This window comes from Triturus cristatus, chromosome 5_2 (genome assembly GCF_964204655.1).
Source record: "Triturus cristatus chromosome 5_2, aTriCri1.1, whole genome shotgun sequence".
Classification (NCBI taxonomy): Eukaryota; Metazoa; Chordata; class Amphibia; order Caudata; family Salamandridae; genus Triturus; species Triturus cristatus.
The window spans coordinates 349,055,320-349,199,498 of record NC_140588.1 but is presented as its reverse complement, the minus strand read 5'-3'; the positions used below and the strand labels follow the sequence as shown (position 1 = coordinate 349,199,498).

Here is a 144,179-nt window from a genome sequence, read left to right as displayed (position 1 = left end):
AAACTGGGTGTGCCAAGAGAAACAGAGGGAAAAAGACCACCAGGAAGTGGAGGCCAGTGTGATTCTATGTCACACTATTAGCACACAAAGTAAGGATATGGCTTTTATAAATGGTTCTCACTTACACTTAGGCCACCTCCCTTTTCAGCACAATAAAAGCATTGCTTGGTGTGGTAAATCTATACCTCACAAATCCCCATTCCCTTAACCAGTATTGTTGTTATGTGTTTAAAATAGTATGATATGCATAGGTGGACTATCGCCTTTCTCACATTATGTGTAGGGCTATTTTTGTGCCTGGGATGCCTTTGGGGACACGATGAGGGTGGTGTAGCTATCCTCTTTAATGACTGGCCTTGCATCACCTGTATCAAATAGGCTTTTGTTTTCCCAGCCCTTCCAAGTAAGAAGTGTCCTAGGCCAAGGCCTATCTCAAAACGTCCAAGCCACCATGTAACTGTAACTTTCCAAGTCTCTCTTCTCCTCCCAAATGCAAGCTCCATTTACCTCAGCTGCTTCTTGTAATGTACCCATTGACTCTTTGCAGGGGTGTGGAGTTTTCTAAAGTATCTACTCTCCATGGGATGGGATGTTAGATAAATGTACTTGTCTTGTAAAACATAAAATCCAGTTGTCCCTTTGGTGCCATGCAGTGAGGTGACAAAATATGACAGCATTCTCATTACATTATAGCTCTGAAAATAGACTCAGATTATGCCAGAATTCAGATATCAGTGTTTGGATTTCAGCAAGGCCCCTGGTTTTGCAACCTTTTCACAAATGTACTGGGGCCGGAAGAGGTGCTTCCAGGGAAAGCCATTTTCATTCTGTGCACAGCTACAAACTTTCATGTGTAAGGGTCTTCACCAACTCTTCTCTAATATTCTCCCATACTAGGAAAGGTTGGAAATTTACCCTTGACAAGAGCAGAAGTAAAACTTTAACTGTGGCAAAAAAGGAGTTGTAGGGAAAGTGAACTTGCAAACACTCAGATTTCAAATGAGCAGATATACACATGCATATTTGCTCATGCTACAATGTAGTTCAAACTTTTTCTAGGAATACAGTTTCCAGGCCTATTTTTCTTGTGAATTCATGAAAACTGTAAATCTGCACTAATGCAAGGACATATACCATAAATGCAAGTGTGTTAATTTTTTTAAGACTTGGGTCCCTAATTAGGTCTGGTGTTAGCCAAGACATTTTCTTTTTATTACAATAATATACAGCTTCATGTATAGCTACGTTCACTGTGAGTGATGACATTCTGCTATTTCACAAGGGGCTCATAAAGTAGTTTGCTCCAGTGCGACGGACTACTATGTCACAATGTGCTTTTTGAGACCAAAACTTGTTTTGGGCAAATGTTTTTGCTGTATTTGTGAGCACCCAGCAGCTCCCACAAAAATAAAGTTTTACAAAACAAAGTCAAACCAAAATGCGAATTGACAAAACTAAAAAGTTAACAACCTACATCGGACTATTTGGTTTGGCAATTCGTTTTTATTTTCTTTTTTCCCCACAATGTTGTCGAAACTGGCTTTACCCTGATTTTCCATTGTGAACATTTCTTTGGAGAGACTATCATGTAACAAACACATTTTACTAAACGACACATAAAATAAAGTGTACCTAAAATTGCACAGTAGTTCAATAAAAATGCTTTTTTCTAGATCCATATTTTTGGTGTATACATTTGATTTTGAAAGCAAAGAATCATCAGTCTTGCTTTCAAGCTTCTGCAAATATTTGCATCTAATCAGAGAGCATTCTGGAAGCAGTATATGTAGTCTCATAATGTTAATACTTTGCAATCATGTGTACATATTTATATATTGGAACAACTTTCAGTAATGCATGCTGAACTATTAGGGTGTTTATTGTTTCCACTTAATAAACAAATTATTAAGAAAAAATGTATTTTCAAGAGAGGTCATCCAGTACACATTCGGAATCATTTAATCACAACCCGCAGTCAAGCTCGAAAGTATTGGACAAACAAAGTATATTGATAAATACATGTTTATGCATTACCAACACTCAACATTTGCTTATATAATCTAGAAGCATCGTTTCTGATCAATCAATGGGTAAGGTGCTCCAAGTGAAGAAACTGCATGGTGCAGGTGATAAGTGACATTGGTGAAAAAAGTACACAGGTGAATTTATAAGACAAAGGTTTTGGCTATAAAACTGAGCAATCAGTGGAGCTGAAACTCATCAAATACTTCATATCCATTTAAATACCAAGCATATGACAGTTTAAAACATTCCAACTGTTGAAGTTTTCAACCTCTAAACTAAAGAACTTAAAGCAGGGTCTTCGTCAGGAAAAGAAAGGTGGCACCCTAAAAAGATAATAAGTAAAAGGGTCTAAGTCAAAGTCAAGGACATGCAAAAGGTCCTAGACCAAATGGTAAATACACATCCTACCCATATAGAGATGTCATCTACTTATCAAAAATCTCCACTAAAAGAAGCAAAAATATATTTTTAGGGCTGCAGGGAAATATACTGAAAATAGAGTATAGAAAACTAGTGCCTGTGTAAACTTACCAACGGTATACTGAAACCCCAAGGCAACTTCTTATATGGATAAAAATAACATAGTATGGGCACTCGGGTATAAAAGATACAAGGACCAAAAAAGAAAAAATATTTTCAAATAAACTCATCAATATTTTAAAGGTGAATAAATAATCAACCTTAAAAGTACCAGGCAAGCGTGCTGTATGTACAAACAAGCGAACAAAAGACAGATAAATGATTGTATCCATCAGAAAAAGGAAGAGGGAGCCATCCAACACAGCACAGTGTGTGCTACATACACACTGCACGCCAAATTTGTATTCAAGGAGTCAGGGGTCAACTGCGTGTATGCACATCACATGTTTATGAAAGTACACCAACCACTACGTTGTGTGGATGCTGATAAGTGTCAGGTCGCAACAAAAAAACCTTTAAAAAGATATAAAATGGCTCAGACGAGGTGTTGCAGAGATGGTGAATACATAACTGGAAATTAATTAATTTAAAATTGGGAATCACAAAAGTGATGTTTATTGGGGAAGAAAAAGGAAAACAGATTATGGGACTAGAAGAAAGATTGCTATGAATGGGAGCCTGAAAAGCAAGCATTGGCAAAGCCTGTAGGTCTGGAGTGGAGGATTAAAGTGGAGTGGAGTCGATTGGAGTGGATAAGACTGGAGTATATTAGAGTGGGCTGGACTGGAGTGGAGAGAAGGACAAAACGAATGCACACACAAGGAGTCACACTTGCAAAATTGCTGTCAATTACAACCTCCTGAAACGATGCCCCCAAAAGCACAAGCTAAAAAAAATAAAAAAATGAATGTGACTTTGTGTAATGGCTATTGTGCTCATGCAAAGTGCTCCGGGTCGGGTTGAGTTCATATAAATACATTTTTTTTAACTAAAAAGAAGAAAAGGTAGTATAAAACGACAGCGCGAACAGGAGATGGACACTAATTAAGAGAAATACATTTGTACTTCCTCCATGTGATACACAAGGAACCGAAGTGACGCAAGAACTGACGCCTGGGAGACAATGCCAAATTAGAAGGCAGTTAACAAGAGTGATAATGATGTTAACGAATGATAAGTAATGGGTAGGCTAAAAGCCCCTTTTAGGGATTTTTTTTAAAGCTACAATAGGTTGCCAAGAGACAGCAGCGCAAGCACTCTGCCTGCAGGGTCCTCCTAAAAACAGAAGTTGCCAAAGTGTCAAATTCAAAAATGCTAAAAATAAGGCCCAGTTATTATTAAGTAAAACTCAAAAGGATGATAAATTCATGAACAATCAATTAGTGTTACAAAATCAGTGTTACGAAGTCAAAATATACTGCATAGTAACTCACATAGGACTCAGATGATGACGTGTGAAAAACTGACATGTTAAAAAAAATTATATACCTGAATAGGATGATCAACGAATCGTCAGAGTAATGCTCAATGACAAAAAATACTAACATGTCATTGAGAGACTACATTCTAAGGAGTGCCTAAGTTCCTCGTTATAATGTTCAACAAGTTGCGCTCCAAGTGTGATACAGTTAATCCTGCTACAAGGCAGTGATATTCTGGCTTCCACCTTTTGAGTAATCTGACCAATATAAATGAGACTAGATGAGAACATCATGGCAAACATGATGATACAAGAATTGCAATTTGTGAATCAGGTTAAAGTATATTTAGTGTGACCATAGCTCAAACATTTCAAATGAATCATTATGGACACTTGAAATGACCAATGATTGGGGAAGACTGCTTTATGAACACAGATTTGTTGGACTTTCTGATGGTAGTATTCCTCAAACCGCCATCTTACAAATGGGTTTTTTAATGTCATTACTAACAACACTCTGGGTGCTTACAAAGACATACTATCGCCATTCATGTTTTTTTTCTTTTGGGTGTAAGACTATGTTCCCCTTGGAAAGCGTAATGTCCTTTTTATTGCCTGTTTGAGAAGGCTTAACAGGCAACTCCTCTGGAATTATCTTGTAAACAACATTTCGGGCTGGAAAAAGAAGTCCTCCTTCTTGGCATAGTTCCTTCTTACATGCAGCAACTGGCCGAGTTGATAAAAGTTGTTATAAGTGAGTCTTAATGCTCTAATATCTCTTTGACAGCAACATCACCAAACCAATGGTGCTTCTTGATTTACCCTGGGTAATAACATCACTGCTCCTGACTCAACAGACCCATGTATGAGAAGTGTTTCTTAAGTTTCCTCCCTGGATCCCTTAATTCCCTACAGTCACTACACTTAAGGGTGGACTGTACAGATACATGAATGAATACTGTCTGTTGATTTCCCGAACTATGACATACCCTTTTGCCATGTGGGGTCCTGACAGACCCTTACATGAAAGTGACCATTTACTCCCCAGGTTAGAGCAAATCCAGTCCTGGATGGACCATACAAAATTACTTATAAACGCTGTTCACTATTTTTCACAGCATCCCAGAACATCAGTGAGCAGACACTCTATGGCGCAAGGCGTTTTCCCGATGGGATGGTAGGGTGGAGACCGGTTTTACTAGGAGGGCGCGGATAGTTTTGTTGTTGGGGCTGGGCCGGCCTTGCTTCCTGCCTGCAGCGCTTCAGCACTTTATAAATGAACCATGAAAAACAATTCATTTTTAAACGTGCTCAGTCAGACCCCCCTCACTTAAAAAACATTTGTGTTGCATTTGGTTGGTTCCTGCCTCCTGCAGAGTCACCTGATCGAGTGCTGACCTTCAGGGATTTAGAGGAGCGAGGGGAGGGGGTGTGCTGTTGGTTGGCTCAGTTTAGAATATTAAACTATACCACTGCATTGAGTGGCAATTGTTAGAAGTGATAAATTCTAATAATGAGCTCATGAAATCAGCACCTGGATAGCCTAACGAGTGATTAGCTATTAGCTGTGCTTTATAAATCCTGATTGGTTGAGAAACATTTATGCCCCCCCCCACCACCACAGCCCCAACAACAATGCTATTAGTGAACCAAGAGGAAAGTCAGCTGTGTTTTGTGTGGCTTAAGAGTGCAACTTTAGTTTGAGAAACATTATAGCCTTCTGCTTTTATGCAGCGCACACCCCAAACTGATGTATTTCAAGTAGCTGCCATGTTATGATGAAGGAAAAGGAGGCCCTGCGAAAAAAGCAATTGCCTAGGAAAACACAATGTGGACAAGAAGCCAACATTGATGCATGGTTTCCTGGTTTCACGCTGTGCAATACAGACACTACATGTTTAAATCTTTCTCTCTCCCATTCTAGATGAAAGCATAATGCTTTGTGTTTAATTTTTTTAGGCGTTAAATCTGTGCACTGTGTTAAATACAACCAGGCCAAGCATGTTTCATAAGGATTGGTGCTGGAAGTGTTTGTGGAGGGTGATATTTTAATGAAGAAGCTAAAATGAAAACCAGAGCACATACCCTTGTTTAGAACCCTAAGACCTTTGGCTCTGTGTAGCTAAAAGTATTTATTCATTTTCATCCGTTATTAATTGAATTCATCCTAGGATGAACAGATTTTGAAAACCAAAAACCGGGACATTTAGCAAACATAGAAGTAGTACTACAATTTTACATCAGCCGAGGGGCAAAGAATAACTTAACGGCAGCGTTCCTCATAGAAATACAGACAAGGAGGCACTAAGTGAATACATTAAATGACATGTTTAAACCTAGTTTGACACATTTTAATTAAATTGCTTCCAGATAAGAGGTGCTAACTCGCCCTTCCCCGGAGCACATAAAAACGTGCCTTCCCAAATCCGGAAAGTCCGGTCACCCTAACGTATCCACCCACTCCTCACCATCCAACTATTAATTCACTGGGCCACATAGCCCTATCTCCAGTCTCCATCCAGCCAATGATTGGACAAGCATCTGTAATAAAAGTCGTGTTGTAAAATGTATCATATTTGCATTTTTTTTAAACTCTTGGTGGAGAATCCCGCATAGGGGTATAAATGGTGTAATACAGCAGTCAAGAAAATAAATAATGATGGCGCATGCAAATTCGACTCTTTCCCGCACCTTCCTGTTATGCACTAGCACAGCCACAAGTCTGTCACAAAATAGGTGAACAGAACGCAACGTCAAATTTCTTCCCACAAGGGACCACAATACGAAAAACACACTTTACCAACCAAGCATCACAGTGGCTGCTTAGGGGCCCACCCAGAAAACGATCTGAGCCCTCGTTAATGGTAAAAATGAACTATGCAAAATAATATGACATAACATGATCTCAAGCGTATCGCTTACGGTGTACTGCAGGAATACCAACGAGAACTTGCAGGACAACCGCTGGTCCTGACTTTTAAACCCATTTTTCGACAAAGCTGTATTATTAAACATGACCTAATGCTGAAATGAAATGTATTCATGCCTCTTTGTTAAGGTGAATATGTATTCTATACTTACAAGGTGTGTCCGTGAACCGCAGCCTAGCATGCACGGCTCGTTGTTGATATTTTAACGGATGTCATCTGTTCAACACTTCCGGGTCGTTTTACACCGGTCTCAAAGCAGAACATGTACGGGCAGTCGCTCAACAGTGGGAGGGACTGATATTTTGTAGTTTACCTGGGATTGGATCATCTCAGCCAATCCTAAAGCGCCGCAGCATTTCGATATAGCGATTGGCTGTGAAGTTTACTAGCGTCCTAGTCCTGTCAATCCTCTAACAGTAAATCAGTGATTACCCCCCCCCGCCCTCTTGTATGGAGCGGTTTTAGAATGGGTTAGTTGTGTCGGACCAGAGTGGGTTGCTGATACAGCGGTAACCGTATCCTGTCTGAGCCTGGTCACCCCCAGCGGGTGCCGCCCAATTCTCTGGATAGGAAAAAAAAGAATGGAACGAGAATGTACATAACTGAGGCGGAGTGAGTGAAGTATGGGCGCAGTCACGGGGTACCACTCTGCGGCCCGTTGGAGGAAGACGGATACAACGATTTTTTTTTTAAATGCATTTTCTATAGCGTGGAGTGGACATTACCAGAAGGTTTTAGAGCGATTTACATTAAAACAGGTTTCATTACGAGAGATAGACTTCTTTCCTTGATCATACACTTAGTTGTAGAATAGAAAATGAGGTAAGTGATTCGTATTTGAATGACATTTTAACAATTGAAAAAATAATATTCCGTATTTTACAATTAGCAGTTTGCCATGAGTTTTAATGAATTCGAATGTTGAGAAGGGGGCAAATCTTAGTAACTAAATGCCAGAGCTTTGTAAAAAATTAAAAGTTAGTACCTCATCAGTTAGTTAGATCACCAACTGAACCCATGTCTACAAACACCCAATTCTAGCACCCCCGCCACCCCTCACTAGAATAGACGTATCCTTAGCTACTCTGTAACTGCATTGTTGGTTTTACAGCAGCTACATAGTTTTCTTTATTCTTGCCTCTCTTTTTACTTAACCTTATCTTTCGAAAGTGTACTCCACGATATGACTTTTCGTAGTACAGAGTTTATTGCAGCCATTGGAAGATGTACTCAGTACCTTGGGCTACCTACAACCGCCTTCATTTCAAACAACATAATAAGTTAGAACAAGGCAGTGCTTAATTTCCAAAGAGTAAGTGCCAGCGCCCAAAGTTTTATGTAAAGGCTACGTATGCACAATGGGCATATATGGCAAAGACTATCACTTCTACCTCGCTCCTCTTTCTTTTCCTTTCTATCACTTTTCCCAGCTATTCTTCCTGCTGTACCTACATCCTCTCTCTAGCTCTGCTTTCTCTACCTCACTTATGTATACCACATCAATGCACATTTCTCTACCCACCTTCATTCTGTCTCTCATGTTATCACTGTTCACTGTGCCCCTCTGTGCCTACTGCTGTTTCTCTACCTGTCTACTCCTTCAATCAACTTTCCCTTGCTGAACTTCACCTTTCTATCCCTCTCCAGCTCTTTGGCCTTCTCTGCCTCACTGCCCTGTTTTTATCTCACCTCCTGTAACTCTTCTCCATCTTCTTCATGTATATCAATCTCATCTGTCACTGTACTTCATCTCTTTCTCTCTCTCTCCACATCTTTGTATCTCACTTTACCTCTCACTGAGTCCTCTCTACTTCCATAATCTCTATCTCACCTCTCATTTGTCTGGCTTACTACCCTTACAACCTCGACTACTTGGTGTGTCTGTCAGCAAAATAGTATTAAAGGAAAACGTAAAAAAATATTGATGAAGCCATTTCTTCTTTCGCTTGAATCTAGATTTTTGTTCTGTCCTGCAAAAGCAATATATTATGAAGAAATCAGTGTCTAAACCTGTTCCTTCCATTTTCAAAAAGACATGGTAAGAATGAATTGGTAGATGTTGACTGGACTAGTACAAACAAATTAACATAAGGAACATGCACACAGTGCTTGCCATTGTATTTTTACTTGCTAGGTAGTCGTAATCACATATAAATTCCCATCAAACTGGCATTCTCGCTGCAACAGTGAAAGTCAAAGCACTGCTTCGAGGATTTCAGTGTTCAATCTGGTGAAATCGGATACATTTCTCTTTAACTCTCTTGCACTGCCTTGCCCATTCGCGCTTCATTCTATGTGTGCTCTTCATTGGTTAAACAATGCCCACGATTGCTGAATTAGCGAAAGGGTAGGCGGAGAGAGGCAGCAGTAGGTAGATGTAAGGAGAATGTTCTAGTGAAAGAGGCAAGGGAGACTGAAGACCGGGATAGAGATCAGTGATGGAGGGAAAGAAAAGTGAGGCAGCCAGAAAGAAAGATCCCGAGGTAGCAAAAGGAAGAGGCAGGTAAAGAAAGAGGCATAGAGAGGTAACATTTTAGGGTGAGGTAGCTAGAGTTAGAATAGGAAGATGGGCTGATAGCACCAGGAGCGTGGGGGTAGAGGTAATGAGGTAATGTAGATAGATGTAAGTTAAAGCTGGATAGAGGTAGTCAAGTAGATAGGTGAGGTTGTGAGTGAAACAAGGTAGGAAGAGTCGTGATGTAAGAGGATCAAAATGATAAGAGGTCTCTTGGGTAATAAGTATTGTGGCACAAAAAGCTAGAGAGAAAATGTTGAAGGGTCGAAAGATTGGTGTAGAGAGAAAAGTGATAGTAGACATAGGCACAGTACAGAAAGATTAGGTTGATACAGATGTATAAATCTGGCAGCCTGCTAAGAGAGCTAAGCAACCTGCATGGCCCTGCAGGAGTAGAGACTGTATAGGTGGACAGGCCTAGTGTGTTCCTGGTCATCTGAACAGCCAGAGAATGCCTAATAGCCTAATATTCTTCTTCCCTCTGTTTTGCTTTCTCTGCTCGTTTTTCTTCCCTCTGGTTGGCCCTCTTCTGCTCTGTTTTGCCTTTCCTGCTCCTTTTTTCTGCCCTCTTTTTTTGCCTTTCTGCTCGTTTTTCTGCCCTCTTTTTTCCTTTTTTGCTTGTTCATTTTAATGCCGTCTGTTTTGCCTTTTTCTGCTCAATTATTCCCTCTTCCCTTGTTTCCTCCAGAACTGGCTTTTGACGGAGATCTCACACCGCAGCGCCCAGATACCCTTAGGGGTGACAGTGTTGCGCTCTACAAATGCTGATTGAAGGGATAATTAGTGGAATTCAAACCCTTTTTTATTATGAAAAGGCACACCCACCAAGAATACTAGAACCAGGGTTATAGTTTAAAGGGATTTTACATTAAAATCTAAATTCGATCTCAGTGCATACAATATGAACAGTATGAATAGTAACTATTATGAAGAGAGTGGCAACAATGTTGACCAGTAGAGTAAACAACAGATAATATTGTAGCATACTGGTGATATCATGAAGCTTTTTATTATTTTAGTATCTCTAACCCCACCCTCATCTATTTGGCTAACAAAACTTACCTTAGAACCAAAGAAGGAGCCTAATTCAAGTTTCAAAGATGGTTCACACCCGCACACCTCATCTAAACAATAGAAACAATGTTCAGTAAATTGTATTGTCTGCTATTCTGGTGTGCCCTAGAAGGCAGACCAATAAGTCAACAGAGTGAAGGATAAATGTGCCTGCCACTAGCAAAGGAAGGTGGTATGAGTCTGTATGACCTCGGTTTCCGGTACAAAGTTCTTCTATCTTTTCACACCCTGCTCTTAGTTTATTTAACATATCAGACCGTTGATGAACCATTCAGAATAAAAAATTAGCAGAAAAGGCCTACACATCCTTTCACTTACTTACATTCCGTGAAACCATGCTCTTTGGTTGAAAACAATAAATGAGAAGTGAACTTCTCAGCTTCCTTGAAATCTTGTTCATTATTTAAAACAATCACAAGAACAGAAAATTCAATTCATACAAAATAACAAGAAGATATTCAAGCACACTTGACTGTCACACTGCAGGAATAATATCATGAATAAATGTGCTCGTTATATTTTTTGACAATATATAATTCAAAAGGGAGATACTTAAAAGAAAAGAAAAACATGATAATTATAACACAGATTCCATTGCTCGGGCAAGTCATGAGCTGAACAAAGAAAATACATATTTTTGCAGATAGGATAGTACAGGGAGGGTCAGGCACATTTTAAGTTAGAGGTCTATCAGTTCCTCATGAGTGACATTTTATGTCTCTCTAGTGCAGGTGTTTCCAACCAGTTGATCGTGAGCTGAGCTACCAGTACCCCCGCATAAACCTTCAGAGTAGCTACCAGCCTTGAGATCATTTTTAACTAAGAACTATATTAAATAAGTTTTGCATTTTCCTTTTAAAGTTAAGGAATGGCTATGTCTATTTTACATTGTAAACAGGCTGCAGATAGCAGGACCTGATAATGAGCAGTGCTCAGTCAGATTTATGACCCATGTGGGTCATAGAGGCTCAGAACTGAAGCACTGAGGTATTTAACTCTTAAATAGAAGTAATTCTCAACACAATTTTGGAGCATGAGAACAAAATGATATTTCTGAATGCTTTTAAATGAGATAAAATGAAAATGAAGAGTTAACTTAAGGATTAAGGGGCATATTATCAAGAAAGGGCGTTAAAATTATCGCTGCTTTAGCGGCAGAAAACTGCCGCTAAAGCGGCGATAATGGGCTTGATAATGTGCCGCAAAGAATTCCAATAGAAGCCCTTGTTCTGGTGTCAAGATTGGCTTCTTTTGGAATTCTCTAGTGCATATTATCAAGCCCATTAATCGCCGCTTTAGCGGCAGTTTTCTGCCGCTAAAGCGGCAATAATGTTAACGCCATGCTTGATAATATGCCCCTAAGTTATCTCTTCATTTTAATTTTCTCCTTTTTCAAAGTGTCACATTTACAAACAGCAGGCATCTTGCTCCCTGTGACTGGTAGACACAGTGCCATATTTGAAACTGAAAAATACAGTCATATTCTTTTAAATGGGTGAAATTTAAAGTACAGCAAAATCTTCTATCAAGTACAGAAATCTTTTCCTTATTATGAACATTTCTGCAGAACAATTATCTCCCATTTTAAAAAAATGGTTCTAGGTTTGTGTTACACATGTAACGGTGCCACATATGGCGAAAGGTATGTCCTTTACCACAAATACATATGACACAGGCTCTCAGTCACCTATGCACATGTATCCCATTCATTCACACACATGTTCATACATTCCCACAGACCATGCACTCACTGATTCACATGGCAGCCCTTTCATAGTACCCCTAGTCACAGTATTTTTTTCAAACCATAGTATCCATGGACATTAGGTTTAAAGTCAATGAAGCTGGGCGATGGGGTGTCTGGTAACAATGCAAAATTACATGGCCTTCAGTAGCTCACAATGATTTTCACTGATCAGGAGTAGCTCTCATTATAGAAAAGGTTGGAGACCCCTGCTCTAGTGAAAGGTTTATTTCGGTCCTTTCAGTTTTACAAAGTATGTCTTACATATGCAAAATAATTATTAGAGGGGTTAGTGAAAATAGTTGTGGAGATTGTTGGGTGGCCATCAAAGTGGGGGCTGATAAAGGATACAAATGCTAAAAATTGAAAATTGTTACACAAGTGTCACATAGATGTCACATATTGTGTATATCGGTGAAATATTAAAGCACAGTTGCTATTGTTTTGTAACGCAATCTGGACATTGATTTTGCATTTTGTTCTGCTCCATACCAATAAGAAGTGGATCCCCAACAAAATCCTTGCATGATTTTCAGGCAAAGGAATTGATTAAAATCCATCATCCTGTGATCCAAATATGAACCCATTTTCTTTCCAGGTATCTGGCGACCTCTGGCTGGTCAAATATTTTCGCTTTGTTCACTGATATTATAAATCTACTTTTAAAATGGTTTCATCCACAAAAAGCATATATTGTTTACTAGCGGGTTACCACGGAGTCACATCATGCATCATGACTCGAACTCTTACAGCCCTGCACTGTGGTGGGTGAAATGCCTTCCCAGTACCATGAAATAGGAAAAAGCCTAAGGTTGCAGAATATTCTGTGGGAGGTACAACAGCAGATAAAAAGTTGGCCTACAAATCAGCGGTAGCTGAAGCCACACACGCATTTCTTCAATAAAGAGCACATGTTGATCGAAAATGGCTTCCAAGGGGTTACCGTCACTTTATCCCACACTGGCTTTTGTGGAATTAGGATCTTATTGAAAACCATGAGAGTAGAAACAGTTCTTGTGTTATCAGCTCAGTAGTTGTGGATTTTCACCAATATTGTGTTTGGAAAGTGCTTATAAAAACAATTCAAATGGTCAAGTATGAGATAAAGCTTCAGACCCTCACATTGCCTGGGTGCCTCAGGCTACAGCTCACAGGGGTGGGATACAAGGCAAAGCTTCCAGAGACTGTGGGGTCCAGTTTACTGCTTCTGTGTGTTTTTTTTTCTCTCATGTACCTTCGGTGCTTGCAAGAAAAAACTGTGAGCTAAGACAATGTACTAGTTCAGCCAAAAACTGTGGATTACTTGTACTACACAAACATCGAAATGAACAATATATCAATCATCACAGAGGCAAAATGTCATGATACAGGATCAGCAGAGTTTACAGAAGTATTTAAGCTGCAAATAATTCATTACAAAGGTGTACGTGCCTCATGCTGAGCTGACAGTCATGCAAATTTCACTAAAGTCGGATTTTCAAACCTTTCTTGCCTTCACATGAAAAGTCGAATTTTGAAATCATTTGGATTCAGGCCCTGATGTACTAGATACATGATCATATAATACTGGCTTGTCTAACACACAACCCGCGGGCCACAATGGGCGCCCCCAGTCTTTTTTATGTGGCTCCCAATGCTGACTTCTAAAAAGCCCTCCCCTTCAAGTAAGTGGGAATATTTTGTGAGGAATGTGATAAGTAACAGGTTAGCAAGAGGGCTGCATTTGTAATTGCATCACTTATTAGACAATGAGAAAAGTCTTTTGAAAAGAGGTGAAGATTCAGCACAGCTGGTCACTTTCACCTTCCATCTGGTGATGTGTCGAGGGATTGGAAGGGGGCACAGATACACTGTAAGCACAAGTTGTCCCAGATATGAATCACCATTAATAAGTACTAGGGTTGTGCATGATGTTTGTTTCTTTTCGACAGCAGGACTTTGGAAAATTAACCAGTTGTCCTTCACTTCAGCAAAGTTTTTTCTGTCGTGCAAGATTTCGCTAACCACAGACCCCATTGTTAGCACAAAATGCCACTTTATTAGGATAAGTCTGTAGTTTAGTTTAATTCATCAGTACACAAGTAAACAAGACTCATTAATATGCCTGCCATCCCCCCTCCCTGAATCCTCCCCAAAGTGGCAACAGTCCGCTAAAGACTCATACCTTCCTCAAAACATCCTTCCTTCCTCTTCCACTGGGACCCAGTTCTCTGCTTCACCAATCTCGCGACGATGCGTGACAAAACATCTCTAAGTCATCTCCACCTTTGCCTGCTGCAAAGTCCCAAACTTGCGTCTAAGCCACTCTCCTGTCCCCCTCCAAGGGGTGGATACACCTGACTCACCAGCCCACAAACTACAGCCTGCTCTCATCAACTGCAATCCTACCTAACAAACGTTTTCCTTGCCAAGTCTATAATGTATTCATTAAACGCTATCATCCCACTAACCAAGGTACCCTCTCCATGTAGTTACCTAGGGGGTGGGCAGAGTCTAATCTTTCCCTGTCAACCCACGAGTGACTGGAATAAGCAAATGGCTGAACTCCTGACCACCATACCGTAAATGTCCTACCAACTAGCCCCTCCCTCCCAAACTCTAACCTATCACGCCACACACACAAAGAAATCTGGGGGGGAGGAGAATGGCCCCTGGCCTGTCCTCCCCCTGCATACACCCATTTCACCCAGGGTCGGACTGGGAACCGAAACCGGCCCTGGCAAACTGCTTGGCCGGCCCGCCTGGGGGCCAGGTGGGATACGGCCGAGCTGTTTGCTAGGGCTGGTTGCGGCCGATTTTGTTACAGGGGGCCGAATATGCCGGCCCCCAGTAACAAAACCGGCCCCCACCCTGGCGGCACACCGGGGAAACGCCCGGTGCCCGCTACGGCCAGTACGGCCCTGATTTCACCACATTGCAAGATAATTTTCAGTACAACTGACACCAGCTAAGCTTAAAACTGCATACAGACTGTGTATTGCAGGTTTACCTTTTGTGAAGCTTTTCTGTGTGAGTGGCATTGTGCAAGTGCAGGACACTGAGGAACACTAACTAAGGAGGTCATTTAGACTATGGTTGGCAGCCCGCCAGAGCAGCAGAAGGTTCTACTGAATTTTGGGATCCCTGCTGGTCTGGAGATTTCATTGGCTCCAGGACAATCATAAGTGTGGGGGTTGCTGTGAAGGGAGTGCACTTTGTTCTTTTGAAATTTAGTACACTATGTGGTGGTGGTTAGTTCTGAAGAAGGTGAGGAACCCTGAACCCAACCCCTTTCTCTCCACTAAATGCAGAGCCCTGGTAAAAGGAGGATTTAACCACAATAACCTACGTGTAGCCCTTCACAAAAATCTGTGTTTGAGGTGGAGCTAGTTTCAAAGGAGAGGAAATGAGTTCTGCAGTTTGTGAAGAGGAAAGGAGTGTTAGACCTGGTAACATTGGTGTGAGTCTCCCTTCCATTTTTCGCTGTTGTCTCCTCTGTTTTTGATATGTTTTTGCTGGTTAGATGCTTTGCGAACTGTGCCACTGCCATTCAGTGCCACAGTGCAAGTGCTCCCTATGTTAAATTGATGTAATGGATTAGTGACTCCACGATTGGCTCATTTGATTTACTTGTCAGACCCTAGTACAGTGCACCATGTGTGCCCAGGGCCTGTAGTTCAAATGCTGCTAGTGGGATTGCAGCACTGACTGTGCCACCCACAGAAGCAGCTTGTAAAGTGTGTCTCAGGCCTGCCATTGCAGAGCCTGTGTGCAGTCTAGTACTGCTTTGTCGACGTGGTAAGTGCACCCACTTCCGAGTCCCTAAACCATCCCTTTTCTACATGTTAGACACCCCTAAGGTAGGCCTTAGAGCAGGGTGCGTTGTATGTGAAAGGTAGGACATGCCCTGTAGTGTGTAGTATGTCCTGATAGTGAATTACAGCCAATTTAATTTTTCACTATTGCAAGGCTACCTGTCCCCATAGGCCAGAATGGGCAGTTTGATTATAACATCTTATAATCCTAACTGACCCAGGGAACATGGTAGCAAAACAAATTGAGTATGCCTGAACTCAGAATGATAAAATACATCTTTTAGTGAAGTTTGTTTTAACATTCTGTGTTTGAAAATACCACTTTTAGAAAGTAGGTATTTTCTTGCCTAACCATCCAAGCCGGCCTCTGCTAGGTTGTGTATTCCATGTCTGGGTTATGAGTGACAGGGGCTGAGGGGGCTCCAGGTGACAGGGCGAGTCAGCACAAGGCTGAAAAGACTTATCTGCATTGGGAGTGGTGGGAGGAGTAGCACCTGGGCCTGAATAGGGCTGTGCCTGTCTTCCACAATGCTGGCTCCACCTCCTGTGGTGTGTCTGATGACCCTGGCCCACACTGACAAAGGAAGACGTTGTGCACTGGCAGAATGCACCCAGCACTGGTTTGGACTAGGTACAGACACTCTCTGCCTTCAGAGACAAAGGATTTGTGTGTATAAAAAGCAGGACCCAGACCCCAGAATTTTAGATCACTTCTGGGAATCAAGTCAGACCTTTTGCCAAGGAGAAGAACCAGAGAATCTGCAGGAGTTTTTGACTACCCCTATGCCAGTGTGTTGTTGCTGGGGTTGGCCTGCAGTGGTTTCTTTATTGTCAAGGAAATGAGAAAATACTTTTATTTAAACTTTCATCATCTTGCAGAAAATCTCCAAGGGCTTGAATTTGAGCTTGCCTCCTGTCTGAAGTCTCAGGGATACAAAGTCTTCACCCCTTCTGCTTGCCTGCATCTGGAACTTGCTGTTCTGGCTGCTACAGAAGGAAATTGCAACACCGACGCTGGCGAGCGACGCCGTAATCTGCATCGAAGCTGTGAGCGCTGCTCCGACTTACAACGTAGACCCGACGCCGGCCGCCATGCCACATCGACGCCCGCGAGTGACATCGTAACCTGCCATAAGCCGTGAGTGCTGCTCCGACTTTACGACGTAGGCCCGCCGCCTGCTGCTATGCCGTATCGACTCCAAAGCTGACATCATCGTGGAGCCGATCCTCGACGTGGGTGGTCAAGAATCCATCGACATCGTGACATCGTACGGAACCGTGGTTTCGGTGCCATCGTGACGTCACCTCCTCTCCGGTAAAGAACGAACGCCTCCCCTGCCTTGCGCAAGCATTGAGGACCCGACACGCAGCCTCACCCGAAGCAAGGAACAGACGCCGCACAGCGTCAACAACGCCGCATCTCCCCGATGCCACGAGCTGTCTTTGTTTTTGCTTTTCCAAGGTACTGTTCTTTGTGGGTTTGTTTTGACTCCGGACCCGAAGCTGCGCACCTCGCGGTCGGCGCCGAACTTTAGGATTCCTTTGACCTAGACGTCGTGATAACTCCAGTTGGGGTTATCGGTTGCTAAAAAAAACTGCGTTTACGTGAATAACCTATTTTTAAGCTACTTCTACCATCTTGAAGTATTATTTCTGATTACAGTATTGTGGATTTTTGTCGTTTGGGTCTTGTGTTAAGTCCCTATAAAGAATGCGCTGCTAAGAAACCTATAAATGATGACAGAGTGCACGGCGCATGGGAGGCTGACCTAGGGCGATCAATCACAGATGAACAGTGGGCCAAATGCTGCACAGTCACGCAAGACATTTCCCTAAACAGTAGACACAAGCTCCTACATTTCAAATATCTGCGCCGTATATATTTCACCCCGGCTATGGCACACAAAATTGACCCGTCCAGACCGCACAACTGCCGAAAATGCTCTGCACCGCATGCCGACTTTGCACATCATACCTGGACATGCCCGAAACTGCAGCAATATTGGGAACGCATACATTATACATTAGGGCAAATGATCAATCTTCCTTTGATCCCCACCCCAGAAGTGGCCCTGTTGGGGTACACAGTCAACTTTCCCAAGAAGATCAGAAGGTTTGCATCCCTGGGTCTCCTGCTAGCGAAACGGGAAGTAGCTATCCACTGGGGGCGTAAGCCTGTTCCTACTGTCCAGAACTGGCTGGAAAGTCTGGCCCACTGCAATGTGAATAGAGAAGTATACGCAAGCGTGATGCTTAGTACATCTCGGCCTAAGGATATATGGGGCCCATATCGTTCATACTTTGAAAACATACGCCAAGCTTTCGGCTCCCAGCTGGAACAGGGCATAGTTCCGGAGGGAGTGGGGTTAACCTATCCTTGCGTTGCCTATCGCCTTATTGAATGACAAGTGGACATGACCTATCCAGATATCAGTGACCGCAATTAAATGTATGGCACTACTGATGAAGCCAGTGATAGCCCACCTCAGGTGACAGGGAATTTGCATGATAGTGTATCTAGATGATACACTTTTCATGGCTCAGACTCAATCCCTAGCCAATCTTCATTTACAGATGACAATGACCCTTCTGCAAAATCTGGGATTTGTAATCAATGAACCCAAATCGGCCTTGTGTCCCTCCCAGACGATGGACTTCCTAGGTTTTGTCATAGACTCACAGACAGCTCATTGAGTCTTCCCAAGTCAAAACTACGAGATCTCAAGAAAGAGCTCACATCAGTGTTAACCAAGCAGATGGTCTCTCTCAGGACAATTGCCAGAATAATGAGGTTACTGGCATCCTCAATACAGGCTTTTTTTCTCTCAGGACAATTACCAGAATAGTGGGGATACTGGCATCCTCAATACAGGCTTTTTTTCTGGGCCCTCATCACTACCGGGCCCTTCAGAGACTAAAAATTCAACACCTGCAAAAGGGTCTGTCTTATACGGATCTGGTCCCTCTGACACAGGAAGTGAGGGAAGAGATGCAATGGTGGTTGGGCCACGTAGAGGCGTGGAACGGCAGAGCTATCTTCGGGTCTCAACCAGAAGTCGTTATAGAATCAGACGCCAGCCGTTTGGGCTGGGGAGCACACTGTGGAGATATCACAACAGGAGGAAGGTGGTCTCTTCAAGAACTATCCCTCCACATCAATTGACTGGAGTTGTTAGCAGGGTCATTTGCGATACAAACGCTCTCCCCCAAACAGGTGTTTTGTTGAATCCTTCTAAGGATGGACAATATGTCGGCAGTGAGATATATCAACAAGTTGGGAGGTACGAGGTCGTCCGTGCTATTGGAAATAGCGAAAGATTTCTGGTACTATTGCCTGAATCAACAGATATCGGTGATACCGGAATACATTTCGGGACAGTCAAACATTGTCGCAGATTGGAATTCCAGGTATCTCAAGGATTACAGCTACTCGCAACTCCAACCTCAACTGCTCCAATGGCTACAGACAGTGTGGGGTCCTTGAAAGATAGATCTCTTTACATCCAGACTGAACCGGCAACTGCAGATGTTCTTCAGCTGGAGGCCAGACCCATTAATGAGACCGACAGACGCCTTCTCCCAGAATTGGTCAATGAATCTGAATTATGCTTTTCCCTCTTTCATCCTAATCCCCAGAGTGACGACCCAGATAGCCAGCCAGCAAGCGGAGTTGATTTTGGTGACCCCCTGTGGAAGGCGCAGCCCTGGTTCCTGATATTGGGGATGAGTTGCGACTTCCCCAGGATGCTCCAGGGCCGTAACGGAGAACTGCACCCAATTGTGACATTGGGGCAGTTGTCCCTGATGGCCTGGAGGCTTTCCGGCAACAATGGGAAATGCCAGGAATTTTAGGCAAGGTTTGCGAATTCATTAAACAAGCCTAGGCCTCCTCCACACGGAAGAGATATTCTTCAGCTTGGAAATGTTGGGTACGTTGGTGCGTGGAACGGCATGTGGATCCCGTGGGGGCAGAGTTATCCCATATTGTAAATTTCCTGTCCGATAAAGCCTCTGAAGGTTTAGCATATCAATCAGTAAATAATTTTAGATCAGCCTTATCCGCAGGACATACACAAGTGGACGGAAAACCAGTAGGTATGCACCCAGTGGTGTGTAAGTTACTTAAGGGAATTAGAGTGGCTAACCCTCCCTAACCGAAATATTCATGTTTGTGAGATGAATCACTGGTCATAAATCTTTTTGACAAATGGCCGAGTAATGCTTTGTTATCCAGGAAACACCTATCAGCTAAATTAGCCATGCTTTTGTGTTTATCTGATGCAGACGTTCTGCAGACGTGAAAGCTCTAGACCTTACAGGTAGAGTATTCCCTCCGGAAGGAATTTCTTTTAACATTACTGGCAGAACAAAAACTTTGTCACGTAGCATTGATTATAATGCTTTCCCAAACAATGATAAGTTGTGCGTAGTGCAATGCCTTAAAGCGTATGAAGAGTGTACACGGTCTTTGCGACCAGAGGGTTCAACACAATTATTGATTGCTTTGCAAAAACCATTCAAGCCTATATCTGCAGCTACAATAGCCAGATGGTTAAAGTCTGTTATGAAAGAAGCTGGTATTGATACCCAGGTATTTAGAGCACATTCTGTACGTGGTGCTATGGCGTCCAAAACTTTTATGTTGGGTTCAACTATTCAAGACATTATGAAATCTGCGGATTGGTCATCTGAGTCTATGTTTAAGCTATTTAATTACAAACCGGTGGGTGATATAACTACTGTGGTGTTTGATAAGCATTAAACGAGCAATAATCTGAAGCCTCTGGTCCTGTAATAGAATAAAAGATTTGCTAGCATTCGCGTATGTAGTTGTACTGTATTCAATAGAGATTACGGGTTTATCAGTTTAATTTATTCCAGGTTCAGAAAAGAAAGCAGAATAATCATCCTAGTTCTTGGTTAGAGTTCTTCCACGTTGGAGGATACATTGGTGGATTTTTGAATTAATATTTGCACTTGGACTATGGACTCAAGCAAAGAAAGAGGCTCATGGGAAGGAGATGGTGACTCTTATAGCGTCTGATGGGACATGATTGGTGGAAAGAGCAACATGGGAAATATATTTTATGTTTATGATGAAAAGGTTTTTTCATTGGCTGCTGTGATTTGACAGTAAAGAAAGAGAAGCAATAATCCTCGCCTTTGTGTCCTTAATAGTATTGAAAATTCTTGGTGCGAATGCTAGCAATTTGTTTACTCACTCTCTCCCTTTGCACTCAATGTTCATTGCTTGCTCTAGCACCCATGATGGAGCAAGGTTTTGTAAAGAAGAAACTTGCTCGGATGCAATCCTCTCAAATAACGCATAATACCGTAATCAATTTGTTTTGTAAATACTAATATTGAATTACACACAATATATCATATCTAGGGGATGCTTGCCTATGTGTATTACTAACCAGTAACCCGAGTGTCACAAAAATTGCCGACAAAACGCGGGAATTTCACTGCGCATGTGTCTACTGCATCTACGTAGTAGGACGTTTTCTATTCTTGGAGGGAAACCTTTGCAGCTGCGCAATAGCTTCTAAAATAGCCGCTTGTAACTCACATGTTAATGCGCATGCTTTGCTTAAACTAAACCTTGCAAGTTGTACTAAATTGCTAATGCGAAAGATATACATAAGTAAAGGGGATTAGAGTAGTGATAAGTGGTATATAGTGAATTCATTTATTTTTGTATTCTAACATGTCTTTCTCTGACTTTGTTATTAGTTCGTATTTGGGCCTCAAAGGGTGACAGAAATCCCTACCCCACCTGACCCGCGCGCAAGCGCACTCAACCCTGCCCGGAACTATGATGACACAGTTGACACCCAGCCAAGGTCAAGCTGGCAAGAATCCCTTGGGAAACTTTACCCATCGACCTGGACAGAGGAAACAAAAATGACAATTTACATAAAATGTATTAATCATAATGTGAAATGCAGGTGGGAATAAAGCTTGGGAAAATGAATTAAGGGGTGGGAACATTGAACAATGAACCTAAAGTAAAATATTACATTTAGCATGGTGTGATGAACTCACCTTCTTGCCTTGTCCAATCAGAAATAGGGGATTTCACGATATTGAAACATTTGGGGGTGGTACACGAACACAGAATAGTATAATTGAAGAGTGTTTGGTAGTTAGAGGTGTCAGAGAGAGAAACACAGGTCGCAGACCCGTCTCAGACCCAACACCGGTACTGCCACAGACTCTGTCAGATGCCAGAGACCCTGCTCAAGAGACCGAAATACTGATCGATCATCCAATCATCTAGAAGGGGAATCGCGGAAGAAAATCGAGGAGAGTAGTGCCAGAGAGGGGTGCGATGCTGGGGTTGCACTTAGAAGAGGTCACCTGAACCTGTCCTGATTCCTTGTCTTCCACCTGTCCTGGTGGATTCCATCTGACTCATCTTCAAGGAGTTGGGTTCATCTAACATCTTAGGTAAATATATTTCTGTGAAATCTGTCCTTGTACCTGCTCTCTGTTTTTCTCCCTCTTCAGGTACTCTCATCACAATTCTATATATTGAGTCTTATATTGAACCAAACTTGATCTCTTTCCTGAATGAACCCGATGTTAACATGTATTTGATCTTAACTCACAAAATTATTGATTTGATAAAACTTTTAAAACTCATTGAGTCTGTGGTTATTGAAGAAAACCTTAAATGTTATTTCTACCTATTCTACTAGCTACTAGATTCATTCACCAGAGGAAATTTATTGACAAGGAGATTGGATTGGTAAGATTTGTCTAAAGATAACAAAATCTTGCAGGTAAAACAACATTGACTCTGGCGGTACTACTAGCTTATTTGTATGAATGTTTATGGGCCCAGGTGAGTATATGGTGTGTGAGTAACCCAAGATTGTAATCCGCTGGATCAGTTTTTCTTGGTAGCAGAGCTATGGTTTAGAGTTCTAGTTAGTTAGTTAGAAAATATTGTGGATTGAATTATTGATTTATGTATTAACACACCCGTTTGTATTCTGTTTTATGTTGTGTGGAAATTCCCGGGAATATTGAACCACACTGCAGTGAGGTTACTTGTCTGGATCAAGAAGGTGCTGAAAGTTATGCAGGACTAGAAGCACTGATTTAGGGATTATTTTCTTTCGTATTAAAGTGAGAGTAATTGGTAGCAAAAGAGTTCGCTAGTGAAACTTTGGTCTTATATCACCTAAAAAGGGTAATACTGAAGGAGTAACAGGTTCTTTGATGCTTTTGTGAAGGGTAAACGGAAAGGTTTTACTCGTAGTGTATGAAGAGTAAGCGGAAAGGGTTTACTCGCAGCAAAAGAAATAGACTATTCTTTGAATTTAGAGGATCAGACAAAGTAGGGAATGTTTTTATGTTGTTAATTATTGAAAATTGCACGAAAATTGTGAGAAAAATACGTTTTTGCGTTACCTTGTAAAAGAGGGGTCAGTTGCGAGTGTTGCACTGACGTCACAGAGGGCCGCGCTGGGATTAGTTGAAACAGCGAGCATGTGACTGACGCGGAAAATTGTAATGGAGGGGTCAGTAGAAAGGAGCGATACTGACGTCACTGAGAATCGCGCTAGTATTGGCTAAACGCATAGCAAAACAGAATCTGATTGGTTAGGAGAATAAGAATAAGCTTTATAAGAATGGGAAACTGAAGCATTTGAGCGCGATAGCTCACGAAGTAACAGAAACCTAAGTAGATTTTATTCCAAATTTCCACGCGAAACCCAAGATAGGCAGATGAAACAGTGGAGACAAGCCATGGTAACAGAAGGATTATATCCTTTATTGATGGCTGAAGAACAGACAGAAGGAAAATGCACAGAAAAAACAAAGCATTTAACAATGGCAGGTAGAGAATACTCAGAAGATGATTATTTAGAAGATATTTTAATGAAAAATCCTCCGCCTTATCAAGAAAGATCTAATAGAATTACCCCGAGTGCCCCAATTGAAAATTGCACGAAAATTGTGAGAAAAATACGTTTTTGCGTTACCTTGTAAAAGAGGGGTCAGTTGCGAGTGTTGCACTGACGTCACAGAGGGCCACGCTGGGATTAGTTGAAACAGCGGGCATGTGATTGACGCGGAAAATTGTAATGGAGGGGTCAGTAGAAAGGAGCGATACTGACGTCACTGAGAATCGCGCTAGTATTGGCTAAACGCATAGCAAAACAGAATCTGATTGGTTAGGAGAATAAGAAGCCGCACTGGTATTGGAGAATCATTAAAGTAAGAGCAGATACCTGATTGGTTATAAACATAGAATCCCCAAGAATAATAATAGACAGTGGAATTTGTATGTACGATCCAACATTAATAGGGACCCGTCCAGATAGAAGGTTTATAGGCTTTGCTTACTAACAGTATCTTAACCAGAATTCACACGCAATGTACGGAGAAAAGAGAAAAATGTCATTTATGCAGAAACTTAAAAATTATTTTAAAAAGGATAAACCCATTAAAACTAGAGAAGGAATTCTTATTCCTCCCCCGAAAATGCCCGCATCTTACATGATGATGGAAAGAGGCTATCATACCTGTGTATGGTTAGAAAATTGGATATACAAAAGATGATGGAATATTAGCTTACCCCGAATTTGGTACATTTAGTGGGAGAATCTTACGCACTAGAATGAATTAATTAGAACCCAGACCTAGATTGACCCAGTACGAAGCTTTATAAGAATGGGAAACTGAAGCATTTGAGCGTGATAGCTCACGAAGTAACAGAAACCTAAGTAGATTTTATTCCAAATTTCCACGCGAAACCCAAGATAGGCAGATGAAACAGTGGAGACAAGCCATGGTAACAGAAGGATTATATCCTTTATTGATGGCTGAAGAACAGACAGAAGGAAAATGCACAGAAAAAACAAAGCATTTAACAATGGCAGGTAGAGAATACTCAGAAGATGATTATTTAGAAGATATTTTAATGAAAAATCCTCCGCCTTATCAAGAAAGATCTAATAGAATTACCCCGAGTGCCCCAATTCTAGATATACCTCTAGTTCCACAGGAAGTACATGAAAGAACAATGGAGAGGGTACTACAAGAAAAAGGGTAGCGATAAATAAGAATAAAAGTGAATTAATACAGAAAATTACCCAGTTAAACACGCATCCTGAAGCTTTGACTATATCAGTGACCATAGGTCCTGTAATCCCATTGTACGGGCATAAATCAAATTGTCCTAAAACACCCGTCATGACTACCCCCATTATTGAACCTAGAAAAGAGAAAATAATAATTGATGACCAAGCTAGTGAATGTGAGTCAGTGATTTCATTAATGGACTTACCGATAAGTGGGCAAATAAATGACACACCCAGAAGAGTCACTCCAGGTTGTTCAAAAGAAGTACAAAGATAGACATCCACACTGATGAAAAGTGCCACAATCGTAACCCCAGAAGAAATAGAAAGATGGGCACAAGAAATAGAGAAACCAAACCCACCACCGAAAATATTAGACATTTTCAAATTAAGGGTTGAATTAGAAGAAATGATAGCTGGAAATGTAGGAATGGATAGGTTAAACACCTATAGTGAAGAAGAGTTGCTGTTCATTTGCAGAAGCATAACCCGAAACACGAAAATATTTCATGAAAAATTGACAAATTTGGCCTCTGAAATGGGACTAGAGATAGGGAGATCCAAGGTGTTGCAGAAACCCTATGTATTGGCAAATTCAAAGAGATGCATAAGTTTGCAGTATGTGACTCAAGTCCTGTGAACTTATTATGAAGGGATCTATTGTGCAAAATGAATTGCACCATATTTTGCACACTGGATGGTGGTGCAATTCAGACCCCAGACGAAGACGGAATATACACAATCATGCTAGCCAAACAAGGAACAGATGTGAATGAATTGTTTTCCATAATGACAAAAGATAACTTACCAGATGAGGTCAAAACAACAGTAAATCCTGAAGCGTGGGATTTTACAGGAAAAGAGGTGGGATTAATGAAACATGTAGATCCCGTAAAAGTGACTATAAATGAAGGTGCAGTTTACCCAAATACTCGACAATACAAAATGGGTCCTGAAATAAAAGCTGGTGTTGCAGCAGAAATTGATCGAATGGTCAAAAAAGGCATTTTAAAAGAAATAATGAGTAGTCCTTGTAACTCACCTATAATTGGCATCAAGAAACCTAACGAAAAATATAGGGTAGTACAAGTTTTACAAAAGATAAACAAGCTTGTTGTGCCATGTTGCCCGATAGTAGCTAACCCTGCAGTGATTTTGTACAAGATACCATGGATGGCAGGATGGTTTACCATGACTGATTTGTGCCATGTCTTTTTCTCCATTCCATTGCATCCTGATAGTCAGTTTTTATTTTCTTTCAAATTTGAGAATCGTATTTATGTTTGGAATCGCGTTCCTCAAGGGTATACTGAAGGTCCTTCGATTTTTAACCAAATTTTGAAAAAGTGTCATGAAACATTAGTGCTGCCTAGGGAGTCAGTCCTGGTACAGTATATTGATGGCCTGCTGGTTGCATCGAAAACCAGGGATGACTGTGTTACTGATTCCATTGCTTTATTGAACCATTTAGCAAAAGGTGGACATAAAGTGTCCCCAGAGAAATTACAGTTTTGCCAAACAACAGTTAAATATTAAAGACATCAGATACAGCGAGGACTAAGAAAAGTGACCTCTGAGAGAATAAAAATAATAAGGCAAATGAAATTGCCACAAAACCAGAAAGAAATAAGGATGTTCCTTGGTGTCGAAGGATACTGCAGACAATGGATTGTAGAGTTTTCACTATTGGCAAAACCCCTGAAACAAATGACAAAGAAACGAGCAAAAGACCCAATAGAGTGGGATGATCAAAGCATGGAAGCCTTCGTAAAATTACAAAAATGTTTGTGTGAAGCACCTGCTTTAGGTATGCCTGACTATTCGAAAGAATTTGCACTGTTCTGTTGCCAGAGAGATAATTGTGCACTCTCAGTCTTAACACAGAGACATGGTCTAATGCGCCGTCCGGTAGCATATTTTTCTGCTACTTTGGACCCTGTAGCATCTGCATTGCCTGGTTGTCTAAAAGCGGTAGCTGCAACGTGCATGAGTTTGGAACAGAGCGAGTTCATTGTAATGGGCCACCCTGTAAAAGTGTACGTCCCACATGCAGTTATAATTCTTTTAACAAAAACCTGATCTCAGTATCTTACACCTAGTAGAATGACAAAATACGAGAGAAATATACTAGGGGCTGAAAACGTGACCATAGTCAGATGTACTGGTCTTAACCCAGCTACCTTGTTACCAGATCCAAACAATGGAGAGGTAAAGGATGAAGTCGAACATAAATGTCTTGACGTGACAGAACTCAGTACCAAACCCTGTCCTGACATACAGGAGGAACCCTTGGAGAATGCTGAACATGAGCTCTTTGTAGATGGCTCGTGTATGCGCCATGAGGAAGGTGGACTAAGTGCTGCTTATGTTGTGTTTACATTGGCAGGAATAATCGAAGCATCCTATTTACCAGTAGTCAAGTCTGCACAAGTAGTCAAATTGATAGCTTTAATTAAAGCTTGCAAAAATGGGAAAACTTGGAGAGTAACCATTTACACTGATAGTCAGTATGGTTACGGGGTTGTGCATGACTTTGGCCAGCTTTGGATGCAGTGAGACTTCCTGACTTCTTCAGGGTCTCGCATTAAAAATGGAAATTTTGTGAAAGAATTGTTTGAGGCAATACAATTCCCAAAAGAAGTGGCAGTGGTCAATTGTGCTGCACATCAGTCAGGAAATGACCATGTGGAGGCAGGTAACCAATATGCTGACCAGGTTGCCCAACACTGCACCAAATATAAAATAGCAGTGAACAAGAAAATTGAAACATGTGGATTCAGCTGCCAACTTATGCTACTTTCAGGATTAGAAACATGGAAAGAAGTAAGAGAATTACAAGATGAGTTGGACACAAGAGAAAGAGAGGAGTGGGAAAAAGTTGGTTGTCAGAGAAGGGTGGAAGATGGTGTATGGGTCTATTTGGATGGCAGGCCAGTAATGCCAGACTGTATGCTTGCACCGATGGCTAGGATGTATCATGGAGACACCCACATAGGCAGAGATGTAATGATTAGACCTTTCAGACAAGATTGGTTCAATGCAAAGTTCAGGAATGTCGCAGAGAGTCTTTGCCAGAGATGCTTAACCTGTTAACAAATGAATCCAGGCAAGAAAACCATAGTCAGTATGGGAAGAATTGAAAAAGCAGAAGGTCCATTTGTAAGGCTTCAAATAGATTTCATTCAGTTGCCTGTTTGTCGAGGATTGAAATATGTACTTATCATAGTTTGTTTATTTTCAAAATGGGTGGAAACATACCCAACCTGAAGAAATGACAGCTTGACAGTGGCTAAACGTCTATTGAGAGAGCTCATTCCTAGATTTGGTTTTCCAGTAACTATTGAATCAGACAAAGGGTCTCATTTTAAAAATGAAATAATTTGATTAATTTGTGAAGCATTTAAAATTGAACAAAAGCTGCACTGCGCATACCGCCCAGAGGCTTCTGGAGTGGTAGAACAAGTGAATGGCACAATTAAGTCAAGATTGGGAAAAGTGTGTGCCTCCACCCCACTGGACTGGCCTAATGCTTTACCTCTTGTTCTGATGGGGCTCAGAAGTATTCCAGACAAGAATACCGGATTGAGTCCCCATGAAATACTCATGGGAAGAGCAATGAGACAAGCATGCATACCAGGACACAAGCTGTTGAATATATCTGATGATTTGGTGCTAGAGTATTGCAAAGAGTTGGCTCACCAAGTGCGTTCTATCTCTCACCAGGTTGGAGAAGATGCAGTCGCCAGGCAGCCGAACCAAGCGCATGATCTGAACCCCAGCGACTGGGTAGTTGTGAAGAATCACACTCGAGAATCGTGCCTAGCACCAAGGTGAGAAAAACCACATCAGGTTATATTGGTTACAACGACAGCAGTAAAATGTGCGGGTTTGCCTAGTTGGATTCATGCAAGCCGTACCAAAAGAGTACCAGCACCTGACGAAGAGGGGCCTCAACTGACTCAAGCAGTTGGGGATGCTGAAGGTTGTACAGCTGAAGGATCCAGAATAACAGATACTGAAGTAGCTGACCAAGAACAACCGACCACCAATCAGGATGATTGGATCCCAATATTAGAAATACCTGAAGTAATTGTAAGGACAAGAAGCCAAACCAGATTAGTTAGTCAGGATAAGAGTGAGGACCAGATAGGAGCAGAAGAACGCGCTCAGGAAAGTGAAAATACAACAGTTAGGGAACCTAAGCAGGACCGGTCAAAGAGAGAACAATCTACTCAGGCAGAAGAAACTGAAACCACAGCTCCTGAGTTTGAGGAGGGACAGATGGGCTTAGAAGAACGCGTTCAGGTGGCAGAAAACCAAAGTGCAGTAAGACCTGAACAGGACCAGACAGGAAAAGAAAAACAAGTTCAGGTAGAAGAAGAACAACAACAAATTGAAATAAAACCTGAACAGGGTCAGATTAAGGAAGAAGGACACATCCAGGCAGATGATACTACGGTAATAAGCCCTGAACAAGGTCAGATAGAGAGAGATTCTGAAAACGAAAATAACCAAGTTGTGCCACTAACCAATGAAAACAAAAGAACATTTGAAGAAAGTGAAAGTGCAGTGCAAGCCGAAAGAATCAGAAAAGGCGATAATCGACCTAATGTTATCAAGAGAGTGAGATACCGACTCGAAACAATAAATGAGGAACCGGACCAAGTAAACGAGGTATCCAGTCAGACTGAACAATCAAAGGAAAATCCCAAACGAAGAAGTACAAGATTGAAAATACTGAACAATAAATTCAAAGGTCCTGAATGGACATACGTTATTCTTGAAGACTTCGAGAATCTGGAAATAAATGAAGGAAGTGATGAAGAATTAAATGCAGAGCAAATTGACGAAGAAGTGAGACCAACCTGAAGGAAAAATTGTTTACCCCAAGATACCATCGCAGATAAAATTTCCAAATTGAAGAAGAGAAAATCTTCTTATTTAAAAGAAAATGGCTGACAATAGAGCTGCTGGAAAACCGAAACGAAATTGTGTAAAGAAATGTTGTCAAATGTGTATATGTAGCATATTTTAGTACTTGTAATTTGGCTAGCACTAACAGTTGCCATTCCTTATATAATGAATACAGTAGAAAAGAATAACACGCACACACAGGAAAGAGTAGCTAACATTAAAAGAAATAGGGTAGCCCTAGAAGCACCAGATGAGAATAAGAAAAGACGAGACAAAGTAGATTTAGGAGCACCAGATGAGTTAGACATATCACACATTGTGACAGATAATGACACTGCTTTAAATGTATTTACAAAATTATTAGTGCAATACGTGGACACTATGGAAGTTAGTGATTGTTATGTGTGTATGAAGTTACCGGCATCAGTAGCAGAAGGTGTGACATATCATCATATTCCATTAACATATGATATCTCTTGTAGTGTTTTAGCAAGTTTATTTCATAGAACAGGAAAACTACAATATTATTATTCTAATGTAGACGTGATTTTTCAGAGGTTCCTATGCGAAAGAATATGAACCCTGACCTTAGTACTATAGACTCACAATTCATGGGTGAATATTTTCTAACTATGAAAGCAATAGATATAGCTGAAGCACATAAGCACAATTTAACATGTAAATTACACGAAGAAGAAAAGATATTTTTGAATTTAGTTGAGCAAAGGAGACAGGACTTGCAGAGAAGGGCTTCTGAACCGAAACCACCGATACCTCAGTGGGCTGAGAAAGATGACATTTATAAAACTGGCAAGACTCATGCTGCTATGTCCTTGGACTTTGAGAACAAAGGGAAGATCTGCCTCCATAGATGAAAGACTGAATATAACATGTGTTTATTGGTTCCAGTGAATGTGAGCATAATTTCTTGATCATTGGGGGATGGGGACTAAAAGGTGGAACAGATCCAGTATTTCCTGGAGATTATTACGTATGTGGAATAAAGCCTATTTCAGACTGCCTGATCATTGGTACGGGAGTTGTTATTTTGGAATAATTTTTCCGTAAGTGTATCATGTAAAAAGAATCACTGGAAGTAATGAAGACCCAAAATAACTAACACGCATAAAAAGAGCTAGTTTTTCTGAAATAGTAGGTGACATTTTCAGTGCATTGATACCTTCAGTGGGAGTAATTCTGAATTCTCGTAAAATGTATCAGCTTTCTACAGTAATGGATCGGTTATCTACTGACACTGCTGGAGAGTTCTTAATGATCAATACAGAATTGGTTGCGATCAGATCTATGGTTTTGCAAAATCGACTTGCGCTTGATATATTATTGGCAAAAGAGGGCGGAGTCTGTAAAATGTTGAAAGCGCAACATTGTTGCGCTTACATTCCTGATAAAAATGTTGAAATTGGAGGATATATTACAAATATTACGAAATTAGAAGAAGATTTAAAACCACTGGAAGTTAACAGTGTATGGAAGAAATTAACAAATAGTATTTCTACTATAGGTAGTTGGTTTTCTAATATAGGTAAAGGTATTTTAGGTCAAATAATAATGCCAATAATAGGAATAACATTATTAGTTTTAGCAATTATGTTTTGGCACAAATGTTGTAAGAAAGAAAGGAGTATGGAGTGAATGAAAAGGGAAAGAAGAGAAAATACGAAGAAATACAGCTGGAAGAAATAAAGGGAGATTTTTACAAAAGAATAAGGGGTTTACAGCACAAAAGGGAAAAATAAAGAAATGAAAGAGTTGAAGAAGAAATAGAAATGGAAAAGTACTAAAGTTGGTATCTGAATTAGTAATAGAAATTGGTGATGGCATAAAATGCCATCAGAGAGGGGATTGTTGGAGCAAGGTTTCGTAAAGAAGAAACTTGCTTGAATGCAATCCTCTCAAATAACGTATAATACCGTAATCAATTTGTTTTGTAAATACTAATCTTGCATTACACACGATACATCGTATCTAGGGGATGCTTGCCTATGTTTATTACTAACCAGTAACCCGATTGTCACTGAAATGGCCGACAAAACGCGGGAATTTCACTGCTCATGCGCCTACTGCATCTACGAAGTAGGACGTTTTCTATGCTTGGAAGGAAACCTTTGCAGCTCTGCAATAGCTTCTAAAATGGCCGCTTGTAACTCACATGTTAATGCGCATGCTTTGCTTAAACTAAACCTTGCGATTTTTACTAAATTGCTAATGCAAAAGATATATATAAGTAAAGAGGATTAGAGTAGTGATAAGTGGTATACAGTGAATTCATTTATTTTCGTATTCTAACATATTTTCTCTGACTTTGTTATTAGTTCGTATTTGGGCCTCAGAGGATGACAGAAATCCCTACCCCACCTGACCCGTGCGGAAGCGCACTCAACCCTGCCCGGAACTATGATGACACCATTGAAACCCAGCCAAGGTCAAGCTGGCAAGAATCCCTTGGGAAACGTAACCCATCAACCTGGACAGAGGAAATAACAATTGTAATTTATATAAAATGTATTGATCATAATGTGAAATGCAGGTGGGAATAAAGCTTGGGAAAATAAATTAAGAGGTGAGAACATTGAACAATGAACCTAAAGTAAAATATTACATTTAGCATGGTGTGATGAACTCACCTCCTTGCCTTGTCCAATTATAAATAGGGGATTTCACGATATTGAAACATTTGGGGGTGGTACACGAACACAGAATAGTATAATTGAAGAGGGTTAGTTAGTTAGAGGTGTCAGAGAGAGAAACACAGGTCGCAGATCCGTATTAGACCCGACACCGGTGCTGCCACAGACTCTGTCAGAGACGCTGTCTCAGACCCTGCAGATGCCAGAGACCCTGCTCAAGAGACCGAAATACTGATCGATCATCCAATGATCTAGAAGGGGAATTGCGGAAGAAAATTGAGGAGAGTAGTGCCAGAGAGGGGTGCGACGCTGGTGTTGCATTTAGAAGAGGTCACCTTCCCGGCCCTAAACCTGTCCTGATACCTTGTCTTCCATCTGTCCTGGTGGACTCCACCTGACTCATAGTCAAGGAGTTGGGTTCATCTAACATCTTAGGTAAATATATTTCTGTGAAATCTATCCTTGTACCTGCTTGTACCTGCTCTCTGTTTTTCTCCCTCTTCAAGTACTGTCATCACAATATTTTAATGAGTCTTATATTGAACCAAACTTGATCTCTTTCCTGAATGAACCCGATGTTAACATGTATTTGATCTTAACTCACAAAATAATTGATTCACTCATTGAATCTGTGGTTGTTGAAGAAAACCTTAAATGTTATTTCTATCTATTCTACTAGCTACTAGATTCATTGACCAGAGGAAATGTATTGACAGGGAGATTGGATTGGTAAGCTTTGTGTAAAGATAACAAAATCTTGCAGGTAAAACAAAATTGACTCCGGCGGTACTACTAGCTTATTTGTATGGTGAGTATATGGTGTGTGAGTAACCCAAGCAGGTAATCCGCTGAATCACCCACACTCAGCTCCTCCTCATGCATTCACTCTTACTCGTTCCTGATGTTATAGCAAATTCTCCCTTTTTCAGTAACAATAATTTTGTCTCTTCCTCTTCAGCGCTGATGTGGTCTGTGTTTTGCACTCTCACGTTTTCATTTTCCAACACTCACTCTGTTCCTCTTCCTGTACTCACAATAATTTCCTCCTCTTGTGCTCACAGTCACTTCCTCTTTTTGGGCTCGTTACTGTCTCTTCCTCTTCATGTATTTTTTCATGTATTTCCTCACACTGTTCCTCCCAGCTTCATTCTTTTCCTCCTTTACTTTAAACTCAATCTTTGTCTATGTGCACTGACACTCTTATCCTTCCTTTAATTACATTTCCTGGCCTTCCTTCCGCCTTCGACTATCTTCCTCCTTAAGAATTCACTCACCATTTCTCTTTTTACCCCTTCTCCTCTGCTAACCAGCTAATGTGCCTCTTAGGTTTCCTCGCTTCTTCCCCTGGTTCCTACAACCCCCCAGTTCCCACTGCGCCACACTCAGGCGCGCAACACCCATTGGACTTAAAGGGCTTCAGCCCCCCCCCGTCGTGTGTGGCAGCCCGGGATGAGACAGCTTCCCGGGCATACACACAGCCGCATTCGAGCACTTCACAGGTCTTTAAAAGACCATTTGCATGTTAATGAGGCCATGCTGTTGTTTCACCCCTTCTAAGAGCCCCTGCAGCTCCACTCTGCCTATTGCTTAAAGATTCAGCCCCTCCCGAAATTTTTTCTTAGCCCCCCCCCGAAATGTGGCTCTAGTTGCGCCTCTGGCCACACTCATCATCTGTCCCCTTCTCTTGCAAGCACACTCACTTCCGGCTTCCGCCTCTCCCTTCCCTCTCACCTCAGTTCTCTCGTCTTGCTGGGTCGACTAGCGGGTCTTTCACTGGAATTCTTTTTGAATATTTTATTTACTCTGTCCAGTGTAGGCGATGAAATGGCAACTTGCTCATCACTATGCAGTCTGCAGTTGCTGCACGCTATGCTTGCTTGAACTTGATATTGTTTTACCTGCATTCAGTGCTCAGATTAGAATTTCTTACCATAAAACAACTGGAATATTTCATGAATGCCCTTTCAAAGCATGTAGAGTTTTAACATATTTAAGTAGAACTCGATTTGCTTCCTCGTTGTACTTCAGGTCAGACAGTGGTTTACATCTGGATTGGACAACCTCCATGCAGCCGGCACGTGGCACTAGAGGTGGAAGTGGGAGCTACAGGTGGAGAAGTGGCTCCCAGTAAAAAATAGGAACCTTCACTTATTTTTTTCTTCAATTTACACAATGGGCATAACCCTGCTTCAAGGTTGACAAGTTAAGGCTCGAGTCTATCTCGGGCTGAATGACTGGCTTTAACTCTGCTGTTAACCCACCGGACTAGCAAACTAAAATAGAGCTCAGCCAAACATGCCAGGCCCTGTCATTTCCTTCCCTACACCAGTATTAATAGACAAAACCCACCAGACGTTTAACATCTGATTGTAAGATATCTAAAACGTGCTTTTCTGATATGTGTGTATGTAGCTAAGGTGAGTTGCATGTCCTCATTGAATGAATGAGTTATTTGATATCACGCATGAATCACCCCCGCAGCGGTATCACGGCATGGTCAGGACAGCAAGTTGAAATTGGGTTAGAATAGTGCTGTTTTTAGTGCTGTCCTGAACTTATTATAGTAGGGGCTGGTTCTGACATGAAATGGCAGTTTGTTCCAAAGGGTCGGAGCCAGATAGGAGAAAGATCTCCCACCCCATCTGGCTCGTTGGATGCTTGGGGCTACCAGTAGTTCCTTCTCACTGGAGCATAGGTTCCTGGCAGGTGATATCGATGGAGCCTCTGACAAAGATATTCCGGACCCTTGCCCAGCCGGGCTTTATCAGTCATTATTTTGCTAATCATTATAATTGCTGTCATTGAGGTGCTGACCATCTCTCTACTGTTTGTTCAGTCAGGGGAAGACAGTGATATTAACATAAACATTGTCTCCTGCCTACAATTATGCTAAATGCTGTTCAGGAAAGGCAGTTTAACATTTCATGCATATGTCCAATCACATTGAATTAACACGTGATAATTGCATTTATTGCACATTGAAGTAGTTGAACAAAACGCATTGTCAATTTGTGATAAAAGGACAAAGAAGGAGATGTCCATTCAGCGGCTAAACAGCACAATGTATATATCTGGAAACTAGGTCGAAATCTCACCTTCTCCCCTTGACCAAATTGTGTGATCCTATGCAGATCACTTTAGTTGACTTTGCTTCAATTCAATTGAGAGGCAATTACCGGATCACTTTGCAGACATTTAGTTCCAGGATTTTGTTTCACAAAAGCCTCACATAGGTATGGTTTAAAAACCTGTTTTTTTAACATTAAAAGATTCTATTTTTACATGATATTTACTGCATCATTTGTATGTCGAATCTTTTGATGACTCTGCTCATGCGCTGGCTCTTAGAAGAAACAAACAATAAGCTCAGTGCTCTTTGAATTGCCCAAATGTAGCACCAGTGCCTACAAGGAGATGCCTTTCATAGAGCACCCCGGAACCATAACTTTATGGGGTGCATCCAAAGCATTTCAGTTGAATCTGTCTTTTTCAGGCATTTCTGACACATCTCTCCACCCAGGCTTTTCTATATCCAGATTTGTTTCTGAATTCATAAATTGGGCCTAATTCGGTTGCAGTTATCGTTTTATTTGCTTTTTGAGTTAACTGCGTACTAGGATCTTCTGGAGTTATCTACCATACAATTATTTGCAGACCATTTCTCCACAGCCCTTTTCACTCCTTTCTTGGAGGCGGTATGTCCATTCATAGGACTCCTGGATTGGAGGCCATTGGATGTACACATGCTCTGGATGTTGTCCAGTATCTTCATGTATATTCAAGGGTTCTGCCACAGTGGGCTCCTTGGAATAATGCCCGCTCAGCGAAATCAGTGGCTCATTGTCAGCAAGGCTGAGGCTGTCATCCATCTGGTCAAATCAATCTTTCCTGGCTTGGCTCTTTGGATTCCCACTCTTCCAATGGATGTCCAAGTTCAGGTACCATGTTCCATGTTATATTCAGCCACACAGTGCCCGGCTAAGATCCCGGAAGGCCTCAATGGGCATTTAGGTATTGTCACTATAGAACATTGATCACACCATGTGGTTCTGGGTAATGCCTCAGTTTCACTGGCAACAAACATATTGCTGTGGGTTGTTGCAGCCTAATCAAAATCAAAATCTTGATTTCAATAATGTCATCTTCTCTTGAATAATTGTCCTTTCTTGGTGTGTGTTATGGAGATACTTCAACGTACATCATTTCAGGTGGTGCATATATCCATTGACTTTCTCTTCCTTGCTTCGGGTCATAAATACTGTGCTACTTTTTTTCCACTAAGTGGCATTCATGATGCTCCACATTTGAATCACTTCCAGTGAAGTTCTCCAGGTATTAAACAGAGACCAGTACCAATGAAGGGTCTATAGTAAGCTATGATGTTCTTTGATGTTTCAGTATCTAATTTATTAGGTCATCTGAAGACCACACATAGGAGGCTCACAACAAAATTTAGTCTCTGTCACTGGAACCCTATAGGTGACCAGAAGAAATTAGTTGTACAACAAAAGCCATATCATGTGGCTAGCAGGATAAGACACATTCTGTTCTGAACTGGAGGGATGAGATATACCTGGAACATGGCGCCATTTGAACTCATGTATTTCTGAAATGGCCATACCAAAGGCAAAGAGACATTCTTGTTGAGTCAGTAGTCATTTTGTGAGTAATGTATTTTGGAGGACTGAAAGGTCTAACAAGCTTCAGACACCAGCAGCACCATTATGCAACAACTGGTTTCATAGCAACACATCCTCTTGCAAACTATGCAGTTATAAATATAACAAGGCATGCCACCTTCATTTTTTCTCTTTGCATATGTTTTTCTGTACAACATGTACCCAAGTGCAGACAGAATAAACTTAATTCTATTCAAATTTTGAATTATGGATAACTGGAATGCATTAGCTAAAACCAGGGACTTCATCTGTAGTAAATTATCAGCATTCCCATATTAGTATGTGTGCATTAAATCTATATAAATCTTTAGATTGTATTAGTCTTCGCAGTGCACTATGTTGATCCACACCAATCTGGTTCGCATTGCAATTGTGGTATTAAATCTGTTTACTCTCCTAAGCCACTCAAGGCAACTTCAAAACAGTGTACTGACGTATCTGTGAATGCTGTTAGAAAAGATGACTTTGAAGAATGTCCTATTGATTGCTCGCAAGCATTGGGATATGGTTCTAAGTTTGTACTTGGCTGTAGGGCATGAATACATTTTATTGCAACTGATGAGTACCATATGATACACCCGACGCATTTGGCAGGGCTTTTCATAACATAGGTATGTTACGCCCTGAGTGCCCAACTGTGCTGTTGTCTGCATCCCTAATGCGGATTTTTGTTGTCATAGGCAAACACAGATCATGTGTATGTGCAGTGACATAGGCCTGCCTCATGGATTGTGGTCTTGTTGGACAAGAAGGGGCTCCCAAAACACTACCCTCGTAGTGGTGGAAGGCTCACTCTTTCACCAAGAGTTAGGCAGCATGAGCGTGGTGTTGGAGCATACTGTATAGTGATCAGTAGGAGCCAACATGTCCTTTTTAACCTGTGTCACTGAGCGAGGCCTAAAGACTCACTCACCTTCTTAAACTTCTGCTGCTGTGTGCTTAACTCACAGTTGGACTTCATCAGTTAAGTGTAAAGTGCTGCGCAAAGCAGGAGTTGTGACTCTGCACTAGATGTATGTGTATTTCAGTAGGGTACAGTACAGGGATAGAGCAGTGCTGTGCAGTGCATGCATGGTGAATGCGTGTACTAGTTGTATTGTATACCAGAGGGGAATACATTACATAAGAGATGTAGTGTTGTGCAGTGCATGTGCAGTGAAAGCATGTGCTGGGTGTATGTGTGGTTAGAAGAAGTACCATATATGAAGGGCGAAGTGTTGTGCAGTGTGTGCATGGTGAATGTATGTACTAGCAGAGGGTGTGTTTGCATGTGGCACACCATGGCACAATACAGAAAGGATACAGTACTGAGCAGTTCACACAGAGTGATTGTGTGTGCTAAATGTACGTGCACCTGGGTTAGCACAATGCATGAAGGTGGCAGTACTGGACAGTATGTGTGCTGTGTATGTACACTGAGTGCAATTGTGCCATGTGGAGGGTCTGGGTTCCATTTTGGGAGACCCAGGCCTGCATGCTGAAGACACGAGGAGTAGAGGAATCCCCCCTGACAGATATGTGTATTGCTGCATTCCTGTGACCTGGGTGGGACACACTGGAGAAGGGAGAGAGAGACTCCCCCTCTACACTTCAAAGGGTGATCTTTGATTCGGTGAGAGATCACAAGGAAAAGGCCTCAACACATCTCAGGAAGGAGATGGGGCTTACAAGGGGATCATAAAGAGTAGAGCTGGAAGCCCGGGTTAATCATTTCATGCACATATCACGGTGGCTGACATTCAAATGTAAACTCTAGTCACTGCCATGGCTTCGGTTGTGGGACTATCTGCTTCTTAATCTCTCCTGCTATTGCAGACAGCCTTTTAGGAGGAAGAGGGAGAATAAAATGTACACTTCAAAAGAAGCAGAACCCCAACATTAAACTTCAAAGACCCAGACCGTAGTCACATTTGGTGTCTGGAAATGGAGTATAAGAAGGGGAGGTGAAACCCCAAAATTAATTTGCCATCTGCCAAACAGGTAGATGAGCTGTGTGAGGAGGAGAAGCTCTGCAAGGCGTCTGCCTGTGACCAGGACTGGGGGCCAAGGCCTGATAATCTCCCTGCTGCGTGAGGGGACTTCACCCAGGGAAGCCAAGAGCACTTGCTCTGGAGACTGGAACACCAGCGCCTGCCTGCTTGCCAAGATCAGTGTACCCTGTGAGGAAAAGGAGAGTGTTGGAGGGAGCGAGGTCCAGTGAGGAACCCTGTCGAGAGGACTCCCAGTGCAAGGTGTGAGGAGATGTCCGCTGCACTGAACAGGTCGTTGCCCATGTGCAAATCAGGTTGGCGACCGCCAAATACCAGGAGAGGGCCGACGTGAAGATAGCCATGAACTGTATGACTTGCGAGGAGAGTAAAAACTGTACGACATTGTTGCGGGGACCCCATATGCCAGAAGGGGCCGCCGTAGAAGTTATCGCTGCTTACAAGTGCCAAGACCTGTGCGAGCCTTAGAAGTGACCTCGTATGTCAGGAGGGGCGACTGTGGTATAGACAGTCGTGCAGTGGGGACCGGCATCTTGTTTGCAGGTACTGCGGCAACCCCATATCCCATGAGAGTCTGCCCGTACCGAGTGAGTTGTGATGTTCGGGCCACCACCCAGAGAATTGAAAGCTACGACCTGTGGGTCGAATCGAGCACCAAGGACTGCCCCCAACCTGTCCTGGGGACTGAGGAGGACACCAAGAGTGCATCACCACATCGCTGGAACCAGATCAGGAGCACAAGGATCAACCCCCATCCCTAGTTGGGAAGCTCTGAACTTACCATGGTGGCGAAAGCACCGGAGCACCTCTGATCACTGCTGAAGCTGGCCGCACAGGCTCAGGGAGAGCCGGACTGAGCAGGACTGGAGAATTGCAAGTGCCCGTGGTTGGGGCACCTGCTAAGACACTGAATGGCTCCTCTGTGCTGGAGCAGGTAAGACTTATTATGGGCCTACAGGGCCCCAGGGGACTCACTGCTTTAGGTGCTGCAGCAGCAAAGACAATTTTGACTCCTTTCTAAGAGTCGGAGTGGACTTTTGAGTAAGGCCTACTAGTCAGCATTCCCTGGATGCTGTCACCAGTGAATGGGAAATAACCCTGACCACATTACGAAGATCAGGTGGGGCAGGGATTTGCCAGTGAAACACTCGAGCCCCGACCTCAAGATAATTGTGTTATTGCTTGTGAGGGTTGTAATACTCGTTTGAATGTGTAGAGTTAAAAATAAAATACTTCTTTTTACTATCAAAATAAGTATTTGACTGAACGTTGATTTATTGATATTGCTGTGCGCTATTTGAGTTATGAGCTGTGTTCACTGACCTGTATCTTCACCCACCCCCCATCCGAGAGAGCCTTGGAATGCTCAACCATAGCTACCACTGAGAATCAAGTTCAGAAGGGGTACTTGGCCCAGTTGCTCAGGACCCGTAGTATGTTGGCCCCCAAGACATCAGGAGTATGGCAAAGATGAATGCACTAACCGATTAGAGTGTATATATGTGCAAGAATTAGGGCCTAGAAAAACTAGAAAATGAATGATTGTAGCTAACGTGTGTGAGATTATCATAATATTTTAGAGGCAGGTTGGCATAAGTCATGCTAAGAAAAAAATAATAGAAAAATACAGTGAAGAGCAAAATTCTATTCTGCTGTTCATAAAGCTACATATAGAGAGTAATATCCATTACAAAGTCGTCAGACTGATGCAATGCAAGTGTGGAAAGAAGTACATTTCTATACTTTTACCTGTTTCTCAGACATGTCTATGATTAAGACATTGTTCACTTTGTTGTGCAGATACAAGAGACTTAACAATGGCTTCTTCCTCTGAACTCCACAGAGAATCTTTGGAGAGAGAAAGTATAGACAGCCAAGAATATGGGAGCGACAGGCACAACGCCTAGTTACATGTGGACATGCCGAAGAACCGTTGTCCAACAGCAGATCTGGAAGATTTCTAAAGTAGTCCGGGATGGTACATGGATTAGCATAAAATTGGAAAAATACTAATGATTGAGCGAACATAATAACCATGTGGCTGATAATAATATAGATGTAACATTAGGTATGTTGTGGGCCAAATAATTACAGATAGGGATGTGCGATGTAAAATGCTTTGGGTTTCTCCGATATTATTCCTATTCTATATTATGGCTGCTAAGATTACTATAATATCCATCATTCTGATACACTAGTTATATGTACTGATTGTACTACATAACACCTCAAACTGTGTGTGTCGACTGCTTTCAGGGGCCAAAGTTAGGGTCCACACATCTACAACTAACTCCTGCAGATTATAGCTTCTCTGGCAGGGATGTATGACTCATACATTTCTGGATCTAAATGAGACTAACTTGTGCAAAGAAGAGTGAGAGACACCTGTCTGTTCTCCATTTCCCTGCGGGTGGTACAATAAGCAGGATCTACTTGGGGCTAGGGAAATCTTTCCAGGTGTGCTACCCTATCAGGGCCAGACTGGCTATTGGGCGTTTCAGTGGGCTGGCTGGGTGGGGGCCGGTTTCACTGCTGTTGAGCCGGGTCTGATGCTGGGACCTGCCAGCCACGTTCCTACTTGCACCACCTGTAAATAAACAATTCCAAAACAAATGGTTTTAAAGTGTGCTTAAAGCTGTCTTGAAAACCATTTGATTTTGCATTGTTTATTTAGAAGAGCTGCAAGCAAGAACGTGGCTGACAGGTCCCCAGAAACAAAACTGGCCCCCACCCTGACAGTCCACTGACACGCTTGGTGCCCGGTAAGACAGTCCGGCCCTGTTCCCTATTTGGGGGTTCATGACAAACCAGTATCCGAACCTTTACAGCTCTGAGTTTTAATAAGAACTGTTTCAAAATCTCTAGAATTCAAAAGTTGATTCACTGTGACTTTCAAACATCAGAAAAATTTGAATGGAGCTTTGTGTTTATACAGTGTTTGCATAGGTGCCCAATATAACATGCACATGCGCACCATTTGTTTATAGCTTAAAGCTCTTGATCACTTGCTGCAAATTTAGCTTGCTTTTATTGCATTTATGCTGATTATTGCAAAACAGCATGTGGTGCATGTTTCATGTATTATGATGGTGTGCCTTTAATTTATGTAGTTATATAAAGTGTTGCGTTTTTAGCTTTCTGCTAGTTTTCTGCCCTCTGTTTGGCCTTTTCCGCTTGTTTTTCTGTCCTCTGTTTCACCCTCTTCTTCTCTGTTTTGCCTTTAGTGCTCGTTTTCCTACCCTCAGTTTTGCCTTTTCTTCTTGCTCATTTTTCTGCCCTCTGTTTTGCCTATTTATGCTTGTTTCGTCCCTCTTCATGCCGTTTCCTCAAGACCTGGCTTTTCGACGGAGCCCTCGCACCCCAGCGCCCCGATACCCCTAGGGTATCTACAAATGCTGACTGATTGATTAGGCTAAGGAGTTTTCCATAAGAACCGTTATAGGTAAGATTCCTACAAGAAACTGTCAAACAACATCACTAATCACTGGGACACATTACTATGCCAGCTAGCTCTGTGAGACAATAGAAATAGAGGGGCTTATTTACAAGACCCCTGCGCCAATTTTGCACCACGTAAAGTGGCACATGCGTGATGGAGGGCTCTCATTCCAATTTATGAAACCACGGAAAGCTACCCTGCATAGCTTTAAGTGGCCTCATAATTCTTGAATAAGGCAACGCAGCACAAATCGCTGAATGACAACCTGAGGAGTTTTTTTAGCAAAATGCACAAAATCAGCGTTTTCGGATGACGCAGAGGCGTTTCGATACTTACAAATAAGGCATGCACTCACAGCACTTATACCACAAGGCACGAAACTTCCAGAATCCTCACCCCTCGAGGACAGACTCCTTACTGACCATATGACGAAGAAAGCTATATCACTCAAATACAAAAAAATCATAAATAACCAACTAGACCCAACACAAACCCTAAAAGCTAGATGGGAGACTGACGTGGGTGAGTTGGATGAGACAGATTGGCAGGAAGCGTTGTCATCCCCACAGGAAGTGGCGATCTCAGCCAGATTTAAATTAATACAACTGAAGATACTGCACCGTACCTACTTCACCAGGACACTACTGCATAAATTGCACAGAGCCGATACACCGCTTTGCGTTCGACAGTGTGGGGAACCGGGCACGTTCTGGCACACAATATGGCAATGTGTAGACATCCAGAACTACTGGAAAGCAATCATGCGTAGAATCACGCAGGTAACAGGTGTAGCATTGGTTCCTGAACCAAGGGGGTGTATCTTGAATGTCTGGGAGGAAACGGACATTACTCAGACAGTGCAAACATGGGTAGCAATAGGGATGGCCTTAGCGAAAAGAGACATTGCGCAACAGTGGGGAGCCAGACAGGCCCCGACACTCCGAAAATGGTGTAATGGTATGGACGAACTAATGGTAGCTGAAAAATCGGTCTACATACACAGAGGATGCCCCAAAAAATGGACTAAGATATGGGGGAAGTGGAATGAATATCGGGGCAACATCTGTGATCCCCCACGGGACGAATCCCTGTCAGACGACTCCGACTAGCTGGGGTGTGTATATAGAGACATGACAAGAGATGTGTGATGTGGTTCAGGAGAAGGGTGATGGGGTCCTGAGGGAACCGTAAGAGGTCCTTCGTGCACGACAAAGGCTGAAACGAGAACGATGTAATGTACGTTGTGAAGAACAATATGGTATTGCAGTGCTGGTTGAAAATGAAAATGTTAATAAAAAGAGTTTTAAAAAAAAAAATCAGCGTTTTCGAGAAGGATATATATTGCTTGCGAGATATTGTTTGCCAGATTGCAAATGCTGCGTGTTCGGGATCGCGAACTGTACAAAAAGGCTTTATCGCGTGCGCGAACACGCATATTGAGAGCGCGAAAAGGCCGAAAACTGTAAGTCCGCGTTGTCGCGCTGTGCAGAGTTACCGAAAGTACACGAGCTGAATCCCTAGGGTTACCTACTGGCTGAAAAGCCCTATTTATTTAACACCCAAAAAGTGAAATCTACCCCCGAAAAAAAGTAAAGGCCACATTTTACAATTCAATCCAAAGCCATACATGATGTTGAAATTTAACGCACAACACAAAAACAGTTGTTTAAATTCCACGCACCCGTGATGATTGATGAGTAGTACCCCTGGGCCTACTGTACGACTAGGCCACAAGCTTGGAGGCCTATGGAAAAAGCACAGTGGCTGGTACCACAAAATGGCCGCCACCACATGGCCAGGCCACTCACAAAAACAAGAAAATGTCAGGAATACAAGACAGACAATGCAGGCCTATTGCAAAAGCACAATGCCTGCCTCCAAAAAATGGCCGCCACACATGCTCAGGCCACCCACCACAATAATAACCAAAAAGTGATTACAAAGGACAGGAACAGGAAGTTGTAGTCTCTGTGGGACTTACTTCCTCTCTCAAAAATATTTTTTTTAAAATAAAAGCTTCTCCGTGCTCCAAAACTACAGCTGAATGACAACCTGAGGAGTTTTTTTAGCAAAATGCACAAAATCAGCGTATTCGAGAAGGATATCTGTTGCTCGCGAGATATTGTTTGCCAGATTGCAAATGCTGCGTGTTCGGGATCGCGAACTGTACAAAAAGGCTTTATCGCGTGCGCGAACACGCATATTGAGAGCGCGAAAATTGTGAAAACTGTAAGTCCGCGTTGTCGCGCTGTGCAGAGTTACTGAAAGTACGCGAGCTGAATCCCTAGGGTTACCTACTGGCTGAAAAGCCCTGTTTATTTAACACACACCCAAAAACTGCTATCGCACCCCAAAAAACACCTTTTGTAATGAAATCCAAAGCCATACACGGTGTAAAAAAATAATTCAACACACAACACAAAATGTAAATTTAAATAATGCACCAAAGATTTGAGGCTGACTACCTCTGGGCGTACTGGCAGACTAGGCCACAAGCTTGGAACAGAATGGCAAAAGCAAGCACACTGCTTGGATGGCTCCACAAAATGGCCGCCACACACCCACAACAACAAGAAATGGAAGACAGTCAATGTACGCCTATGGCAAAAGCACAGTGCCTGCCTTCCTAAAATGGCCGCCACACACATGCTCAGGCCACCCACCACAATAATAACCAAAAAGTGATTGCAAAGGACAGGAACAGGAAGTTGTAGTGTCTGTGGAACTTACTTCCTCTCATAAAAATATTTTTTTTTAAATAAAAGCTTCTCCGTGCTCCAAACCTACAGCTGAATGACAACCTGAGAAGTTTTTTTAGCAAAATGCACAAAATCAGCGTTTTCGAGAAGGATTTATGTTGCTCGCGAGATATTGTTTGCTAGATTGCAAATGCTGCGTGTTCGGGATTGCGAACTGTACAAAAAAGCTTTATCGCGTGCGCGAACACGCATATTGAGAGCGCGAAAATGCCGAAAACTGTAAGTCCGCGTTGTCGCCCTGTGCAGAGTTACCGAAAGTACGCGAGCTGAATCCCTAGGGTTACCTACTCGCTAAAAAGCCCTATTTATTTAACACACACCCAAAAACTGCTATTCCACCCCAAAAAACACCTTTTGCAATAAAATCCAAAGCCATCCATGGTGTAAAAAAAAATCAACAGACAACACAAACTGTAAATTTAAATAACGCACCAAAGATTTGAGGCTGACTACCTCTGGGCCTACTGGCAGACTAGGCCACAAGCTTGGAACAGTCAATGTAAGCCTATGGCAAAAGCACAATGCCTGCCTTCACAAAATGGCCGCCACACACATGGCCAGGAGGACACAACAACAACAAGCATAAGCCAAGGGGAACAAAGAAAAGAAATGCAGGCCTTTATGGAAAAAGAAGCACACACTACTAAACTACCACCACAAAATTGCCACAAGCCACATGGGCACTCACAGTCACAACAGGCCATGGAAAACAATGAACTGAAGCAGGCCTATAATATATGACCGGACAAAGGAGGCCTGCTAAACAACACAGCTTTAATACAAAAATGAAAATAAACAGGGCTACGAAAGGATTGGAAAGAAGTTACACATCAAGCACACACATCCAACAAAGGTATTTCACACACACACACACCAACAGTGAAATACACCACAGCCACATCTAGCATTTCAATCCTATGACATCCATGCCCTACATGATATTGAAAATTCTACAGACACCATGAAACATGGACCCATGGGTACCCTACTGGCTGAAATTGCAGAGAAAAACAACTAGGCCCCTATTGAAAGTACAGGCCACCCGCCACAACAATAATTTTAAAAAACAATGAAAATCCCAGAAAAAATGTAGGTACAAACAAGCCCCAATGAAACAAACACACCAATTCTCCAACTTACTTGTAGTAAATTAAATCTCAAATCAAAAAGTCCTCAAATAAATCCAATCCAATGGTATGATGCAGCAGACAGACACAAAAAGTGATCCTTCCAGCTCCAAATCCAAATGAAAGTGAACAGCACATGCACAAAGCACTGGGAGGAGCCTGCTGGACAGGAACAGGAAGTTATAGACTCAGGGGCACTTCCTTCCTCTTGAAAAAAAGAGTTAAAAAAAATTAAAGGACTCCTCCTTACACAAAAGACTACAGCAAAATCACAATCTGAGGAGTTTTTCTGAGCAAAATGATCATTTTAGAGAAGGTTTTATGAAGCTCGAGAGATATTCTTCGCCAGATTGTAGTTTTTGCATGTTCGGGATCGCGATCTTACCAAGACAGCCGCCGGAAGTCAGCTCGCGCGCCCGAATGACGTGTTCGCGTTCGCACACTCTCGCGGGCTTGGGCAGCCATATTACAAATCTCGTGGCGCTCGCGAATGGACAGAAAAGCAAGTTGGCGATCGCAGAATCACGGTAAGACGTTACCGCGCACGCGAGAATGAATATTGAGCGCGCGAGGAAGCAAAACTACTACGCTACGCGCTAGATTGCGTAGCAATCTGCAACTTCGTGCTCTACACAAATCGCGAAGTTGCCTAAACTTCGCAGGCTCCGCGAACGGAGCGTAGTTCAACGCCCAGGCTTACATTGTACTGGGTTTCCCTATGCAAAACCCATGGATTTTGACGCTGTTTCAGATTTACAAAATCATTTAAACCTGGAGAAGCTTAAAATCCGTACGCCTCCTGAGGTGAGGCGTACCGAGGAGAAATATGTTTATTTCTGCTCATTTTTTCCTCTTTCTATGTGTGCTGCATTTTGCAGCATACATAGAAAAAGGAAACACCTTGTAGGAATGTTTTTTGTGCAGGAAGGTGTCCCATCCTGCACAAAAACAATCTTTCATGCACCGGAGGCACCCTTGTACCATGGTGCAAGGGTGCCTATGTTGGCACTAGGCTGCTGAAATGGCACCAGCGCAGGGAGAATGGACAGGAATGCACTGTATTGCAAAAATACAGTGCATTCCTGCCCTTTCACGTTGGAGTAGGGCAGTGCAGCAAGGTGCCAAATCCCATGAATGAGCCTCTGTGCCTTTAGCTAGCTGTGGCAGAAGGGCGCATTTTGTAATCCAGTTAGCTGTTTGATTTTTTTTTTTTTTTTTTTTGTTTTTTAAAAACCTTTATTACAATTTCGAAAAGATACAAGTATGGGCCTACAACCAACCGGCCGGCCGCTAAACGCAGTGTAAACATAGGCACGACTTAACATGCACATCAATGAAGCAGCAAAAGAGTTACTAAAGTGCTAATCATCGCAGTCAGCCACAGCCGCAGTCCCTAAACAAACAGGAAAGGTTTCATATTTTTGAAAAACAGAAAACATCAAACTCACAAGGCAGAGGAGGTTAATGGCAGAAACATGTGCTCCTCGAATCGAGGGAGTAAACCAACCCGGGTAGACAGAGGGGGGGGGGAGGGGGGCAAGGCAGAAGCGACAAAGTCGCATGTCGCAGGAGCATACAGGAATGCGGGGGCTAGGGAGACAGAGCGGCGTCCATCTCACGCGTCTGGGGCGGGGCGCAAATACCTCCACGATAGGAGTTCCAGGGACCCCACACCTTAATCCACTTCCCAGGCTTGCCTCTTGCCACATACACCGTTTTCTCTCTAAACATACACCAGTCCATGTGTTCCTTCCACTCGGAGACCGTCGGCGGCCTCTGGGAGCCCCACAGTTGTGCGATGTCACGCTTCGCTATCATATAGCCTAGAGTCACCCATTGCGTCTGCGTCGCATTGTAATCAGTCGGCTCCCAGACATTCAGCAAGCATCTACGTGCCTCCGGCAACAAGGCAACATGCGTGACTTCTTCTAACACCGCATGCACTCTGCACCAAAACCAAGTCACCTCCGGACACTCCCACAAGATATGGAGAAAAGTCCCCAGTAGCCCACAGCCTCGCTTACACAAACCATCCACCGAATACCCCATACGCATCAGGCCAGGCCCCGTGACGTACACTCTATGCAGTATCTTAAGCTGGACGAACCGCAATCGGGCCGGGATAGCCACCTCTTTCGGGGAGGCCACCGCTGACACCCAATCCTCGTCGTCCAGTTCTATACCGTCTGCAATCCATGTCTCCCGCAATGAGGCCAGCAAACCCATTCGATCATTGATAAGCTTTTTATAGATCAACGAAATGGTGCTGTCCGGCACATAACCGTCCAATACTCTGTCTTCCAACGGGGAATGCTCCGGAATAGCCGCCACGTCTGAAAACACGGAACACAAGGCATGATGAACTTGAACATACCGATAGTATTCCCTATCATTCAACTGGTATTCCGTTTTCAGCATGTCGAACGTCTTAAATTTCCCTTTCGTCCAGAGATCCCCTACCGTGCTGATACCAATCGTATCCCACTTCTCGAAGCCTTTCGTAGTATACAGACAACCCAAACGCTGGGACGCGTACAATGGCGTAGCCCGAGTCAAGCGATCCCTCCACCCCATCGCCGCATTTGCTGCATGCCACACCTGCACCGCGACCCGCGTCGGGCCCGTCAACCGCGCATCAAGGGACCCCGAGTATAGTGCCCGATTATAGTCTCCGCCTGGCAGTAGTAATTTGTCCATCTCAAAAGCCGGGTTCAAAGCAGGGCCATACATCCCGTGATTGACGGCACCCAACTGGGAGGCCCAGTGATATCGCTTAATATCAGGGAGGGCGACCCCCCCGTCATACCACGGTAGAGTCAGTTTAGCAAGAGCAATCCGCGGCCGCCCATCCCAAAACAATCGACGCTGGAGACACTCCACCTCCCGAAAATAACGGGCCGGCACTACGTCCATAGTATTCTGCAGGGCGTACAAAAAACGTGGTAGCGACATCATTTTGAACAATGCTGCCCGGCCGAGCGGCGAGAGCGGCAGCCGCCGCCAACCCGCCACATCCGCCCTTAGGCGCTGAAGGGGGGGGAGAAGATTCCGTTCATACCGGGTCACCGGATCCAGGGTTATAAAGATACCCAAATACGTGAACCCCGACTCCGCAATCTGGATAGGGCACCCCCGCGGAAGGGGGGGGGCCTCCCCGGAGAGAACGTATACACAAGACTTAGCCCAGTTAATTACCAATCCGGAGTTGCGACCAAAGGAGCTCAACACATCCACCAATACAATGAGCGATTTACGCGGAGATGCAAGATACAAGAGGATATCGTCCGCATATAGGGAAACACGATCCTCGTATTCCGGCGTCCATCTAAGGCCACGTATCGAGGGGTGCCACCGCAGCCATTCCGCAAGGGGCTCCAAGCAAAGCGCAAAGAGAAGAGGCGACAGTGGACATCCCTGTCGGGTGCCCCTACCCAAAACAAAGGGAGCCGACACCCGTCCGTTGACCACTACCTGTGCCAGTGGGTTGTCATAAAGCAATTTCACCCAACCGATAAACCCCGGGCCAAACCCAAACTTCGCCAACGCCGCCCAAATGTATGGCCATTCCAAGGTGTCGAATGCCATGGTAGCGTCCAAGGACGCCAAGATGGCCGGCTCACGAATGAATGGGGCGCGAGCAAGGACGCCATGCAGTCGCCGCAGGTTCAAAGCGGTATTGCGATGGGGTATAAAACCGGATTGATCCTGATGAATCAGGTCGCCCACAACCCGGATCAGACGATTGGCCAGTACCTTGGCGAGGATTTTGGGCTCCGCGTTTAACAAAGAGATAGGCCTGTAGGAAGTACACCAATCCCGCGGCTTCCCTTCCTTATGGATAACAACAATAGTAGCAAGACGTTGGTCAGAAGGGAGGGAGCCCGCCGCCTGAGCCTCAAGGAACATGTCCCGGAGATACGGGGCAATCGCATCTGGGCGCAGCTTATACAATTCGATGGGAAGTCCATTAGGACCCATGGCCTTACCCGAGGCAATGGAGCGAATGGCCAAAGCAATCTCATCTGGCGATAGGGCCGCATCCATCAATACTTTATCCTCATCAGATAGGGAAGGCAGAGTAATATCTCGAAGCAGCAGTCGAGAGTCTTCCTCCGATCGCTCTGAGACCGGAGAGTAGACCCCGTGAAAATACTCCGCAAAGCAATCAACAATGTCACCGGGGTCCGTCACACGCACACCATCCACCCTCTCAATCTCCGGCACCACTCGACTCGCTCTCTCCTTCTTATCCAACCAGGCAATCAACTTCCCTGCCTTATCACCCATATCATACAATCGCCCCTGTTGCTCCCTGCCCATACTCCTAGCAGATTCAGTAACCAGCGCCTTATAGTCGGCCTGCTTAAGCTCCAGCACATGCAATCTGTCATCCGTAACACCTTGCTCCAAATCACTCTCCAACTCGGTGATCTCATTTTCTAGCCGAACAACCTCCTGCGCCTCGCATTTTTTGGTGTGGGAAATGAGAGATAGGGCCTGGCCCCGGAGCACCGTCTTAAAGGCCTCCCAAAGGGAGACGGCGGAAGACACCGACCCCACATTATCATTAAAATAGTGTTCCAAAGACTTAACCAGGTCTGCACGGATCGTGGGGTTTCGTAGGTACCAGGGGTTGATCGGCGCCACCCTCCCCTCCGCCCCCAAGGCGATATCTAGGTGTAGCAAAAGAGGGGAGTGATCAGATATACCGCGTGCCAAGTGTCGCACTTCCCCGATCATCCCAGCTTGGGCCGCAGGCACTAGCATATAGTCAAGCCTCGAAAGACTACCGTGGGCCCCAGAGTGGAAGGTATATTGCGCCTGTCCAGGGTGTTTCAACCGCCAGCAGTCTATCAGTCCCAGGGTATCCAGAAAGCCCCCCAGCCAGTTCTGGGCCCGAGGGAGGTCCCTAGGGGGGTGTCGATCTTCAACTCCGGAAACCACTGCGTTAAAATCCCCCCCCAAGACCAAAACCCCCCCCCGGAAGCCCAAGTAGCAGGCGCCCCAAATCAGCAAAGGTGGCCGTCTGCAGGCCCGGCGGCACGTAGACCGCGACCAGTGAAATCAATCTACCCTCCCACCTCCCCACCAGCGCAGAGTAGCGCCCTCTGTCGTCGTGGAGCACCTCATCCACCACCAGCGGGAGAGAGGTCCTGACTAAGATGCCCACTCCCCTCGAGCCAGAGGTGAAACCAGAATGGGCCAGGAGGCGATATCCTCGTCTGTTCATGGCATGAAAAGAGTTCCCTATGAGGTGCGTTTCCTGCAAGAACACAATGTCAGGCGAAATACGTTTCAAGAACTGCAGGACTACCCCCCGCTTTATCCTGTCCCCCAGCCCATTCACATTCCAGGAAAGAAGTCTCAGTCCCCTACCCCCCATCCCTCCCAGCACAAAATATCCCCCTCCCGGGGAGCACAATCCTAATAGCACAGCAAAAAAATATTACCCCGCCTTGTGAAACAAACAAACAAACCCCAACCCCCCCCATCAACCCCAACAAAACTCCCCCCTCCCTGCACCCCTGCGTGAGCCCGAACAGCCCCTCCAACATGCAGTGTGCCTGTCGCCCCAATATGAAGAAAGGACAAGAAAAAACCCCAGAAGGAGGAAAGGGCCCCAGCAAGCCCCCCGCAACCTCCAAATACCACGGGCAAATCGTTACAAACTGGAGTCCAGTGCAGCCACAGGTGCAAAACGTTACCAATACAGTCCATCACCAGGATCACAGTTCCATTCCTACTCCGTCAAACCCTCTCTGCTCTCCGCCATCCGACCCTCCCGATCCCGACTCTTGGGCAGGGCATCCAGCCACTCTCCCACCGCCTCCGGCCGGTCGAAGAAGTGGGAGCGACCATCCAACTCGACCCGCAGCCTAGCCGGGAACAGCATCGCATACTTGAACTCCATGTCTCTCAAGCGCCGTTTGATGGCCGAGAATCCCATCCGTTGCTTTTGAACCGCTTGTGTAAAGTCTGGGTAAAAGCTAACATTAGAGTTCTCAAATCGTAATGGCCCAGCCACCCTCGACGCCTGCAGGATAGCGTCTCTATCCCGAAAATTAAAAAGTCGGGCAATAATAGGCCGCGGGGGGGGCACCCACCTTGGGCGCACCCCCCGGGATCCTGTGGGCCCGTTCCACAGCGAAGAACTTGCTCAGCCCTTTGGGTGCTAGATGAGTCACCACTAGATCCTCCACAAAAAGACCCACAGCAGACTCCTCCGACCGTTCGGGCACGCCGATAATGCGGACGTTGTTCCGTCTGGCCCTGCCTTCGGAGTCCTCAAGGCGACGCTCGGTCAGGTCACTGGCGAGCTGCAACCTCCGCACCGTCGTCTGCAAGGCGGCCACATCTACCGTTAGGCTCGACGCTGCTTGGGTCAATGAGTCGACCCGGTCATTGGTTTTCGACAGGTACGCTCTGACCAAGGTGACATCAGTCAGCACCGAGTCCAATTTGTTAGCCAGAGTATCCAATTGCTGGTTCACAGTCACCTTAATCTCCTCAATGGCCCCCATGACATCCAACAGGGTCAATTCGGATGATGCGCCCGAGGCCTCCTTGGGCGGCTCAGGCGATTTACGCGATCCACTAGGGGATCCCTTTGGCTGTGCATAGCGGTCCATATTGTTGGCCTGGGAATAAGCTCCCCTCCGGGTAGATTTAGGTTTCAGTTTGTCGCCGTCCACTCTTGTCGTCATCGTCAGTGATCAGCAAGGTCAGCACCCTCCAGCACCCGGAGGAAGGCCAGTAGATCCGGGCCGCCAACCGAAAGAGGCCTGTTTACAGTTCAAGACTAGGCCTTGCACTCCATACTCCGCGCAGCTCTCCCAATGTCCCACGCATCAGTCTCGGTAGCTTAACTCGAAACCGAAAGTGAAAGCACGGGGTCCGGGGCAGGCCCAGCCTGGCATGCCGCTGTTGTTCAATTCGCAGCCGGGCACCTCACCAACCCGAGTTCGGCACCAAGGCCGGAGAAGGCCGCAAACTTCAGATCGCCAAAAAACACGTTCCCGGAGTCCAATTTCGATTTGGAAAACGAGTGGCACCTTAGCGCAAGATCATAAACAAAAGCCCATCGAAAAAATCAGGATTATGACAGGATAGACGTGGGAGGTTGCGGAGGCCCCCGGGAGCCACAAGCCTACGCGGCCATCTTGGTTGTGCGCTAGGCTCCTCCCCCTAGCTGTTTGATTTTGTCTAATCACCAAGGACACTGGTTAATAACAAGCTTAGTTCTTGCAGACACATCTTGGTCTTGTAGGTATGGAGCATCATGTCAGTGCCAAACAGGTATGTGATGATGTACTGCACCGCTCTCTATGGCAGATTTTTCAGTCCTGAATCTGCTTAGCAAAGACTCAATACATCAGAGATTTATACAGACTAATATATTGTATATTTTTATAGTAATTACTTTAATTTCTTGTTACTATGGGAGTGGAGGAAGGGAGCCCATAAGGCACCAAGGGCTGGTGTGCCTGTGGGAGTGGCTATGTTGAGTGTGGTTCTAGGCACACAGACTGGGTTGGGTCTGGGTGCGGCAAAGGTGAGTGTGACTCTGCGGATGACCTTGTGAAGGTCAGCTCAGGTTGGCGCTGCTTCATCAGTTGTGAGGAAGGACACCCAGATTGCCTAAAAGGCGTCCAGGCTGTCATTGAGTTCATACGTTATGTGTCCATGGCTGGTTACCCTGTGGAGTTCTATTCTCCATTCATTGGAGTTAGGTATAGTAGGTTGCCTTCAGTGCTGGAGGATGTAGAGCTTTGCCACTTCAAGGGCAGTTGCCACCCACTGGTGTTTGTCGGCTCTCAGGTTTGGGAGGTCAGAGGCATCTGGTAGAACAGCAAGTTGAGTGGAAGGGGAAATCAAAAAGGGGCAATGGCAACAGAGCAGGGACCATGTGTTTGTCCAGTAGTTCTAAAGTTTTGGGCATGACTAAAGTATGTGGGGCAGATCACAGTGGTCAGTGCCACATCTCCATCATCGGTCATTGGGATAGCAACTTGGCCTGCTTAAGCTTCCTTGGAGACCAATGTCAATCATGAAGGCCTTGGAAATATAGAAATTTGAGCCAGGAATCCCGGAGAGCCCACTGGTGTTCAGCCTGTAGAGACACCCAGGCCTCTGGTGAGCAGTCTTTGCTGAGCGTTTTGTACCACGACAGTCGTGTCGTAGTGCTCGAAGGTCCAGAACGGGAGAATTTAATAAGGACCTCTTAGAGGCCAGAGACCCCTCCCCAGTAATGTCCCAGAGCGTGGAGTTATTGTAGGATAGGTGAGGTGAGGAGTTCCGTTGGTACCGGCCCACGGGTAGCCCATAGGCAGTGTGTCAACTGCCGGTAGTGGCAGTGGTCCATGGGATGGAGTCTGAATTACATTTAGAGTACCAAGAAAGTCTTAAGTAGGTTACCATCATACATTTGGTCCACACAGTGTTGCCCTCTTGCATTCCAGGACTCCCAGTAGAATGGTAAGCCCAGATTGAGCAGGGCCAAATTATACCATAATGGCGCCTTCAGGTGTAGGAATGTAAGCATGCCCACCAATCTCTGTGCCTCTTTCCAAGCCGCCACAGTTGTCGCTATGGCTGGGTTAGAGGCCATCGCTTGGTGGGAAGGAGATTGATATGGCAGTGGGGTGGGGAACAGGTTACTGATTAAGTCATGCTCCAGTCGTGTCCATAAAGGGGCATCCTGTTGAGGGCCTAGGTGTGACGCTACTTGGGAGAATTGGAACGCTAAGCAGTAGGAGTTCACATCGGGCAATCGCAGCCCTCCCCCCTCCTTATCTGCCCAGAGACGGGCACCCGGAGACTAGGTTTGTACCCACTCCATATATAGGCACAGAAATGTTCGTACACATGGTACGTGGTATTCGAAGGGGCAGTATTCCAAATAAGTAGTTGAATCGAGCGACCACTATCATCTTAACGGTCTGCACTATGCCCCATAGGTAGAGATGTAGAAAGTAGGTTATCCTCCATCATACGAGTTAGGCCTTGTTGATCTTGACTCCCAGGTAGATAAGTCCTGTCTGGACCCATTGTATGTGATAGTCGAGAATACAATCTTCAGTGGTCAATAGGGACATAGGGAGGGCCTCGCTCTTTGTCTAGTTGATTTTGTATCCAGAGAGGTTGGAGAAGTCATTGGTGAGTGACATTATGGCTGCTATCGAGGTTTGGGGTGGGATAAGAGGAATAGAATGTCATCCACGTAAAGAAGTGCCTTTACTTCTCCAACTGCAGTAAATGACACTGCTCTTGATTGCTGGATCGATGTCGCTAGTGGCTCTAGGGCAATGAGGAACAAGGGTGGGGACAGGGAGCATTCCTGACGCGAGCCCCGTTCGAGTGTGAATGGGTCTCATAGGAGTCCGTTGCAAGAGACCTCTGCCACCAGGGTATTGTAGAGAAGGCGTACCTTGCAAATAAAGTCTGTTCCCAGGTCGATTTGGGACAGTACGTGGGAAAGGTATTGCCAGTCGGCTTGATCAAACGCCTTCTTGGCGTCCAGGGAAAGTGCTAGGAATTCAAACAGATCGTCTTTTATTTGCCACAGCAGGTGGGTCAGCAGTCGGAAAAGGTCTCGGGAGCTGTGGCCCAGGCCGAAGCCCACTTGAGATTCATGGATATTCTTGGACCCTCCGGTGCAGTAGTCACCACACACCCACATGTACATGATCAGTCAACAGGTCCCCAAATAGTGCCCTGTCCCATCTACTGTGTACGCTGTCCCTACCTGTCCTGTTTAAGATGGGGACTGGAATCGTCACCCAACAGCACCGGCGTTCTGCCGAGGGAGGACAGGAGCCTGGAAGGTTGAGCTATGAAATGAGATCTACACATGATGGGACCATATATCAAGCCAACCTCTATAATTCTGTCTAGGATCTGTAGCTTTGCCTGCAACCAGCGGCCTCCTTTATCTGTCCATGTCTTAAGTACTGTACAGGGTTAGGATTTCCTTATGAGGATGGCCTCTCTGCAGTTTTTGGTGCAAGGACTTTCAGAAGAGGCGGTATCGCGATCTGAGACCGTTCTATTGCTGCTAATGACTGGGCCCACACATTCTCGTTTAAGTCTGGCTGATTTAACTTGGGATAGGTGGGTCTCCTGCACTAAAGCCATGCCCACTCGTTTGGTATGTAGATAGTGCAGGACTTTTTAACATTTAACATTTGATGTACTGGGACATGCCATTAATGTTCATGGAGATCAGGGGAAGAGGGGTGGGTGAAATGTCGTAGTGGTAGTGCGGAGGCAGTGTTCCCCACTGCGAGGGCAGGCATGCAGAGCGTGGCAATTACACTTTGTGTTTAGGCTAAGGGGTAGTCAAAATGTGTTTTGTGAGGGTGTTGGGTTGTAGGCCCCTGTTGAACCAGATGGGCCAGGAGGTTGTGGTGGGTGCAGGGTGGGATTCAGCTTGGGGGAGGAATAAACCTATGGGGATCCTCGAGTGATGAGCTCTCGATTTTGGAACTGGGCTTGGATTTGCACCAGTGGCACCTGCTGGGCACCCGGCTGTACTGCAGTAAATATGCGGGCAGAGAGAATACAATGGAAAAGGGTCCAACCCAACTAGTGCTATCAATTGCCTCCAATTGGGGGGAGACATGGGCGAGGTAAGGGTAAGAGAGAAGCACGGTTCAGGTGAGTAGGGAGCGCCATAGGTTACTCTATGACCAGGATATGATGAAAGTTTACTAACATGCCCCATTGTATGTATTCAGACTGGTTCTGCCTGAGGCAGATCGCTCAGGAGAGAGGGGGGATCATGGGGCCAGGACCTCCATTATAATGAGGCATCTGGATGGGGCATAGCCGGGGGCGGCCAGCGGGACATCAGAAGGAAGCAGTGGCTGTAAGCCAAGAAGAGAGGCAGGAAAGAGATGGGAACGGACATCAGCATTAGACAGAAATTGAGAGAGAGTCATCACAAAGCAAAGGATATGTTTAAAGTCTCTCTGTTTGTATTAGTGGGTACCTTGTCCTGCTGTAATGGCGATCTGGATTTTTCTCTATCTCTGTCCTTGTGGAGCACTTCTATGATTTAATGGAGGCTCTCTCAATCAGATTCCCTCCAATGCGCATGTGGCTGGGCTGGTACTTAGGTTTCCAAGGGGGGAAGCAATCCTCTCAGGGTGTGAGCGTCGATTCACTATCTGCAGCTGTGTCCATGGAAGGGTCGACCAGCGAGTCCAGAAACAGTTCAAGTTCTCCATACAGTTGAGCTGCAGGCGGGGATGGAGTGCCAGGAATCGCTTGCATTTGGAGTTGGTAATTGCAGAAAAACCTGCTGAAAAGGAGATATGGTTGCCGTCGACAAGCAGGGGTGCTGTGCGGCGCTTGGCGGCAGAGAGGGTGGCCCAAATGCATTGATAGTGCAGAGCGCATGCAATGTTAGGTTTTTGGGAATTGGGCTGTGAGGTACAGTGGGAGCGGACCCAGTGTGCCCATTGTAGTTCCAAGGGTTCTCGCAGTTGAAGGTGCAACTGGTCGGGCAGCAATGACATGAGGTAGCCAACCATGTTGGCTTTCTCTGCTCCCTCGTGGATGCTTTATGTACTCTAATCTCTCATGGTCCGGTCTTCTAAATCGGTCATTTTGTGGAGTAGTTAGAATATGTCCTGCCCATAGTCCAGTAGAAGGGTAGAGCCAATGGCCCAGATTTCCTTAAGGAGGGTCTCCATGGTGCAACCAGGTGTGTCTGGGGTATGCGTCAAGGGTGGCAGCGCGACGCACGCTGCTTTAGACAATAGAGTTGGCAAACTGGTCTGCTCTGGGTTGGCATGCAGCACAGTCAACGGCCAGTGGTTTCTGATGGGCTCCACTGTGGGTGGCAGTCTCCCCGGCTGTCAGAGGTGAGCAGCGGAGAAGCCGAGGAAAAACAGGAGGTGCTGTGGATGGCTGTCTGTTCCAGGGGCTCCCACCCTCGATATCGCCTGTAGATCACCCTAACCTTTGAAGAGGTTGAGTACGTGTCTCCCAGGTCCTGAAATAGGCCTATGATTATGCATGTCTCCGGGGTAGGGGGTGTCCAGTGTCTGACTGAGGAGCCTCTGCCTCGTGCTAGGTGGGTTCCCCGCAGTGGTGGTTACGGCCGGGGTCACTGGGCAGTCGCTGCCCGCAGTGGGCGTTGGGGCCCTACAGTGGAGCAGATGGGGGAGGCAATGGCATTCATGGGGGCAGCAGTGGGACACTTTTGTCCGCTGCCCGCCATTGGCCCTAGACAAGATGGTGTGGGGAGGTAACTCCAATACCCACATGTAGGGCTTCACTCACCCCGGTGGTGCCTTTAGAGCGGGGCGATATCCTGAGTATGCCCCCTGGCAGATGCTGTTTGGGGCAGGTGAGGGCCACAAGGGGTACGGCAGTGCGAATCCTTATTGCAATGTAGGCAACACCTACATCCGCTGAACTGGGCTGCTTTTCAAAGTGGCGCTGTCTCCCGCATGGTGGTGCAAGGGAGAATAGAATGTGCACCATGGGTCCTGCGGGTGGTGTGTGCTCTGGTCTCCGGGTTCTCTGGACCACTGCGGCGGCAATAGATGCTGTAGCAAGCCAGAAGTGTGGCATAGCCCATGCGGCGGCAGCTCCGGCAGCTCACGGATTGTACACCAATCCTCCATGAGGGCCCCCAGGGCAAGCAGGGGGCCGCTGCCAGTCAGCGCTGTGTGTGTGCCAGTGCAGAGTGGGCTCTAAGCAGTCAGACAAGCGGCATTGCGATAGTGCCTACAGGAGCCCCAGCATGAAGGAGCCATCTTGGTCGGCTCCAAGCTCCACCTCCCCACTAGCCATCTCTTGATTCAATGTCTTTCCTCCGTATTCTTGTGCTTGTCCTACTCAGGAGCATTTCGGTCTCAGAGTATTAAGACAGGATTAGATGTGTCTTTCTACTGCATACTTGATGAGACTCTTTTTTACTTTTGTTTTAAGCATGTGCATATGTCTCCATGCCTAGCTCCTTTTCCCACTCCGTATCCCTCTCCCAATGTTTTCAGTTTTCAATTTCTTATTTTTTATGTTTACAATAGCCCAGCAGCTGCCAAGTGATGCTTGACCACTCATTCCGTATTTGGCACTTTTCTTTTTTTCTTCTTTTTCTAACTGTTTATTTTTCCATTCTAACCTTACCTTCCACCATGTTAGAATGGTAAATCAAAAATAGCATCTATGTGTCACAACATACACATGTGCATCCTTCGTAATACATGCGTGTGCCATGATGAATGGCTGCGATCTTAGAATGTAGTTCCTCTAATAGATTTTCCCGCTCTAGCTGTCAGGGCCGGACTGGCCGTAGCGGGCACCGGGCAATCCCCCGGTGGGCCGCACGGGTGGGGGCCGGTTTTGGGCTCCTGTGGGCCGTTTTTGTTACAGGGCCGTTTTTGCAGCATAGCTATAAAATCGGCCCTGTAACAAAATCGGCCGAAAACCAGCCCTGGCAAAGAGCTCGGCGACTCCACCAACCCCCGGTGGTGGGGCAGCCGAGCACTTTGCCAGGGCCGGTTGTGGTTCCCAGTCCGGCCCTGCTAGCTGTGCAGGGATTTCAGTGGGATGAAAAAAGTGGGAGGCGGCAAAGATCTCAAAAAGAGGTGTGGCGTATATAACTAGGGTGAGGCTTAAGGATTTAAAGATATAAATTACATTTCTCTGATTCCCATAGTGTGCCACCTGACTGGTATGATGGTTCCTGTCTGAGCTTTCTGATATTGCAACCACATATATAACACAAATACTGACATACACATACAACCAGCCAGTACTATTGACTGTGTCAATAGTTGTTACCTGTTTAATATAAATGAGTATCAACAATGATTATGTTGTAAATAATTAATATTGAAAATGTTTCAATTCTGAAATTGTGAGACTGTGTATTAAAAATTACTGAGGGCTGTGCAAGGGGTAGTGGTCTTCAGAGTGTCACAATCCCTCCTGTTATTTTACAGACGTACACCTTTTTTCTCTCCACATCTCGTCGAATTGCATATCTTACACCTCATCTCTTTCCTTTGCAGTACCCACTTTTCATTTTCTCATGAATGCACCCACTAACCTGTACGCACTGCATTTTCTTTTACTTTTACCTTGTTTGTATTTTGACAACTGTGTACGTCCTTCACGCACATTTGCACAGAATCACATTTACAATTGGAATACGTGATCATTGCTCTGTGCATTCTGCTGAGAGGCCAAGAATTGGTTGACCAAGTATTCTGAACACGTTTTTGACTCACAGACAGGCACTGTGAGAAACTCACACTGCCTTCAGCCTCAGCTTCTGAGCTCTCAATCGTGGCCCATTATAAACTCCTAGATGCGACTCAGTTCAATGTATGCTCTTTACAAGAGTTTATGCTACACAGAAACATTACAGAAACACAGGATCCTGGAAATAGCTTCCTCTCTTGGGGAATGCAAAATTAAGTAAAACATGTGAGATATGAACGGGAACTAAATTGCTGACATGGATTACCTTAACCTTTTTTATATTAATTGATCAGATACTGCTCAGTATTTTTGTCATCAAAGTTAAGAGCATGAATATAGGGACCCTTTTCAACTTTTTTTTTTTATTACTATAGGCAGGGTCACTGGAATTATGCAGCGGGAGAAGGCCAAATTATGTGGCAAGGTAGAGTAAATTATGCGGCATGCAAAAGGCAAATTATGCAACGTAATGCAGTACATTTTTTAATAGTATTACTTAATTATTTTGTACTTTTTACAGGTGTTAACACTGTCTGTGTATTGGGTGCACCTCCTTAGTACCAGTTTAATACCCAATCAGCAACAGAAAGATGACCAGTCAACCTTTGCAAAAGGCCTTTTACTGAGCAGCAACACGTGATGCTGCATTGTTCATAACTTTTGAACCGTTTGAGCTAGAAACAACATTTTTTTTTAATTTGTGGAGTATGCAGCAGATGACAGATTATGTGACAAATGCAGCAAATGAACAATTATGCGAAAATCGCCGTGGCCTGACAATTGCGTTACTCAGCCATTTATAAGCAAGACTTATTGGCTTTGCCAGTGAGCGTTGTCTAGTGTTTTCATTATTGATTAGTCTTTTCAACTAACAGTAAATATGTTATACTATGCCCTGCAGTTGGTGCAAAACCAACCATAGTCCTACTACTATGTTTTAGCTGGTTTTGGGTTTTCAAAATCTGGACACTCTACCCTTTGATTCACCTCTATTGTGTTTGAAACAAATGTTCTATCCCGTCATTGCTGGCTTTCTGCTTTAAGGAAGCAAGGTGCATTGATTTGGCTGCTTGCACTTGTGCATCGTTGCCCCTTGGAGAATAAAGACTGGCCTTGTGCATGGTAGACAGTTAAAGGTGAGGCCCAAAGAGTGTTTCTCATTCAAATGGTGTGAAAATGGTGTGGACCTGCAGTTATATGACCTGGGACTAGGAGTGCTCCTGACACCCCCCCAGAACCAAGGGATGCACTGCTATTTATCTTATCTTTCATCTGTGACATTTATTTTTTAAGTTTCAGAAAAAAGTTTATTAAAAAAGAAAAAGGAAAAAAGGCAATAAAGTGTAAATAGATAGTATCCCACAAGTTCATACATGAAGTTGTAGTTATGCGAAAAGCTTTATAAGGATATATACAAGGTCTGGCAATATATCTTAAGATTAAAACATTATAACTCTATTAAACATATTCAATTAGTCATAAGTATAAAATATGGAATGTCAAGGAGGCATTAAAACTTCTTGTTCCAAGGGAGTGCATGTGCAGGAGGGTCTGGCACGAATATCAATAAACTTTGTAACTGGTGACCATAGCTGCAGACGTTTTGTAGCTAGAGAAATAGGATATACATAAACTGTATCCAGTCTGTGATTATGGCAAACTGCATACCACCAACCTTGAATGGATAGTTTGGACGAGTCTTTCCAGTATTTTGTAATTTGTTGAAATGCTACTGCTATTAGCAAATCCAAAATTTGTACATTTAGTGAGAAATTATTCCAGTCATCAGATAGAGCGCCTGAAAAATTATTAGTATTAGAGAGGGGAATGGCATAGCCAAATATAAGCGGGATCTGACTCCAAACTCGCATCCAAAAATCATGAACAAAAAGGCGAGTAAATAGTAAATGTTTTAAATCGGCATGTATATGGGAATGGGACCAGTAAACAGCAGATATGTCAGCATTCATCTTATGCAGAGTCACGGGAGAGAGAAGTAGCCTATTATATATAAAGAAGAGTGTCTGTGTTGTGTTTGCTGCTCTACAAGTTCTTCTAATTTTGATCCAGATTTTATTCCACATGTAAATGGACCATTCCGTATCCAAATCATGTTCCCAGGCTAATTCTACTTTAGTTTTATCTTTATCAATGCTGGCCTTTCACAAGTAAGCATATATGGTGGAAGCTTTAGGACACGCTATGAGGAAGTTGCGGGTTTGGTTGGCAGTTGTAGGAGAGGAGAGAGGAGTTGAGTTGACTTGTTCAAAAGCAAGATATAAAGCGTCTTGCAATAGTTGGTATTTATTCTGAAAGGAGAGGGGGAAATTAAACAAGGAACGAGCACGAGAAAAAGTTATAACCTTATTATTATCAAATAATTGATTTACCCATATTAAGCTTTTTTGTCTCCCTGTTTTCCAATAAAAGGGCTTTCCCTTGATCAATATGAGTTTGTTATGCCATATAGTGGAGTTCAGAAGTGTATCGATATTCTCATATTGACCTGACATAATTATATCCAATAATTTACTTGTGTGTCTAACTATGGGAGTGGATAATTGTTGGGGTTTCCGAGTGAATGACAAGTACTCCTGAAAGGAGAAAGGACTAAGGTAGGATTGTTCAAGCAAGGCCCACAGTGGAGAGATCCACTTAGAGGATTGACGCAGTAGAAATGCTTTGTGATAATTAGGGAAATCAAGGAAATGTACTCCTCCTGAGCAGTGTTGTCTTAAATCATGGGCACGCTGGGCAGTTGCGATGGGGCGGTGGGGGGGGGGGGAACCAGCATAGTGGCCCCATGCAGACCAGAATTTAACACTAATTTGCCATTAAACATTTTTATTCCTGTGTGTAGGCAGGGCCCAGTGCTTTGCCCGGGGCCCTTTAATGCTGTTAAGATGGTCCTACCCTGGAGGGGGCATTGGAGGGTTTTATTTAATGAAGGGGCTCGCCAGTGATTACAGAGCGCACATGAGCGTGTTCAGAGACCCAGGGTAGTAACACACTAAATAAAATTCAGACTAGAGTTAAAGTCATTCCTATGTTTAAAAAATATTTATGGTTACATTAAAAATTAAGATTTTTCCTACGATTATCACCACTATGTTCCGGACTATGAGCACCTCTCTGGTTAAAAGGTGACAGGCTGCTTTTTCACTATACCCATACACAGGTTCACACGTGCAAACACACTCATATACACTGAAAGGCCTTCATGTCTGTATATCTTAGCATTCGCGAAACCATCTTGTAATCCGGACGCCACTTTATATCATAATTAAAACTGCTGCTTGGTTGTTTTCGAGAAAACGGTCTTTGGTAAGGTCGAGCTTTTTCTCCTTATAATTGCAAGTGTTCTCGTTAGTGCATGCCTTTCTCGTTAGATGGAGTCCTCCTCCTACCTGTCTGGTGGGGAGGATAGGCCAGACGACCTTGGGCAATAGATAGTCTGTGCCCGGCTATAGAATCGAAAATGATGCTCTGTACCCCCGTTGTATTATGACACCTGCTAGTGTTTTTCCATAGTAGGCGGGTCTTTGTGGACTCTATAAACGTACATAATGTAATTGTATGCTTACGGGGCTCGATCCCTTGACAGCCATCTCCGGAGGCTGGTCAGACTGGGCTCCGCTGCAGTGTAATCAATAAATAATCTGGTTTGTATTCTCTACTGTCTGACCGGCTCTTCATTTGTAAGAAGGCAGAGAAGGTGGTTGTAAGGTACCCGGTTGACCCTTTTCGGGTCACTTCCTTCAACACACACATTTACATGCACTTGCTAGCTCAGTTTGTTGGATTAGTGGCAATGTAAATAATAGAGGTTATTTAACTACCCTAATAAGCAGTATTTTAAAGACATAGAAGGAGTAGTAGTCAACTGCTAGACTTGAATCGACGACCGTTATGTTGCCCTCAGATTACCCTAGCAGGGGAATTGACCCACTGAGCTATCTTACATTTTCTGGTCAAGTGTATCTCCCTGTACGATATCTCAACATGGCAAGGAATAGATCAGTATGTGTATCCATCAAGTCTCAGGTTATAAAAATGGTACAATGCAATTCAGTGTGTAGTATATGCTACATGCATAGAAATTATTACTGTAACTAGATACCAACATCCAGAGGAAAGGTGTGAGGATACAGACATGCCCCCTTCAACCTCTTACAACTACTGTCAGTCAAAATACACCTCTGACAAATGATATTATAGATCATCCTTCAAGTAAAGACAATAACAGATAGAGTGGGTCATGGGTGTGCTCAATCTTTCCCTCTCTCCGATTGGTTTTAGAGAAGAAAGTGTTTAAAAAAATTTTGGGTTTTAAAGCACTTGCTGCATAGTTCCTTGCCTGTCCAGTAGTTTTCAGGCAACAATAAAAATGTCAAGGACTCTGTGGTGATTAATGTTCTTGCTGGAGAGAGATCAGAGTTTTGTCTAGTGGCAATTTTGCCTCATCATAAAGTAGCTCAGAGGGTTAATATGTCTGCTGCAAAGAACATGTACCATGCAGTTCACAGAACGGGTTTTAATGTGGATTGCTCACTGGATTACTGCTTTTGTCACAGAGATCCTTTTGTTACTTGCAGTTCATAAGTTACAATCCTAATATAGCACGGTGAGCTACGAACTGTCATCAACGAGCTGCATGCAAACTGCATGGTATAGGACAGAAGGTTATGTCCCCCGCTATTCTTTTATTATCCTAATGTTGCTAAAAGGGTTTGTTTTTTGGGTAGAAATGCATTATTCTTAGTAAACGCCAACCCCAACCATTGTGGTACATTTTAAATCCTAGGTTTGTGCTTCTCCAGACCAAACACTCTTAAAATATACTGCATATTAGTAGGGATTACGTGATTTCAACACATTTTAATCCTCATTGTTTTACATAACATTTGCTAAAGACTGAGTTACATACTTATTATTTATTGTCTCTGTATATGTGTGTGTGATGTAAAGTACCCTAACTTCCTAGTAGGGCTATAAAACAAATGAAATGTATGTGAGAGATGGGCTATGGATAGATATGGGGCACTATTGGAAGGTGCTAGTGGGCGAGTCAGTGGAAAAGGAGGTCTTGGGGAGGGGGTGGCGCCAAAAATAGATTGATCCCTTTCTCCTTTCCTCCCTTCCAACAACCCTGCTCCCCCCACTCTTTCTACTGCAAGAGCTGGTATTTATGAGATTTTGATCAAAGTCAAAGGAGCCATAAACACCAGTTTAAATGTTTCATTTTACACACACCTACCCTCTGGTCCCCCTCCCCCAAACCCCCTTTCCAGCTGCTAAAGTGGGGGGTGGGGCTGGGGAGGGGGAGTTTCATGACGCTCTTGAATGTAAATTCACAACTTGCACCGATTCTGAGGTCTATTCGTGGGGATTTATATGAATTATTTAAAGCTGAGAAATCTACGCAAATCTTAACAGAAAACCTAATTTAAGCAGCGTTTTCCTAGACTCCGACCTTTATGCGTGGTAGGACCTGGTCTGTGCACTTTTACCTACGTAAATTAACACAAAGATCCTGAAGAATCGTCTCTTGGCATGCATCTCGCACAAAACCGTGTGGCACCTTTGTCCTACATACATACATATGTGTGTATTACCTACTGGCAGTCGCCAGTAGGTAGTTACAGTTAGGACCTATTTTCCATAGGAAATCCGCAACATTCTATTTGGAATAACGTTGGCGCCGATCGACGAATCTTCGCGAAATTTTCGAAACTTTTGACCAGCTCCGGTCCGCTCCTATCCTGAAAATTTCACGGTGATTTGTCAAGCGGGGGCCGAGAAAAAAGGGGGGGTCCCAAAATGCGTTTTCCCCATGCATTTTCCCTTAGGACCTGTTGACGCAGCTACAGCCCGAACTGCTGAACGGAATTACACCAAATTTGACAAAGAGGTAGTCCTCAGTTCAGACTCGTGCCTTTTGCTTAAATGCGGTAAATCCGTTCAGTAGTTCCTGAGAAAATTAGAGTTTTTTTTTTTAAAACTTTATTGTGCAAAATAGCATCATTACAAATATGGGCCTACAACCACCAGGGCCGGCCGCTAGTATATGCATATCAATTGCGTGACATCACGAAGCAGCGACTGATCCCCAGAGGCTCAGCAGGGTTACAGGAGATATTCTCGGCAACTCAGAAGCTAGGCAGGATACAAATATTTTAAATTTTAAAAGAAAAGAACAAACAAAGAAACAATAAAACAAAACTCAAGGCGAGAAACAGTCTAGACGGTGTCGAGCGCCGATGGGGGGATCCCACCACACCAGGTAGAGAATCAGGAGGACAATAGAGATGACCAGGGGGGGGAGGCAGCGGGGAACTCAGAACAATCAGCCAAAAGGGTACAGTATTCCAGGAACCTCAGGATCAGGGGGACAGAGAACTGTCCGGGGTATCTACAAAAGTGGGCATACAGATGTTACCTCGGTAGGTGTTCCACTGACCCCAAATTCTACCCCACGCCCCAGGCTTGCCCCGAACCAGGTACACCGTCTTCTCTCTGGAGAAAATTAGAGTTAAAAAGATAGATATATCTGGGCGGAGCCTAACCACACATCTCATCGTGAGATCTGATTGGCTGTCAGTACTTCATCCAAGAAGTGTTGGCAGCCATCTTGGGACCAATATACATGATAGCACCTCATTAAAAAGCATTGCAGTTAATAGAAGGTTTTAAGACTTTAGTTACATTATAAATCATTTGTTGATGGTACCATACTCATTTTAGGAATTGTGGTGTGTTCTAAGGTGATTTTACCATGTGAAAAAGCCTTCTGCTGTGATATCATGAATCATGTTTGAGAGAAAACTATTTTCTCATGCTTTTCCCACAGAGGTTTGGAAGGTGATCTATAAGCTAAACTGAGAGCATATTTTCTGTAAATTCACATTATCTTTCTCAGTCATGTGAGAATGAAGTCTGACATTCTTAGTAAAACATGTACATCCAACAAGGGCAAAGACTGTCAGTTGATTCCTTTGTGTTCTACTGCAGCTTCCCAGAGTATTCTAAAGAATAACTAGAGCGCTAACAGCCCTACTTATGACAAACGTATTGCACACCTGAAGCCATCTTGAGTGGAATAAAGTGGTAACTCTGAAAACATTTAATTTAAAAAGGAACAAAATGAGGGGGTTCATTTTGCCATAGAAAGTATGATTCGTGCTGCAGAAAGAAAAATTAGGTCACATTTTGAGTGACTTCTCAAATCCTCTTCTATTTCATTAAAAAATTCTGACATGCAGACTGAAACATGCACTTTCAATACCAGCAGCAGACTTCCCTGGTGAGCAGTAGCTTTACTACAGTGATCTAATGAGCAACTAGAGTGCTAACATTCAGAATTTATGGCAAATATGTGACACATCTGAATGTCTTCTTGATGAAACCAAAGTAAAAAACTGAAAGTATTTCCTACAGAGGAGACTGCAGTAAATGAGGAAATTAGGAAACTTCATAACAAATAAATCTCCCAAGATGGCCACCAAAGACAAAAGAGCCCAAATGTAGCCCAAATATCACCCAGATGTAGCCCAAGTATAGCCCAATGACAGAATGTCCCAGAGTGTTCTAACGAACAACTAGAGCGCTAACCGCCTTACTTATGACAAAAGTATGGCACACCTGAAGCCATCTGTTTTTTTTTTTTTTTTAAAACCTTTATTTACACATCGAATATTCACAGTACCTGAAGCCATCTTGATTGGAATAAAGTGGTAACACTTCAAACATTTAATTTACAAAGGAACAAAATGAGGGGGTTCATTTTGCCATAGAAATTATGATTAGTGCTGCAGAAAGAAAAATTAGGGCACATTTTGACTTCTCAAATCCTCTTCTATTTCATAAAATAATTCTGACATGCAGACTGAAACATGCACTTTGAATACCAGCAGCAGACTTCCGTGGTGAGCAGTAGCTTTACTACAGTGATCTAATGAGCAACTAGATTGCTAACATTCCGAATTTATGGCAAATGTGTGACATATCTGAATACCTTCTTGATGGAATCAAAGTAAAAAACTGAAAGCATTTCCTACTGAGGAGACTGCAGTAAATGAGGAAATTAGGAAACTTCATAACAAATAAATCTCCCAAGATGGCCACCAAAGACAAAAGAGCCCAAATGTAGCCCAAATATCACCCAGATGTAGCCCAAGTATAGCCCAATGACAGAATGTCCCAGAGTGTTCTAACGAACAACTAGAGCGCTAACCGCCTTACTTATGACAAAAGTATGGCACACCTGAAGCCATCTGTTTTTTTTTTTTTTTTAAAACCTTTATTTACACATCGAATATTCACAGTACCTGAAGCCATCTTGATTGGAATAAAGTGGTAACACTTAAAACATTTAATTTACAAAGGAACAAAATGAGGGGGTTCATTTTGCCATAGAAATTATGATTAGTGCTGCAGAAAGAAAAATTAGGGCACATTTTGACTTCTCAAATCCTCTTCTATTTCATAAAATAATTCTGACATGCAGACTGAAACATGCACTTTGAATACCAGCAGCAGACTTCCGTGGTGAGCAGTAGCTTTACTACAGTGATCTAATGAGCAACTAGATTGCTAACATTCCGAATTTATGGCAAATGTGTGACATATCTGAATACCTTCTTGATGGAATCAAAGTAAAAAACTGAAAGCATTTCCTACTGAGGAGACTGCAGTAAATGAGGAAATTAGGAAACTTCATAACAAATAAATCTCCCAAGATGGCCACCAAAGACAAAAGAGCCCAAATGTAGCCCAAATATCACCCAGATGTAGCCCAAGTATAGCCCAATGACAGAATGTCCCAGAGTGTTCTTAAGAACAACTAGAGCGCTTACTGTCTTACTTATGACAAACGTATGGCACACCTGAAGCCATCTTGATTGGAATAAACTGGTAACACTTAAAACATTTAATTTAAAAAGGAACACAATGAGGGGGTTCATTTTGCCATAGAAATTATGATTAGTGCTGAAGAAAGACAAATTAGGGCACATTTTGAGTGACTTCTCAAATCCTCTTCTATTTCATTAAAAAATTCTAATATGCAGACTGAAACATGCACTTTTAATACCAGCAGCAGACTTCCGTGGTGAGCAGTAGCTTTACTACAGTGATCTAATGAGAAACTAGAGTGCTAACATTCCGAATTTATGGCAAATGTGTGACATATCTGAATACCTTCTTGATGGAATCAAAGTAAAAAACTGAAAGCATTTCCTACTGAGGAGACGACAGTAAATGAGGAAATTAGGAAACTTCATAACAAATAAATCTCCCAAGATGGCCACCAGAGACAAAAGAGCCCAAATGCAGCACAAATATCACCAAGATGTAGCCCACATGTAGCCCAATGACAGAAGTGTGCAAAACACTTATTTTTTGTGTATTTGCAGTTTTATATAGTGCAGACTTGTCAGGTATTGGAGTGCTTTACATGAGCATTGGTTACATCACACAAGATCAAATTCATTTTGGTTGTAGACATGGGGAGATTAAGTATAATGTGACAGGGTTAGATAGGGATAAAGGAAGATGGCGCTCAAGCGTGTGCACTATGAGTTTCCACTGGCAAGAAATTAAACACGGTGCTGCAGGTCAGGGGTACTAACCCAGAGAAAAGCCCCTGCGGACAAGCGGGTCAGACCCACTCAACAAAACAGAAAAAGAAGTCCTGCGCACACGTTTCTGGATAATAATTTCATTAGAAAATGATAGAGGAATGAAAAAGGCTCAAAGTCTGTAGGATTTCGAAATAACGAAGGTCGACATCAGAAGTCTTAGTGTAAAGTATTTTTTATGTATGTCGATTTCAGACCAATACATAACACACAACAAATCAGCCGACACGTGTTTCGTCACAACGTGTACAGATTTACAAGCCCTTGCGCAACCGGTGCGTCACAAAAAGTGACGCTCTGGCGGCGCATTTTAGTGCCCCATATTTACAAGGACAGGAAAAGCCACCCTGCGTGACTTTCCTTTTCTTGTAAATATGATCCCTTTGCACGCAGCACTTTGTGTGAAAGGTGCGTTCCATGGGTTTTGCTGTGAGTGTTCCCACGCAACACCCATGAAACCAGACACATTGCCAGATTTCGGAGAAATTGTAAATCTGGAAATGCGTCTGGATGCTACGCCTCCCCAGGGAAGGCGTAGGGTGACGCTACAAGGAGAAATGTATTCATTTCTCCTCGTTTTTCCCCTCTTTCTATGCATGCTTCATTCTGCAGCACGCATAGAAAGATGAAATCCCCTCTAGTGATTGTTTATGTGCAGAATGGGAACCCTACCTGCACATAAACAATCTCCCCACAACGCAGACATCATTGCACCATGGTGCAAGGGTGCCAGTGCCGGCGCATGGCAGCAGTTTGTGCACCAGCGCAGGGAAAGCACTGAAATGCAACATATTTTTGTAAATATGTTGCATCCCTGTGCTTTGAAAGTGACTAGGTGCGGTGCAGCCTTGTAAATCTGCCCCATAGAGACAATGAATCATACATGTAAACCAGTGTATAGAAAATGTTACATAAGGCAAAGGCGACTACAAGTTGTAGGATTCACATGTCATTCATACTGGTAGGCATTTTTAAAGAAACTCAGGATTCAGGACATAACACAGTGGTTAGCATTGACTTTAACAATAAAACTTTATTTCCATTCAAATAAACCTTTTTAGCAGAATCAGGATAATGAAAGACTGGGAAAAAACATAAGTTACTAACTTGTATCATGCAGTTTGCAAACATCTTTTTGATGCCCCTTTATAGGTCACTGTGCTAGATCAAGATCGTCACTTATAAACTGCACAGTAACTAAAGAATCTATGTGACAAAAGCAGTAACCCACTGACCTATGCAGATAAAACACAGTTTTTGTTAAAAATGCAGGTACACATTCTTTGCAATAGGCATATTAACCCTCTGTACTACATTAGATAAGTCAAAGCTGCCACTGGACAAAACTCTCATGCTCTCCAGCAGGAACATTAATCACTGGCGTTATCTTGATACTTTTATTGTTGCTCAAAAACTTCTTATTATACAAGGAACTTTGCAGTGCTTTTAAAACTGCTGCCTGAGGACCCCCTGGGAATGTGTCACGGACCCCTAGGGGTCCGCGGACCACAGTTTGGGAAACACTGGTATATGGTATAAACTATGCACCAAAAAGTGTGATATAAGATGAACCGGGCGTGAAATATAATATGCAATACATTGTGCGCAATGACAGATTCATTGGAGAGCGCGAGATAGCACAGGCACTAGCTTGCTATGCGATATGCGCCTTGGAGTGTAATATGCACAGGGCAGTGTTGTGTAACCTAACTAGTCTCTAAAGTTGTAATATAAAATATGTGCTGGGGAGTGTAACGTTGCATATGCACTGTGACAAAGATATGGATCCCAGATTGTAATATGTATGGCATAGCGCTGTGCGTTATAACATAGGCATCGAGGAAGGCACGTTAGATGGGGCAATATATCCCGTGCGAAGGCAAGTGTGGCATGACATATTCACAGGGTGGTGTAACAGTGCACATGGGCTAGACAGTGTCATAGCAAACGCACTAGCTGGTGGAATACAACAAAGAGGTGTGTGGCACTCGGCGGGCACTGGTGGGTGTAACACATTATTGGGCTCAGCCAGGAGCACGCTGTGACTCTCAAGTGAGGTCCGTCTCCTCTCCAGAGAATAAAATAAAAAGTATTACACATCCGGCGGTGGATGTGTGTTTTATTACCGTGAGGGGGGTTTCTTGCATAGTTTGGTCGAATTTATGTTGAATCTCCTTTGAATGGCTTGGTGTGCGTGTGTATTAAATGTGCCCGTCAATAGCTACCCATGTTTGTATAAATAAACCACAAGGGTGTCTACTTGGAGAGTACCCACCGGCGGGGGTGCCGGGATTAGGCACGGTAGGGCGTCAGACACGTCAGAGCTTCACTAGCGGTGTAAATACATTCCACGTGGATTCATTGTATGCATAGTCGCCTTTTAATGAATATCACGCAAATAGTCATGGTGATAGGTACATAGGTTTGTCCAGCATGTCCTAGGTGTTTCTATAAATATATATATTTTTTTTAAATAATAAAAAACAAAGGCCGGCCCCAGGGGATGGGGTCCCTGGGGCCATAAGTGGCCTGAGGAGGGGGGCAACGCAGCCCCCTTCCTAAAGAATTTTTTAAAAAAGGCCATGACCCGGGGGTTGGGGTCCCCGGGGCTGATTAAGGCCTTGGGAGGGGGCCACGCGGCCCCCTTCCAAATTTATTTTTTTCAACAAAAAAAATTAGGGTGCAGGCCCTGGGAGATGGGGTCCCCAGGGCCAATAAATTAGAAAAAGAAGGGGAGCCACACAGCCCTCCTTCTTAAAAAAATAAAATGAATAAAAGACCGGCATCGCGCCGGAGGCCACGCCCCCCCTTGCAGCACTCTGCAAATGCGCCCCCTGGCCAGTTGTAAGTTGGGGAATTAATTCCCCTTCAATACTGAGGGTCCCTGAGGGCCAACTAGCCCAACAGGTATTTCCAATATGCGCCAGGGAGCTGCGTTGCAGACAGGTGTTCTCAGGCCACGCCCCTTTTTACACCTCTATGCAACGCAGCTCTGTGGCGCGTACTGGAGGTACCTAGTGGGCTAGTTTGACCCTAGGGACCCTTAGGATTCAAGGGGACTTAATCTCTCAACTTAGAACGGCCACAGGGCGCGTTTACACAGTGGTGAAGGGAGGGGACTGGGCCTGAGGTGACGTGTGCAAGCACGCCCTGTGGCGCGTTTTAAGTTGGGGAAATAATTCCCTTTCAATCCTGAGGGACCCTGGGGGCCAACTAGCCCACCAGGTGCTTCCAGTGAGCGCCACTGCTCTGCGTTGCAGAGAGGTGGTGCAGACCGTGCCCCTTTTTACACCTCTCTGCAATGGCGCTTACTGGACGTACCTAGTGAGCTATTTTGCCCCTAGGGACCCTCAGGATTCAAGGGGACTTAATCTCCCAACTTAAAACGGCCACAGGGCGTGTTTACACAGTGGGGAAGGGAGGGGACGGGGCCTGAGGTGACGTGTGCAAACACGCCCTATGGCGCGTTTTAAGTTGGGGAAATAATTCCCCTTCAATCCTGAGGGCCCCTGGGGGCTAACTAGCCCACCAGGGGCTTCCAGTAAGCGCCACTGAGCTGCGTTGCAGAGAGGTGGTCCAGGCCGTGCCACTTTTTACACCTCTCTGCAAAGCAGCTCTGTGGCGCTTGCTGGAGGTACCTAGTGGGCTAGTTGGACCCTAGGGACCCTCAGGATTCAAGGGGACTTAATCTCCCAACTTAAAACGGCCACAGGGCGTGTTTACACAGTGGGGAAGGGAGAGGACGGGGCCTGAGGTGACATGTGCAAACACGCCCTGTGGCGCGTTTTAAGAGGTAGTTTTAATCTCCTGCCCTATTATATACTAGGGGCTTACAGAGGAGGTCATGCTAATCACAGGGGGACCCCAACGCATAGTGTTCCCTATTGTATGTAGGTGTTTTCACTGTATTCTGAGTGTCTTTTAACATAGCACTGGCTCTAGGACTGGTTAGTCAGACTCAGTTACCACCAGTATCCGTCTGAAAAAGTTGAGGGTACAGGATGATTTTGCAACAAGGCTTCTTTCTGCTCTTCTGTTTGTTCTTTCTGCACGTTATCCTTCTTCCTGCACTTTTCTTTGTCTTTGAGGACTTCTGTTGCTTCTTTCTGCATTTCTTTTTTTTATTTCTGTGCGTTTTTCTTCTTTCTTCACATTTCCTATCTCTGTAGGCATAGTTAGAAATTAGCATTTAAATAACCTTTGAAATTCACTGAAAAAACATAGGTTTCAGGCACGTTATAGTTAGGAATTAGCATTTAAAAAACCTTAAAAATTCACTGAAAAAACCATAGGTTTCAGGGGTGTCATAGTTAGCTGGACTTTTCACTCGTACAAAACCATTGAAATTCCCCCGTTATATTTAGTTCAGCTAACTATAACTTGCGCGCCCGCAATGCACTGCTGATGACGTCACATATTACATCACTCATGACATGGTCAGTGACATCACTCATGACATCACTGATGACATCTCAAATGACATCACTGATGACATCATCCTTGTGATAGAGTGGCAGACCTCCTCTCCCCCTAATATAACCTTTGATACACATTTAAAAATAGAAACTAACATTTTCAAAACAATGGACATACCAATACCAGTTACAACAACCTATTCAGTACTTCTAAGATCCACATACACATCCACTCATTCACCAACAGTCCTATACAGTCACTCATACATGTACTCACTCATCATATGTACTCATACACCTATAGATCCTGTTACACAACGCCACTCATCCATAGAGTTACTCACACACATAGTCACTCATGCTAATAAAGAATCAAACATCCATTTACTTGCATATACAGTTATACACACACCACCACACTTACTTCTACAGAAACTTCCACATACTTAGTCTTTTAAACAATCACTTATAGAAACACATACTTATTCATACAGGAACTCTTCCAATCTCTCAGTCTCACATATACTCACTTATATACACCAATAGTCACATATACTAGTTTAAAACATATGTAGTTACTCATAAAGACACTATTGAGACAGTCATTCACTCACTAACACACCCATGCACACACTCATCCACCCATACAGTCCTGCACACATGCTGTCTTCAACACATACAATCAGTGAGTCACTCATTCATGCACCTATGCACTACGTAATACCCCCCACCGAACCATACAGACACTCAGACACTCATACTGATACTCAAAAAACCAACTAATAACCTATATAGACACTCATGTAGCTACTCACCAACCCATGCAGCCACTTATACACAAAGTGAGAGACTGATACAGATATTTACATATTTAAACATTACTCACTAAGCCATGTATTCACTAAGATACACTTAATCAGTCAGTTACACAATCAATTTTTCAAAAACAAATCATCCATTTAGACACTTATATGCCCATTTATTCTTCCATCGACCTTGAGATATACATATATAAAACATATGTAATTTTCAGAAAAACACACATTCACTGGATGATGTCATCAGTGACGTCATCAGTGATGTCATTTGAGATGTCATCAGTGATGTCATGAGTGATGTCACTGACCATGTCATGAGTGATGTCATATGTGACGTCATCAGCAGTGCATTGCGGGCGCGCGAGTTATAGTTAGCTGAATCAACTATAACGGGGGAATTTCAATGGTTTTGTACGAGTGAAAAGTCCAGCTAACTATAACGCCCCTGAACCCTATGGATTTTTCAGTGAATTTTTAAGGTTTTTTAAATGCTAATTCCTAACTATAACGTGCCTGAAGCCTATGGTTTTTTCTGTGAATTTCAAAGGTTTTTTAAATGCTAATTCCTAACTATAACGTGCCTGGAACCTATGTTTTTTTCAGTGAATATATATCACTGGCTATTGAGTATGTTGTGGTTGTATATTGTATGTATGTGTGTCTATATATATATATATATATAAATACATATGTATATATATACACACACGTATATATGTGTGTGTGTATAAAGATGTATATATTATCTACTGGCGGTCGCCAGTAGATAGTTATAGTTAGGACTGTGTTTCCATAGGAAATCCGCAACATTCTATTTGGAATAACTTTGGCGCCGGTTGACGAATCCTCGCGAAATTTTCAAAATAGGTGGGGCGCTCCGCTCTGCTCCTACCCTGAAAGTCTTGGGGGGATTCGTCAAGCGGGGGCTGAGAAAAAAGGGGGGTCCCAAAACGCGTTTTCCCCATGCAATTTTCCATAGGGACCTTTAGTCCAAGGTACAGCCCGAACGGCTGAACAGAATTACTTGAAATTTCGCAGAGAGGTAGTCCTCAGGTCAGGGAAGTGCCTTTTGCATGTCTGGTGTCAATCTGTTCAGTAGTTCCTGAGAAAATCAAAAGTAAAATCATATACATATGTGGGCAGAGCCTAACCACACATCTCATCTTGAGATCTGATTGGCTGTCAGCACTTCATCCAAGAAGTGTTGGCAGCCATCTTGGGACCAATATACATGATAGCACCTCATTAAAAAGCATTGCAGTTAATAGAAGGTTGGAAGACTTTAGTTACATTATAAATCATTTGTTGATGGTACCATACTCATTTTAGGAATTGTGGTATGTTCTAAGGTGATTTCACCATGTGAAAAAGCCTTCTGCTGGGATATCATGATTGAGAGAAAAATATTTTCTCATGCTTTTCCCACAGAGGTTTGGAAGGTGATCTATAAGCTAAACTGAGAGCTTATTTTCTGTAAATTCACATTATCTTTCTCAATCATGTGAGAATGAAGTCTGACATTCTCAGTAAAACATGTACATCCAACAAGGGCAGAGACTGTCAGTTGATTCCTTTGTGTTCTACTGCAGCTTCCCAGAGTGTTCCAAAGAACAACTAGAGCGCTAACAGTCCTACTTATGATAAACATATGGCACACCTGAAGCCATCTTGCTTGGATTAAAGTGGTAACTCTTAAAACATTTAATTTAAAAAGGAACAAAATGAGGGAGTTCATTTTTCCATAAAAAGTATGATTAGTGCTGCAGAAAGAAAAATTAGGGCACATTTTGAGTGACTTCTCAAATCCTTTTCTATTTCATTAAAAAACTTCTGACATGGAGACTGAAACATGCACTTTCAATACCAGCAGCAGTTTTCCCTGGTGAGCAGTAGCTTTACTACAGTGATCTAATGAGCAAAAAGAGTGCTAACATTCTGAATTTATGGCAAATGTGTGACACATCTGAATGCCTTCTTGATGGAATCAAAGTAAAAAACTGAAAGTATTTCCTACTGAGGAGACTGCAGTAAATGAGGAAATTAGGAAACTTCATAACAAATAAGTCTCCCAAGATGGCCACCAGAGACAAAAGAGCCCAAATGTAGCCCAAATATCACCCAGATGTAGCCCAAGTATAGCCCAATGACAGAATGTCCCAGAGTGTTCTTAAAAACAACTAGAGCGCTTACTGTCTTCATTATGACAAAAGTATGGCACACCTGAAGCCATCTTGATTGGAATAAACTGGTAACACTTAAAACATTTAATTTAAAAAGGAACACAATGAGGGGGTTCATTTTGCCATATAAATTATGATTAATGCTGAAGAAAGAAAATGAGGGCACATTTTGAGTGACTTCTCAAATCCTCTTCTATTTCATTAAAAAATTCTGACATGCAGACTGAAACATGCACTTTTAATACCAGGAGGAGACTTCCATGGTGAACAGTAGTTTTACTACAGTGATCTAATGAGCAACTAGAGTGCTAACATTCAGAATTTATGGCAAATGTGTGACATATCTGAATACCTTCATGATGGAATCAAAGTAAAAAACTGAAAGCATTTCCTACTGAGGAGACTGCAGTACATGAGGAAATTAGGAAACTTCATAACAAATAAATCTCCCAAGATGGCCACCGGAGACAAAAGAGCCCAAAAGTAGCCCAAAATCACCCAGATGTAGCACAAATATATCCCAATGACAGAAGTGTGCAAAACACTTATTATTTTGTGTTTTTGCAGTGTTATATAGTGCAGACTTGTCAGGTATTGGAGTGCTTTACATGAGCATTGGTTACATCACACAAGAACAAATTCATTTTGGTTGTAGACATGGGGAGACTAAGTGATTTGACCAGAATCACAGAATGTCGAGCTGAAGCAGAAACTCCAACCTGGTTCCCCAATTACAAAGTCTGCAGTTCTGGAAGTAACACCACATCCCCTCCCCTAAGTGCAACATTTAATCAAGTGGTCAACTGGATAAAAAAACATAAAGATCACAAATAATTTAAAAGTGCTTTGTCGCTATTTGAAAACTCAGAAAATATGTCCTTATTTTAGTCTTTTAGAGCACTAACCATAATTTTGATGCCAATAAGACCCTCTCATATATGTAATTTCTAAAGGAAATGCTCTAGGTATTACAGTTTTGATTACATCAAGATGACGTCAGGCGTTCCACACTTTTGTAATAAATATAGAATGTTAGCAATCTAGTTGTTCATTAGGATACTGTTGAGAGGCAGAGGCCAGGGGCACGGACTCTGAAAATTTGAAAATTGAAGGCAGGTAGGAGGGTGCAAAGGCAACAATTTAACCACACTGAGCAGGCAGGAAGGGCCGTGGCAGCACAACAGACTATGGAGGGCAGTGGAACGGGGGGCAGGGGCAACAAACCAACAATACAGGACTTGCCAGAGAGGCTGTGGCAATGTAATAGACCATTGTGGGCAGAAGGAAGAGGCAATGGTAGTACAACCATGCATGCCAACAGACCAGATTCAGCCAGGAAACGTCCAATGTTTTTAAGCTCAAATGGGCTTTATTTGATCTGTCTCCTGTCTACAATCTCCTCTTTTTCAATGTAACTCAAAGGGGAAAATCAATACCCCAGTTTTTTTTTTAAAAATCTCCCTCTTACCAAGTTCAAAATGTTGGCAAGTATGGTACATTGGATCATGGAAGGAAATGGGGTAGGGACATGGACTTGGATAACAGAGGACAGGAGGGACATGGAGAGGTGCACCAAACTGACCCTGCAGGGCAGGCATCAGGGTTTGCAGCAGCACAATACACCACACAGGGCATGCGGGACGGGAGTGCAGCACAACAATCCATAGAAAGCAAGAGGGAGGGGACAGGACCATGCACATGGACAACAGAGAACAGAGGGGCAAGAGGCAATGGTAGCTAGCTGACCATAATGGACAGACAGGAGAGAAAGCTGCAGCATAACAGACCATAAAGGGCAGGAGGGACGGATCAGGGGCATTACAATGGAACAGACAAGCCAGGAGGGAGGGAGTAGGGGCCTGCACATGTAAACAGAGGGCTGGGGGCAAGGGGGCAGGGCAGGAGCAGCAAGATAGCCATGGAGGTCAGGCAGGATGGGCACTAGAAGCAAGACACACCATGAAGAGCAACACTGAGACTGTGATGGCATACACACAGATCATGGAGGGAAGGTGGGAGGGGGTCAGGGGCAGCTAACTGACCACACAGGGAAGGTGGGAGGGGCCATGGCAGCACAGAAGACCATGCATGGCAAGTGGGAGGGTTAGTGGCAGCACAATGGCTATGATGGGCAAGAAGGAGGGTGCAGGGGCATGCACAAAGGACGATGGAGGATAGAAGGGAGGGTCAGGACCTGTGCACAGACAAGAAAGTTCAGGGGAAGGGGCCTCACAACAGACCGCACGGGGCAGGCAGGAGGAGCAGTTGCAGCACAACAGACCAGGGAGGGCAGAAGGGTGTGGCAGTACAATGGACCATGTAGGACAGGAGGAAGAGGATAGGGGCATGACATGTGGACAGGCAGGGTGGAGGTGGCAGGGACAGGTTACAGTCATCTGACAATGCTAGGCAGGTGGGAGGGGAGTGGCAGCTCAACAGAACACTCAGAGTAGATAGGAGTGGCAGGTCCATGGAACATGGTGGGCAAAAAGGATGGAGCAGGGGCATGCACAAAGACATCGGAGGGCAGGGGGAAGGAGAATAGGGGCAGCAAGCTAAGCACAGAGTTTAAGCAGGAGGTCAATGACGGGGCATAGAATTGGGCAATGGAGGGCAGGAGGAGTGGACTGGTACATCATACTAAATTGAGGGCAGTGGCAGCACATCAGACCATGCATGGCAGGAGGGAGGAGGCTAGTCCATGGATTCACACAACAGAGGATAGGGAGGAGGGGGATGGGGCAGCAAGCTAACTGTTCAGAGAAGGCGGGTATTAGGAACTTTATTGTTTTTAAAACGTGTGTCTGTGCGAACTACTTAAAATATGAACAAGTGTACAGCATAATCTCACTTTTATTCAGGAAGAAGAGATCGTTTGTGACTGTGACTCCGGGCTCACTTGGCAGAAACACCCCCTGACCCTCCACCCCCTATCGCAAAATGTAATGCCCGTGAAAAGGGTAGGTGAACACAGTGTTATATAGAACATAGTCCTGAGAGCACGATTGAAAATGAAAACTAGATATAGTGTATGGTATAAACTATGCACCAAAAAGTGTGATATAAGATGAACCGGGCGTGAAATATAATATGCAATAGATTGTGCGCAATTACAGATTCATTGGAGAGCGCGAGATAGCACAGGCACTAGCACGTGCTATGCGATATGCGCCTTGGAGTGTAATATGCACAGGGCAGTGTTGTGTAACCTAACTAGTCTCTAAAGTTGTAATATAAAATATGTGCTGGGGAGTGTAACGTTGCATATGCACTGTGACAAAGATATGGATCCCAGATTGTAATATGTATGGCATAGCACTGTGCGTTATAACATAGGCATCGAGGAAGGCACGTTAGATGGGGCAATATAACCCGTGCGAAGACAAGTGTGGCATGACATATTCACGGGGTGGTGTTAAAGTGCACATGGGCTAGAGAGTGTCATAGCATATGCACTAGCTAGTGGAATACAACACAGAGGTGTGTGGCACTCAGCAGGCAATGGTGGGTGTAACACAGCATTGGGCTCTGCCAGGAGCGCGCTGTGACTCTCAAGTGATGTTCGTCCCCTTTCCAGAGAGTAAAATAAAAAGTATTACACATCCGGCAGTGGAGTGTGTTTTATTAACCGTGAGGGGGGTTTCTTCCATGGTTTTGGTCGAATTTTTGTCGAATCCCCTTTGAATGGCTTGGTGTGCATGTGTATTAAATGTGCCCGTCAATAGCTACCCATGTTTGTATAAATAAACGACAAGGGTGTCTACCGGGATTAGGCATGGTAGGGCATCAGACATGTCAGAGCTTCACTAGTGGTGTAAATACATTCCACGTGGATTCATTGTATGCATAGTCGCCTTTTAATGAATATCACGCAAATCGTCATGGTGATAGGTACGTACGGTTTGTCCAGCATGTCCTAGGTGTGTCTATAAATATATATTTTTTTTAAATAATAAAAAACAGTGGCCGGCCCTGGGGATTGGGGTCAAAAAAATATAATTAGGAGACAGGCCCTGGGGGATAGGGTCATCAGGGCCAATAAATTAGAATAAGAAGGGGAACCACACAGCCCCCCTTCTTAAAAAATTAAAATAAATAAAAGACTGGCATCGTGCCGGAGGCCACGCCCCCTCCTTGCAGCACTCTGCAAACGCGCCCCCTGGAGAATTGTAAGTTGGGGAATTAATTCCTCTTCAATACTGAGGGTCCCTGAGGGCCAACTAGCCCAACAGGCATCTCCAGTATGCGCCAGGGAGCTGCGCTGCAGACAGGTGTTCTGAGGCCAAGCCCCTTTTTACACCTCTCTGCAATGCAGCTCTGTGGCGCTTACTGGAGGTACCTAGTGGTGTAGTTTGACCCTAGGGACCCTTAGGATTCAAGGGGACTTAATATCTCAACTTAGAACAGCCACAGGGCGCGTTTACACAGTGGTGAAGGGAGGGGACGGGGCCTGAGGTGACGTGTGCAAACACGCACTATGGCACGTTTTAAATTGGGGATATAATTTCCCTTCAATACTGAGGGCCCCTGGGGGCTAACTAGCCCACCAAGTGCTTCCAGTAAGCGCCACTGAGCTGCATTGCAGAGAGGTGGTCCACGCCGTGCCACTTTTTACACCTCTCTGCAACGCAGCTCTGTGGCACTTACTGGAGGTATCTAGTGGGCTAGTTGGTCCCTAGGGACCCTCAGGATTCAAATGAACTTAATCTCCCAACTAAAAACGGACACAGGGCGTGTTTACACAGTGGTGAAGGGAGGGGACGGGGCCTGAGTTAATGTGTGCAAAAACGCCCTGTGACCTGTTTTAAGAGGTAGTTTTAATCCCCCTGCCCTATTATATACTAGGGGCTTACAGAGGAGGTCATGCTAATCACAGGGGGACCCCAACGCATAATGTTCCCTAGTGTATGTAGGTGTTTTCACTGTATTCTAAGTGTCTTTTAACATAGCACTGGCTCTAGGACTGGTTAGTCAGACTCAGTTACCACCAGTATCCGTCTGAAAAAGTTGAGGGTACAGGATGATTTTGCAACAAGGCTTCTTTCTGCTCTTCTTTTTGTTCTTTCTGCACGTTATCCTTCTTCCTGCACTTTTCTTCGTCTTTGAGGACTTCTGTTGCTTCTTTCTGCACTTCTTTTTTTTCTTTCTGTGCATTTTTTCTTCTTTCTTCACATGTCCTATCTCTGTAGGCATAGTTAGAAATTAGCATTTAAAAAACCTTTGAAATTCACAGAAAAAACCATAGGCTTCAGGCACGTTATAGTTAGGAATTAGCATTTAAAAAACCTCAGAAATTCACTGAAAAAACCATAGGTTTCAGGGGTGTTATAGTTAGCTGGACTTTTCACTTGTACAAAACCATTGAAATTCCCCCGTTATAGTTAGTTCAGCTAACTATAACTCCCGCTCCCGCAATGCACTGCTGATGACGTCACATATTACATCACTCATGACATGGTCAATGACATCACTCATGACATCACTGATGACATCTCAAATTACATCACTGATGACATCACTGATGACATCATCCTTGTGATAGAGTGGCAGACCTCCTCTCACCCTAATATAACCTTTGATACACACATTCAAAAATAGAGACAAAAATTTTCAAAACAATGGACATACCAATACCAGTTACAACAACCTCTTCAGTAATTCTAAGATCCACATACACATCCACTCATTCACCAACAGTCCTATACAGTCACTCATACATGTACTCACTCATCATATGTACTCATACACCTATACATCCTGTTACACAATGCCACTCATCCATAGAGTTACTCACACACATAGTCACTCATGCTAATAAAGAATCAAACATACATTTACTTGCATATACAGTAATACACACACCACCACACTTACTTCTACGGAAACTTACACATACTTAGTCTTTTAAACAATCACTTATAGAAACACATACTTATTCATACAGGAACTCTTTCAATCTCTCACTCTCACATATACTCACTTATATACACCAATAGTCACATATACTAGTTTAAAACATATGTAGTTACTCATAAAGACACTATTGAGACAGTCATTCACTCACTAACACACCCATACACACACTCATCCCCCCATACAGTCCTGCACACATGCTGTCTTCAACACATACAAACAGTGAGTCACTCATTCATGCACCTATGCACTACGTAATACCCCCCACCGAACCATGCAGACACTCAGACTGATACTCAAAAAACCAACTAATAACCTATATAGACACTCATGTAGCTACTCACCAACCCATGCAGCCACTTATACACAAAGTGAGAGACTGATACAGATATTTATTTATTTAAACATTACTCACTAAGCCATGTATTCACTATGATACACTTAATCAGTCAGTTACACAATCAATTTTTCAAAAACAAATCATCCATTTAGACACTTATATACCCACTTATTCTTCCATCGACCTTGAGATATACATATATAAAACATATTTAATTTTCAGAAAAACACACATTCACTGGATGATGTCATCAGTGATGTCATCAGTGATGTCATTTGAGATGTCATCAGTGATGTCATGAGTGATGTCACTGACCATGTCATGTGTGATATAATATGTGACGTCATCAGCAGTGCATTGCGGCGCGCGAGTTATAGTTAGCTGAACTAACTATAACGGGGGAATTTCAATGGTTTTGTACAAGTGAAAAGTCCAGCTAACTATAACACCCCTGAAACCTATGGTTTTTTCAGTGAATTTCTGAGGTTTTTAAAATGCTAATTCTGTGAATATATATATATATATATTACCTACTGGCGGTCGCCAGTAGGTAGTTATAGTTAGGACCCTGTTTCCATAGGAAAACCGCAACATTCTATTTTGAATAACTTTGGCGCCGGTCGACGAATCCTCGTGAAATTTTCAAAATAGGTGGGGCGCTGCGCTCTGCTCCAACCCTGAAAGTCTCGGGGTGATTCGTCAAGCGGGGGCTGAGATAAAAGGGGGGTCCCAAAACGCGTTTTTCCCATGCATTTTTCCATAGGACCTTTAGACACAGCTACAGCCCGAACGGCTGAACAGAATTCCTTGAAATTTGGCAGAGAGGTAGCCATAAGGTCAAGGAAGTGCCTTTTGCAGGTCTGGTGTAAATCTGTTCAGTATTTCCTGAGAAAATAGCATTTAAAAGCATATATATATGTGGGCGGAGCCTAACCACACATCTCGTCCTGAGATCTGATTGGCTGTCAGCACTTCATCCAAGAAGTGTTGGCAGCCATCTTGGGACCAATATACATGATAGCACCTCATTAAAAAGCATTGCAGTTAATAGAAGGTTTTAAGACTTTAGTTACATTATAAATCATTTGTTGATGGTACCATACTCATTTTAGGAATTGTGGTATGTTCTAAGGTGATTTCACCATGTGAAAAAGCCTTCTGCTGGGATATCATGATTGAGAGAAAAATATTTACTCATGCTTTTACCACAGAGGTTTGGAAGGTGATCTATAAGCTAAACTGAGAGCTTATTTTCTGTAAATTCACATTATCTTTCTCAGTCATGTGAGAATGAAGTCTGACATTCTCAGTAAAACATGTACATCCAACAAGGGCAGAGACTGTCAGTTGATTCCTTTGTGTTCTACTGCAGCTTCCCAGAGTGTTCCAAAGAACTACTAGAGCGCTAACAGCCCTACTTATGATAAACGTATGGCACACCTGAAGCCATCTTGCTTGGATTAAAGTGGTAACTCTTAAAACATTTAATTTAAAAAGGAACAAAATGAGGGGGTTCATTTTTCCATAAAAAGTATGATTAGTGCTGCAGAAAGAAAAATTAGGGCACATTTTGAGTGACTTCTCAAATCCTCTTCTATTTCATTAAAAAATTCTGACATGCAGACTGAAACATGCATTTTCAATACCAGCAGCAGTTTTCCCTGGTGAGCAGTAGCTTTACTACAGTGATTTAATGAGCAAAAAGAGTGCTAACATTCTGAATTTATGGCAAATGTGTGACACATCTGAATGCCTTCTTGATGGAATCAAAGTAAAAAACTTAAAGTATTTCCTACTGAGGAGACTGCAGTAAATGAGGAAATTAGGAAACTTCATAACAAAGAAGTCTCCCAAGATGGCCACCAGAGACAAAAGAGCCCAAATGTAGCCCAAATATCACCCAGATGTAGCCCAAGTATAGCCCAATGACAGAATGTCCCAGAATGTTCTTAAAAACAACTAGAGCGCTTACTGTCTTCATTATGACAAAAGTATGGCACACCTGAAGCCATCTTGATTGGAATAAACTGGTAACACTTAAAACATTTAATTTAAAAAGGAACACAATGAGGGGGTTCATTTTGCCATAGAAATTATGATTAATGCTGAAGAAAGAAAATGAGGGCACATTTTGAGTGACTTCTCAAATCCTCTTCTATTTCATTAAAAAATTCTGACATGCAGACTGAAACATGCACATTTAATACCAGGAGCAGTCTTCCATGGTGAACAGTAGTTTTACTACAGTGATCTAATGAGCAACTAGAGTGCTAACATTCAGAATGTATGGCAAATGTGTGACATATCTGAATACCTTCATGATGGAATCAAAGTAAAAAACTGAAAGCATTTCCTACTGAGGAGACTGCAGTACATGAGGAAATTAGGAAACTTCATAACAAATAAATCTCCCAAGATGGCCACCGGAGACAAAAGAGCCCAAATGTAGCCCAAAATCACCCAGATGTAGCCCAAATATAGCCCAATGACAGAAGTGTGCAAAACACTTATTATTTTGTGTTTTTGCAGTGTTATATAGTGCAGACTTGTCAGGTATTGGAGTGCTTTACATGAGCATTGGTTACATCACACAAGAACAAATTCATTTTGGTTGTAGACATGGGGAAACTAAGTGATTTGACCAGAATCACAGAATGTCGAGCTGAAGCAGAAACATCAACCTGGTTCCCCAGTTGCAAAGTCTGCAGTTCTGGAAGTAACACCACATCCTCTCCCCTAAGTGCAACATTTAATCAAGTGGTCAACTGGATAAAAAAACATAAAGATAACAAATAATTTAAAAGTGCTTTGTCGCTATTTGAAAACTCAGAAAATATGTCCTTATTTTAGTCTTTTAGAGCACTAACCATAATTTTGATGCCAATAAGACCTTCTCATATATGTAATTTCTAAAGGAAATGCTCTAGGTATTACAGTTTTGATTACATCAAGATGATGTCAGGCGTTCCACACTTTTGTAATAAATATAGAATGTTAGCAATCCAGTTGTTCATTAGGATACTGTTGAGAGGCAGAGGCCAGGGGCACCGACTCTGAAAATTGAAGGCAGGTAGGAGGGTGCAAAGGCAACAATTTAACCACACTGAGCAGGCAGGAAGGGCCGTGGAAGCACAACAGACTATGGAGGGCAGTGGAAAGGGGGGCAGGGGCAACAAACCAACAATACAGGACTTGCAAGAGAGGCTGTTGGAGGGAAGATCTATTACGGGTCAAGGAAGCTAGGGGCGGTCCCCAGAGCCCCGGGAGCCACCACAGAACTGAGCAGGAGAGTGAGTCAGGGACAAAAGGGGCACCTTAATTTGAGCCGGGGTGCCTAGGAACGCTTGCTCCAAAAATGAAGAAAACAGACATATGAGACATGGAATTGGAGGCAGAATACAATGGCAGTTTAATGAGAAGATGCAACTTCAAAGAAACCGCAGAATAGAGACATAAAGTACAAAATACAGAATCCAGATAATCATACAGCTGTCATGATACTCTCTGTATCTCAATTAATGTACTGACAGAGAGAGAGAGAAAACACATCTATAAATGCATCATGAGAAACAAGTTACACCAAGGAAAATGTTACCTAGGAACACTCACGTTTACTCTTAGAGCAAGCATTCCTGCAATTACAATACAAAATCTTTTAAATGCAAAAGTAAAGAGAACAATGGTTAAACATAACATGACATTTCATATAGGTAAAATAGAATAAGATACTTCAAACAAAGCAGAGCAAGACATTTTAAGCAGAGGAAGACAAGAGCTCCCAGCTCTTGGGGAAAATCTGCACAGCCTGTTAACCTACATACAGACGGCGAGGTAGTCCCTCGATATCTGTGGGTGCTCCCTTTTTATATCATTTTGTGGGCTCCTTTGCACGCTACATCTACCTACGTATGCTACCCAAAAGCTTCGTCTGCAGATTTTACCAGACATTTCGTCATTTACCCACTTAATGCTGACAATGGACTGGGTGAAAAGGTCAGTCTCTCAGGCCAATCGCTTATCGTAAGTTCCATAGAGCAAGCAGAACATAATGGGTATTGTACGGGAATTCAATATGTTTATGTATAAAATCTTCTCAGTTCTCCTAACTTGACGCTCTGCGGTTGCCACTTCCTTAAAAGCGGGAAACCTGCCCAGGAAGCAAGTACCAGTCCAGGATGCAGCCTACTGTATATCGACAGCTTCAGGGGGATGTTGAACTTTGATACCGAGCACGGAGCACTCGGGTAGGGTGGGGGCTACTAGTTTGGAGCAGAAGGCCTCGCAGACCTGCCTTCAGACTGCTATACACTAAAATTGCAGAGCTATGGTCAATTTAACAAAGAGGCCTACATATTGAACAAAAGGGCCTACACAGGGGTTTTATGCTGGCTGAGTGGTAAGGATGTCTCAGGATAATTATATAGCAACACAGGACCCGCTGGTCAATTTAATACGGCCTACAAATGCGGCTGGCAGGGCAAGGACAAGGGTCTCATACTTCAGGTGTGGACAGAACGGGCCAGGGGCCCCCTGTGATACAAAATCTACCCTCCTTCAAGGCTGTGGCAATGTAATAGACCATTGTGGGCAGAAGGAAGAGGCAATGGTAGTACAACCATACATGCCAACAGACCCGATTCAGCCAGGAAACGTCCAATGTTTTTAAGCTCAAATGGGCTTTATTTGACTGTCTCCTGTCTACAATATCCTCTTTTTCAATGTAACTCAAAGGGGAAAATCAATACCCCAGTTTTTTTTCAAAATCTCCCTCTTACCAAGTTCAAAATGTTTGCAAGTATGGTACATTGGATCATGGAAGGAAATGGGATAGGGACATGGACTTGGATAACAGAGGACAGGAGAGGTGCACCAAACTGATCCTGCAGGGCAGGCATCAGGGTTTGCAGCAGCACAATACACCACACAGGGCATGCAGGACGGGAGTGCAGCACAACAATCCATAGAAAGCAAGAGGGAGGGGACAGGACCATGCACATGAACAACAGAGAACAGAGGGGCAAGAGGCAATGGTAGCTAGCTGACCATAATGGACAGACAGGAGAGAAAGCTGCAGCATAACAGAACATAAAGGGCAGGAGGGATGGATCAGGGGCATTACAATGGAACAGACAAGCCAGGAGGGAGGGAGTAGGGGTCTGCACATGTAAACAGAGGGCTGGGGGCAAGGGGGCAGGGCAGGAGCAGCAAGATAGCCATGGAGGTCAGGCAGGATGGGCACTAGAAGCAAGACACACCATGAAGAGCAACAGTGAGACTGTGATGGCATTCACACAGACCATGGAGGGAAGGTGGGAGGGGGTCAGGGGCAGCTAACTGACCACACAGGGAAGGTGGGAGGGGCCATGGCAGCACAGAAGACCATGCATGGCAAGTGGGAGGGTTAGTGGCAGCACAATGGCTATGATGGGCAAGAAGGAGGGTGCAGGGGCATGCACAAAGGACGATGGAGGATAGAAGGGAGGGTCAGGACCTGTGCACAGACAAGAAAGTTCAGGGGAAGGGACCTCACAACAGACCACACGGGGCAGGCAGGAGGAGCAGTTGCAGCACAACAGACCAGGGAGGGCAGAAGGGTGTGGCAGTGCAATGGACCATGTAGGACAGGAGGAAGAGGATAGGGGCATGGCATGTGGACAGGCAGGGTGGAGGTGGCAGGGACAGGTTACAGTCATCTGACAATGCTAGGCAGGTGGGAGGGGAGTGGCAGCTCAACAGAACACTCAGAGTAGATAGGAGTGGCAGGTCCATGCAACATGGTGGGCAAAAAGGATGGAGCAGGGGCATGCACAAAGACATCGGAGGGCAGGGGGAAGGAGAATAGGGGCAGCAAGCTAAGCACAGAGTTTAAGCAGGAGGTCAATGATGGGGCATAGAATTGGGCAATGGAGGGCAGGGGGAGTGGACTGGTACATCATACTAAATTGAGGGCAGTGGCAGCACATTAGACCATGCATGGCAGGAGGGAGGAGGCTAGTTCATGGATTCACACAACAGAGGATAGGGAGGAGGGGGATGGGGCAGCAAGCTAACTGTTCAGAGAAGGCGGGTATTAGGAACTTTATTGGTTTTAAAACATTGTGTCTGTGCGAACTACTTAAAATATGAACAAGTATGCAGCATAATCTCACTTTTATTCAGGAAGAAGAGGACGTTTGCGACTGTGACTCCGGGCTCACTTGGCAGAAACACCCCCTGACCCTCCACCCCCTATCGCAAAATGTAATGCCCGTGAAAAGGGTAGGTGAACACAGTGTTATATAGAACATAGTCCTGAGAGCACGATTGAAAATGAAAACTAGATATAGTGTATGGTATAAACTATGCACCAAAAAGTGTGATATAAGATGAACCGGGCGTGAAATATAATATACAATACATTGTGCGCAATGACAGATTCATTGGAGAGCGCGAGATAGCACAGGCACTAGCGCGTGCTATGCGATATGCGCCTTGGAGTGTAATATGCACAGGGCAGTGTTGTGTAACCTAACTAGTCTCTAAAGTTGTAATATAAAATATGTGCTGGGGAGTGTAACGTTGCATATGCACTGTGACAAAGATATGTATCCCAGATTGTAATATGTATGACATAGCACTGTGCGTTATAACATAGGCATCGAGGAAGGCACGTTAGATGGGGCAATATAACCCGTGCGAAGACAAGTGTGGCATGACATATTCACGGGGTGGTGTTACAGTGCACATGGGCTAGAGAGTGTCATAGCATATGCACTAGCTAGTGGAATACAACACAGAGGTGTGTGGCACTCGGCAGGCAATGGTGGGTGTAACACAGCATTGGGCTCTGTCAGGAGCGCGCTGTGACTCTCAAGTGATGTTCATCCCCTTTCCAGAGAGTAAAATAAAAAGTATTACACATCCGGCAGTGGATATTTTATTAACCGTGAGGGGGGTTTCTTACATAGTTTTGGTCGAATTTTTGTCGAATCCTCTTTGAATGGCTTGGTGTGCATGTGTATTAAATGTGCCCGTCAATAGCTACCCATGTTTGTATAAATAAACGACAAGGGTGTCTACCGGCATTAGGCACGGTAGGGCATCAGACATGTCAGAGCTTTACTAGTGGTGTAAATACATTCCACGTGGATTCATTGCATGCATAGTCGCCTTTTAATGAATATCACGCAAATCGTCATGGTGATAGGTACGTACGGTTTGTCCAGCATGTCCTAGGTGTGTCTATAAATATATATTTTTTAAAAATAATAAAAAACAGTGGCCGGCCCTGGGGATTGGGGTCCAAAAAATATAATTAGGAGACAGGCCCTGGGGGATGGGGTCATCAGGGCCTATAAATTAGAATAAGAAGGGGAACCACACAGCCCCCTTCTTAAAAAATTAAAATAAATAAAAGACTGGCGTTGTGCCGGAGGCCATACCCCCTCCGTGCAGCACTCTGCAAACGCGCCCCCAATAGGCATCTCCAGTATGCGCCAGGGAGCTGCGCTGCAGACAGGTGTTCTGAGGCCAAGCCCCTATTTACACCTCTCTGCAACGCAGCTCTGTGGCGCTTACTGGAGGTACCTAGTGGTCTAGTTTGACCCTAGGGACCCTTAGGATTCAAGGGGACTTAATCTCTCAATTTAGAACAGCCACAGGGCGCGTTTACACAGTGGTGAAGGGAGGGGACGGGGCCTGAGGTGACGTGTGCAAACACGCACTATGGCACGTTTTAAATTGGGGATATAATTTCCCTTCAATACTGAGGGCCCCTGGGGGCTAACTAGCCCACCAAGTGCTTCCAGTAAGCGCCACTGAGCTGCATTGCAGAGAGGTGGTCCAGGCCGTGCCGCTTTTTACACCTCTCTGCAACGCAGCTCTGTGGCACTTACTGGAGGTACCTAGTGGGCTAGTTGGACCCTAGGGACCCTCAGGATTCAAATGAACTTAATCTCCCAACTAAAATTGGACACAGGGCGTGTTTACACAGTGGTGAAGGGAGGGGACGAGGCCTGAGTTAACGTGTACAAAAACGCCCTGTGGCCTGTTTTAAGAGGTAGTTTTAATCCCCATGCCCTATTATATACTAGGGGCTTACAGAGGAGGTCATGCTAATCACAGGGGGACCCCAACGCATAATGTTCCCTAGTGTATGTAGGTGTTTTCATTGTATTCTAAGTGTCTTTTAACATAGTACTGGCTCTAGGACTGGTTAGTCAGACTCAGTTTCCACCAGTATCCGTCTGAAAAAGTTGAGGGTACAGGATGATTTTGCAACAAGGCTTCTTTCTGCTCTTCTTTTTGTTCTTTCTGCACGTTATCCTTCTTCCTGCACTTATCTTCGTATTTGAGGACTTCTGTTGCTTCTTTCTGCACTTCTTTTGTTTCTTTCTGTGCATTTTTTCTTCTTTCTTCACATGTCCTATCTCTGTAGGCATAGTTAGAAATTAGCATTTAAAAAACCTTTGAAATTCACAGAAAAAACCATAGGTTTCAGGCACGTTATAGTTAGGAATTAGCATTTAAAAAACCTCAGAAATTCACTGAAAAAACCATAGGTTTCAGGGGTGTTATAGTTAGCTGGACTTTTCACTTGTACAAAACCATTGAAATTCCCCCGTTATAGTTAGTTCAGCTAACTATAACTCGCGCGCCCGCAATGCACTGCTGATGACGTCACATATTACATCACTCATGACATGGTCAGTGACATCACTCATGACATCACTGATGACATCTCAAATGACATCACTGATGACATCACTGATGACATCATCCTTGTGATAGAGTGGCAGACCTCCTCTCACCCTAATATAACCTTTGATACACACATTCAAAAATAGAGACTAAAATTTTCAAAACAATGGACATACCAATACCAGTTACAACAACCTCTTCAGTAATTCTAAGATCCACATACACATCCACTCATTCACCAACAGTCCTATACAGTCACTCATACATGTACTCACTCATCATATGTACTCATACACCTATACATCCTGTTACACAATGCCACTCATCCATAGAGTTACTCACACACATAGTCACTCATGCTAATAAAGAATCAAACATACATTTACTTGCATATACAGTTATACACACACCACCACACTTACTTCTACGGAAACTTACACATACTTAGTCTTTTAAACAATCACTTATAGAAACACATACTTATTCATACAGGAACTCTTTCAATCTCTCACTCTCACATATACTCACATATATACACCAATAGTCACATATACTAGTTTAAAACATATGTAGTTACTCATAAAGACACTATTGAGACAGTCATTCACTCACTAACACACCCATACACACACTCATCCACCCATACAGTCCTGCACACATGCTGTGTTCAACACATACAAACAGTGAGTCACTCATTCATGCACCTATGCACTACGTAATACCCCCCACCGAACCATGCAGACACTCAGACTGATACTCAAAAAACCAACGGATAACCTATATAGACACCCATGTAGCTACTCACCAACCCATGCAGCCACTTATACACAAAGTGAGAGACTGATACAGATATTTACATATTTAAACATTACTCACTAAGCCATGTATTCACTATGATACACTTAATCAGTCAGTTACACAATCCATTTTTCAAAAACAAATCATCCATTTAGACACTTATATACCCATTTATTCTTCCATCGACCTTGAGATATACATATATAAAACATATTTAATTTTCAGAAAAACACACATTCACTGGATGATGTCATCAGTGATGTCATCAGTGATGTCATTTGAGATGTCATCAGTGATGTCATGAGTGATGTCACTGACCATGTCATGAGTGATGTAATATGTGACGTCATCAGCAGTGCATTGCGGGCGCGCGAGTTATAGTTAGCTGAACTAACTATAACGGGGGAATTTCAATGGTTTTGTACAAGTGAAAAGTCCAGCTAACTATAACACCCCTGAAACCTATGGTTTTTTCAGTGAATATATATATATATAAACACACGTATATATGTGTGTGCATATAGATGTATATATATATACATATATACACATGTATACGTGTGTATATATATATATATATGTATTTATATATATATATATATACACACACATACATACAATATACAACCACAACATACTCAATAGCCAGATGAAAGCACGCAGTGCTGTCCTGCTTTGAAAGGCCTCCCCCCCACACCCCCCTACTCCTGTATTGGTTTTTGAAATGGAAACGCTGCACCGCTGAGAACATGCCGTGAAAATATAACCCACCACATTCCGCAAGAATAAATAAACAAGGCCACCCAAATTTTCAATTAGTAGTAGGCCTGGATACAGGAAATGGCCGCAGATCCGTCAGATGCCGCCTCGGGCTGGGTCGCGCGGATACGGAACAGTGACAGGAAGGCTCGAAGTGGGAATCTGCGCTCAGCATGAACATGGCCGCCCTCCAATGAAAACGGCGCTGTAATAGGTTAATGCTGCCTCCCTCGAACATCCAGCCAGGGTCTTACTGACTGGAATTTGCATTCGGCCAAGGCAGCAGCTAAATCTTCTTTCTGCTTTTGTGGTCATGGAGCAACAGTAGAAAGTTCAAGTGGCGTTAAATATTTCATTCTATTAAGCTTATCAAATATTGCAACTGCTTACTGTGCATGTTTCTCCGGGCCACCTGAGAAAGCACTGAGTTAGGGAAAAAAAGTGTGGGGGTGAGTGGTCCCGTGCCATCATGTCACCTTGGAATAGAAATGGAAAACGGTTGTTCATGCTGATGCTAATTATAGCCCGTGTCCCGATTACGTACAGGTAATCAGAGGTGAGAGTGACCTTCACCCAGACCTGGGCCGGGCATGAGCGAGCTGAGCCTAGGCCCAGGGCGCCAATATTTCGAGGGGCGCAGCAGGGAGCTGCCTGACTTAATGTCATGCAAACAGAAGCTCTCCATCCCACTTGGCCTCAGTCAGGTCCGTTTAAAGACTGTAATCAGCGTCATTGTTAGCGTTCCATCAACCCCCCTGCCCTCCTTCCATTTTCCTTACACCTCCTGCTGTCCCACCGCTCCACAATGACCCCCTGCTGCTACAACAAATGCCAGATTTTCTTTCCGCCCAGGGCTCTGTACCAGTCAATTCAATTTAGGGCCGGCCCTGACCCAGGCACATATAAACCAGATATATTTTATAGACAGGGCCTCTGGGATTATGCCATTTTACATCTGTAGCGTTATCCACAACATTATAGATTTGATGCATTTGCCATATACTCAAACCATCGTCTGCTGCATAAAAATTGCAGATAATCTGCTGATTTTAACAAAAAATGTTTGTGTCTAGCTCAAGCAGATCAAAAGTTACTAAAAACACAGCTATACTCGTTGCAGAGAAGTGGAAGACCCTTCGAAATGGTTGACGGTCCAGTGGCGGAGCGAGTTGGGGGGGGGGGGGGAGTTCACAGGAGCGGTTGTCTACAGTACTACCAGTGACTCACAAACCGTGTATGGAACTACAGGTGTAAATATCTTCTGCACGTGGTAGGGGCAGGACCGGCTTTAGCGTACTGCGACCGGTGCCACCGCACCGGGTGCTGGCTTCCTGGGGGCGCCGTGCTTGAAAGTTTATTATGCTTTTGAAGCACCTGCTGCAGCGTTCCTTTCCCCCAGCACTTACCAGGCCTCACATGAATGTCACAATAACTCCTGTGATTAATTATCTTCCTGGAGAGAGATCAGCATTTTGCAAAGTTGAGGTTTTGACTTATGTGAAGTTAGTGCAGAGGGTTAATATGCCTGCTGCAAAGAACGTGTGCCAAGTAGATTACAGAGTGCGTATGATGTAAACAGATCAGCAGGTTACTGCTTTCAAAAGAGACAGCCTTTTGTTACTTGCAATTTATAACTTAAAGTCCTAATATAGAATAGTGAACTATTAACTTTCATCCTAGAACTGCATACACACTGCAAAGTATACATTATTAGAACATTGATTAATGTTACAAAAAGGATTAATTTGGCTAGAAATCGATTCTTATTATTAAAGAGAACTCCCAACTATGCTGTTTCTTTTTCGACTCTGAGTTTGTGCTTCTTCACACCAAGCACTCTTAAACTATACTGCCTACCAGTATGGATGACATGTGACTCCTACACTTTTAGTCCTTTGGCTTATGTAACATTTCCTATACACTGATTTACACAGGTATGATTGATTGTCTCTGTGTAATGTGTGTGTGATGCAAAGTGCTCGGACACCCTACGCTGGTATGAGTGGCGCTATATAACTAATTCAATGCATCTGAGAGTGTGGTTATGGAGACTTCGTCACTGTTATAGGGTGCTAGTGAGAGAATCCGTGGTGGAGGTGGCCATTGGGGGGGCGGGGGGAAGGGGGGGGGGGGGGCGCCAACAAACATTGTCGCACAGGGATGGATTTGTTTAAGTAGCCTTGGTCTTGAACTGAAGTAGGTACTCTGTGCAGCCCCCAAGCCCCTTTATAAACGTAACGCTTTATCCCAATGAAAGCCAGCAGAGAGATTTGATAGTAGCTGTTATTCGAGCGTGGTTTTGTAAACTGAGTTTCATTGCATCTTATGTTCAATGAAACCGCTTGAACGTGGGTGGGTGAGTCTTGGCAGGCAAAGACATCCCTTAAACTTTTCTTCACACATTCTTTTTCCAATGGCCGCAAACTCTCGCGACTGATTGTGTTAACTTTGTTAGTAAAGTATAGGTGCAAATGTGTCTAATGTTAATATTTTTTTTGCGTTTCTTTTATTTTCCTTCTACTCGAAGGAAGCAGACGTTAATGTGCGAGGCATAAAAATCAGTCAAAATGACCTCAAGTCTCCACCTCATAAACACTCAGAGCTATTATTTACTCAAGTTCCCTGGAGTGTTTGGTAGTAATTTGTGGTTAATATCCGTGGATAACCGCTTTCATACTGCGTCTGTTCATAAATTCAAGGCCTGTGTTCTGGAAGGTTCCAGAAAATCACAGGTGCCTCTTCTGTTTAAATAAAAAAGTCCCTCCCACGAGCCGCTATATCTATTGGCGATTCATAGCAGCTGCTGGCAAAAGACTCCATATGTATTGTAAGGCCTGTTTTGATGTCCCAGAGAGTCGTTTAATGGTGGTGTTCTGGGCCTTGCATATTGTACTGAATTGTGGTTATATTTACTCAGTTCCACTTATCCCTGACTAATCACCGAAAACATAATGGATAAGAAACACACTACTCCGTTGTCGTGCTTGGGTGGGAGCGAGAAGGTGTATGTGCCAGTGTGTGCATGCATATGTGTGGGTCTGCTCTGGCCTGTGTGTATAATGTGTTGATGTCATGTGAGTTGTGATTGGAACATGTTTTTTGGCCTGGCATCTTTGCGTTTAGTGAACTGAAATGCATTTGCTATAATTCTAGTGGTTGTAAGGTACTCATGCGTGAAAGAAGAGTGACCTACGTGGGAAATATTTGGTGTTGTGCATTTGCATATGCTGCACACCTTGATATGAATTTATAGGTGTCTTTATGAGTGCAGCAAAGGAGAGATAGAGACTGCACCTTTTGTGCCTGATTTCTGTTCCATTCAAAAATTCCTCCATCTCACACAAAACAATTTGCACACCATTGTCAGACACTAATTGTTATGTGTTATGTTATGTTAAAGGCAATATCTAAAGTGCACGTTCACTAGACGATCTCTTGGCGCTGGCGCTCTAATTCAGAGGGAAAACCTTCCCTGGCAAAAACATCTGTGGGAAACGTAATTAAATTTCTGGTGTTCGGCTCCTGAATGAATTTTACCTCACGCCACTTCGACAGGTGGTCAATAAGACATGGCAAAATGTTAAGCATGAGGTAAAACATGAAAAGGCTCCAGAAAATGGATACCATCTCTTTCCTATACACTCTGAGGACTTTCGGAATAACCCTAGGCAGTGTCGCACATTTCAGGCCTTTGTCATTGCTCAAACAATTCACACACTGGCTAACCCAATCCTCCACATCCCTGTCCATTTCTGGCCACCAGAACATTTCTCTCAATCTTTTCTTAGTCATAGTCATGCCTCAATGACCCTTATAACCTATACTCAGAAATGTATCTTTGATTTTCCTCAGGGGAATCAACTTGTCTGTCCTGAACAACAATCCATTTTCCATTGATAATTCCGATTGCACTTTACTATATGCCTTCCACAGAAGAATACCTCCTCTTGGCCAACCTTTTCTTACATACTCCACAACTTTATTCAATGCAAGATCTTGATTGAGGGCACAGTTCCACACCTTCTCACTGACACATTTGTTATTTAACCAAAACACATGAGCAACCAAACACTCCACATCTTGTTGGTCATTAACCTCCTCCTTATTGTCTTTTACTGAGATTGATAATCTAGATAGACAATCAACTTCCTTATTCCTTCTACCTGATATATACTCAATAGAAAAATCATATTCAAGCAATTTCACACTGAGTCTTACCAGTCTAGCAGTGGCTTTGGTAGAATGAGCAATGCTCCCACTCAAAATGGGTATTAATGGTTTATGGTCTGGCTGCAATATAAATCTTGTACCGCAAACATAAGCTTTAAAGCACTCCACCACCCAGACACACACACAGGCATCTCACGCTCAATGACAGAAGACAGAATACTGTCTCTCTAGTGGTCTAGTACAAGAGGCAAACGTGATGGTGCGTTCATCACCCCCTCTGCCCTAGGACAGTATGGTTCCCAGTCCCGCACCACTCGCATCCACTGTCACTGTTAGGCATTCACCAGGTGTGTATGGTCTGAGCATGGGTGCATTCACTAATCCTTCCTTGATCACTTTAAAGGTAATCTCTTGTTATCCACCCACAGTAACTTTGTGTTCTTTTTCAATAAGGCAAAGAGTGGGTTGACTTTTATGGCAAAAGTTTGACAAACTTAGCGTAGTATTTGCACATTCCCTAGAAAGCCTTGAGGTGCTCCGTGTCCATTGGAACTGGCACTTCCTCAATAACCTTCAACAACCCTGGACATGGACCAATGCCCTTGCCAGAAACCATATGGCCCAGGTACTGCACCTCATGCACGCCAAAATGACACTTGTCTTTCCTGAGTTTCAATCCTTTATTCTTCAAGCCACCATCCAACCTGGTCAAGTGCTCATCATGATCTTTGCTAAAGACTAAAATATCTTCTTGGAAGACAAGCACACCCTTCAGCCCTTTCATCACTTGGCACATCATCCTTTGGAACACAGTGGATGCGGAAGGGAGTCCAAAGGGAATTCTACAAAATCGGTATACACAACTGGGCATGATGAAAGTGGTAGGATGTCGGGATTCTTCCGCCAGCACCAATTGATGGTATGCAGATTGTTGATCAAGTTTTGAAAATACACTTGCACTTGCTAGGGTACACATCGTCTCCTCTATTTTTGTCAGTGGGTGTCTATCCACCCAGATGTCTTGATTTAAACTCCTGAGATCAGTATACATCCTCAGTTCATTGTTCTTTTTGCAAGTTACCCCTATGGGTGACAACCACAGGGTTGATTCTACAGGCTTGATTACACCCTCCTTGCATAGATTATTCAGCAATTTATCCATCCCCTTTCTTACACTTAATGGCACCCCCCTCAACTTACGCTTCAGAGGAATGCTCCCCTCCTTTAACTTAATAGCATGTTCAAAGTCTTTCAACATTCCCAATCGTTCTCCCCAAAAAAATCTTAGGTTTTTTCCAACAGAACTTGTAAATTATCAATTTCCATTTCAGATTGACTTTCTGAAATAGTTAGAAATTGGAGTATGCAACCTGACTTGAGAATGATTCCTAGACAATCATGATGGTGCCAACCTAGAATGACTGGCCCGCAGTGCAATACGTACAACTTCCCTTGCATCCCACTTACTCTAAAATAGATAACAAATTACAGTTAAAAAAAAAGAAATCCAATCAATTTGAATACCATTATATCTTTGAGGAATGACATCAGGTGACAGCAACACCTCTTGGATAGTGTTGTAAATAAAAGTCTCTTTGGATATAATAGTGGATTCAGAGTCTGTTAGTAAAGGAAATTATCACCCTGCCATTTCTGGTCACATTCCTCACATTTGAATTCCTGCACTAAATGTTCAGATTTGGACACATCCGTCTTTTGTACTCTCACACATAACTATAAACAATTCATGTTGTTTGTTAATTTCTGGTCACTCTCTTCGCTCACCAGATTCAGACTATCTTTCTTAGCATTCATTTGACACACCCTAGCAAAATGACCAGTGACACCGCACTTGTTGCATTTTTTAGTAACTGCACAACACTGTTTGGAAGAAGCTATGTGAAACTTAGGTCCACATCAATAGCACATGTTGCCAGTGTTGAAGATTTTTCTCTTATCTCCTGGTTTTTTCACATTGAACATGTTTGATTTAACCAGCGAAACTGCATCATCCATCTTGTTAAGTTCTTTGGCAGATTCCTTTGAGTCCTGAAAGCTGTTAGCTATTTTTATAGCTTAATCTAATGGCAGGTTTTTACTGGTGAGCAACCTTTCCTGTATTTTCTTATTGTGACACCGAGTTACTAATTGGTCTATAACCAAATGATCAGTGAAGTTTCCAAATTCACATTTGACTGCAAGTACACAAAATGAGGCTACATACATGTCTACAGACTCTGATGAGGATGGATCTCTCGAAAAACAATTATGTGTCCTTACAACCAAATTTGGAGGCTTGAAATTATTTTTCTTCTAATCTCTTTACTGCCTCTTCATACTCATCTAGTTCATCATCTTCCTCCGGTGTATATACAGGAAGATGAGCAAAAAAGTCTTGACCCTCTAGGCCCAAAGAGTGTTCAAGTAACTATTTTTCCTGGCAGGCTTTAATATGAAACCATCAGTGGCTCCAAAAAAGGCATTAAAGGCTCTGAACCTTTCCTTACAGGAAATGGTTGGCTCTCTGGAGATTGTAAGAATGGTGGAGGAGGATTGGTAGCTTGCATGTTCAAAGTAGAGGTCAGGCTAGCCAAGCAGAGTCAAAGCATGCAATTGGAACTGTATGTTGCCTAAAAAAAGCAATAGATAGATATTTTTTTATTGTGCAGTTAGTTAAAACCATTACAAAAAGATCATTTAAAAAAGAGAACAAAGAAAAAAAGTTTATACATCTTTAGTGCCCAACTTAAAATAAGGATGGTTATATGTTTAAAAACTGCATTCAAAGTTTGAGAGTCCTAAGATCGGTTAGTTCCAGCGCTGGGGTAATATGAAGAGTGCCGAGCTGAGGCAATTCTCACGTATCCTGTGGGCTTTTCAGGCTTGACCTGGTTAATATTACTCTGTCAGGGTTCGTGTTGTGTTGTGTCAGTCTGTAATGACAGTCTTACGAGAGCGTGTTCTCCGCACGTTGTTATGTTCTATGCTGATTTGGTAGTCTCTCTGCTCCGGAGTGGTCCTTAATGACCAAGTTTTGTTTTCCCACTGAAGGGTCGGATGTAGAACTGGTTTCTTTATGTATTTTCCTTTAGTGTTCAGGTTTGTGCCTTCTCCTTTCTTAGAATTTTACAGGCTTAAGTATGTTATGGGACCTGATTACAATTTTTCTTGATGGTCTTCCATTTTGAATCTGATTTCTGCAATTTCCAGGAATTTTACAAGACGGCAGCTTAGTTGGACATTGTCGCCCGAAAAGCATGCCAAGACGGCTTGCCTACATGTTCTTATTCGTTGTTCATTAAATATTGGTTTTAGAATTGTTCGGCGCTCTTGTAGCAGGACTTTGCAGTTGGTGATAAGGTGTGAGATGTTTTCTACACCATTGGCACAAAGTCGACACTTTGCTGGCAGGGCAGGGCGTAACCATGGCGCTATGTGGGTTGCAGACGGCAGTAGACCCAATCGAAATTTCAAAAACTTATCTTTTATTCTTTTGGTAAAGCAGGATTGCAGATATTTTTGTGGTCTAAGGCTGGTGTATGTTTGTATAGTTAACCAGCCATGCGCTCGCTCCGCCAGTTGAATCTTGTCCTGCAAAAGTGATTCCTTTTTAACGATATTATTTACCGCTTTTTTGAGGCCCACCACTGGACCTCATAGATTCCATAGTTGGTGCAGCCCCAGTGATTCTAATGCGTCCTCCAAAAAGAGCCTTGCTGGACAATTTTCTCTGTATTGCAATTCCTTCCACAGAAGGGCGTTTAGTGTGTTTTCTTCTCCCTTAGAAATTTTGTACCAGCTTTTTAAGTATGCTCCTTTGCGGGCCAGATCTTCCCTGGTAAGACCAAGTTCAAGCCTAATTTGCGCTGGTGATGTATACCTTGTTAAGCCGAAGATCATACGCATTGCTTTAGTTACTGTTCCATCTAAAACCTCTGCATCCCTTCCTCTCATTACTTCACTGCCATAAGTGATAGATGGTATCAGTTTTGCCTGTATCACCTTTAGTAGAGGAGAGAGGGTTGGTCCCGTGATCTTGTTTTTTAGGTTTCTTAGGGATACTGCTGTCATTAGACCTCTCTTTTTTATTTCCTCGCGTTGAGGAATAAAGCTTCCCTTGGCGTCTACAATGAACCCCAAGTATCTGTATTTGGTAGTAATGTCCAATTTGTTTGAGTCCATGAACCAGTTGTTTGTTATTTTCCTTGTTTGTTTAGTAATACACATAACTTTAGTTTTTTCGTAGTTGATTTTGAGTTTGTTTGTGATAGAATACTCAGATGTTATGTTTAATAATCGCTGTAGGCCTATCGGGGTCTGACTAATTAGCACCAGGTCATCCGCATAGAGTAAGTTTGACATCTGTGTCCCTCCCAATTTTGGCGCGTGTGAATTGCTTTTGTTCAGCAAGTTTGATAATTCGGCCAAGAAGAGATTAAATAACATCGGTGCTAGGACACATCCTTGTTTCACTCCAATGCTTGTAGGAATTTTTTTAGACAGAAAATCTCCTTCACCCAGTTTGACCTGAACCCAGGTGTTACTGTGCATAAGAATTAGTTGGTTCAGTAGCAGTGAGGGAATTCTCATTTTCTTTAGTTTTTGCCAGAGGATGTTCCTGTTTACGTGATCGAAAGCGGAACTGTAATCAATGAAGCACAGATATAGTGGTTGTTTTATGATAAGTGCCTGGTCAATCAGAAGTGATAAGGAGAGTATGTTTGTGGTCGTGCCCATACTTTTGCAAAAACCACTTTGATTGAATGGAATTGCTTTTGTGTCGCCCACCCATGCTGTTAAATCCTCGAGTAAAAGGCCTGCATAATATTTTGCCTCATTATCGAGCAGGGCTATGAGGCGATAACTTCCCGGGTTGCTCCTATCACCTTTTTTAAAGATTGGGGAGATTATTGCCCACCTCCATGACTCTGGAATTGTTGATGTCTGCAAGATTTTGTCAAATATTGGTGTGAGGACCTTGGCCCAGTGTTCAGGGTCTTGTTTGAAAACCAAAGGGGGAATGCCGTTGGGACCTGGTGCACCTTTGCGTCTTCCTTTAGAGATTCTTTTACGGATCTGTAAGTTATTTATCACAATTCCTTCGTTTTGTGCAGAGCCGTCGTTGTGTAATGGTGCCCATTCTTCTGTGTCCTTTCTAGGGGTGTGTGGTCCTTTCCACCCTTCCTGGTCTTCATTTAAATGTTTGCCGAGAAAGTTTACCCAAGCTTCTTCTGTAGGGCAAGATTCAATCCCGTTGTTTCGCACGCCAATGCTGATATTGATTTTTTGCCAGAATTGTGCATTGTTGTTTGTTTTGGCATCATAGAGGAGTTTTCCCCAAAAGATTTCGTCTGCTTCTTTTCTTAGTCGCCAGATTAGTTTTCTATGGGTTTCTTTTTGCTGTTTTAGCTCGTGGCGAGCGGTGGGTACCGTCCTCACTTTGCGTAGGAGATGGTTAATCTTGCGCTTTAGGGTTTTGACCTGGATGTTGGAACTAAAGTTGTAATCGTTCTTATTTCTTGGAGTATTGATCTTGCATTTTTTCCGAGCATTTTTGTCTATTCCGGCTCTTCCGCATAATGTTTTCGTGAACCGCACCCACCTCTCAATTGGATCCATGCATGCTATTTGTGCCTCTTCATATGCTTGTTTGGCTTGCATTTAGGAGTTTTTGCGGATTTGTGATTTTACATTTTATTCTTCTGTCGTTGAGGGTGTATTCTGAGCCAAATGTGTTAACGGCCAATGGATTTAGTTTCACTGGGATCCCAATAGTAATTTCCTGGGGGAGGTGATCACTATAATCCATCGTGCCGATTCGGTAATCACTCACCGTTTGATACATGTTCCGAGAGAGGAATGTGAAGTCTATTGTAGAGCTGGCCTTCGAACTATGAAATGTGGCCACTTGTGGGCGGTCTCCTGGAAATCTGCCATTGAGGGCGCGTAGGCCCAGCTCTTCTAATTTTTCCAACAGTCTTCCCGCTGTTTTGGAGCTGCTGCCGCCAGAGGTGTTGTCTTGTTCACATGGTTCCCATGCAAAGGTGTCTTCACATACTGTAGGCACAGCAGCTGGATTATTAAGCATGTTTAAATTAAAGTCCCCACTGACGATAAGGTTGTTGGAATTTTCAGTTTCCAATAGTTTTGTTAATTCTTCCTTCAGTTGCTGTGCTCCCTTATTTTTCTCCTTGGGGTGTAAATAGAGATTTGTTAGGAGTATGTTTTCATTTTTTTGTTCACGGATTGTCAGAAGCAAAGTCAGTATTGCATTTGGGGGAGGTAAGTTGTATGCCAGGGGTTCTGCTGCAAAGAAGGTCTTGAGCAAGCAGTATATTGCAAGGCCTCCCTTCTTGTGGCCGAACAGTGAGCTCTGTGTGGCGGGCAGGAAGTTTAGATTATATCCCGGAATGGTCGGAGGCGAGTCTGTCCATGTTTCTTGTAATATGATGATATCAAATTTGTGCAAGTATGTTATTAGTTCTGCATCCAGGAATTGGTCACCTATGCCGTTAATGTTCCAGGAACATAGATTGAGGTTGTTGTGTTTGTTCCCCTCTATTGCATTATTGTGTCATTGGTTTTTAACGTTAAGGGATTTGGAGAGCCAGCTCCAATTTTGCAAAGTTGGGCTGTTAGTAAAGGTTTGTTTTTTAGTGGGCTGGTCTTGGTAAATTGAGTTCTCAGGGGTTTTACTCCGAGCTCCTCGAAGTACTGAGATCGTCAAGGGATATTCGTTGGCTTTCTTTTGTAAGCTGTCAAGGATCAGGGGGTCCGGATATTTTGGTTTAGGGAGTTGTCGGAGTTTTATACCCCACGAGTTGAACTTTACTTCTTCTTTTAACAATCTTTCGGGAAATTTGGCCGATGCCCATACTGTTTTTGTTGCTTCTACCCCTGGAGTTTCTAATGATTCTATGAACTCAACTGACTCCAAATCGCTGGAGCGGATGTCTTTTAAGCTGTCAATGGTTTTAAGTAAACTGAGAATATTTCCCCTGTTTAAGATATCAGTTGTGCCCCTTGATTTGTACTCCGGGTAGAAGACTAACGTGGAGCTGCCTGTTACCCCATCCGCTTCAAGTGGGATATTATGCTGGAGGTTTGGTTCATCCGCAGAGCCGTCGGTTTCTTCCTTTCTTCCAGCTAGTGTAAGAGCGGTCATTTCTGTATTTATCTTTTTTCTCTTTGTTGCTAGTCCTGTGGGGCTAGGTGATTTTATTATGGTTCGAGTGCTTTGGGTACCCCCTCGGTAGTTTGTTTTCGTTTCTTTCTCTGTCGGGGGGGGGGGGGGGGTTTCTTGAGGGGTCTCTTTCTGGAGGTTCTTTTCCATCGTGTTTTTTTCCTCCATCCATGTTGCCCCTTTCTTGGGGGTTGTGTTCCTCTTCAGATTCTTCTTCCAGTTTGATCTGGATGGCTTGCGGTGCGGGAGGTGAAGATTTCGTACTGTTATTGCCCTTTCCCCAGGGTAGTGCGATTATTTTCTTGTTTTGGTTTCTACCTTTTCTTTTCTGCTTCCTCCCATGTTTCCCGAATAGAGTGTCCTCCGTAGCAGATTCTTTTTGTAGGTTGTTTCCTGGCGGCAAAGGTGTTAGAGTTAAGGGTGGTTGAGCTCCCAGGTTTTGATGGCTTCTGTTCGGCGCTTTATTTGTCTCGTCCATGCATGGATCGGAGTTGTGGGGCAGTTTTTTGTTTTCGTTTGTTAGGTGCTGGGGTTCCGGTAACGAAGGGATACGTACTTCTGCTCCCTTATATGTCGAAATATCTGGACAGTTGTTTTTTACAACCAGCCTAATGTCTGAAAGAAGATGGTCCATAGCCGTTGGAAGTGTTGCCAATTTGTCTACTATTGTTGCACAAGGGCAGTTCAGTTGTGTATATTGGGTCTCGGTTTGAGCCCTTTTGACAAGGTTGTTTAGTTCAGCTAACTTGCTGTCAATGTTGGATACGAATATTGACAATGAATTAAGGACAGTGAGTTGAAGATCCATTTTGTCTGACTGATATTGAATGGCATTTACAGGCAGTTGCATTGTGTGTAAAAGTGAGGACCAAATGTTTTCTTTTGTTTCGGTTATTTCCCTTCTGGGGGTTCCCATATTGGAGGGATTGACCCCTCTTGACGGGTCCTTCAGCTTAGGGGCCGAGTATGAGACTACAAGCTCTTCCCACTCCTCAGGGGTGAGATATGAGGTTTCTGGCCCACTGTTCAATGTTGATTTTGCCGGTGTACTAATTGAGGGACGCGGACTGGAGGGGACTGAGTTGGTGTCTTTTTGGTTTATTCGCGCTGCTTTTTCCTCAAGCCAGTGGACATCTGTATTGATTGTTATCTCCCCCCACCCGTTGTCATCTTGGTTGGGTGAGAGGTTTGGGTACTTCGAGTCTACATTTTCTGTTTGTTTTCCGGTTATTCCTGGACTCTTCTGTCTCTTTAGTTCTGGTGACCCTAGCAAAAACTCCTCTGTCGTTAGTGAGTTTTGACAGGCAGCTGATTCTATTTGCGTTGATGGATCTTCGCAGTGCAGGTGTTCACCATTGAACATGTTTCCCTTGTTCTTGCCTTTAATGTTGCCTTCGCACTTTTGAGAGCGGTGCCGAGGTGGAGTTGTTGTGTTGCCCTCCGTTCTTTCATACCTTTTTAGTATTCTGTTTACTTTTTGGCCACACTCTGCAGTTCCACAGAGATCCACAGAGATCCACAGAGATCGGAGAATTCAGCGTCGGAGGAATCTTTGTCTATATTTATATGGTGTCCATTCAGGGACTTCTTCGAGTTTTTTGTCGTTATACTGAGATTTTGAGTTTTTGTCACTTCGTGGTCCACCGCTCTGTTCTCTTCTGGGTTTTTGGGGTCTCCCCCTTGTGGTTTGATGTTCTGGCTTGCAGGTGGGTTCTTCTGACTGCAACCTTCCAGGGCCCTTACTCGGGTCTTCTCTCCTAACAGCTTTACTTTTCTGCTGCGCTGTTCCGCTCTTTACTAGTGAGAGTTGCTTCTTCTCTCCTAGCAACATTACTTTCTGCCGCGCTGTTCCGCTCTTTGCTTGTGAGAGTTGCGTCATCGCCTGATCCCTGCCATGATGGTTGTAACAGGGGAACATCATTACTTGCCTTACTTGGTTGTAATGGAGCTGGTAAATCGCTCATACTGGTGCTTTTAAAGCAAAGAATGGATCCAGGATCTTTAATAAATGAGAATTTCGTATAGATTTTAGGCTGGAGGCTGGGTTTGGTCGCAGAAAGTGTACTTGTGGCTCCTCTTCTCTTGGAGTTTGGGGAGGTTATGGGGCTTGTGAACAGGGGTGATATCAGCGAGAACTCCCCCTCTACTACGTTCCTCCTCCCCTCTGGTGATGCATCTCCCTCGCCGCCCTCCTTCATTAGGTCACCCTTTTGATTTTTCTTCCCTTTTCTTGTTCTCCTCAGGCGGTCGGCGGGTGCCGTGTAACCCCGTATATTCCCAGATCTCATTTTTGTTTTTATTTTGATGGGTTTATTTTTGACGGAGATAAAAAATAAAAAGAACAGACAGGGTCGGGGGGGGGGGGGGGCTTTCCGGTAGCACCCCGGACCCCAGTTGCTAGGGCTCCCTGGCTTTGTCCTGGTTTGTCCTGGGTAAGTACTCTCAGTAGGGAATGACAGTGAGCATGCAAAAGAGGTCCTTGCTTTCCAAGTTTTTTAAGACGCTCTTGTGGGGCCTCCGTATGGTCCAAGGCAGGCCTGAACCAGGGCAAACCAAGGTCAAGTTCGAGCCCGGGGCATGGGCTTTCCTCCTGGACTCCTAGTTCCCGGTTCCTGGCTCCTTTGTGCGTGTGTTGCCTCTGGGTGCCTCTAGATGCCAAGGGGGTTTGGGCACTAGGGGCTCTCCTTTTTTTAGCAGGCTGACCCAGCTACTCGGCTGCTCGGGTGGACCACTACCTGCTGCCAGCAGCCAGCAGCCCTTGCCGGGCTAAGCTGATCAGGCCATCTCCGGAAACGGGCAGGATGTTAGTGCCCTTAGTGGGGAGCAGCAAAGAGTCACGAGCAGAGGGGAGTAAAGCTAGCAAGCAGGAGGCAGCAGGAAAGCAGGACAGGAGGGCAGGACGACCAGGGCCGCAGGAGGGGGCTGAGCGCAGAGGGAGAGGCTATTTTTTGGAGAGGTGAGGTGTGCGACCAAGGAAAGCGAGCGGAAACTGGGGTTTTTTGGTGAAAAACCTATCGTCGACCCCCTGTCACCGCCTCGCCAAGCTCTCACCTTACTCTCGCCTCGCTCGTTGTTTTCGTTGTTTTCGTTGTTTTCCAGCTCCTCGTCTGGCCCCCGTCTACCCCCGCGGGCTCCGGGTCTGTCACAGCCAACGCCAACGCTCCGCGCTCCGCACAACACCTCTCAGCTGCACGGACTGAACAGACTGAATGATCGCACGCAGTTTCGCTGTAGCGCCAGCAATAGTGAAAGGCAATGTACAAATTGCCAGAAAATGTTTGACCATAGACATGGAAATATTAAGAATTACAAACAATTAAATTAATTTTCAGAACTGTCCAATTTCCATGAGATACACTAGTAAAAACGAATAGATGGTAGAACAATGTTTTACTGTACTTATATGTGTGTCTGACCTTGTATGGGCTGCATCAGGCAAATTAAGATTGCAGCAAGCATCATTTTACTGTGTAGCTGCAAAATGTAACTCCAAAATACAGTGCCTAACCTGGTTTGGGACACGCCATGCAAGATAAAATGGCCGCCGAATATTTATCTGTTGAGATGGCCACCGTCAGTACTTCGATCAGCAAAACTACCTAAACGGCAGTCGAACCTGTGCACTAGACACAGGCAACTCTAACATTGTTGAAGAGGTGGCACACACTGGGGAAACATCGTTTACATCACATGTGATACAGCCCATACCATTACAACGCGGTCGTTACAACGACCGCTTTGTTACATCGCAAACCATTACAACGCAAGTCGTTACAACGACTTGCTGTAGGAGGCAGAAGGTGTTGGATTTAAAATCCAACACCTTCCCTACTGTTGCACAGACTGGAGTTGGAATAGTAAATTATATTATTCCAACATCCAGCACCCCCTACAGCAAGTCGTTGTAACAACTTGCGTTGTAATAGTATGCGATGTAACAGCGCGGTTGTTGTAACGACCGTGTTGTAATGGCATGTGATGTATTGCATGTGTTGTAACGTGGCCTATTCCACACACTGCGCTGGATCCTGAGGATTAGCCAAGTATGGCTTCAAGATTTAAAACACCCAATTTACAGGCTTCTTCCTTGGTAAATCCTGATGGCTCATGACAAGGTCAATAGACCTTTGCCACCGTGGTATGCATGGAGCTAGAACAAAACATAAATCATGCATATATCATCAACAATAGAATTTTGAATGTTCAATCAATGATGAGAAGTTGGATGAATTTTCAACACCTTTATTTATCTCAAAGGATTAGTATTTGGTTTATTGGCATCCTTATTCAGTTTATGCCAGTTATAGAAATATCAATAAGAGATTGTATCTTTTAAGGTTACAATTGCTCCCGAATAAAGATTATTTATTATTATTATTAATATAAGACTGATTAGTTACAGCATAAATCAATACACAGTGTTCCATAAAGGAAAGCACCACTAAACTAGCTAGAGGGCCTATTCTAAGTAGAGTCCATAAAGTGTCCTTTTTGGAAAGGAGCAAGAGTGAGAATAAAAGACGAATTTCCCATAAAAAGTAATTCTGAAAACTCAGCCAAGTTACCCACAGCTGCAGTAGCACCCATCAATAATAGAATGATCACTGCAGCAGCATTGATAAAAGTAAAGTCATTAACTAAAGAAAGAAAGTCACCTTTAGCAGTAGCTGTTGGTAACAGAGCAAGAGATCCACTCTCCAGGAGAAGAGTCACAAGGCAGAAAATCTGGGTCTGGGTCTGGAGTCTCACTCTCAGTCGAACTTCAAGTGCAATATCCTACTGTCTCTCTAGGAACACTCATTATTATAAATTCATTAGAATATGGTATCAATATTCTGTTAGGTGTCGGCTCATCTAGCCAATGGGATCCGCTCATCCGACGGTGTTGTCAACTTCCGATGCCTCTTCAGTCGATTCCCACGGTAAACATTCACGCCAGTACATTAGTATAACACTTTCAGATATTGTTACATGGAGGAAAGTTCCCATGAGAACCTTCTTACCTCAGCTAGAAGATGTGCTATGAGTTTCAATATGAAGACGGATTTTCAGAGATGCAGAGGCAAACTAGCAATACTATTCTAAGAAAGCATTCATAAATGTCTAAACCAATATTTATTATAACCAACACAGCAATGTCTCATTGTATTATAGTCAGTGACCTAACATGGGGCGAGGGAACTAAAGTAAACACAACTCTAAAGTCAGCACATTCTAAGCAGATTGCTGGTGCTAGGGAAAATAATTTAATACACGTCTATTTAACAGTGAGCAAGAGTCAATAGAAAAGCGCTTTGAGGAAACTAGATGTGCACAATTAAGAATGATAGCTTAGTAAAAAAAATTGTCATTATACTTTTCCATAAACATTTCATAAGCATGCTTTTTAATATGTGTTTGTGGAATTAATATCTATTGCAGCATTAATAAGGATTCTTTCATGATATGTGGTAGGCACATTTTAGTTGTGTGCCATTTTCTAAGTGAAAACATTTCTGCAGCAGCTTAAATGTGTTTCAAAAGCATTATTCTAACATAAACAGCAAGTTGAATTTTTATTTTTTAACTCATTTCCTACAACTCCCTCTCTATTGATAATTTTCAAATCATCACTCAATTAGGTTTCATACACAAATTCAAGTCTAGAAAGCTCTTTCATCTGTAGATGTGTCTCCTCTTTTTCTTTTTATCCCTCAATGGAGGTGAATTGATTTCATTAATTATTCCCCGTAATCCCATGTCTTTCACATACCCTTTTTCTGACATTTTTCCTGTCTTTTGCACATGAAGTATTTACAGCTCAAAATAGGACATACAGAAACACTAAGCAAAGTCCTATTATCAGTATAGGCATTAATATAGCTTTAATTATATCCTTGCAGCTGTTGAAAACCAATTCTCAATTGTGCGCAATCCTTTTCCAAAATTCTTTACAAATTTGGTATTTCCAGTTCATGCAATTCTCAAGACCTGATATGTTTTTTGCAAAGCTTTCAATCTGCTTGCATTTGTCCGGTATAAACGAACAGCAGTGAGTTAATTTCAGCATGTGACAGACTCCTCCTTTCTCAGTGAGTAAGATACCTAAAGCAAGGCAGTCTTGTAAAACGTTAGAATGTATAGCAATAAATTCAGTATTAATTAACAGTAAAGCTCCTGATGTGCTTGTTGCCATTTTATCCACTATGGTAGCTAACTTTCTGATCTTTTCATCATTTAGTAGTATCCCCACTGGTGGTATCACTACTCCAAATATGTCTCCTACCAAAGCAGCTCCTGTTTCTGCATTGAACTTTTGTCTGTGTAATGGTGCTAACGTCAATGCTTCTATGCATGTTGCATGATACATCTTCAGAATTAGTATGCATAAATAGCAGGTTTCTTCCCAATCAGCAGGTAATAGAAAGTAAGCATTAAATCCACAAATGTAATAAACTCCTGGTATTGCATTTTCGTTTCCTTGTAAGTTTTGCTATGATCCTCCCATCAGCTCAAATGTGTGTTCACAACTACTTCATGTCTAGTCCTTTTTAATGTGCTTCTTTTGTAAAAACATATTTCCCCTTTGTGTCTGTTGTCTAGTCTAAGTTTTGGATAACCCATTTTCTTTATGAATTAATTTTCATCCTTTTTTTTCCGTTCATTTTCGAAAATATCACTCTTTCTGTCTGCTGTGTTTGTCATGTTAGTGTACTTTTCTTCTAAAGCCATAATGTAAACTTTCTCTGTAGGTTGCATTAAGCATGTTAGGTTATACTTCTAAGCTTTTACACTATCTATGGGTAAGTGTGGAAAGAAATAATACCAAACTGTATCCATTGATTTTGCTGGCAGGTGTAAATTCATGCTTTCTACTAAAGGCACTCTTGATAGCACTAAATCATAATTTGAGTAAAAGTATTCAATGTGTCCTCACCTATTTACTAATGAAAGCAGAATACTGCAAGAGGCTGAGTAAGACAAAGGAATGTGATAGTATGTAACATCCTTAGAAACAGAAGTCGGCAAGTGAGCACAAACATAGCAATCCTTAACATCTAAAGCATTAGTGTATTCTTGCACCAGTCAAGACTATACATTTGTAGAGTAATTTTCTTTCTTACAGCTCACTAATGTTTTAGTAAAAAGGCTATCCCTAAAAGTTTGTCTGTGTGCATTTCTGACATTGACACTAGGGAGTTCAAAATTATGGATTACATAACATCAAACTAATACTATTGTAATAATTTTTACTGTTATTATGAAAACCATACACATGATACATTTGCACCTATTTCTAATGCAACATATCGTTCTTCAGTTAGTAGTTTGTTGATTTAATTTAGAGGATTACCAGACAATCTTCTTATAAGCCGGTAGAGCTAAAATGTTTTTTGCATTCTTTTTCCTGTTAGTGCAGTTCCCTAACAGACAATCCTTAACCCTACTCTGTGTTCTTTTAAAATTTGTATCTCTATTCTTCTGTAACTTTCTTCTCAGACCTAGGTTAGTCTTCTGTAAAATAAATAACTAAAACAATAATGTCTAATAGGCACAGTTTATAGTTCTTCTTTTTATTTTAAGTTTGTTTTGGTTTTTCAAATATTTTTCCAAATAATAATGTCTCTGTTATTTCAAGGGGGTTCTAGCAGTTCAGGGTTCACGTTGCACAACTCTTCCTTTTTTTTTTTTTTTTTTTATTGAGATTTACTGGTGTCGTACACAAATTTTACAAATTCATTAAATAGATATTCCTGTTAAACCATACAAGAGCACGTTTAGACAATACTAACCATTGTAGATACAAATAAAACAAGGACAAACTAATAATAATAATAGGGCAATAGTTCTAAACCATTCGTTATCATTAAATACATAAAAAAAAAAAAATAAAGCAGTATTTAGGCGCTCAAGCTCCTCCAGATAGCAAGTGGTGCCCAAATATTTCTTCCTAATTCCCTTAATGTTTTACCTTTTGACTCATATAGACAAGCCTCAATATTATGCACTCCCAGCAACCTTGCAATCCACATTTGAAATGTCGGAGGGGAGGAATCTTTCCAAGCTGCTGAAATAAGGATGCGTAGCACTGCAGTTGATATAAAGACCAGAGCTTCAGCCGCCCTACCCAGCTCCAATTTCCTATCTACACCTAGCAACATCAACGTGGGGGATAGCCTAATCCTACGGTCTAGCAGCCCCTCCAAAAACTTAGAGATTTCCATTAGTACCATAGAAAGCTTATCGCACTGGTGGAACATGTGGATTAGATCCGCTGGACCATTATTGCATCTAGGACACTTATCATTCTCCACCAGACCCCAGGCATACAGCTTCGCCGGAGTAAAATACAGATTAAACAGCGTTTTGTAATGCTGAGCCCGTAGGTTAGAAGATCGAAATAATCTCTTATTTAATACAAGTGCTAAATCTAAATCCACGTCGGGGTCGCCTAATTTCCCTGCAATTGCCGATTCTGTCTTCTCCAAATCGTCCTGAATACCCGTCATTAAGTGATTATAGACAAATGTTATTTTATTACCCCCGTTCCATAAATAATCGATCAAGGGGAAACGTCTTGTTTCAAGTATCCTCGGTCTAAAAGCCTTCAACGTTTGGACTAACTGTCCATACGTAAACCAATGATTAGATGAAATCCCAAACTTGTGTTGGATCACTTCGAACCTGAGGACCTCCCCCCCTCCATAATATCCCCAATAGAACTAATTCCATGTTCTTTCCAAGCCGCGCAATTCCTGTCCATACCCATATAAGGAAATAGGTTAGAGTTCCAGAGAAGGAGGTGCGCATTAATCTTAGGAATTTCAAGCAGCTTTTGGACGGCTTTCCATGACCCCCAAACCCCACCCATGATCTTAAGCCGGGCCCTCTTATAAAATCTCCGATCCACCTCGCTCAAGAGTAGCCCCACAGCCTTCTTCCCCACTAACAGCTCAAAAATAGATGGGGGATCCTGACTCTCTGCCTGGGCCGCTACCGAGCTGGGAACTGATTGAAAAAGTATTGACATTTGAGCCAGAATGCAAGATAAATGATATAGACGAAGGTTTGGTAAAGCCATACCCCCCCTTACAAACGGGAGCGACATAAGGTTCATGGAGCGCCTAGTCTTCCCATATTGCCAGATAAACCGGTTAAATATTGACTCCAGATTTTTTAATAGTTTTTCCTCCAGCAATAATGGGATGGCTCGAAACAAGTAAAGGACCTTCGGAAATATTGACATTTTAAGGACGTTTACCCGTCCTACCAGGGAGAGGTGTAATACGTCCAACCTCTTTAATTCTGCTTCAATCGATCCCATTAGGGGGCAATAATTTTCTGTAATGATCTTATCTACTGAGGCATTAATTCTGACCCCTAAATAGACCGCTGAGTCTACGTATCTACTGTCCGACTTATTGATGTTCTTAGTGCAAATAATCTGGGTCTTCCCCTCATTTAACAGATACCCAGACCTGCTACCAAAGTCTTCCGCCAGCTCTGCGAGTGCAGACATCGCCTGCTGGGGGTCGGTAGTAAGAACCGCCAGATCGTCAGCGTATGCTAGCAGTTTGGTTGTATACCCATTCAACATCACTGGACTAATCTGAGGGCAGCCCAAAATTCTTTGAATCAGGGGGTCTATATATAGAGAAAAGAGGATCGGAGAACAAGGACAACCCTGACGCGTTCCTCTCTTAATCACAATTTTCTCCGAACTCTCCCCCATTACTGACACCCTGGCCACCGGATCTTTGTACATAGCTCTAAGAGCCCTGATGACCTTGGGACCAAATCCCCTGCCTACAAGAATACCCCATAAATACTCCCAGACCACGCGGTCAAACGCTTTCTCCGCATCTAGGAGGATCATGGCCATCTCACCCCCCCCAGCAGCATGAGCATCGAACAGTGCGATAGCACGGCGTGTGTGGTCCGTCGTTCCGCGCCCAGGCACAAACCCATGCTGCCAAGGAGAGACAAGACCGCCAATGACCCTCCCTAGCCTTTTGGCCCATATTTTCGAGTACAGTTTAGTATCCGCGTTGATGAGCGAGATAGGTCGGTAAGAACCTGGGTTCTCCTTGGGTTTATCCTTCTTGTGAAAGACAATTATATTGGTCTCTTTCCATGAATCTGGAATGTCCCCTGTACACAGTATACCATTAAAGAGATCCAGCAAGATAGGCACTATCTCAGATTCAATGCTTTTGTACACTTCCAGGGGGATTCCGTCGGGTCCTGCTGCCTTACCAGCAGCAAGTTCCCGTAGGGAGGCCAGAATCTCACTTCCAGTCAGGTCCCTATCTAGCTCTTCTCTAGCTAGATCATCCAGCATTGGACCCCAGCTACCATTCTCCTCCATTTGTGGTCCTTGGCGGCTCTCTTCATCGTACAATTTTTGATAAAAATTTTTAAACACCCCTAAAATTTCCTTTGTCTCCGAATAAGTCTTACCGTCCTCATGTATGCTAGAAATGATGTTCCTCGATTTACCCTGTCTGATACGAAGTGCCAGAACCCTACCTGCCTGCTCCCCTGTCTCATACCGCTTAGCCCTTGATGCCTGATAATCCCCTACTGCCTTCTGTGTGACCAATTTTTGAAGTTCGGCTTTAATGATCCCCAACCTTCTTTGGCTCTCTGTCCCATCTACACCGTTGCCAATGTCCCTAATGTGCAGTTCCTCCGCCTTCGCTAAATGGCCCATAAGCCTATCTAGCTCTCCCCTGTCCGCCTTCCTTATTCTCGCTGAACAACTAATGGTTTCCCCTCTGAGGGCCGCCTTAAAAGCTTCCCAAACGCTATTCCTAGAGGTACTATAGCGATTTGCATCAAAGAATTCCACTGTCCATTTTTTTTTTTTTTTTTTTTTTTTTTTTTTGAAAACCTTTATTTCGAAATTCAGGACACAGCTATTCAGCCGACAGCCCGAGGGTTCGGCAGCATTGCAAGTTAGATACAGTAATGTGTCCCAGATACAGTACGATGAGTAATGCAAAGGTCCAATTTTAAATAAACACAGAAAAAACACACAACAAACCCCAGCAAGGCAGAAACATTGAACTCCCATGGCGAAAGCCCCCAGGGGAGGCAGGACCCCACTCATCTACTAAGTATAAGACTGTGTGCGGAGGAAGAAGGGAAACAGCAGAGGCCCAGAACGGTTACCAAAACCAAACTGTGCTGGAAGGCAGGTCAGGGGGAAAGCTGTTCCTCGGGAGGTTCCAGGTCCGGGGCAAGACATATTCCCCCCCTGTATTGGTTCCACCGCCCCCAGATGGCATGCCACTTCCGGGGGCGACCTCTAGAGCAGTAGACCGTCTTCTCCCTAAACATGCTCCAATCCATGTTCTCCTTCCACGCGGTCAGTGTAGGGGTTCCTGAGGAGCCCCATAATCGCGCGATATCCCTTTTAGCTACCATGTTACCCAGAGTCACCCATTGGGTCTGCGCCTCATCGAGATCAGTGGGGCCCCAGACGTTCAGGAGGCAGCACCGCGCCTCCGGCTGTACCACAATGCCCGTCACCTCCCCCATAACTGCATGGACTCTCCTCCAGAACTCCACAATGACACCACATTCCCAGATGATGTGCAGGAAAGTACCCACCATACCACATCCCCTTCTGCACAGGCCGTCCTCCGAGAATCCCATGTGGACCAGCCTTGGCCCCGTAACATACACCCGGTGCAGTATTTTAAGCTGCACCAGCCTCAGACGCGACGGGATCGCAACCTCCTTAGGCGAAGAGACCGCTGACTGCCAGTCCTCATTATCCAACTCGAGGCCATCCCTGGTCCACTGTTCTCTCAGCCCCAATAGCAAGTCTGCCCGGACGTTTATCAACTTCTTATATATGAGCGAAATCGTGCTCTCGGGCATATGGCCATCAAGGACTCGGTCCTCAAGGGGAGAGGACTCCGGCACCTTCTCACCCTCCACAAGGACTGATCGGAGGGCGTGACGCAGCTGGATATACCTAAAATACTCTGAAGGCCCTAGCTCAAACTCAGTCTGCAACTCCTCGAAGGACTTTACCCTCCCCTTATGCAGCACATCTCCCACCTTGGATATACCTATCAGGTCCCACTTATCAAAGCCCTTCGTGTGCCAGAGTCTTCCCAACCGTTCCGATTCAAACAATGGGGTAGCGAGGGTGAGCCTATCCTTCCAGCCCAGCGAGTCGGTCGCCATCTTCCATACGCGCACCGCCACACCTGTGGGCCCCGTGAGGGACGAGTCTAGGGACCGCGAATACAACGCCCTGTAGTAGTTGCCTCCGCGCAGCAGCCACCTATCCATGGCATACCCAGGGCTAAGGGCAGGGCCGTAAAACCCATGGTTGATCGCGCTCAGCTGCGTGGCCCAATAGTACCGTCGGATGTCTGGGAGCGCAATGCCCCCATCGTACCATGGGAGCGTCAACTTTGAAATAGCTATTCGCGGCCGCCCATCCCACAGCAACGTCCTTTGGAGGCCTTCGACCTCCCGAAAGTATTTGGCCGGTACCCAGTCCAAGGTGTTCTGGAGGGCGTAGAGGAAGCGGGGAAGGGACATCATTTTGAACAGGGCCGCACGCCCAACAAGGGAGAGCGGCAGCCTCCGCCAACCTTCAACATCTCGCCTCAAGCGTGCCAAGGGGGGGAGCAGGTTCCTCTCATAGCGCACAACAGGATCCATGGATATAAAAATCCCCAAATACACAAAACCTTGCTGGGCAACCTGTATCGAACATGTTCTAGGGATCGGTGGGACCTCGCCACTAAGAACGTACAAATACGATTTGCCCCAATTAATCACAAGCCCCGAGTTCCTACCGAACGATGCGAGTACGTCACAGACCACTATAAGTGACTTCTTCGGTGAGGCAAGATACAACAGGATATCATCGGCATAGAGCGAAATACGGTCCTCGTGATCAGGCGACCACCGAAGGCCCCGTATATCCGGGTGCCAACGTATCCACGCAGCCAACGGTTCAAGGGCGAGGGCGAACAACAGAGGCGACAGGGGGCAGCCCTGCCGAGTACCCCTACCAAGCTGAAACGGAGTAGATGCCCGACCATTCACCACCACATTCGCTAGTGGCCCCTCGTACAGCAACCGGACCCAACTCACAAACCCGCGACCGAAACCAAACTTGGCCAGCACGGCCCATAAGTATGCCCACTCCACCGTGTCAAAGGCCATCGTGGCATCAAGAGATGCCACAACAGCCGGTTCACGCAGCGTGCCCGCCCTGGCGATGACGCCATGAAGACGCCTAAGGTTCAATGCTGTGTTTCGGTGCGGGATAAAGCCAGATTGATCCGGGTGGACCAGATCGCCAAGTACCCTAATCAGACGGGTAGCCAGGAGTTTGGCCAGAATTTTCGGCTCAGCGTTGAGGAGTGAAATGGGCCGATAGGAGGCGCATCTATCTCGGGGTTTACCCTCTTTATGTATGACCACGATCGACGCCAGCCGCTGATCCAACGGAAGGATCCCATCCCCCCGCGCCTCCAAGTACATGGCGCGCAGGTGAGGGGCGACCCTATCCGGGAACAGTTTGTACAGATCGATCGGCAGTCCGTTCGGTCCAGAGGCCTTACCCGAATTCAACGCGCGAATCGCCCCCGCCACCTCATCAACCGTGATGTCGCCATCCAAATCGTCCCTATCTATGTCAGAGAGGCAGGGCAACTCGATATCACGGAGGAGATCAGTCGAGTCTTCGGGCGGCCTGTCCGACACAGAGGAATAAACCCTATGAAAATACTCCGCAAAACACTCCACAATCCCCTCAGGTTCCACAATCGCCTCTCCCCCCTCTCCAATCAACTCTGGCACCACTCTATTGACCCGTTCCTTCCTGTCCAGCCACGCCAGGAGTTTTCCTGCCTTATCTCCAACATCATACAGACGGCCCTGTTGTTCCCTGCTAAGGGTCTTGGCGGCTTCTGTCACCAGGTCCCTATACTCCGCCTGCTTCAAGCAAAGCTCATGCAATGAGGACTCTGTGATCTCCTCCTCCATATCCCCCTCAAGGGCCGCAATCTCCTCCTCCACTTGCCGCACTTCGCAATCCCTCCGATTCTTGGCAGTCACCACCAGGGAGAGGGCCTCCCCCCGAAGCACGGTCTTAAAAGCTTCCCACAGCGAGATCGCCGAGTCCACGGTTCCCAGATTGTCCTTAAAGTAATTATCTACCTTCTGTACCAGGGCGCTGCGCATCTTGGGGTCTCGGAAATACCATGGGTTAATGGGGGCCACCCTCCCTCCTCCCTCCCGACCGAGATCCAGCCGGATCCACACTGGCGAGTGATCAGAGATACCACGTGCCATGTGCCTCGCCTCGGATATCAACGAGGCATGTGCGGCCAGAGTGAGCAGGTAGTCAATCCTGGAGAGGCTACCATGCGCCCCGGAGTGAAACGTGTATTGACTCTGTGTGGGGTGCCGGAGCCTCCAGCAGTCTATCAGGCCAAATGTGTCCAGGAGGTCTGGAAGCCATTTCTGAGCCCCCCCTGTGTCCCTGGGCGGGTATCTATCCAGCAGTCCGGAGCCCACAGCGTTGAAATCCCCTCCCACTACCAGCATGCCCCCCGGGAGAGTCAGCAAAGCCCTGCCCAATTCAGCAAATGTGGCGGCCTGCAGGGCCGGCGGGACATAAACCGAAACCAAAACCAAAGTCCTTCCTTCCCACCGCCCCGCCACCGCCACAAACCTCCCCCTATCGTCAACAATGGTGGAGTCCACCTCAAAGGGCAGCGATGCTCTAACAAGGATGCCCACACCCCTGGACCCAGAAGAAAATCCCGAGTGTGCAATGAATTTATACCCCTTCCTATTCAGGGCATAGCACGTATTGCCTATGAGATGCGTCTCCTGCAGCAGTACAACGTCTGGCATTGAGCGTTTCAGAAATTGCAAAACAATCCCCCTCTTAATGCGATCCCCCAAACCATTAACATTCCAGCTTATAACACTTAGGCCTCTACCCCCCATCCTCAAACGGAAAGAGGCCCACCCCACACCCGAGGCGCCACCATGGAACAACCCTGAGGATAATCATCATGCCTTGCAGAAATAAACCCCCCAACAACAAATTCAAACTCCCCATAACTCCCCCCACCCTGCACCCCTGCTGCAGCTTAAAAAGCCCCCCCAACTTGCAGTGTGCCTGTCGCCCTACAAAAACAAAAATCTACAAAAAGTACCCCCAGGGAGGAAAAGAGCACCCCTCGTCCTCCCGCAACCCTCCACAGTTACTGCACTCTGTTCAAATCTTCAAATATGGTCAAATCAAGTCAGGCCGGCTTTGAGGTATCAGCCCTGTCCATCCCGGCCACTATCTCCATGCTCAGCTGTGTCGTCCCCGGTCCGTCGCCGGGGCAAAGCGTCCAACCATTCGTCGGCCATAACAGGAGAGTCAAAAAAGAATGTCCGATCTTCATGCACCACCCGTAGTCTGGCGGGGAAAAGCATGGCATATTTTAGGTCCCGTTCCCGAAGCCTTCGCTTCACCCCCAGGAAGCTCTGTCTCTGTCTCTGCACCTGCTGGGTGAAGTCCGGATAAAAATTCACCGACGCATTCTGGAAGGGGACTGGGCCCGTCACCCTCGAAGCTTGCAGGATAGCGTCCCGATCTCGGAAATGAAAGAGCCGGGCGACAATCGGCCGCGGCGGGGCACCCGCCTTGGGCCGTCCGCCCGGCACCCTATGGGCCCTTTCCACCGCAAAAAACTTTCCAAGGCCCTTAGGCTTCAGATGATTGAGGACCAAATCTTCCACAAGCAGGTCCACCGAAGCCTCATCTGAGGACTCCGGGACCCCGATGACGCGCACGTTGTTGCGCCTGGACCGGCTCTCGAAGTCCTCCAGCCGGCGGGCGGCGAGGTCACTCTCGGCCCTCAGCTTCCGGACCTCGTTCTGCAGATCCGCAACCTCATCAGTGAGGCCCGTGGTCTTGTGGTCCAGGTCCTTAACGCGTTCGTTTGTCTTGCCCAGGTCCGAGCGGATCAAGTTGACATCCACCAGGATGGCATCCACCTTATGTGCCAGGGCCTCGAATTGCCGCCCCATCGAGGTCTGCATCCCATCAAGCGCGCCCATGACATCCTGCAGGGAGAGCTCCGGTGTCCCAGGCGAGTCCTCCTTCTGGGCATCCGGCGCCTGGCTCGATCCACTCGGCGATGTCTTCAGGAGGGCGTATCGGTCCATACTGTTGACTTGGGAATACGTTCCCCGCCTGGTGGACTTAGTCTTCAGCCGATCTCCTTCTGCCTTGCCCGACATGATGGACTCCAGGCAGTCCAATGCAGTGAAGACCGTCCCCTCTCAGAGAGAGGTATAAAGAGTGAGCAGGTCCGCCTTGTTCTTCCAAAGTAGCTCGCCGAGCGTCCCCGGGGTTATAAAGCCACCCAGAGCACTACAGTGTCCGGGCAGACAAAGGGAACGAAACCGAAAGTGAAAGAGCGAGGGCCTCCGTCCGACAGTTCACACCTCACCAGGCCGTTGTTGATCAACTAGGAGTCGGGCATCCTGCCAACTCTAGCCCCTGGCATCTCCGGGAGTTAGGCCGCAATCTTTCGCCAGTCATAAGTCCGGTTCCCGATGGACGATCCGACCGCAGGCAGCATCAATCGCCTCCCTGGCAACTCAGCGACACGATGCCATGCATACAATCAGGATTAGAGACAGGATAGTCAACGGAGGGCGCGAGGGTCTCGGGAGCTCTAAGCTCACGCGGCCATCTTGGTCAAGCGCTAGGCTCCTCCCCCCCACTGTCCATTTTTTAATATGATCTAAAAATCTTTGATCCGATAATAACCTTCTTTCAAAAGTCCAGCTAGTATAACTTTTCTCTGCTAAATCTATTCTACAAAATAGAATCAGCGGGTTGTGGTCAGAAATTATTCTAGGGAGTTTCTTTATGCTAACTCTAATCAATTCCGACATTGATATAAAGAAGTAATCTAATTTGGAGTATTTTTGGAACGGATGCGAAAAATACGTGTACCCTGGGTTCTGTGTCTCCTTCTCACCCCAAACATCCTTAAGCCCATGTGAGCTCAAGAGGGAGGACATAGCCCGAAACACCCTAGGTTTCCGTCCTGAATACTTAAGTACATTATGCCAGTCAGTGGATATATTTAGATCACCGCAGACTATCAAGGGGGTTGGCCAGCCCGCTAGCTCCTCTTCCAGGAAGTTAAAAACCTCTGGGTCATCGCAATTTGACCCATAGATCGAACAGATTGTATATCCTAAGTTCAGCTCTGCGATGACCCACCTACCCAAGCTATCACTTTTAGCCCGCTTCACCCCCCCTAAAGAAGATCTGCCAAGGATTGCAACCCCCCTAGTTACAGATGTCTGTGATGTACAGACTATCAAATCAAACCCCCTAATACAGAGTAAATTCCGTTTGGCCCACGGTAAGTGGGTCTCTTGCAAACAAAGTACATCTATCCCATTGTGTTTAACAAAATACTCCAACTTTTGACGTTTTTTCCAGTCATTCAGTCCGCTAACATTGACGGTACATATTTTAATATCCATCATTATATAAATTTCTGATCATCAATGCATCTGTGTGCCCTAATTGTCTCAGAATTCTCTGTAACATTATCCCAACTAACGCTCTTGCAACACTGAACCATCCAACTACATAGCTACCAAACTCCTTACAACACCAGATTATCTCATTTTTCACTTTTTCCCCCCACACCCAGTTCCCCCACCCCTCTCCCATCTCACCCCCTCTACACCCCAACCCCCCCCGCACCCTCCCCTGTACCCCCTCAGACGAGGCGCTCAGACCTAGTCTGTGCATGGGATGAAAAGCAGTGGACGCAATGAGAAAAAAAAAAAAAAAACAATAGCTGTAACCTAAGATCGCCCCCCCCGGGGACGGACATACATTATGAATGAGATGGCAGCACCATATAACCCCCTGAGCAACTTAGGAGCCTGACAACCGCTGAGAAAAAAGAAGAGAAAACAACCCTGTGACCCTCAGGAAATACCCTAGACAGACAAGATATCCGGCTGATAGTCTTTCCTGTAAAAAAAACCTAATTGCCCAAAGAGTCTAGGTACTCCTTCGCCTTTATCTCAGATGAAAAATAGAGGGTCTTCCCTTCATTGATAACCTTTAACTGGGCGGGGTTTATCAGGTAGACCTGTAGTTTTTTTTCCTGAAAGGGTTTGATGAGCTGCCGAAGCCTCCACCTCCTTTCAACCGTGGCATGGCAGAAATCTGGCCGAACGAAGAATGACATTCCCTCACTAGTCCTCCTTGCGTCCGGTCTTGCCTTCTCTGCGATTAATTGCCTCAGTACGAAATTGCCCAGAAAAATTAGAATAGCCCTCGGCTTGTCCCCTTCCCTCGCGTTTTTCCGTACTTTAAAGGGAGTGCGATGTACCCTCTGAATTTCGCAGGGCCAGTTCCAGCCAGAGAGCTCTGGGAATGCCCGGTCGAATAACTTGATGGTGTACGCTCTGATGTCAGAGCCTTCGACCCCCTCCGGAATCCCAAGGACCCTGAGATTGTTACGTCTCAGTCTATTTTCCATGTCCTCGAGTTTCTATTGGATATCTACCACTTGTGAGCAGTGGGCATCCACTTTAGATACTGCGGCTGCTGCCTCGGCCTCGGTTGATAAGACCCTCTCCTCCAAGTTCGACACTCTGTCGCCCAGAGTCGTACAAGCCTTAGACAACTTCCTCACAGCCCCCTGCATTTTCCTCATAGCGGCTTGTGACTTCCTACTGTCTTGGCGTGTCTCCTCTCGATGAGAGACAATTTCCTGATGTATCAATTCCAGGAGCGACAACTGAGATGCCTCCGTGCTAGGGCTCCCTTGGAATGGCATGGCAGATGAATGGTCCCAGCTTAGCTCATAGCGATCTTTCGGACCTGCCGCAGGTCTGACTGCTGTTGTAGGGGGTACTTGCTCCTGATCACTATCTGTGTCCTGCGTGCTGCCTTCCAGAAAAGAGCTATGTTCGTCCTCGTCTGACCACTCTGCGTTCTCAGACACCGAGAAGAAACATTCGCTAGGGACTTTTTCCGCCAAGCCCCCCACCGCTCCTGGAATAGCCTCACTAACAGTTGGCTCATGCTCATGCCTTGCAGTCCCTTGGGCTACACCCAGCTCAGGCTGTTCTTTACACTTCTCATTTTGAGGGCCACTGCTGATATATTGGCCTACCTTAGAAGGCGTGCCAGACTTGTTACCCAGGGTTACCTGACTTTCCGGTGTTCTTCCTGCTACAGGGTCCCCCCCAATAGCGGGTGCCGGGGTAGTAGTAGTCGCTTGCCCGCTAACGGACTGAGGAACTTCATCCAAGACTTCATCGGAGACATCCACGGCAGCTACCGCTTCTGCACTCTCTTCGATGCCAAGAAGACCGGCGGGTATACCGAATGGTCCCCACCTTCCTGTGCTGCCCCTGCTGCTGCTTGCGATGTAGCCTCCTTTGCCCCACCCTCCTTGCTGCTTTTTGAAAATATATCAGCAATTGAGGCAGTTACTTGACGTGTCTTTACAGCCAGCTGCTGATGTTTCCTTGCAGCGGGCGTTTGATGCTTCAGCCGTGCGTCTGCCTGCTCCGATTTCGCTGCTGCCCCCTCAGCACCTCCTTTCTTCTTAGACGCTGCCGATTTAGAATTAATTGTTTTAGGGGCCATTGCAGCCGACCTCTTCAGGCTGCTTCTTCTCCTTATCCTAAAGCAGAAATTGCCAAGAACCAAATCCAAATCCAAATCGCGGTCTCTCACACCGCTCCGCGCTACACGAAGTCCCACACTGCTCCGCTGACTCAACCGCAAGCCCCGCCCACCGACATTCGCCGATCGCCGGCAGCAGGGAGCGAGAGCCGTAACAACCTCAGCGGTCAGCGCCAGAGCCCGGAGAAAAGGTCTACCTGAACCGAAGCAGGTAAGCTGAACGAGCATTGTTTACTGTTTAATCATCGGGGGGCCAGCGGGGACCAGCGGGCTGCCTTGATCCCTGCGTATGCCGCGCTGGGGCTTAGAACCGAATCCTCATTGCGTAGAGCTGCTGCCGGTCGATGTTACACGACCGCCATCTTGCCTCTCCTCCGTCTTGCACAACTCTTCCAAAGTTATATTTAATGCTGCATTTACGAACTAAGATCATTCAGGTGGATAACATCTTAGGCAAGGTACTAAAGTTTTTCTGGATCTCCTTAGAACTTGATGATTCTGATCAAGAGAGCCTTTGTCCTCTGCTTGACTTGCTTCAGACACTGTCTCTGGAATTCATGCTATTCAATTCAATTAATCTTTATTTGATTCACACAAAGTGTATCATAAAAGAGTACGTGAAGTTAAAATTTCTTAAAAAACAGGTGCATACAAGTAAAATTCATTAACATCAAGAGGACAAAAATGCAGTTCGCATTGCAGCCGAAAATTCATGAATCAACACATTGCTATTATCGATTTTCTTTTTACTTGGGTAGCCCTAAGAAACCTTGCAAGTACCACACACGTGTAAAGACTTGGAAGCAATTGTAAATATATAAAAGCCGGCCTGCATTGTTTAAAATTTAGTGATTTCAATAAAGGTACAATAAAAGAACTTCTGAGATCCTTATAAAATTTACAGAAAAGTGCAATGTGCATAGTTGATTGATTTGATACATTATCACATGGGCAGCGTTGTAAATCTCTTGACCAGTCATTGGGGTTTGGAAAACTTATCAGGCGATGGAAGATATTTAGTCTAAAATGAGTTCAAACAAATCGATGTTGGGCATTAAGAACATTAAGGAGGTATGGATGCATAGAAAAGGTAGTCAAGACCATTTGGTTATGTCTCACGGTTGGTTTGACCAGTTCTACGCATAATCGCAAATCCGCCAGATGGTTTAGACACTCTGTTTTTAATCCTTTCCTCAAAATATTTAACAAGGATTCTGGATGCTCATATAATACCAAACGGCCCATATCTATCAGGGAATTCTTGATGAACTTTAACCAGGGAATCTTTAGGGCCATTTCAGAGTCACAGCAGTCCTTAACTATGGCACGATTCAAGTCCAAATGTTCTGAAGTCCATATTTTGTGCCATAGCAAGAGTGGTTGAGTCCTTACCAGGTCTATTAGGTAATTAGTCCGCAGTTCAGAGTGACATACATGATTTGAACAACTGGAGAAAAGTGCTAAAAGGTTTTAAAAAAAGGCATTTTCCACCGCCTGCAATGATTCAACGTTTGCATGTCTCCAAATGTCCGAGCCATACATTGCATGGTTCTACATTTGCATATTAAATAGATAGCATTTCTTTAAGTTGGATGTTCTCCAGTTTTCTAGCAAAATTGCGAAATGGATCTTAAAAATTGCAATCTTCGAGATTCAATTGCACTTTTCCATGTACCTTCACTATCAAACAAAGTACCCAAGTAGGAAAACGTTCGAGTTTGAGGTAAAATGTAATTCCCTAAGTGTATGTTATGACATTTCGTTCCCCCCGCCCACTTTCATAACAAATGTCTTACTTGTATTGATTCGGAGCCCTAGAGTTTGCATGAATAGGGTAAATTTGTCAAGTAGATGTTGCAGAGCTACAGGAGTGCGTGCCATAAGAACGTCATCATCCGCGTAGAGTAAATCTGGGATTGGTTGTTGTTTTACTTGTGGCAGATCTGAACACGAGCTAGCCACAGTGTTGCCCAAATTGTTTATATAAAGATTGAATAGAAAGGGGGAGAGCATGCACTCCTGAAGGACCCCTTTTTCTATTTTAAATGGGCGGGTACAATCAACTTTTTATACCGAACCATGCCCTTGCATAGCTATTCGAGTACAGATGTCTTAAGAGATCAATAATTGTACAATCGATACCCATTGAACTCATCACTGACTACCGTTTCTCATGAATAACGCAGTCAAAAGCTGATGATAAGTCAACAAATACCATGTACAAAGTGCTCTCTTTAATGCGTGCGTATTTGCCCAGTAGCAAGTTCAAATTAATAGCTTGCTCTGTAGTGCCAATACCCTGGCGGAATCTGTATTGTAGGTTGGAGATCATATTATTGCTGTCTGCCCAGCTTTGTAACCTGGCTAAAAGTATCCGACCCACCACCTTTACTAATGAGTCAAGTAGGGAGATCGGTCTGTAGTGCGAAGGACAGTTTTAGTCACCTTTTTTAAATATAGGTACAATTTGAGACTCTGCCCAGGTCAAGGGGAACCCCGTACATTGGTAGTATATAAATATATTAGTAAGAAAGGGGAGCCCAAAGATCAGTATTTGCTTTAAATAGATGGATCGGGAATGCCATCTGGCCCAGGGGCTTTGTTTCCCCAACTGGATCTAATAGCAAGGGAAACTTCTTCCAAAGTAAAGTTTAGAGCGGCCCAGTCAGGTGCGGGGGCAAACATCTGCATGGCAACCTCGGGAATTAAAATTGGATGATGAGTTGCACTAGTTGCATTAGACAAATAGAGAGCAGAAAAGTGTGTTACCCACTCTTCCTCAGTTACAGCAATCTCAACTTTGGGTATATCAGTATTACTGAGGAATGGAGAGTTAACCACCAAAATGCAGTGGTATTGTTACTTCGGCTAACCTCATGCAATTTCTCCCACATTTCCTCTTTTAATGTTTTCTTATGTTTTTTTAAAGTGAGCCTATATTGACACCTCCAATACTGAATCTCCTCAGTGTTTCTAGCGTTTTTCTTCAATGCTCCTATACGTTTTTTGTGGGTCTTACTGCATACAAGATCAAACCATCCCTTCCAGTTTTCTGAATGTGCCTTCTGCCATGATAGTAACCCCGCCTTAATGGCGCCGGTTATTTGTCCGAAGGATTCCGTAATAGCGGAAGCCTCCTTTGTGATATCCAGACAAACATTAAAGGCACTTTTATGTTTCTGAATTAGGTTTTCTAAAAAGACAGTTGGGTTAACCATCGACCAGCATAATGCAAATGCGTTGATTCGGGAGAGCTCTAAGTTCTCCACAGCATAGGTACGGGAAAGATCTCTCTGCTCATTTACTAATCCTTGGTTTAACGAAAGGCTCTGAGGGTAATGATCACTTAGCTCGCAATCATGTAGGGTGAAATTGACAATGTGAGTTGAATAGCGAATTGGAAAAATAAGAAGTCTATAACACTTTACCCATGGTGCCGTCAAAGGTACAGGGTACCTCAGTTGGGAATTAGCCAAGCTCATTACAAAAGCCTAGATCATATTTAAAGATGAGCTTGTTGAACTTCTTACCATACTCTGTGTGCAAAATGGGTGGCATCCCCGTTTGTTGGTGAAATCAACTCACAAATGGATTTCGAAGGCAATTTACATAATTGGATATTAAAATCCCCCACCCAGAGTATTAAATTCTCCCCTACCCCCTGCAGGAGAATGGTGTCCAGGTCATTTTCAAGGGAGGACAATATGGCCAATATATAAGAGACGCAAGCATTATTATAAAAATGTACTAAACACACCATGAGCCGTCCCGAAAGAACGATTCTAACAATTTGATAAAAAGAACTACTGGCCCTAAGTTTTACAGAAAGGTTTTACAGAAAGGGAAGATTGTTTATTTGATACATACGTACAGAGACCACCCCTATTTCTACTGTGCCTAGATGGAATAGCCGGCAAGTTATAGGTTATAAAGCCATTTAGATGACAACGATCTATAACCCATGTTTCTTGTAGGCAGACTATAGAAATATTACTTATAAGTTTTAGCCACTCTGTTTAATTAAGCTTGCTACGCAACTCTGCTACATTCCAGGAAATTACCGCAATACTAGTGGGGTCTAGGAGCATGGGGTCACTCAATAGCTCTTTAGTTTGCACAGATGGTGACAAAGACATTACATCTTCAGAGCTGGGATCCAGCTGCAAGTTCATATCAGAAGATGGGGTGCTAGGTCTTTGCATTGGAGTGGCCTTAAATAGATTATCACTTAGTCAGTCTACCCCAGCAAGGTTAGAGAGGGTGTCAAATCTATTAGAAGTGGGGATAGAGAATAGAGGGGAATTTGCATAGTTTGCTCCAACAATTTGGGATGAATGGTACAGTGTGCCCAGTGTTGGAGGGCAAAGTGGGGTGAATACATTCAGTTGACTATGACATTGTGTAGGGGGTTTGTAGAAGAAGCCGAGCAGGAGGACCATGATTTTCTCCTCATCTAAACACAGGGACTGAAACCTACCCAGTATATCATTGATTAGTCTTGGAGATTTAAATGATAGAACTATACTGTCACCTGCAAACGCTGTGGGGTCTCTGCCGATCCAACCTTCCCGTCTGGCCATTTTATAGTCTGCAAAAAGTGTGCCCCTCAGCCTCACTTTAGAATTTAGCCAGTTGAGAGATGTATTCCTTAGTGACTCCCAAGTTTCGTGCTGGGGGGACTCTATTGGTGGAACGTTAGCCAAAATGACCACATAAGGAGTAACATCTGGTGGCAAATCTAATCTACCCCTGGCTACTGAAGGAGGATTGGGAGCTCTGCCCCCTACATATATGTTAGATTTGGAGATTAATGAGGTGCCATTATTTGTGACCCCCCTCATATCTGCAGCCGGGATAGCTGTCTGTTTTTGGGGTACAGCCCTAGTAGCGTTTCTATTAGTTCCAGTATTTAGAGTACAGGTTTGTAAATCAACATTTCTACGAGAGAGCCCCCCACCAGAATTTAAGTCCCCGTGAGGATCAGCCCCCCTTCATATATTTTCGTAATTGCCCCTGCCCCAGATAATATATCAACAACCGATTTATGCATTAGTTCCACGCTTGACTCCAATTTTTCACGTCTAGCCAGGATCGGTAAAAGGTTTTTGGCAATAGTATTTTCGATGCATGATATTAGTGTTGTAATGGTTTGCGAGGGTAATCCCTCATATTGAAGAGGCGAATTAGTGTTCAAGTTAATCATGAAAGGTGGACTATGCTGTGTGTCAGCGATAGCTTCCGGGGCTAAGACCTGGGTCTTTTTCCTGGATCTAGTCCGTATAGCCGTATAGCCCGTAGGCTCCGAATGTTTTACCTTTTTTTTCTTTTTGACTGGGATTTCATATATGGGGATTGCCGTGGGTAATGGGGAAGGGCACTGGGCGGTGGATGAGACCGGCGGACTTCTAGTGAGTACATGATTTGTGTGACTGGAGTTACTCGTAGGGAGAACTTGTACAGTAACCTCCGCAAACGTCGCTCTGCAACCTGAATCTCCTCGTCAATGGCCTTAGCGGCCCGTAGGAGGAAGCAGTCAAGTGTAGAATTTAATGATGTTTTTGGAGTGACTGCCTCCCCCCCCCCCCCCCATTGATTTCAATTTCGCTGCCATTCCAAGTAGAGGTGTGGTAGGAAAGTAAGTCAAACATACTTATGCAGGAAGGTTTTTATCAAGCTGCCCCATGTTGTATAGCAAATGTTGAAGTCAGTTTGGTAACCGGATCCAAGAACCAAGAGACCGGGCCCAGCCCATCCTCTTCTGGGCTCTGACAGGCAAGGATGGGCCCGCCCTTGGCCGAGCTTTGCCCGGGCATGCCACGGGCATGTCCGCGCGCATTCCGTGCTGCGGGAGACCGCTACTGGATTTAAAATGCCTCCTGACGCAGAATGCAGGCATCGGTGGTGGCGTCAGAGGCCGCAAGGGAGCCTGGGGCTTGGAGTCCTGGCTCCGCTCCCCTTCCTTGGCTGGAAACAGTGGCGGCAGTAATGGGCTTTCCGCACTGCTGGAGCCCGCTGATGGATTTAAAGTGCTTCCTGGCGCAGAATGCAGGTGTCATTGGTGGTGGTAGAGGCCACAAGGGAGCCTAGGGCTTGGAGACCTGGCTCCGCTCCCCCTCCTGGCTGGAAACAGTGGCGGCAGTAACGGGCTTCATGTTATTGGTGAGCTTCCCTTTAGTTTCTCCTTTCTGTTATTTCTTGGTCACTTTGCTTCACAATGTCTTGTTCCTATGCCAGAGCTCGTTCCTTCACCCGGAACTTGTTCTTCGCCCTGTTCGATTCCACCAATACTTCCAGCATGCGGTTCAGTCTCTGCTACATCATCTTCTGAGACCTCAATGCCACTTTGCGATACCTCAGGCACTTGTACTTGTCTTTCAGCTTGTCGATCTCCACCCCTTTCATCTCATTGCACTTTTCTTGTCACTTCAACTGGCAATTTAGCTGGTGCCTGTGCTGCAGGTCTTGATGGTCTCTCAACTGGTGGGTGCAACCACTATGGCTCTTCTGTCTGGATCATAGGCAAAAGAGCTTATTCTGGATTCCTCACTCTCTTGGTGTGTGAGGCGTGAATACAGTTCGGAATTCCAGCACATTTCACAGCAGAGTGCGTTGTCAGTATTATTTGGTTGGGTCCTTTCCATCTGGGTTCAAGACAAGTCTTCCAAACGTGTGTCTTGGTCATGACCCAGTAACCAGGGCTGAGGTCATGGCACTGTTCTTGATGAGGGCCTCGTGTAGCAGCTGATACCTGATGAGAGACGGAATGAACCACATCAGAGAGCGTCTTGCAGTAGTCCAAAATCATATCATCTGTGATGTTCACTAGGACATTCGCAGGTACTGCTGGTAGTCTCATTGCCCTCCCCATCAGGATCTCATGAGAGGATAATCCTGTCTGGAATTCTTCGGACGCTCATCAGCACCAAGTGTAAAGCATCTGGCCATTTCAATGAAGTTGAAGCACAAACGTTTGCCAATCTGGATTTTATTGTTTCATTCATTTGACCAACTATGCCTGACGCTTCTGGTCTGCAACTGCACTGTAACTTTTGTTCAGTTTGTAATGCAGTACATAGCATATTTATCACTTCATTCCTCTATCTGACTCAAGAATGCCACCAATATAAAGTTTGGTTTTCACTGTCTACAGTAGCCAACTATTCCTAGAAACAACCTTATCTCTGTCTGTGTTCATGGTGGATTCATCTGCAAGATGGCCTCCACTCTCTCTGGTGACACCTTCCTGACTCCTTTCAAAATAATGTGTCCCAGATAACAAACTTCCTTTTGACAGTACTGCAGTTTACCTGGAGACACTGATCCAGCACGAGACCGGGGAGAAAAGAGGGCAAAATTTACAACTTATCCTCCCTGCCTCGCAGACCCGACGTCACACTAGCTCATTCACACGCAGTAATTGGTGGGGCCCATAACACCAAAACTCACACGTCTCCAGTCACGTGTCTGCACACATAAGGGATGATAATCAAGCGCTGGACATGGGGGGGGGGAGTACCTTATTACCTATAGGGAAGAAAGGTTATTTTACAGAATATACATTAGCATCACCGCCTATAGGATCCTAACCTTAAACATCAAGGCACTCCACCACTTGGTCGACGGACCAATTAGTTGGACTGGTTGATGGTGATTTAGAACCAGCTAAAACACATTTAAGCCTCAGAATCCTCTAATCTCTTCATTGAAAAACCACAAACTCGTAATTTCTGTTAATCAATTATTTGCTTATCTAAATTTTGTTTGCAATTAATATTAGCATTTTGGTCAGTCTAAGTTTTGAATTTTGTTCAATCAGCACAAATCGTATGACAATTATATTTACCTATTCTTGCTATCGGGATTTTTCCTAATTCATTTGGCTCTGCATAACCAAATTTAGTCGTCTAATTGTCCCAATAAAGCAGGCCAAAGCTCAAAGTCCGAAAGTTCTTTGCTCAGCATGTTACAGTCCCAAAGATCTCCAAAGGACCAAGAATCGTGCAAGCATCTGTCATCGTCTGTGGTGTCAATAGGGGTGTGCAGTCATCGAAAACCGCAGAAATGCCAGCCCCTCCCTATTCTACTACCCTTTTTGGAATGAAATTCGGGATAACATGAAACATTCTTAGACCAAGGAAGCAGATGATTGGTCAATTTGATGAATTTTGTAGGATCGTCCGATTATCACGTCAGTCTGGGTTCTCATGGATTTTTCTGCCACAAAAGAGTAATTAATACACAGAAATGAAGATTCTAATGTTAAACCCTCACTAATCCCTTTATGTATAAATATTTTCCTAGCTTTTAGCGACATTTAAGCAATAAAACTCACCCTTCGGTCCAAAACGGGAACGCAAACATCACAAAAGCGACATAAATCATGCGATATCCTATTACCACACATACTACTATTAATAGGTGTACAAGTTTTAGTTATTAGAGTTATTCTGCCATGCAAATAGCAATAAATCCCACGTGTAATTGATGTTTAATAAATGTGAAAATAGTTGATTAATATAACACTGCAAACAGTTAATTCAAATTATTATGTAAGTAGGTTATGTAATTAGTATTTTCATGCAAAATAGAGGAGGTATACAAAATTTTGCTTTACCTGCTCCATCAAAACTTTGTGTCCGTTTTCTGCCAGGTGATCCAGTAATGCAGTGGTGTCATATTTACAGTAATCACAGCTTTCTGAAGCTACCAACAGGTCATCAATATACTGGACAAGGGTAGACTCACATTGCATCTCCAGGGACTCAAGATATTTGTTTAAGATCTGATTACAAATTGAGGGGCTCTCTGTATACCCATGAGGAACGCGACACCATGTGACTGTTTTCTGTTGGAAGACGAAAGAGAACAGATACTGGCTATCTATGTGCACGGCACTGAGAAGAAAGTTTGGCACAAATCAATGACTGAACCATTCTGCAGTACATGGAATTTGGAACAGTACAATAGCAGGATTTGGCACTATGAAACAACAAAGGCAGCATTCTTTTTTTAATCCACCTTAGGTCTTGGACTATTCTATACTTGCCATTAATCTTTTGCAATCCCATTATAGGTGAATTACATGGGCTCCCAATCAACTGTTTTAGTATGCCTTTCTGGAGCATATCTTCAATTACTGGCTGTATTCCTGCAATGGTCTCTGGGGACAAATGATAATAAAGTGTTCAGTGAGAAACAGCATTCAGTTTCAATTTAATTTCGACTGGTTCTACATCTTTTATAAGTCCAATGTCCTCTCTTGTAAAATCCCAGACTTCAGCATTTACTGCATCTGTGAGATCTTCTGGTAGGTCAAAAATAGTCAGTAGGGGAAACATTTCAAAATTCTCATCATAGGTTTGGAATGCAATACCATCTGTGTGCAATATATTGTGCACTTTAACTTACACAACAATCTCTTTCTAACAGATTTACTGGACTAGTATCACAAATCACAAATTGGTGCTTTTCTTAAAAAATTCTTATTTTTACAGAGCCTTCCTTTGAGATAGGATTTTGCATCTGTTTAACTGTAACTCCAACTACTTGGGTTGTTTTCCCCAAGAGAAGTAAGTCTGGTACTTCCACTGTTCTAACCGTGGAATGTGTAGCTCGTGTCAATCAAAAAGGACAAATCATGTGTCTATGTAGGGGCCAATTTGATCTATCTCTAAGACTGCACCAAGTATGCAATCTCCTTCCTCTCTCAGGCAGTCATTGGGAATTATCAGAAGTGAACTCATCAGTCTCGAATAATGGGTATTAGCTCAGGACATCCTGGTTCTGATTTTGAAATTGTGGCATTGTATTCTGGAATTCATTTGCATTAAGCCTTGGCATCTGATTCAGATTCAGTTTGAGATTCCCCATTTGCGTAGGAGCAACTGCCACCATTTGGGCTTCATTTTGCATGAGAGTCTGCATTTGCTGTGCGGGCATTCTCTGATCTGTCATACCATGTAGATTTTGCATTATCCCCCCAGCATTTTCAGGATTAAATCAACATTTTTGCTTCCAATGCCCCACCAGATGGCAGACATGACAAGCAGTAGCCTTTTTCATAGCAGCAATATCTGTTCTAGATCCCACACTTGTGGGAACACCTATACCTCTGCCGTAGGGCATTCTCACTTGTTTCTGATTACCTGTAAAGCCAGCCTGCGGGGCAACCACTCCTTGTATAATTCCCTGGCTTCCTGCAAAAGAAAGATTCTGAAAACCTTTCCGTGCCAACTTTGTCTGAGCCAACATGAATCTCTCCTTTATTTTCCTCTGCTTCATGCCCAGTTCATCACTGCAATACTTTGCATAACGCAAGATCTCATCTAGTGATTTTGTCTGCTAGCAGATAATGCTTTGCATAATTTGAGCACTAATTTCAGGTTTCAACCCTAAAACAAACTGAGACACATACATTCCCATATCCTTCGCCGCAGGATATTTACATCCACTCTGCTGTTTAAACACCTGCAATAACCTTTCATAGTATTCATGAACTGTCTCCTTCGGGTCTTGGGAAATTCTCTTTAACCAATCAGTATCTCTGGGAGGTATTTTTCCTTTCAAAAAAGTCATTACTGTTTCATATTTTTCCATCACCACAAGTAATGGGACACCAGTTCCTTTCTGCCTTTGGGGTTCTGCTTTTGGCCACTGCACTGCTACCTTGTATTCAGCCCATAAGTCAGCTGGAACTACAATGTCAAGAAACATAACCAGGTCTCTCCACAATTCCTCTGAAATCTTTATAAACCTTTCCACTTGTGCATACCACTGCACATGCTTGTCTTTCAATTTTGGAAAATTGTTTGTAAATGCTGTGAAATCACCTCTATTCCAGGGGACATGAACATATGTACCTCCAACCACTTACCTCAATGGATATGCTGCCTCCTCATCCAACCAATCATGTTTTCCCTCTGCTTCTCTCTTCTTCTTTTCGTGTTTCCTTGCCCATCTAATTTCCAACTTTTCCACCTCCTTCCACCTTCATACGCACTTAACTAATTCAGTAATGTGCAAATGCATTCCTGTAATGTTTTCAATTGCTTGATCATCCAACTCGTCTCTAAAGTTGTGATGCATGTTCCAGTTTTTAGAAAGATCCACATGGTATTTCTTTGCTATCCCTGCCAATCTTCCATGTATCACTGCAGCCGTCCGAGAAATTTCCTTGCACAGATAGATTAACTCATTTCTCTGGTACTGTTCAAGATGATCAAACTCCAGCCAACCCTTGATCAATTCTTCCATCTCTATTTTTAATTTGGGAAAGTCCAATGGTTTTTCTTTTTTCGTTTCTAATTCTTTTGTAATTTTGTAAAAGGATAGAAGGAGACGAGTGATCATAGGCTGTTTGTCATGCAACGCTCTATGGGCAATACATAGTGATTTAAATTTGATCCTTTCTGCTGTAGGGAGCCAATGGAGAAGACATAAAGCCTGCCTGGTAAGTTGATATCTTGGTATATTATACAATATACGAGCCACAGAGTTTTGGAATACTTGTAGTTTATTTACGGTGGCTTTGGGTGCTCCTAGATACACTGAGTTGGAGGAAGAGGGGGAGGATTTTGTATAGCATCCCCCATATGCCATAGCAAGTGGCAGCTAATTTTACAGCCTGGGAGTCAAAAGTTAGAGATGTGTCCAGCCACATTCCCAGGCTTTTAATGGCTGGTGTAGAAGCCGGGAGAGCCTAAACAGCATGGCTAACCCAAATCAAGGGATGGATTCAGGTTATTCAATCGAAGTCTCGGCGCCTCTGCATGGTCAGGTAGTGTGACATTGCCTGGTCGCACTATTTTGTCTGTTGAATAGTACATAAGGAGTGAGACTCAATGGGGCATGCAACAAGGCCATAGTGATGGAGCCGGGACTTCGTATATTATAGTTCATATCTGATTGTGTCGATTCCTAAATTTAAATGGAAGTCTTTTCTTCCTTTGCAGCTCATGTTTGAATGATGATATTGTAACTAACATTTGATTGGAAATCAATGATGCTGCTTCTTAGATCCTATTTTCTTGTTTGCGTAAAGAAAAGATGCCATCTTGAGGTTAGGCTCTTGCGTTGGTCTGCCAAGGAGACCGCCTTCTTCCATGTGTTTAGAGGCTTTCAAGACTCTTCTTCTTCAGTTTGTTTCTCGCCTCCTCACACCATGAGCATGCTGTCAGAATATGGGTAGTGTTTCCACTTCTGGCTTGCAGCATTTCCAAAAATCGTTGGCTTTTGTCATCATGAATGGCCTTTTCTGTTCCTGTTCCTCCAGATTTACTATGAAACGTTGCGGTTGGCTGACTGATTCGAAAATCCCTTTCCACTGGATGTTGGCCGGGGCTTCCATTTTCGTATCCCAGCCCCTGTTTTGTCTTGTGACAGAAGGGCCATTTTGTATCGACCATAGATATTCCACTGGTATCTCCAGCAGACATGTTTTCCATAGGAGGAGAAATGACAAATATCCTGGCATAACCTGAACTCCATCAGTGTGGGAGAGCTCAATCCAAATACATCAAAACTTGCACTAATTGAAGAATAGCGGGATCTCTAAATATGGCCACGTTGTATAAGGCGCAATATCATGGATCATGTCAGTATAACATGCCAACACACACAAGCAATAGAGAATATGCCTACTTCTCTCGGCCTTCCAATCACACTGAAGAGTTTTTACAGAGAAGAATCCATTCTGCCATGGCTTCTGTATGCCTGACTCTCAACAGAAATTGAAGTTTAAAAGTTAATCTGCATGAATTGGTAGCATTTTACCATATATACACCATACAGTTTACTTACTCACAATAGGAATAATAAGAAAAGCAATAGGGCAAGTTACACAAATGTATTCAACACACGCCATGTAGTCACAAAGAGCATTCCCGGTACAAAATACAAATGTGTATTGCAAGTGTAATAAAGGGATGCCTAACTGGGTTTATGAGTGTCATGATCCATTCTACATGCTTGAAGGATTTGAGTTAAAATGATTATGTATGTCTAAAAGAGCGCCACAAATCGCGGGCACTGGACTAAAGCATATCATATGGGAACGTTTTAGACTTTGAAAAGATTGTTATTCCTGTAACACTAAGATCAAATTTTCCATCTGGAAACCAAGAGCCACATTTTGCTGACCACAGTCCAGCAGTGCTCGTGTCTTGCGCCTTCAGGCACGTTTAATATTGGAAGGCGCGAACATTTACACTTTCTCACATGTTCAATTAAAGAGTTTCCCACCTGCTTCAAAAAAATATAGGCCTTGTCTGAATTTAGTATGCACTAAAATATCCTTTGGAATGTGTTGCATTACTTCCCACCTCAAGGCATTAGATTTGTTTTCCCTTGCTGTGGAAGATGTTATAGTTCCTAGGTCCCCAAAGCAGTCACTGACACTAAAGTGGTTAACCACTATTGTGATGTCACCCAGGGTAAGTGCTCCTTCCCATTTATTCTGTTGCCTCAATTCTTCTGCACTAGCTTGCTCTCCAGAGACCAAAGCACAGTGGTTGATTGGCGGTTGGCGGTCACACCTCCCTTCTCCCGCCCAGTTGTGTAATGTAAAATGACGGGTCCCCCTGCAGAATGTGAAGAGGGGCCCCTGAGTCTCCCATATCTCACATATATTCATTGGCCTTGGGCAGAATGGCATCCCCCTGAAGGGTTGGGTGGATCCCGAAGGGCTCGGGCCCCCCTGCACCACAGGGGCTGCAGGAACCTGTGTTGTACCCCTGTCTCTCTAGGGTCTCCACAGACCCGAAGGAGATGGGAGAATGTGGGTGCCAACCACCTCCTTGCCGTCAGTGCTGGTCTCTGCTCACAGGAGAAATCAATTGGTGCTGACAAGCGTCTCTCCCAGACCCGCTCTCAGTGTGGTGTTGGCTCTCCAGTCTCAATGTGAGAGTGCTGAGTGAGGCTGTCGGGTGAGATGTCACAGAGGGGGTTGGGGGTGATTTGGGGGAGACCAGGTATTTTTTTCTATTTTGGGTGAGAGGGAGGTTTTATTCCCAAGAGGGTGGTGGTGAGTGGAGGAGGCCAAGTATTGTTTTAATTTGTAGGAGGATGGGGAGGGTTTTTTCAGAGGGTGGTGAAAGTGGGTAACAGGAGGCTATGTATTTATTTTTTAGTTTGAGGAAAGGAACCGGAGCTTGACTCTCGTTGTCTATTTGATGTCACTCATAATACTTTTATCTAAAACACATCCTTTATTCACAGTTATGCATCAATAACTCTATATATTGTCCTTATTTGTGGGCAATAATGTCTGTTATCTGCTTGCGCCCTCTCTGTGAGCCATCACTTGCAGCTCTGGCCAAGAATTGCAGGGGTGGGAGATAAACAAGCATTATTGCCCCATGCTAAGGGCAATAAAACCTATTTGTGAAGCTTTATTCAATTTTAAACAAATTAGTTCAGTCATTTGTTCTGCCTCTCAGACCAACACCAACCAGGAACTGTTATTCTGAATGTACTGAGTGGCAATCCCATCAAAGCATAGGTTTCATAGGGGTTGGTGCACGTGCAAGCACTTAGAGTATATTTGTGGTTAGAAGTTAATTTTGTCTAAAAGAGTGGCCGTGGTGTGCTATTTATTGGTGACAGATATGAAGTACATCTTCTCTAATTCTGAACACTGAGGAATACGTGTATAAGTGATAGTCTTCTCTCTCCCTAAGTGCATGTGCAAGGGAGTATGTGGATTATAGGTGTATTTCTAATTATAATTTTTATTTCATGAATTTGGAAAAAGGAGGGTTTTTTGCCATTTCAAAAACCTTTATTGAAATGCAGTCTAGAAAAAGGGTGCAGCAGTACGTACTAGTATGTATGTAGCCAATTAAATATGACATAGAAGTAGGTAATAGTAGAATACATGTACTCAGCATGGTGAGGAATTAAGGTAACTGGGCTGAAGTTTCATTGTAGCTAATTGAGTACAATAGACTAGACAGATATAACGAAAATGTCAATGTGTCACCTTATAGATAATGTTATACTACTGTAAGGAACAACCTTATTGTACCATAAGCATGGCGAAGTAAAACATTGTACTAGTGAAGTCAAAGGGAAAGGAGGACAGAAAAAGAGGAAAGAGGGGGAGAAAGATCCCGGAGGGACAGATGGTTGATATCCCTAGAACTTTGGCCGCAAGGGTATATACAGGTGTTAACGAGGGGCTAACAAAGTGCTCTGCTTAAAAAATTGTGAAAGCTATCATCTTTCAGTTAATGAATGGTGGTTGATTTTTCTGAAGATAGAAGCCCAGAGAGCCCCACAGATTCCTGGAAAGTGAAAATGAGTGTGATTTCTGGAATTAACGGTTGGTCTGCACATTTAACGAAACATAGCCAAGCGCCCAAGTATCAAAGGAGGTATTCAGAGCGCTCTTCCATTCTGAGAGGACCAGTTTAGTTACTTTGGTCAACATAAGACTAATTAATTGGAGGCCTGTGGTGTTCAATGTTGGTATATTTGAAGCCGCATAAATGCCTAAGAGCCGTAGCGGCATCAATGATGAATGGAGTCTTAAAACCCTTTTGTATCACAATTTGGATTTGTTACCATATGGGGCAAATGTGTTTACAGTTAAATACCGTGAACAATGTCCGCATGAACTAATTTACAATTCCAGCAAAGGTTTGAGTCAAATAAAGCTAATTTATAAAGTTTCATAGGGGTGAAATAGACATTGTGTAAGATCCACAGTCTCATTTGTGATAAATCTGGCGTAATATTCCCTTTGAAATGATAGCTCCAACTATTTGGCCAAGCCATTGAGGGTATGTCATCCCCAGAGTGTGCTCTGTTAAGATTGTTCCATCTGCTAATAGCTTTTCTAGTGAGTTGTGTGGATTTGGTGTCAATAGGAATTTATACAACTTTGAGGCTACATGTCTTAAATTTATGAAGATCCCTACTAGGGATGGGAGGAAGGAGTAAATATATTATCGAATCTCCGTATCGCCACTTTTAATATCAGGAAGTTATAAATGTCTAACAGAGTTTGTGTTTGAATTGTAGTTTAGCAAATGATAGAGGATTGGATCGAGTACCTAAGTCCTTAAGTAAATTGATCCCCTTTACTGCCCATCTTTCCCAAAACATACCACCCATCCTTCTCCAAATTCCCCTCAAATCGTATTGCCATCAATCCTGATATGTTTGTTAAAGACAAGCAGAATCTGATTTAGAGACTTTTAAAAATAGTTTTTTGTCTATAATGCATAGGTGTCAATTGTATTATGTATAATCATGAGTGAATGTTCAAAATTAAGACAGTTTGTATTGTGTATTGTGAACAATGCACTTAATGGAAGGGGGGGGGGGAGGTAGGAATCTCTCTATAGGAAACCAGGTAGGAACATTGAGAGTGTCTGAGGAAAACCACCATGTGCCATGTTGTAGGAAGCTGGCTCTGTGTATACTATACCAAAAAGAGGTATAGTGTGAACAGAGTCCAGTGGAACCCCAAAGGTAGGCAGAGGTAAAATAGATAGCACCTTACTCTCTATTTGTAACAAAGCATCAATGTTTTCAATTGAGAATAAAATGACAATAAATGAAACAAAAACAAAAGTAATGGAACTCAGCACCAAGAAACGGAAGTGCAGTAAATATAAATGGTCCCACCAAAAGCGGGAGCTAGAAAAAGTTCAATGTTATAAATATCTTGGGATACTGTTTGATGAGAAAGGATCTTTTTCATTCCATAAAATAGAGATGAAGAAAAGAGCCAAAAGTCTACAAGGGTGCTTTCGCTTACTCTACAGTTCCTTGGGAGGCCCAACCTATACCCCATTAATAAAAGTAATAAAAGCGAAATTGCTCCCTAGCCTCACATATGGAAGTGAAATTCTTCGTGGTTTGGATTCTACATTACTAAATGATGCTATTACAAATACATTTAAACATCTCTTTCTACTTCCGGCCAATGTATCGCCTGCACAGATCAGGCTGGAGTTTGGCTTTTGCAATCAACAACATGCAAGAATGGGTCAGTACGTTAAGACTTGGAAACAAATCAAAACTAATATTAATAACCCAATGTGCGCCCTACTGTGGCAAGAGATGCAACAGAATGAAAAATTGTATTTCTATAAATATCTGCAAAAAGCTCTTGAAGAATTGTCAGTTGCTGAGATCTGGGAAATGTCTTTAACAGTACAAAGTTTGAAGAAAATAATTAATAAATCAGTTAAACATTTATCCCTTTTGAAAGACAAAGAACTGTTCATTAAGCGATCCACGCATGGATGTTGGTCCAGGAATATACAAGTCTTAAGGCTCAACCGTATTTAGAAATACCATGGTCTGTACAAACCAAAAACATATTTATGAAAGCAAGATTCGGCAACTTACCCGGCTTAAAACATGAAATGCCTTGGTTGAGACCATCTATGCCGACTATGTGCTGACTATGTAAGCTATGGGATGAAAGTATTATGCATTTTGTTTGTATATGTGCAGTAATGATGGCGGAAAGAAAACGATATCTGAAAAACTGCTTCATTGACAGAGGTGTTCGTACTTGCAGACATGCTATGGTAGTTTGTTTTAGACCAATGGATATTAAAATGAACGCCAATTTTACTAAATTTTTAATGCTTGTAAAAAAGAAGTTGGATGCTTGTGATTTGACCATGGAAACCTGGAAGTCTAAAACAATTAGGGATAAAATTTAGTAGTATATTAATAAATTTGCACACGAGTAAAGAAATATTAATTGATACTATTCATATTAAGCCCTGAAAAAATCACAGACTGATGTAATGATTATAAATTATTTACAGTTTTTCTTTGAGAAAATTATTCTGAGACTTTTAGGAATTTTAAAATTATTTGTCTATAATTTTAATTTGTGTGTTTTTATAAGATTTTATCAATTGTAAGATTTTTTGTTAATCATGCAAATAAATAATAATAATAATAATAATAGTCTCTATTTGTGGTAGTGTGGGCGAGCAGTAAGGCTTTATCAGAGGATAGTGTTAAGCATTTGTTACACACACTCAATCAACAAATGATGGCACACACTCAAAGACTGAACTCAGACCAATTTGATTTAAATAAAAATATTATTTAGTTGCATTTATTTCCTAGAACCAAGTAAGCCTGGCACAGATAAGTGTATATGATAATTTTCAAGGCAGGTTGAACAATACAAGCAAGCTAAATGAAAATGACTTTGTTGCTGGTTTGTAAATATTTTCAATACAGTAGAAATTACTGTTATATTACTTTGTATTGCTTTACAGATTACTTCCTGGATTACTTTTTCTACTCAGTGTGATATACCTAGATATCACACTGGGACATTTCCTAGAGAAAAGGTAAGTAAGCAGTTTTTAGTTGTTTGCAGTTTTTCAAAGTTCCATACAAAACCAACTCCACACTTTGTTTTTCCTAAAAATTGTTCCATGTACTCCTAGGAGAAAAATGAAGTTAACGGTTTAAAGGTAAGTACTATTTGTGAGAGTTGATATTCTGGGGTTAGAACCAGGGATCCCCCAGGGTCCAGGATGCACTCTCAAAGCACCCTCAGCGGCACTAGGGCGGCCGGGTGCAGAGTGCTGAGGCCCAATGTTATACAATAGGGGATAGGGGGCCTCCGGTTGATGGCTGCTCACGAGCAGGCCACAAGGTTGTGGGAGAAAAGCTCCTGGGGTTTAGCTCAGGGCAAAGGGGGATCAGCTTTAGCACCCAAAGTACACCCGCAGCGGCGCAGGGGCGGCTGGGAGAAGGGTGCTGGTTTGGTGTAGGTTGCCCTGTTGATTTCAAAGGGATTCACCGG

General features: G+C 43.8%; 1 protein-coding gene across 6 annotated transcripts in view; it reads right to left on the bottom strand.

Annotated features, from left to right (window-relative positions):
- The window catches only part of EXOC2 (exocyst complex component 2), a 1,204,847-nt gene extending 1,197,780 nt beyond the window's left edge, over nucleotides 1–7,067 (bottom strand). For 2 of the 6 annotated variants that reach the window (XM_085607146.1, XM_085607144.1), the window contains exon 1: nucleotides 6,947–7,067. The gene's annotated coding sequence lies outside the window, so the exon portion shown is untranslated. Of the gene's footprint in view, nucleotides 1–6,787; nucleotides 6,865–6,946 lie in introns of those variants that run through there. The other 4 variants (XM_085607148.1, XM_085607149.1, XM_085607150.1 and 1 more) reach the window with 4 other exon arrangements.
- Between the last annotated feature and the right edge of the window lie 137,112 nt (nucleotides 7,068–144,179).